Raw genomic sequence first — 144179 nt, forward strand, 5'->3', positions numbered from 1 at the left:
AATAACTTAAATTGAGTATTACGTAATACGTAAAATCTGTTCTGCCTGTTAGAATACAGGAGCATTAATACAATCATACTTTATACCCATAAATAACATTACTTTTCTGCAAGTAAAAAAATAAATAAAGTTATAAAGAATTATTCAATGTATAAAATATCTAACGAGACACAGAATAAAGACGCGACGTTTCGATACACAGAGAATTTGTGAAGTTCCACGGAGTCGGTTGAAGTCGGCATCGGCTGGTTAATGTGCTAAGGGTAGAAAAGTTTCAGGTAAGCGTCTTCTCGGAGACGTGAGCTGCCTTCCTAACACACGCTGCGCTTCCCTCGCGCACTCTATTCACATTTACACAACATTTCCTCGCGTATGATCTGCAAAACAAGATCATTTAATTAAAGATTCTTTGTAATTCTTACGACAATTATTTATAACGTTATAGTATTCTAACACTATAGCAAATTGTAACACATTTTATTGAATGTCATTAAGTATCCACTAAAATTCGCAAAATAAAATGCAAATCTTTAGCCGTGATTAGGCATTTTTATAGGACCGAAGAGAGATATCGTTATCGAACACGTATTTCTATTGTGGAAATAAAAAAAATTAAGCAGTAACAACGAAACAACGATAGCACCAAGGCATCAAAAACGAATATTGAACGTGAGAGGCGAAAAATCAAACCTTAGTTACTACGTATATTTCTAACGCGCAACAACTCCCAGTCGTGGGACCTGCTGAAGATGAAAATATAATAATAGAGGCGCATCAAACGTGATGTTATTAAGGGGTTCCGTGACCGGCGTTGCGAAGTCGCGCAGGGGTGGGCGGGGGGCATGCGGGGGCTTGGGGCGGGCGGCGCGCACGCACTACGCGTGCACCGCATACCAACCCATTCGCATGCAAAACTGCTCACGACATTCTTTGCGACATTCCCTGATATAAGTATCAGTAAATATGGCAGAACGCAGCGAGATTTCTTTTACGAGTTATATTACGAGTTCTGACAATCGTATAGCATGATGCTCTTTCCTTAAAGAATATAAAAAAAAAAGTCCTTAAAGTTTTATAATTATATTATAATGTGCAAATCGTGACTCAACTTTTCATAGTTGAAATAAATTGTTTATAAAGAAACGTATTTATATTATCTACAGCACTTCTTAAATGTGCTTGAATTTTTCCACGTTACTACTCAATTCAAGACATACAATATGAGAAAGTGGCACCTCTTTAGAACTTGATAGCTAACATTGACTACAGCTAATAAATAAAAGCAATATTTCACTTAATCAAAACACTAACGCCACGGCTGGTTTCTCGGTTGCAATAAAACTTGCAGTGTAATCCAATTTGTAAAGCGTAAAATCGTGCTACATTTTGTGCTCTCGTTCTTGAGGCGATTTCTTTAGTTGGCCGTAAAGAGTGAAATACTTTTATTTGTTAGTGAAGAGAAGCAACGCCCGACGGCGCCTAATCAAGGAGTTGGCCGACACCCGCGCCGCTAACGAACAGGTGCAGCTATAAATACTTTCCGAGGCGATTGCTTCAGGCTTTAATCAGCAGCGCGGCACCACTTTACCGCTTCCCATTGACTCCCGACTGACCCGCCGCCGCCACTCCGCCACTCCGCCGCACGCCTCGCCGATTGGAAACCTATACTCCGGGGAACAAGCTCACAATAAATTCAATGTTCAATTTTGAAATCCTCGCCTTGTATTTTACCTAAAAAGTGTAACTTAAATATCATGCACCATTCTTAATTTTTAGAATTTATTATATAAAATAAATGAACACAATAAATTCTCGCGCCTCTAGTTATCTGTGGTTGATGAAAATAGCGATGGCTTATATCGACCGTGATTTTTTTGTTTAACATCTCGTATTTCAAGCGAACACAAAACAACCCTGTGTGTGAAAATACTGAAAGATGTGACTCATTTCGTTGGATGTGACGGAATTTGATCATAAATTAACCGACATTTTTGTATCAAAAGAAGTCTATTGTATATCAATGCGTTCATAAAACACTTACACCGGTCGTTTTATGTAAGAAAGTAATTCAAAACGTGCTCGACTAACTTTTACACTATTGAATACTGAATAATATATGCAAGTAGAATTATGAGCGAACATAACTATTCTCGTCGCGACGTAGGCGCACACGCTTTGTATCAAACTTTGGCTGGATCAAATTAAAAATGAATGCAATGAGTGTTGGGCATAGGGCTGCCCACTCTTTCATTTGAAACAGGATTTTTTTTTATATTCTGTATTGTATAAAACTAAACATAAATATAGTGTCTCTAAAGCAGATACATAGAATTTACGTTTAAAGACTACTTTTTATGATATATCTTTGAAATACATCTCGAGAACTTAAAAGCGCTTAATTTGAACATTATACGGCGGTTGTAGTTGTATACATCGATTGTAGTATGCAACATTAGTATAGTGTAGTATATACCATTTCTTAAAAGAAACGATAATATTTTATGGCAATATAATAAAGGTAAAAACAACTAGAATTTTATTTTTTTATCTGTCACTAAAGTCGAATAAAAAATAAATACCAATTAATACTTTTTGGTATATATAAAATGAAATTTATTTATTTTAATGATTGTGCCAACCTTAAGATATGTGTTACATATGAAATGTATGCCCCCTAATGCAGGTGCGTCGAGACTTTTCAATGCGGTGTAGAATCTGTGCTTTAATTGGGCTCCCATAGCTACTCACGATTTGTCCTCGCGATCCAACCTCGAAAATGTACAACCCAACGAAACCATTTCCGCTAATTAAATTTTCCAATTCCTGCTTTAATTAGCGTCGTCTAATTTACACGCTCCTATCTGCATCACAAGTGCAAACAAACTCAACCACTTCACATACGCACAAATTCATACACATTGAACGAGGAAAATTATAACTCTATCTAGGAGGAATATAAAAGCATCATCAAAGTATGTAATACTTTTCGGAATCAATATATTTAGTGCAACTGTGTATACTCGTAAATTAAAATGTTTATCTTCGATGCATTTGTAAGGTCAGTAATTTTATTTTGTAGGATGTTCTAAAGACGCCTGAAAGGTTTGTTTCTAGAAAATATAAAAATGAAATTAAACTGTTATCATCTTTGGACATTATTTTGACTTAGAAATGTAGAGTATTCGATTTACGTAATAGTTACTCTATTACCTAAATCAAACACACCACATAATTCGAGTCAAAACACGTCGGATTATGTTAGAAATGCCAATTTATTATTCATTATTAATTTATAATAACCTATCATTAAACTTAAACAAATATTCAATCAATGATGTGTATTTACATTAAGCAAATAATAATTATCCAGTATTTTAACAGTTTTCACGTATACTATTTTCGTTCATTGAAATTATATGATAGCTAATTGTTTTGTTAGCACATAAATATTTGAAATAAGTGTATTGCAAATTGCGTTATCAATAACGTATGACAAAAACTTATGTAACTTTATTAATTTTAATTTAATAATTGTATAATATCATCAGTTATGAATGATCATAAATCAGTAAGAGCAATCGTAAAGTTCTCAAGTAAATTAATATAAAGTTGTGCAATCGTACGTGCATTGGTATTCAGACGCCACGGCCATATAACAGGGAAACGAAAGATTTTAATGAAAGCCCGCCGCCATCTTGGGATTTACATAGAGCTGTTACAAAGATTCTCCCAAGACATTTTTTTTATTTACAAAGTTGTACAAAAATGTACAATGTGTTTATTCGGTTATACGAGTACGTTAACTAAATCTATTGCGTCTACTACTACTAAACAACGCTATTTTGTAAAATGTATGGTCCAAAAAGATGTCATATAATTGTCTTAGTCGGATCTTACTTGAGAAATTAAAAAGGTTCGTTCTGTTTCAGAATAAAAATAAAAGAAGATTAATGATGGTAAAGTAATAAATTAATATAATTAAAGATGAACTCTATAAATATGTTGGGCGCGTCAGTTGGTCGCAGCTCGCAAGCGTCGTAACAGCTGGCCCCTAAGCACTTCTTCTTGTGCGGCCGACCGCCCTCGCGCCCTCGCGCTCCTTAATTATTTGCTCTGCCCCTATTTCATTACAAATTGGCAGTCATCTTCCGCAAATGCAACGATCATTTTATATAAAAGTTACAACTTATTATTTAATTAATGCTTAATTACTTAGACAAACGTGTATAGGTCTTACATTTACGATGAATAAAACTTATAATATAATGTGGTTGCACTATAAGGTAAATCTGATTATAACATATCGACATTATCACGATTGTAATCCACTAATAATATAGGAATAGTTCCTAATACCAAAATATTTTCGCAGTATTGCAACCCTAAAATACCCTGTCCTCGTTAAATTTCGTTATTTATTTAGGACCGCACTTCAAAAATTTCAGGTATAAAACATAATGAATTTTCGGTTTATAATATTAGTGATGTTATTTTTCCGCACGGCTTTTGTAACAACAGTACACCCTTATAGTCCTTTCACATTATCTGAGATGATTGTATAACTATTAGTTATGGTAAAATGTTACATTTAATTAAATATTAAACCAAAAATCGTACACGCAAATTATTATACTAAGATACTATATAAAATTATGACACTATTATATCACTGAAGGTGAGTAAAATTATATCCAGTGCGTAGTATCTTTGCACGTCCTGTGCATATAATATGTAAATAAACTGAATAAACGTTTAGAATACAAACATGGAAAATGAATCCAGTGGATTTGAGTTGGTTCATGCGATACGTCAGATCACAATTGCAATGCACGTTGACTCGGGGAAAATTTTCATTGCAAATTCTGTCATCGTGCGGCGCACACGGCAGACCTGATCCACAAACAGCCGCGTTATAGATGTCAAACTTAAACGAACCGAAATCGACCCCCGGCTGCGAACTGAACGCACACACTACGAATTTAGGGATGTCTCTAAAAATATCAACTATACTTGGCAACTTTTCCACTTACCTTATTCCACTGAAGTGTCACTTTTAATTAATTTTGTATGTCATTTATTTTTTCAGTATTAAATTTAGTATCATGTTATGTATTACGATTTTGATTGTAGACAGCCCTGTATTATAGAATGCTATGATTCCATCTCGAGTGCGGTGTAACAAGGCTCACGGAGCACGTGCGTCCCCGCCAAGGAGCTGATATATGCACGGTTTACACAAATCACCAATGTCTGCTTCTATTTTATTTAAGAAATCATGATTTACGTTCCGTCATTCCATATTTTTTTGTCTTGTCTGTTTTATCATGTGTTTTATATTAAACATGCATTACAAAATATTCTTAGTAAGAAATAAAAATTTTTTTCGTTGTTAATACGTAAGACTTTATCGTAGATCTTATCTCAAAGAAAAGATATTATTTTTATAAGGTATGTTTAAAGGATTAATTAACGATATTAAAATGTGTAGACGTAAACTGGACCAGCAATACAAATCTTTATCCGTATTATGTACAGTGCTTAATAAACTTAAGAAAGAATAGTCATGAATACAATTATTCTTATCTCCAAATGCTATCAATAAACATTGTCGTTACAACGTATAGAAACGCCAGAGCGATATCGAACATTTTAAAATAAAATAGAAGCGAAGCAAAAATCGCATACATTATTAGTTAGAAATAAAATATCAAGTTCGTAGCTATGTTACAAATATGCCAACCTGAGTTTTAAAACTCAATCTACAAAGCGCATGCTAAAGAGATTGGCCGACGTATACGTTAATATAAATTGCAAGGCACATAACTCCTTGCCGTAGTTTTGTACATTTGGCTGCGACATATCTGATCTCGCTTACAGATTATGTTTAAGTATTCCGTGTGTGTATTTCAGTTATTTTTATTTGTAAGAGACATCAGTTTTCGAAAAGCGGCTTATTTATAAAAAATTTAGATATTGCTAAGAGTAAAATTTATTAATAATTATTTTTTAAGATATTACTCTTATCTTTTAATTCATCTTTATGGACTATGGATGGTGACTCGGACACTTTGTTTGAAGCATTTTAAAAACTGTTAAAATATTCTTAAGTATACTTTCAGAGTGATTATGGTCATTATGTTATGGTATGTAAACAACGATATAAACAAATATCAAGTTAATAATCCTATATGACCAGCAGAGGGCGTGGGCAAGGGGGTTCGCGCTAAGCGGATACCGACCCAAAGCAATACAGTATGGATGTAGCATATCGATCGAGTCATCGATGCGACATCAATTTGCCGATGTGCCCGCTTCCAGTGTCGCTATGCAAATGCTCAACTCAACTTCATTTTCCGGCCGACGAGTAGGGCTTCGCGGGGACCCAACCGAACGGGAGGTGGGGGGTTGCATGCCGGATGTTCCGCTGTCGTCGCAGGAAATTGAGAGCGCTGCATAAATCCTCATCCTACAAACCAAATTTGATTCTACCTAATCCGGATATTGATACGAAACAAACACCGCCAACGGATATTTTAATAATTTCGATGTCGACCTCTTTCAGGACAATTTTGTAATGGGAATCTCTTAGTAATCAAATCTATAGCAGTGCGTTCGAGCATAAAAGTCGACTATACAAAACTACGCACAAGAACCGACGGAGATGTACTATCCGTGGAACGGAATACGTGCAAATATTGCACGGACTATGTCCACCTACATGAGTTTGTATTATAAAATATCTACAAAATTGACTGTTAAGTAAAGGTATTGAATCTTTCGCACATATCTTTTACACTTTACGCTAGGATATGTCGTCTTATTATTTGGTAGTCCAATTAGTAAGTCCGATTTTTAAGGACAATTGAAATGCAATTCTTTTAAATTTTCTTATACAGTTTTAAAATTACATTGGGACCATTCTATACCATAATGTCTACCGTTTTTTGGAAAAAAAGTTGTATAAATCTTTTTTTTATCTAAAAAAAAATGAGAAAACTAAAAACTCAAAGAGTAGAAATTATTCCCAGTGTGGGTATTTTATAATGATTGAAATCGGTGAAAATCCGAAAGTGAATCCAATTTATCAAATTTGTTTTACAGTATTGTCGCAATTATTAGTGAGGCCATATCTTATTTTCCGATTGTGTGGATTTTTTGCCTTTTGGAAAAAGAAAAGCATAAATGCGTAAATGTAATTAATCAGTGTTAGGAACGAACGAATGTTAACCAACCATTTTCTAAATATGGCTGAAATTATACTCTTTTAGAATATGTTTCAACAGTGGTAGACGCCAGCAACAACAACATCAGTTGCACGAATGGGCAGGCTCGCCCGTTGAAATACCACGACCACAGAAGACAGGCGTGAAGTGGAAGACATTCCGCGTTTCGTCTGATGAGTGTGGTGCCGGAGGCCTATTTTTAGTCCTCTTTTCTTTCCCACCCCTTTTCTTATATGGAAAGGATGGGAGGGGGAGGTGGATATGATGGAAGAGGAGATGCATCAGAAGGTTAAATATTCTATTTTTGTGCGTCTCCTCCTTCGTCGATTGGGGGTTGACAACGCATCTGCAATTGCGAATGTCTGGGCAGCGGTCGCTTTGCCATTTCGGCGAATTCATGTGGCCGCTTGCTCGTTTACCACTTTGTAAAAATTTAAAAATGTAAATGTAAAAATGTAACGTGTTTACAATAATTAATAATTATAATAATATAAAGCTGAAAAAGAAAAATTACTGAAATACTTAGACTTGGCTCACGAGATTACCGCCATGTGGCGTATGAAATGAAATGAAAATTTTGAATATGTTAATGTTTATTTTCATCAAAAATCCGTTTTCGTTATTTGACGGACGGCCATCAAATGATCAAATTCTGATTTATGTCTTCCGGTAAATCGTGATTTTTATAAGAAATACCAATACGAAAAATTGTTCATCTGCTCTTCCCACCTGTTCTCTGTGATTAAAGTGCGTTCTCACAAACAGGCCGAGTGGCGCGAAGTCACTCCGCCGGCGAATGTAAATGTTAACCGAAGAAAACCTTTTGCGGCGAAACCAAAGAAAATTTACTCGTGAGCTCCTTTTAGTTCATATTTTATTTACGTTACACCAACGTTTGATGTATTGGAATATCAAACGTGATTACTGAGACCAACACTTCGACAACTTTATACGCATCTTAAAAAGTTATACTTTCTGAAAAAATAAATTAAATGTGAGATGTTTTTAGATTTGTAAAATAATTTCACGGTGACGTTTGAAATTTGCTTCAGTATATCAAGTTATAAAACGATTTACGAAACTGATCAATAATTGAAAAAAATAATTTTCAATAACTAGTGTAAAGTCAAATACTCTTAACTCTTAAACCCCAAAAGACAGTGCCAAAGTGATTCTGCTTGGGTAATACAAAGCAAAATAATTCACAAATAAATCGATTGAGCTTTACGTTATTCAAATTACCATAGTGTACGCGGTTGTTTATATCACATTAAGGGAGACAGCAAAGTCCAAGTGATTTTATCTAAACGAAGTAGTAGCGAGCGAGTCTGGGGTACATTAAATTCAATAACACGAGTTAGGGAGTTCGACGCGCTCCGACCGTCCTCAAATAAGTAAAGAAAACTTTTAAAAACTTCCTCGCAACTTGTACTTGCATGTACAAAATTTTTGCTTAGCAAACTAAAATAAGCATATACGCATTGTATTCTAAAATCTTTGTCGAAGCTTTCTTGTCATATTTTAGTGTTCTGAAATTATTAACAATTTCAAACAGAACTCGAGAAGAACAGAATAGGCCTTTCTTTTACCTTTATGTGTCCAAGCTATTAGCAAGCCACGTTTAGCTATAATGTTACTAAGCGTTTTATAGATTTAGAGTAATCTCTCAATGGCCTCAAATGTTTATGACTACCAATATTATACGATCATACATTCATGAATGTTTAGATTATTTACTATTTGTCAAAACATAGGAACTAAAACTCACGGTTACTGTTAGATGTTTTAACTTTCTCACATTATGTCATGTAAATTAAATAATTATTAGCATATTGCATACCTAAAGAAAGAAAGAAAGAAAGAAAGAAAGAAAGAAACTCTTTTATTACCACACAAATACAAGAAAAAAAATCACAACACATAATTATGAAAATAATTTAAAGAGAAATGTGGTAAAAGGGGCCAAGTCAGCGTATGCAGAGACAAAGATACTGTCCGTATGTTAATTACTATTATTTGCGAAAAATAAGTGCTTGCCACGTCGGTTGTAGCGTGAAACGCAAAGAAGAAGTTTGTTGTTGAATTTCGGGCAATACTTATTTAAAGATATCGTCTGAAGTTCTGTGTGTCGTTACTGTTTGTCGCGCTGTCGAAGCATTTTGTGCATTATTATTCGCTACGAGTCGAGATAGTTTACTTGTTAGGACGTCCTCGAGCCCAGCCGCCGAGTCTTGCCTACGACCAAACTACTAACTGTACATTAGTTTACTCTCTAATTTACACGCAAATTCTTGGCGCAGCAACGATGGTCACCTAAGTGCTCCAATGTTATGTTCAAAGTTTAAATTGTCAATTAATAGTAGGAACACTAATAGGTGCAAAATGTTTTTTTTTCTGTTCGTGTATTACCTGAAAGTATAAACAACTAAAGTTAAGTAATGAACATAAAGTCAAAGCTTACATTTATATAAAGCTATATTATTTTCTTTAAGCGAAGTGAAACCACGCGCCTATCGTAGTCTTTCTTCTTGGTATTCCAAAGGTAGCGCTATTATATTAAACTTGAGACTGTTAGGTGTTATTACTTTTATATGAAGGTGTTCAAGAAAGTTTTAGTGAACTAAACATTGAAATGGAACAAAAGGGTGCCCAAGTGGTAATTAATTTAGTTAAACAATGGCGGCTTGCGGCGCTCAGTTACTACGCGAGACTTTCACTAGCACTGTGTTAAATGTGCTTTTTTAGCCGACTTCAAAAAGAAGGAGGTTTTCAATTCGACTGAATTTTTTTTTTTTTTTTATGTGTGTTACCGCGAATCTCCGTCCCTGGTGGTCCGATTTTGATAAAAATTATTTTAATCGAAAGGAAGTGCTTGCAGGTCGGTCCCATTTTTTTGTTTTTTTTTTGTTAAATAACTAGAAGACTAGTAGATTTTGAATATAGCTTCAAAATTTGTTGCGAAAATTAGGGACATTTTTGCTTTCAGCGCTTACGTAGGCTAAACTATAAGACCTACATCAAAATGATGTATGGCGAATTGTAGCTCTTTAAATGTGCTAAATAAAAGTCCGCGATAGCATATATCTATCTTTTATAGTTTTCTCACAATAACCATTTTTTTCTTTACGAAACATTAATTAAATTCATGCCCTATTTCCGACGCTATTATTCAAGTTCAGTATTAACCCTTATGTAAATAAACATGTTCATTATCAAGAGAATTTAATGTAGATTATATTTGCAATTAAAACTATATCATTCTGTCTAATAGTTTAGGAGATATCGTAAGAATAAAATTACGCGGAAACGAAAAATGCTACATCGCGTTACAATGAATAGCACAAATTTGCTTTCTGGGCTTACGTAGGTCAAACTATATGACCTACATTAAAATGATGTATGGAGTAATTATAGATCCTTAAATTTGCTAAATAAAAGTCTTAGGTGGCATATATCTATCATCTATGGATGTCTCACAAAAACCATGATGAACAAACTTCGATTAAAATGCACACGAAAAACAGCGTCGTAAGCTTACGGCGCTATTATATTATATTCGATATGAATCCTTATCCAAATAAATATGTTTGATGGCTAGAGTATTAAATGCAGATTACATTAGCCTTTAAACTATGTAATTCTGATCAATAGTTTGGAAGATATTAAATTATTAAAAACTACGCGCATTCGAAAAATTCTACGGCGGCGCGCGGCTGGACTAAATTAAAGGCACGCTACGATGTATTAGTTCGTTAATTTTCAATTTGTATACCGATTTTGATAATTATTTCACTGTTTAAAGGATAAGTGGTTATCTGCTGCATTCTAAATTAGTTTTTGAATTGAAGTACACACATATTAAATAGGAAAGTCCTTTTCTTTATTTCTTTCCTCATACGTATTAAGGAAATTTGTAATTGAACTTCAAATTCACTAAAAATTGTGAAATAAAACAAAAATTTTAAGAAAAAAAATAGCCGACTTCAAAAAAAACAATCTCAAACAAAATGCACTCAAAAGTAACATAAAAAAACAATTTCAAACAAAATGCATTCAAAAGTACCATAAAAAACAATGTCAAACAAAATGCACTCAAAAGTAACATAAAAAAACAATTTCAAACAAAATGCATTCAAAAGTACCATAAAAAACCATCTCAAACAAAATGCACTAAAAAGAAACAAAATAATGACATGAAAACTTCTTTCTTTCTTTCTTCTCTCTTTCAAAAACCCTCTAAACTCTAAAGAAAGTTCTCTTCTTTCTTGTAACATGTCTATATTGTATAATTAAACAGTACTGTACCGTCATTCGAAGCCTAATAAACATGAGAGTAGCGTTCGTTTTCGTATTGTGCTCATAGTGTACTTCCGGTCCATCCCTTCTCCTATCCCCTTCCCTTGTTTCTAGTCAACTTCATATCCGTACGACTGCAGCGCCACCAAAGGCAGCTGAGTTATTAGACTCAATATTTCTTCATTGGCGTTTCGTTTCTCGCCAGAGGCGGTCGTGTCTAGCCACGTACGTGCTGTGAGCCGTCTCGACTGTGTTTGTAGTGTACTTCAATACGTAAGGTTTTATTTGCGGTAATTATTTTTCAAGAAAATAGTAAGTACAATAAACTTTTTAATTCATGTTAAAGCAGCTTAACGGCCTTGCCGTTCGATAATTTAAAATTGTTATATTCAATATTTTTTTTTTGTAGTTATCATGGAGGAGTGTCCATCCAAAGGGGAAGATCGGAGCCAGGGAGGAGAAGGCGATAATAATGAGGATCGGAGGGAGCGAAGAAGGGACTCTAAACAACTGGCCAAGTCGGTTGATGAAAAAAAGAAGAAAAGAAAGCGAAAGCGATCGAGAAGCTCATCTAGCTCATCCAGTTCGTCGAGCGCTTCAACTTCGTCGAATACTTCCAGTTATTCGTCAGACTATAAATGCAAACCTAAAAGGAAGAGCAAGAAAAAACGGAGGAAGTCAGGATCAAAGCAAGACCGTAAGTTAATTATGGATTTAATTAAAACTGTCACTTCTCTCCAAAAGCAAATTATTCCGAAAGAAACTTCCGTATCCGGAAATGATGTTGCTACAAGGCCACGATCACAATCAATATGTGATTGTGACGATCAAATTGATCTGGATGCAAGTGGCGAGCTTTTCGAAGATGTTTCCGGTGGCAATGAAGCGAATACGCATGAGTCTAATCAAGATATTCCCGTCATGGAACCGGAATTAAATTTAACTGTAGGAACTAAAATTAAGGAACCCGCTATTCCTCATACACCAGATGAAATGCTTAAGCAGCTGTTCGAGTTACAACTTTTTGATCAGGAGGACTGGAATAATGTTCGTTATGCGGACGTTCAAAAATCATGTTTACATAATCCTGGTTTTACTTCTCTGGAGCCCAATGAGGAGGTAAAGCGTTACGATAATTCAAAATTTTCTGCCAATATGGAAAAAGCTTTTGCCGGTATCACATACGCACTTCTCAAACAACGTGACGTGTTACAATCTGAAATGCGAAATTTTTTAATTTGGGCTCAACTGTCAGATTCGTTAAATTATACAGAAATTTACACAAAGATTAACGAAATTTTTACTGAAGGCATTTTTTGTAAGGCTTCCTGTGATGTACTCCAATTAGTATGTGGCCATCGGGCTGAACTCATCCAACATCGCCGCGAGGGCATTTTAGCAAACGTCAAGGATCCCTTTTATAAAAATGCCTTTCGTAAAATCCCCCCTTCTTGCTCGACCTTGTTTAATGCAGAAAAATTTAGCTCTGTTATAGAAAAAGCTGGTGGAGTGAACAAAGCTTTTTGGCCAAAAATCAAGGATCGCAAACCTGCCCTGCAGAACGATCCGCATTCTTCGCGGGGCCCACAAAAACCATCAACATCTAAAGGGTATCCGAAGAATAATTTTCCTGCACCACAAAAGAAACCTGGTACTTTCAACAACTCTTCAAGGGGACGAAATGGTAAGCGACTGGGAGATCACTCCACTCGTAAAGGAAATGATGCAACCTCTCCCTCATCCCGACGGGATAGGAGAGATCAGCCAAGGAAAAGGACCTGACTCGCCGAGTCATCTTTTCCGTGCAGGGCAGCTTCATGTTTACGTCGATCAATGGGAGTATCTTGGGGCGCCGCCTCATATACTCAAAATGGTTACGGGGTACCGCATCCCATTCAAACAGAAGCCTCCTTTGCACACTCCCAATTTTCAACACCAAACAAACGTGTCCCCGGAAATGTCAAAAATTATAAAGAAGCTGGTTCTAGAAGGTGTGCTAGAAGAAGCACGGGTAACACCCAGCTTCATATCCACAATTTTCTTACGTCCAAAAAGCGACGGCACCTCAAGGCCAATCTTCAATCTGAAAAGGTTAAACAACTTTGTTCACGCCGGCAAGTTTCGGCTTGTAAATGTCCAGCGCGTGCCAGATTTTATACAAGAAAACGACTGGATGGCCAAAATAGACTTGCGCCAGGCTTATTTTCACCTACCGGTTGCACAAGCCCACAGACGTTTCCTTCGGCTGATTTATGCCAACAAATTATGGCAAATAACCTGCCTGCCATTCGGCCTGAGTTCCGCGCCGAAGGCGTTTGCGTGCCTGACCAACTGGATAGCTCAGTGCCTACGAAATCGCGGTGTGCGCATTCTTGTATATCTCGACGACTTCTTCTTGGTAAATCAGGACGCAGCCACTCTGCAGAAACACATTGTCGTCACTATAAGTCTGCTGCGGTCCCTAGGTTGGGAAATAAACACAGAGAAGTCGGTGCTCACACCGCGGAAGGCTCTGGAGTTTCTAGGTTTGATTTGGGACCCTTGGCAGAACTTGAAATATCTTCCAGACAGATTAACGACAAAAATAGAGAGTCTCTCTGCAAATTTACTAGCCAAGAAAAAGACAACTTTGTTAGATTTACAAAAGATTATTGGAATGATGAATTTCGCATGTTTCGTTGTCAAGAGGGGACGTCTCCATTATCGCGCGCTGCAAGCGCTGTCCAACAAAATGTTAGCTTGTCCCCGTATAAAAACTCTACCCTTACCAGCTCAAGTCATATTAGAGCTAATATGGTGGCAGCGCAATTGTCGAACTCACTCGCAATTACATATTCCCGCTCCCCGTCATTACCTTACTACAGACGCGAGCGATCTGGGTTGGGGAGCCATATTGGACAACCAAAAGCTGCAGGGATGTTGGACTCATTCTCAACAACGGTTGCACTGCAACCAGAAGGAAATGTTAGCGATCCTGAACGTTCTCAATCTTCGTGGAAAGTCCCTAGCTTCCAAGGGTCTTTTAATACAGTCCGACAACAGTTCAGTAATAGCTTATCTTCGCAACGAAGGCGGGACGAAATCTGTAGCTTTGACAAACCTCACCAAAAAGGTGTATCAAATTTTGGACCTTTACAACATTCGAATATCCGTGTATCATATCCCGGGGAGCTACAACTGTTATGCGGATCGGCTGTCCCGTCGGCAGATAACACCAGAGTGGCACTTACTACCACCTTTAACTCAGATCGTGTTCAAAAAATGGGGCACGCCAACAGTCGACCTCTTCGCGTCACGAGACGCACACGTAGTGCAGACATACTGCACACTAGACAGGACCGACAAACAAGCGACCTATTACGATGCTCTGGGTATGGAATGGAATTTTCACCTGGCATGGCTGTTTCCACCCCCGCATCTCATTCCCAGAGTCCTAGCTCATCTGAACAAAGCAATAGGGTCCTATTTGATAATTGTGCCTCGCTGGGAGGGCGCTTATTGGAGGCCAGACTTGAAAAGTCGTGCTCAGGACGCTCCGTTCACGATCAAGAATCTGTCACAAGTCCTGATAGATACAACAACGGGGCTCCCTCCACCGAAAGTGTCGGAGATGAACCTCGAGATATGGAAATGTGGGGGTGGAGCAAACAGTTGACAGGTTGGACTAAGGATCAGAAGGATTTATTATCGGCTAGCTGGCGTAGATCTACCTTAAAAACATACAAGCCAGCCTGGGCCAGATGGTTATCTTGGGCTCGAGCTCAAAAAATCAGCATAAACAATCCTACAGCATCTGATTTAGCTAGGTTTCTCGCTGATCTTCACCAGAAAGACGGTTTTTCCTTAAGTACAATTCGGGTACATAAATCTGTTGTTGTCACTTTCTCTAATCCCGATAATCAAGAAAAATTAAATTCCCACACCTTAGTGCGACATGTTCTGAAAGCTATCGCCTTGGCAAAACAAAGACCTCAGAAGCCACCTATCTGGGATACTAGCATAATGGAACAGTTTTTGAATACCAAGGATGCTAATACTTCTAGCTTGTATGAAGCCTCAAAGTGCACAGCAGCAATACTTCTGCTTTGTTCGGGGAGACGGGTGCACGACTTAACGCTTTTAAAGATCTCACCACAACATTATATAACTGAGGAGGATGGTATTATTTTTAAACCTGCTTTTGGTTCAAAGACCGACTCTAGTACTCAACAGCAATCGTCTTGGAAATTAATTTCGAACAAAGACAATGTACGTCTTTGTCCTGTTCACTGGGTTAAACACCTTATCCATCTCTCTCAGGAGAAAAGAGGAGTAGCTAACTCTGATAGTCTATTCATTGCCCTTACTGGAAGACCTCGACCTGCATCTAGAACAATTATAGCAGGATGGGTGAAGAAACTTCTGCAAGAAGCTGGCATTAAAGCTACCGCTGGAAGTTTTAGGTCGGCTGTGGCCTCGAAAAACTGGGTTGAGAATTTCCCACTTGACGATATTTTGGTGCGCGGAAATTGGAAATCGGCTAATACGTTCAAGAAATTCTATCGCAAAGATATCACAAACAGCATGATTAATTCCAATACAGTCTCAAAATTATTTGTACCAACTGATGATTGATTATTATCTATTTACTTTAAACGAGCTAGTCTTGTATGTTTAACTTACATTTATAATATGTTTGCATCTTCCGATGTTCTCGTCAATCGCTCGATCGACGTATGTATCTTAGGGATCAATAGCTTGTTCTCAATAAATCAAATGTAAAATTCAAGTTTTTATTTATTTTCTTATACACAAATAAGTACGTAACACAATAAAACAACAGAATTACTTCTAGCAATCACATTGGCGTATTATTTCGCGCCACCACCAGGCGATAGTAAACACGTCTCTCATGTTTATTAGGCTTCGAATGACGGTACAGTACTGTTTAATAGCTACGTTTTACCTGAAAATAAAACGTTTATTAAACATACTTACCTAATTCGAAGCCTAATATTTTTAAATCCTACCTGGTGGCAAAGAGACGCAATGAAGAAATATTGAGTCTAATAACTCAGCTGCCTTTGGTGGCGCTGCAGTCGTACGGATATGAAGTTGACTAGAAACAAGGGAAGGGGATAGGAGAAGGGATGGACCGGAAGTACACTATGAGCACAATACGAAAACGAACGCTACTCTCATGTTTATTAGGCTTCGAATTAGGTAAGTATGTTTAATAAACGTTTTATTTTCAGGTAAAACGTAGCTATTATTGTTATTTTGGAGTCGGTTTCGGCCTAATTAGGGACATAAACGTAAGTATGTCTCATACATCTCAAACATAAAATGTATAATATTATATTTACTTTAATGTAGATTTAATAGAAATTGTAATGTTAATATTGAAGCCGTTCATTAAAAATATTCAAATGAAATTATGACGTAACTAAAGTTGAAATGCTAAAATTAATAAAAATATCTTATTAAACGTGCGTAGTATTTGAAAACTTTTCATTTTTTTTACATAAAGGTTTCCAATTTATTTAACTTTCAAGCCGAAATTGTAATTGGAATGTTGTAAGAGAGCGCGGCATGTAGCACTTGTCGGCGATCTGACCAAACAGTCGTTACGCGCGCACCACGTTTTTCAAACGGCTACCAAAATTCCACAGATCCCCTCAAACTTAAACGAAGCCCCGCTACAATATTGTTTGGTAAAATTAAGATAATGTGTTCCGCGGAGGATACAGCTTGTTGCTAAAAACAAAACTCGTACGTCGCCGCTCGCTGCAACATTAATTATTCTCCCCCTACCTCTACGTCAGTCCGTGACTTCCGCCGTGATTTTGCATATAATTTTCTACTCAATAAAAGCTACGTGCCGTGTTGATACGAAAAAAGGGTCGTTCTCTTTTTATGACTGACAAATTGTGGTTAATTTCCATTGAAAATATCGCGAGAATAAATGATACGCATAAAATGATTTCACAACGTTTTGAATTTTATTTAAACATACTTATTTTTGCAGTCTCCTACTTTAAAGTAATTTCACATGGTTGTTAAATGTTTAAGTTAATATTTTTTGAGATTTAGGCATAAAGTCACGTTACCCTGATACTTCTAATCCTTTAAATCTTTCAAATCGCATAATTATGAATTAAGTATATTCTGTTAAATAAAATATACATTTATATCCCTGTACTATTTTAGTATTAAGTTTGTAAATTATTAAAGATATCATGCACACATGAAACTTCATATTAGTAGCCATGTTTTAGTGAGAAATTCTAGAATTCTACAATGAAATAGTATGTAACGAATGTAGCGGAGACAAATCGTCTGGAGCGGCATCGGATAGCGCCCCCTACCGACAGGCGGCAATAAACCGCGCATTGTACTTGCAAGTCACGGACTAGATTACCGCGGCGGCTGCCACAGCCTTTCGATCGAGACACCGGACATATGTTTGATTACCCGTCCCTACCCAATGCCCGATATTAATTGTGTTTTTGCTACTGAAATTGCACATTTTTTATACTTCTATATCGGTTTCATTAATATTAATTACAACATGTAAATGAAGTTGAGATTTAGTGATAAGATAGAAGGACTTATACAAGAGAGTTGCAATAGTTAACACGTTAACTGCGGATTGAGGCAGGATAGGCCCAAAGCGTGACTTCTCGCTGGTGCGGCAGTCAAAATCGGGTTGTTTCGCTCTGTGCGGGAGGCTCCTAGATCAGTATTTCTATGAGTACGACAGAAACAAATATATAGAAATGTTTCTCTTGCGATATCTAGCCCAATGGCGTAATTAGATAAAAATGAGGTCCCACAGGCCCCAAACGCACTGAAAAGAAATTAATTACGCCTAGTGCGGATTGAGGTCAAATCTATCTCAAAATTTATAGGCCTCATGGCCGCACTGCACGAAGCGCGGGCGGCGTGGGCGCCGCGCATCCTAGCTTAGTGTTGTGGAAAGTTTCGATAACGTTTCGAGTTTCGAGGACGTTTTGGCAGGATTTATTAAAGATTAAGCGTAGAACTTTATTTTAAAATCCTTAACGTTTTAAACCAATAATGGTACTTCATCTGACTTATTTGAAAATGTTTATTGGAGTTATGAGAAACTATGTTGACCTCGGTAAAAATTTTACTTATACCATACAAAACCTAAATTACTGCAACTTTGAATTTTAAGGGGGTGGCCTGTGTCTATGATGAACCAAAAGTGCATAAATCGGACACAGAATGTATTTACGAGCCAGAAACACAACACTAAAAGCCAAGCTACTATTAACTAATTCTACTTAAATAGCACGATTAGTACGTCTTATACTTAATATAATATTCGCACGCACGCACATTCACCACTAACAATACTCAATTATCATCATTATTTTGTTTGGCACATGGGTGTTGCCTTAAAATGTGTGCTCAGTTGTGGATTATTCTTCACTGTTATTTTAAGCAAGTCACAGTTCCATTCGAAGTTTAGTCCATAGTGGCAATTTTTACCATTGTGTGCTGATCATCGTTTATGTACAGAGAACGTTGAAAGTTTTTGCTGATGATCTAAAATATATATATTATTCCAAGATTTCCTATCGGCAGATGTGCTGATCATTTGTTCCAAAGAGGTGGTCAAAGAAAGCGCTGCGTAGGTTGCTACGAAAAATTAAGATTGACATTGAATGCCACGCAAGCTGCTAAGAAAACTAAAAAAATTGCCTCGCAGTTAACGTGTTAAAAAAAGTAAAAAAAAAGTAGAAACTTAACAATTGAAAGTTATAAAAATATCTTTAAGACCTCGAAGACAGAGAACATTCTACAATAGGTAATGTATAAAGCTAGCTTCATAAATAAGTTAGTACAAAAGCATACTTCTTTATTCAACAGATTTCCAAATTGAATAGGCTCTAACAACTGAACCTTCATAACGATTCATTTTTATTTCATTGCTATGTTAATGTTTGCAACCCTCCTGCCCACAGGAATATCAATTAAACAAACACACAGCCTGAAATAACTATTAATACATACATATGTAACTCTGACTTTATATTGAAAAGTGGAAGTAAAACAATCCAGATGATAATTTAAGTAATGTGAATACTGACGTAAAAGGTTTTTTATTATATGAATATCACGAATTCCAATTTTCCTAGCTCGGATCTCTAATTTGTTGATATTGGTGACCTATAAATTAATTGAATGTTCCAAACCGGTTTAAACTATATGCCCGTATTTTTAGTACAATGCATTTACTTTATTTGGGTTACTCTTAAAACCAGACTAGCAACATTAAAAGAATGCTGCAATACAGATGTTAAAATTGTCCCGGTTTATATTAAGGCTATTTGTGGTAATGAACTAAAAGTGTTGTAAGAGTAGCATGTCCTATCAATAAGCAGCAATGAAGTTGGTAAATTGAATTGAATAAAACACACAAGTCCGCTAACGAGCCGGTGTTTACCCAAGTGGACACTAATTGGCTTAGCCAGCGGTCGCCGTCGCCGGAACTTCGCGCACAAAAAGTGAAACTAACAAATGGAGTTGGCAATTCTAATTTTTAATATAATTATCTACTAGATAAATTCATTTAACTTATAATAAATAAATCGATAATGCCATTCAATTAAATGGATGGATGGATAGATGGACATAGATGGACACAAAAATTGGATATTTAATTACTAAAATTCAATGATAATTCTCGATTTCAGTGTAACGTTAACTTAACTGTTACTTTGGTTTGAATTAAATATAATTTTTGTCACTTTGTATATAATATAATATTATTTATAATACGCAAAGAAAATATTTTATACCGCATCCATTGAGAATCCTAATCAAATGAACTACGTCGAAAAGCATTTGGTCAAAGCGACTTCAGAATGAAAATGCAATCACTGTAACTAGACGCGTGTCTTGTGTAACAGTTCTTTCGTTTCATCATTGTTAATAAACCAAATTAGCCATAATATTTCTTATTCTCTACTGCATTGCATAAAAAGATCATATAACATAAACCACCAACGTTTCAAAACAAATGATAGCATTAAATATATTATTACATGAAAAAACCTTCTCAGAAAACATTTAATTTACAAAAAACGTAATACATACTTCAATTCGTGGCAAGTAATTTTGAAAACGCCGCAAGGTAAAAGCTAACACAGTCATACTTCTATTATTTACCCTCCGCAGCGAAGAACGTAAAGGAAAAATTTAAATAAACAGCAGGTGGTTTACAGTTTTGCAATTTCCTTTAAAATAAAGACGTTAGCTATTTTACAAAGCAAACACACTCTGTTTTGTTATTAATATTTACTACATATATGTGTGTGTGTGTGTGTTTTTAAAATATTCAATTTTTATATATTCTGAGCATCATCTAAGTCAAATCCTGAAATTATAGAATTATTCAAAATAGATACTCTACAACAAAGAACATTGTGTATTTGAAAAGAACAAAAGGATCTAATATCTTGTTACGCCAATTTATTTCACGTCAACTAGATCAAGAGATATTCCACATTTAGCACGGCGTCGTCACGTTGAAGTCAAAGAAACGACGACAAACAATGTACGGTATTCAGTGTGCGAAAGTAATTTCAGAAGTGTTAATACAAACGGGGTGCGTCGCTCTCCGGCGGCGACGGCGGCGGTATCATTGGCTTGTATCTTGTGTTCAATTTGCATATAAATTGTGTCTTCCGGACAAGCCGTCAAGACACGCGTCGCCGATGTGTCCACCGACTCTCCATTATTGCATACTTTGACTTGGGTTGCTTCAAAGGTACTTTATCATTTTGTTTATCATATTGTGCCCTGTTTATCATATGTTCATTTCTGTTAGAGAAATAAAATATGGAACAGGATTTTCAAATAGAGACCTTTAAGATTAGAAGCGTTATTAAATGATTTTCAAAGGCCCACCACATTCAGACCAATGGTGACTGAAACTTGATCTTTATATTGTTGCATATACGGCAATTATCATGTAATTAACCAGTCGTACCAAAATGACGCTCCAATATTATGTTATAATTGATCACAAAATTTAATAGCAGAAATAAATCTATCCTTTTATCGTCACAAAGTATAATTAACATAAATATTAGTCTTCATCAGGAGCGCCTCCACTGCGAACGTCACGGAGCAATAAAATGATGAAAAGAAGCTAATTTTTTAGCGAATCATCTCCGGTCCCCATAAAGTCATCAATATTCATTTTGCGGCGCGCCTCCGAAACAAACACCTTTCCGAAGTAGCAGCTCGGGGCCTTTGAAGGGAACTATGAAGCGGCTGACTGTGGCCACCGCCACTCGCTAACTCAATTTATTTGGATAATTGCTTTGTTTCACAACCGTGCTCCACGCCAATAAATTGTTTCGCTTTAACGAATAAATAACCAAAATATCATAACTAGTTTTATACGCACAAAACAGTAGAAAGAATAAGTTTTACTTCGTTTTATCATATAAATAAAGATATACCGATGATCGTAATATTATTATTTAAAAGTTAACGATGGCCATTATGTGTTATTTGGTAACTTTTCTTTTTACTACAAGAAAATAAATCATAACTTTCTAATGTCGTTATTATCATCTTATTAACATTTTCACCTTGCTAATTTTCTAGGTGCATTCAAATTCAATGAAACATTTTAGTTAAACTTGGAAACTGAAGGCAAATTACATTTAGAAGTTATCGTCAATAAGGTTGCCGGTGCCGTATAATTTGCGGAAGGTCCGGTCGTCGCGCGGTCCGCACTCCGCCTCTCTACAAGCTACGAGTACTTTCCGTAGCACTTCGTAGTGCCGTCGTAGCAACTCTTGTATTAACATATAAATTGTGTACCACATATTGAAAGATACTTGATATTCATATATATTTTGAAAGATACATAGAATAACTTTTCGTTGTAAATTTTTTACATCTTAATAAACGTGTATGTACCTAATATACCTGTCGACATTAGAAACTCTTTTGAAAGTTAATCATTCAAAAAGTGATTATTTCTGATGTTTAAGGTGTTAACTCGTAGTCTTGTAACGATACAATTGGACTTTAGATTTTGGAGTTATTGCTAGATACTCTACAGTATTGGAAGCAGGACTGTTTCTTTATCTTAAGTATGAATTTGAATCTATAAACTTTTTATTTTTTACCGACAAGTTTCATGTAAAGCAAAAGTAAAGAAATGCCACAGTGTTGTTGAACACATTTTTAATAATAAAAAAAATCGACAGATAAGGGTCGTCGCCAATGCACGTACGCGCTGTCCAGCCACCGCCGCCGCGACCCACCGTCGACGTCATTACTGCGGCTTGGCGCCAAATTGCAACATCCGCAGCCAGTTTTCTGACTACTTCCTACCTTGTTAAATTAAACCAATTCCATTTATCTTTTACTTGTTGTACTTAAAAACATTGCCGAGTAATTTGTCTCCGCTATGTTGGTAGCCACGTTAAATCACATACTGTTTAAACTTTTATGTTTAATTATTTCTGTCTTATTTGGAATTAAATGTGAATGAGAATTAATCAATGATTTTAATCACTTAATAATTATGCAGATTTGCTGGTTGGGTATTCATTTCCCACAAATACGCAGGTTCAGCTGCGTCTCGTTGGTCGCTGTCCACAGTAACAAGCTACTCCTGTTTACTTTACCGCAATGAATTCCTTGCAATATTTTCTTCGTTTATTTTTCTTAAAAAAATTTGAATACATCGAGTACAATTCTCGGTGGCGGTTGCGCGCCCCTGGCAATCTCCAAATTGCCTCTTTATGTGCAGATGTTCCGACCCTCGGATTTTCCGTCTTTTGAATGTCATTTTGTTGTTAAATAACGTGCTCTCCTATTGTAATTTGAATCTTTAAGTTCATATCCTGCCAACATCAGATTTGAGAATACTTGTTAATAAGTAAAATATTTAGACTTTGACCTCTCAAAATTACGTTATCCTGCTAACGCTTTATCAAAAATGTGATATTTTCAATAAAAGAAAAGATGAATTAAGACAATATTAAAATTCTTATAAAATTAGGAAAACCCTAGAGAAAACCATAATAACTTGGAAATGTAAGTGAAATAATGTATATTAATTTCATACTTCAATATTGTAGCTCTCTTGAGTACCCACTCAAGTTACAAAAGCAAACAAAAACTGGATTTTTAAAATTACTTCTCGGAGAATGATTTTCTTTGAATTTCATTTCACTAAAAGATCACAATTACACGTTTTATAACATTCGAACTCATTTATTTTTCTCCGAGAAATTATTTTCGTCAAGAAAATTAATTCCTTAGTATTTTGCTTCTTTCCAAATCTGTACAAAGTCGAAAAAGATTTTATAAAAAAATTAGACGAGCCGAAGGCCCGCGGCTAACGCTAAATTGCGTTTTTATTTACAAGTACTTAATGTTTTTTAAAGTAACCAACGCAAAGTGATTTCTTGGATTATTAATATTAAAACACTTAAGTAAAATCTAACTTAAACTTAAATAAGCATTTTTGTTTTACCGTTATTTATAGTAACTGTCGAAAATAAGAAAATTCGAAAGAATCTTTTTCTTCATCTCCCTGGCCTTATCCCACTCACGCGAGGTCGGCGCGAAAGGTTTTATAAACCTTAATTTTTTTACGACCGGCCGCCTGCCTGTCACCTACCTTAATTAGGAGATGTATTTATAAAATAATATGGAATTATAAACTAATTATTAATTCAAATAATTTATTTCAGTCGTCGTATGAACGTCAGGTGAACTTAGGCCTCACCATGAAACATTGCAACCTAACCGTCGTTTTTCATTGAACTTCTGCGATATAAACTATGTACATCATTAAATAAAAATAAACTCACAATAAAGTAACACACAAAAACTTTATTAAAAATATTACTTATCTCCCCTCGTCAGAAAAGTTCCAGTCTCAAAATAAGAAATAAAACTGAAACAATATTATACAAAATATAAAAAGTACTTTTGGCGCAATTAATTGTAATAAGTAATTTAAACATGAAAACTTGTTTAAATTATAATTTTCTACCGTTGTCGGATAACTCGTAGTATTAACAAAAAAATAATGTTCTTATAAACCAAAGGTTATTTATGCGCTGATTGAATATTTTAACAACTAACATCACACACATTTTACATTTTTCTCGTTGTGTTTAATTCAGTCATAAATAAAAAAGGATACTTACATTGGGATCCTTTTCATATGAACATTTATGAACGTCAAAAACCCTTTGATACTTGTCCTTGTCGGGAGTATCTGGACAATTAAATTTTTTAATAGTAACTAATAACTAAAAAGTATATATTAAATGAAATATTTTTAATATTAATATAATATATTAAATTTAACAATAAATAATTAGTATATTTACCCAAATGTTTGCAGGAAAATATCATTTTATGAACTCGATCGAAGTACTGGTCAGGTATGAGACTGACCATCATGTCATAATCAACATTGCCGTCGTCATCAATCTAACGAAACATTAAAGTTAATACAAATAACAATAATATAATTAAATTATATGAAATGATAAAGACACTCACAAGGCTAGCTTCCTCCAACAAACAGTACATATATCTCTTCAATTTCGTGTCCTCCTTAAATATGCCGTTTTCGCAATTCGTTATATCCTCTGGGGGCAAGTAGAATAAAGACTCTTTAATGTACGCAAATATGAGACATGTTTTCACAAGTAAAGGTTACCTTAAACATGTAGAGGTGACATAATTCTTATTTTATCAAACGTTACATGAAAGGAATGAAGAAAAAACGTGATATATTTTATTAAAAATATATGTATATAAATAAACTGTGGGATACATATATGTAGATCAATTTTCATTCTCAATCAGTCATTATTTATTATTAATTTTAGTTCTAAAAAGTTATAAAAAATATGTGTAGCGATAATAGTTACAGATCTCTTAGTATTGTATTAGTTATATTTTATAAAAATAACAAAAATTATATAAAAAAGTGCTTTCTAAGACAATCGAAGCACTACAGCGCGCAGCTTAGCCACGGCGAATGTTTCACGTCATTCGCATGCGAGCGCAAAACAAAGGTAAACGGAAATAAAATTTTCTTTAGTGAACTCACCCTCGGCGACCCCGGTCTTAGCGACGCACTCGTTGTGAACATGCTGGATTATTTCTTTGATTTCATCACTTAGCTCCTGTTTGAATAATACATCTGTATATCCATCACAAAAATATTACTCAAAATATCCCTACATATTGTCCTCTATGATACAAACGAACGAAAATCTATTAAACTATTTTAGTCATATAACGATATGTGTTATAAGAGATATGTTTTATTATATAAGTTAATTTATTTTACATTATAAAAGTTTTAATTTTAGTTAACTAAGTTAATTTTCAATAGATACATACCAAACATTAAACCAAAGGTCAATACATTTCACAATTATATTATGTTAGTATTTCGAAGCTTGTTTCTAAACTAGGCTTTAGCAATATATTTTGGACTTATTAATTCACTCAATAATTCACATTAATATTTCAATAATACAATTCACATATGGCTGATAGAGATGTATGGAAGAATAGTACATAGCCGTAGCTTCGTAGGGAAAAGGGCAGGTTTATGATGATTTTAACTATGCAATAAAGTGAAAAATTTAGATATCAAAGAAGGGGTGAAATAATTTAAAAATTCACAAGCTTACATTTATACGTGTTTTATTTAACACATATTAATAACCTGTATTCTGTTGTTAAAAATGTAAAAAGAACGAAGCACTGAGATAATCCCGCTTAGAACCCCTAAAAATGATTCATACACGTATTCAATGTAGTTTTATTATTCAGTGCTATAGTGAGCCTAACCGTGATCTACATACTCGTACGTTACCTTTGTGAGGAACGCGAGGGAAAGCAGTCGCTTCAATATTAAAAATGAGATAACATTCTCAAAGAAAAATTATTAAGTCGAGATTCCATGGAGACCAACCCAATGCGCATCAACTTGTATCATAACGTTAAATATTAATTTAAACGTCGCGAGCATGTTTCCATTGTCGTCTCGGAATATTTCCTCTACATTTGTAGACATATTAAAGTTGCTAGAGTATTAAGAAAAATAATACGAATATTAAAAAATATGTGTTAAGCGATAAATAATAAATATAATATACACATATGCAAAAAATCATGGCAATAGATACGAGATCTTACGACATAAGTTAGACGGCTATGTGTTTAATGGATGACAACTTTTTAATACTCGACTTCATCATATTCGTGAGTTTATATAAAGATCTGCAGATGAAGTTAGCCAGCCGTTTTTAAGGTCCTATTGTGTCATTGGGATCGCGCATCAATGTCAACGGGACCGCCGCCGGAAGCCGCGGCCTCTGCATTTAGTATTCGGAGACGACGTTGAGCAATAATGTCTCGCTTGTATTCCCATACTGTCACTCATCTATCACACCACATCCATCCCACGCGACACACTAAAACGTTTCATAGACTTTGCGGCACGTTTGCTTCACGTGAAAAATTGACTTTGTTACAATCGCGCCTCTAAACGCCTTTGGGGGTTACATTTGTGCTGTCAAAATGAATTTCTACTCTCTCTTTAAGATTAACATATAGCGTGTGATTAGACTAAATAAAAAGGACAAAATGATTAAGGAATGGGAGATAAAATGTTATAGGAAGAGAACGGGACCCGTGGGAATTCACCAGCAGAGAAAAAGCTGCTAAGTATCGCTATCTATTGAAACAGTATAAGTTTGCTATTTTTCTGGCATCCAAAACTCAGAATATTTAAATTAGAATACAAGCTCGTGTTAGAAATTTCTATTAGCATATTTGAGTTGTTATTTGGAATTAAATTAAAAAGAATATCTTACAGGTTTTTCTTTCCCGGTACGGCCAAATACAATCAAAGTGAAGAAGACCGGCAGCGTTGTCGTCCACATGGCGACAAGCTGCCAAAACAATGACATGCAACGTATTGCTAAGCTTATATTATCTGATGTTACTCGATACGGGCTATTAATTAGTGTAGTTGGCGGTAGGTGACAATTATCACATTAACAAGACGCAGCGGTTTTGTAGCAACATAAGCTGTAATCACGGCACGGCGAGGCGGCAAGTTTCCGGCGCATGAATTACCAAGAAGCTGAACACAAGACTGCAATTAGTCGTTACAGACAATAACTTACTCAAATTGCCTCCTGGTATTCTCGACATTATTATTGTTAATTATATTGCTATGCACATTAGCAATAGGTGCCATCTGTGAATTAAATATAAACGGCTAAGACTCACGCAATTTATCCGGGATCGAGCCCATCGGGGTCTCTTCTTCAGGGCGAGAGCGACTGGTATTATTTCGCGGTCGCGGCCCGTCTCACCTTGACTGAGTGTTACCCGTTTATATTTAGATTATTACAATAATGCCTTATAAAAGTTTAAATAATTTGATATAACATTTGTGTTGTAAGAACATTGTGTTATTCATATTAAAATACTTCTATAAACGTCAAATAAACTACGCAGCTAGCTTTTACTATTACGTCATCGTTTGTATAAAGAAGTAAGGTGTTGAAATATCAGTGCTAATGAGTTCAAATCTGATATCAAACTCCAAAAGGTCATTTAAGTTGATTATTATTATTGAAAGGTATGTATAAAACGCTAGATCATTTCATCATATTGTTTTTGTATTTTACCATGACAATTCAATTTTGTAACAATACTATTGTTACCTAAAATATCATAAGTTATTTCATTTATGTCAAAATTTTACGTACGCGCCCTAATGGTTTACAATACGTCAGGAACCCACATCAGTTTTAACGATAATTAATAGGTAGTTAACTGACAGCAAACAAAATAATTCACCCTTTTAGCAATTTCAAACCATCAGATATTCAAAATATGTAGATGCGTTAAAATATAAGTATTCAGTTTATTGGACCAAAAAAATAATCTATTTCCTGGAAAAAAAAGTATTGAACGGTTTGTACAAACTGGCTGTGATAACGGCCGGTTTGGGATTTATATTGATGAAATATGTATTAAACGTTTTAGTAATCTCGTACGCATACCTATGCCGTGTTCAATCGACATGAAAAATCCATTAGGATGTTTTGCGTTGCGATCGGTTCGCTACGGCGGTGCACTGACCGTGCTAAGCGGATTGCCCGCTCACTCTGATGCAGCGCTGTTCCGGCTCCCGGCCGACAGTCATGTCTGCATGTTATTTTATACGCTAAAGATACGATACAAAAACATTGTTAATTTATCCAGTTATTTTGAGGGTGGCCTGTCCAGGAATACGGCAACGCCGAATCGATAGCTATTTTTGATTTTACTGTTTTGATATCGTTTTAAGAAATAACACGTCGGGATTTGTGTCATAGTCATAGTATTACAAAATCGCGTAAATATTCCGTTTGGTACAATACTAAGTACCTATACTAGTATAAGTAGGTACCTAATTAGATTGAAATAATAATTAGAGTAAACTGGCACAACTTGTGTGTTGAAAATGTTAAATGGAACAAAGTGAAAAGATTCTACCTCCACGTCGGCTTTGAATTAGAAATTTCCTTGCTTTAACCAGTTTCACGTGACGAGTGTTTTATAAAAAGCAGGACATGAAGTTGAGTAATTAAAAAGATACGCATTTATTTGTAAATAAATAATTATTCGAAGATACCGAGTAGGAAAGAGTGGAGAGACGTCATTACCGCAATCAAAGCACCCGAAGCCGCAGCGGTCGCACCCCGCCCTCCTCGCTCCGCGTTCCGCGCCCCGCACCCCGCAGCGCCCGCTAACGACGAGTGCTCTCGATAAAAATTAAAAACACGTGCAAGCCCAGCCTGAGGAAAGTTTTAATGAGAGTACACGGCCTGTGGTACACCGATAGATAGTCTACCTACTTGTATATACAACCGAACCTGAATAAGCGCGAGTCTAAGGGAACGCGATATTTTTCTTGCTTATAGAGGCTTCTCTCTCACCCTGGTTTCTCGCTTATGGAGGTCGTCCGTCGGGATCGGACATTGAATCTCAGGTTCGACTTTAGTCCAAATTATATATCAAAGCGATTGCCCTTCTATGCTCCTACAATGATAATTATCTTTGTGTTTGCTTGTTATTAATTTCATAGGTGACATCATAAAGTTGATAAAAGAATATTTCTAGCATAGAAACGGAAGATGCTTAAACTTACTTAGACTAAAACGTTTGTTACAAATACTTCAAATATCATATTTAAAAAAACCAGTCAGTTATAAAGTTTTGTGAATTGTTAAAAGAAAAAAAAATTTGTCACTTATTTTAAGTGAACTTTAAATAGCTATGCGATCGCTACTATATCTCATACTGTGGCGCAAGCTTAATGCTCTCAGAGAGTAAAGGACGAAACAAGTGTGATACTGTAGGTGAGGACTCTCCTCCATAGAAAAAACTTGCTTAACGACCATCGGCCACATTTGATTTTATGTAATCCTCGTAACACGTTTTATATACAGTTTTAACATTAAAATATACTTACTGAAGAAACTGTCTACATCTTACTATTATAAATGCGAATGTTAAATGGATGGATGGATGTTTGTTTGAAGGTATCTCAGGAACGGCTCAACGGATCTTGATGAAATTCGCCATATGTGTAGAACATAGTCTGGAAGAACACGTAGGCTACCATTTATGTATTTTTAATTCCGCGCGGACGAAGTCGCGGATGACAACTAGTAAATATATAAGTACATTTATATTTACGTAGTTAGTACGAGAATTCGGGTTAAAAAAATATGCTAATAAAATAATTATATAAATACCAAATATATTCCTGAGCTTTTATGAGTTGTAAATTGCATTACGTTCGCCTATACTATAGCACACAGTTGATGCATAACAGTATTTATTTTATTTTTTCCACAGATAAAATATTAGAATTGTTATTTGATGATTATCATAACTTATTATGTTTTGACAAGCTGTTACCTGCCACTTGCAAAATGTTAATTACTAAAATTATACAAGTCCATTAAAAGTCCTTATTAACTACTAACTACTAACATAAATTTAATAACTTAATTTATTTTTGCTTAATGTGTGTTGTGTGAAAACTAATATCTGATTTATTATTTTCTAACTGACGCAGGTTTCTGGTACTAAAATCCCCGTTTAAAACATACTGTTACCTTTATCAAAGATAATGACAGGAATGACGATATTTTCTATAGACATTTTGGTCTACGGTTACTCATTATGTGGTCATTGTTGTTACATTGTTATGTTTGAAACATTATATTTCGTATATTTTACAACCTTCATCGCTTTTAGATGTAGAGTACAGTTTATTTTTCTCATTTTACTGTCGCATAAGCGATCAGAAAATATAATACAGTCAGTGTGCACAAAATTGTCTATTGTGAATTAATAAAATCTTTATAGTGTTTTAATAAATGGTTCTCTGTAAGTATGATAATGACGCTCAGGATCTATTTAAATGTCTGAAGTAATAACTGTTACGCAAGCCAAATTATGGTGAAATTTTGTAATAACAGTGAACAAACACCCCAATTCTTCTGCCTCAGAATTCTAAAGAACACAAAAGCCTTTCATTTCATCGTAACCAAAAAAGCAGATGTTTTATTATTCTCAATAACCTTCCCGGCGCGATGCAGTCGAGTAAAAATAGGAATAAATTGTGAGGATCTTTGCAAAACAATAGTTGGAAATGGTATGCGCGAGAAAAAGCCGGATGCAAATGCCATTCATATTAATTAGCAAAGCGAGACGGGGCTTTTACGAAATTAGACCGTGATTTCAGTGAAGATTTATTGTTGTGTTTGAAACGGTTTTTAGAGCAAAGGTAGCCATTTAGGCGGGAGTAAATTGGTGTTGTCAAACTGGGCTCCAAATTGAATTGACTGAAGTCTCTTGTTTACTTTGTCCCATTGCGCTGAAAAGAGACAGGTGCTAATTTCGGTTGTTATTTACGACGCGAAGATTGGGGGGCGATGGTCGTGGTGATTAATGTGCCACTTAGCGAGCGCAATCGCCTAATAATAATACGTTACGAGAATATTGTAAGTAATGATGTTAAATGTTTGTATTAAATTACTTTTTTTTTTACTTTGTATAATTAACTATATATTCTAGAACTGATCACATCAATACATCACGATTTACCATAACAATATTAATTACTATCAAAGTGAAGATAAATAAATGAACGTTAGATTGATAATCCTTGTAAAAAAAACTAGAAACTAAGGGGAATCGCTACCGACGCCGCCCGGAGGGAAGTATGCCAAAACTAAAATTAATGCAAATGGATTTTTTTACGTTTTATTTAATACGTTTTTTTTTACTAGAATCCACAAAAAGCCTCAGTCTTGGTACAACCTACTTACCACAATAAATCGTTGACAAACTTTCAATGTAATTCTTAACACTAAATTAAAAATTAAAAAAAAAATCTCGTATGGCCAAGCGCCGTCACACTGAAACACCGTCAGTTTATAATATGACGAATTTTAATTAACAATTTGTCAATTGATTCTAACAAACGTTATGAATTTAAGGTTTAAGTTGAAAAAATGGGTTTGATGCTTTTGATACAATTTATAAAATATTCAGTTCACAATTTGTCGGCTTTTTAGAATAAGGTTAGTGTAAAATAAAACGGTGATGCTTAAATTCGAAAGGAAACTACATAAAATAAATAATGTTATTCATAAATACATTTATTATTACTAATAAAAATTACATGTCATTAATGTTTAACTTTCTGAAGTAAATAACACCATCTAGACGTTAAAATTGTGTGGCAAGATATGCAAAATGCATGACTTTTGTCTAAAGTACGTATCATACATGTATCATACATATATCATACAACCGTGAATTCACTGTTGAAATTCTAATATAATAACTACGAACTCACGTAAAGTTAAAAAATTACCATCACTTGAAAAAAAATCACTTCTTTTAATTTAAATGTAATTTATATTTGTCTGTATTAGTCTAACTTCTGTCAACAGGAAACTGTTTTTTTTAATATACAACAGAATAACTTTAAAAAAAATTGTTCAATTGAATTAAATTAAAAGACTTCGCAATCCTTACAACTTTAGCAAATATTTTCTGTTTTACATTGTCATTTATAATTTTACTTCTTATTTATAGTATCACACAAGTTTATGTCTACAAATAATTATTTAATGATAAATGCATCGCAAAAAAGGTTAAAAATGTATTAAAACAATTGCTTATAAAATAATCACAACAAAGCACAACATTAGTGAAATAAGTAGACCATAAACTATGAAGTTAGTTTAAAGCAATCTCTTTAAAAATCTCAAAAACTCTTTAAAAAGTAATAAAAATAATAACTAAAAATTATGGAAAAAAACACAACATTAAAAAGCATATACGGCTATTTCCTCTATTTTTCTTTTACATTTTATTAAAGTGTAAGTACTGATAAAAAGGCCAGCGCTCACTTGCGTTATGTCGCTGCAGGAGCACAAATAAGCAACCACCTTAATTAACATATCCAAAATTGAAAATGTTAGTCCATCAAAAAATCAGTCTCTACTTAATAGGAAGAATTCTTGACTTCAACACTACATGAATGCAAATTTATTCTATGGAAATACCAGTTTTTGTCAAAACATCGTTAAGAAAAACCTTAATAAAAAACAAATGTGAAAAATACTTTTAAGGATATGTATTTCATCTTATGTACAACGGCACCATAGAATGTTTTTTATTAGTATTATCAAAAATATGTATAACATGCACATAACATTGTGACAAGAGTACTCTGCATTTTTAAATAACAAATCCATAAGTATAAATTAATTTTGTGACTAATTTCAGAATTTCCCGTTGATAAATATAAAAAAATAATTTTACTAAGTCAAAAATAGCCCCATGAATTACAAGCAGTCCATATTAATAAAACATATTTTTTAAGTTACATAAATTATAACACATTTTATTTACAGTTCGAAATATACTCATCACTCATGATAACTATATCAACCTTCATGATAACATGATAAGATAACAAAATTCATGCAGAAGACAATTTAGGCATGTATTTGAGCATTTCTTAAAATGAATAGATGCCATAATACATAATTATTAAGAACTTATTTAGTATACAAATTATTTACTAAATACAAAAATCACCGTCCCTTTCATGGACCGTTATTATGCTAAATTTAAGTATAAACATTTGTGATGCACACAAGTTTAATTTCACTGTTATAGACAGGGTGGAGGCAAAGGCATATCAATTAATTTACAAACTTCTAAAAGGAAGTTCTTTAAAATCGCACCTTGATTACCTCTGGAACCATTTAATGTAATAGTAGGTATAAAAGTTGGTTTAATTATGTCTGTGTCATCACCATGTTTCTTAAGTAAAGCTGCACCGTGTTCACTTGAGGCACATTTATTTATTGGTTCAGGATCAACATTCATTTGCTGAGAACACTGGAACAAAGATTAAATATTTAAAAACAAAATCCTTAGATTTAAATTCCATAACAAGGATTGTTCTTGAAAGAAAGTATCAAACTATAAAAAAATGAATAATGTTATGTCAAAATTTCAGTTGATTATGCATGAATAACATGATGGTAGCCTTTTATAAACATGTCATATAGAAAAACCATTATAAAGTGCAAATAACATTCCATTTAAAAGAACATCCACACCAACAAATACTTGATACAGTAATTTCACTTACCCTTTCAAGAGCCTTATCTGCATCCATATTATCTGTGATCATGCATTCAGTAAACCTCACAGACAGGGTCATGTTGGCCAAGGTATCAATTGAACAGGAATGGATTGTATTTGCATAGCATTCTTCTTCACCATGTTGACACATAAAGTAATATTTACCATTTTCTTCTTTAGTCTGTAACATCAGAAGAACACTAAGAAAATATTATCAACTAGCTGTGCCCGCGACTTCGTCCGCGTGAAATACTATTTTGGGTAGCATTTTTTTGGAGCTAATTATTTTATTTAACCAACGTGCTATGCTTTGATGTATGTAGAAGAACATAGAAAGAGGTGTGCCCGGACCGCGCCAAATGTAGGTCCTGGGTCACTGCCTACCCCTCTGGGTTACGGGTCGAGAATTATGTTGTTGCTGTGGTTTTTACTTAAACTTATAAAAAATGCCAAAAAATATTAAACTTACAAAATATTCACATAAACATCTTCCCATACAAACTTTCATCCCCTATTCCGTTTTGTTACATTGCAACCTTGAGGGTAAAATTTTTACAAATTTCAAATGTCATATTTATTTATATCAAATCAGCAGCCTAAAAAATAAGTTTAAAGCTTCTTACTGTAAAAATGACGATACTTCCATACAAATTTCCACCCTCACTTTCAGCCTCTTATAACCCTTTTTTCGCGTTAAAAAGTAGGCTTTGTCCTTCCTCAGGCTCTAGACTAAATATTGGTTAGGGTAACATCAAAACATATTAAACAAAACATTCACCAAAACCTTTTTTTTTTTTTTTATTTCGTAATTTAAGAGGCTTTGTCGCAATGCGACCATATCGCCCCATAAGCCTTCCAATTAATACACATTACATCTAATTATCTACATTGTTTCTTAAACACATGTCAGTCAACTTAAACATCATCCTGGCCTCGTCAGAAGACGGGTAAGCCAGGATAGTGTTTATCTGACCGACATTATACCCGAAAACCTTAAAATAATTACGTCTAAGCTGTTCGTTCCGAGCACACTCCAAAACAACATGATGGATATCTTCTACTACCCCACCACCAAAACCTTACATATTGCCTAACAAAATTTCATCCCCTATTGTTATTTAGCACTCTTGGGGGCAAAATTTTTCCAAAAATTTAATTTCCTATTTATTTATATAGAATTAGCAACCTCAAAAATAAGTTTCAAGCTTCCAACTCTAAAAATGACGATACTTCCATACAAACTTTCACACCCACGTTCAACCCCTTACAACCCCTTTTTCGCGTTAAAATGTAGCCTATGTCCATCCTCAGGCTCTAGACTATCTGTGTACAAAATTTCATATAAATCGGTTCAGTAGTTTTTGCGTGAAAGCGAGACAGACAGACAGAGTTACTTTCGCATTTATAATATTAGTAAGGATTATAACTAGAATACTAGCCTTTGCCTGCAACTCTGTATGAGTGGGATTAAAAAAACTTAATTAATAGCATATGTGTTCTTTCAGAGCAAGTTCTTCATGTATGCCAAATTTCATCAAGATCCATTTAGACATTCCAGAGATACCTTCTAACAAACATCCATCCCACCTATACTTCTTTTACACCATCAATGTCTTTTAAACCATTCATAATATTGATAGGAAGTAAGATAATATATACTGATAAAGGTTGTCCCAAGAAAGATGGTAAAATTTCATTAAAGGCATCATTATATCTAGTGACAGAAACTCAATATTGAAGCAGGAATAGGAAGAAAATTACTTAATTTTTAAAATCAAAGTTAATTTACATCAATACATTTTAGTGTTAGTCATTACAAAAAATACACTAAAACTCACGCTAGCTTTTCCATAAGGAACTAATGCCACATCCAAAAACTCTGATAATTTATCTGTTACTGGCCATAAATGCTTGATAAAGAAATGTTTAGAATCTGGACATAATGCTTCGTAATACACACGCACTTTGACTTTGTCTTGCTTGTGCTTATTAAAGCTACCATCTTCCAATGCGACTATATCAGCCTGTAAAAAACATTTTAAATATTTATCACAAAAATATCAGCAATGATTATCAAATGAAATATTTAAAAAAATAAAGTAAAATCTTGTACTATACCCCAGTCAGTTGTGGTGTTGGTTTTTCATTGGGTATTAACCTCATAATTTGCCACATAATTAAAATAAGCATTAACAATACAACTAATCTGTACCTAGTACAAGGATAAAAAACCATTTTTTTAATAAAACCAAAAGTTATACAAAACGTTAAAAGCCTACGAGATCGACTAGATCATAATGATCCAAAACTTATATTTAAATAGTTCTAATTTAAAAACAAGTAAAATGAAATCCAGACACTGAATATGACATTATTTGATGTTTAAAAATGTCATTATTCTTCTTATTCTTATCATCACTATCTGTCATTATTTATTCCATGTGACAGATTGTAATGTGTTACCAGTTCATTGAATGTGAATTAAATACCTTTTGAAATGGGCGAGCCACAATTGATTTTACATAGCGATTTGTAAACGCCATTTTTTTTAAATGAATGTTGATGTTTATCACAATGTTGCTTGTGGTGCAGCTTTGTACCACAAGAATTACAATTTATTTTTTGGTTTTCAGAAACTTCATGGACTAACATGGGGTAAAACATATGTTGCAACTAAAAGGTCTAACTGAAGTATAAAATTAAAGACCAAAGTTGTTTTATAACTTATATTTAATTATATTACACCTTAGTTACTCAGTAAGTAGTAAAGCATTGAACTTCTCCATGTCATAGAATCCTGCTTTGACTTGTCTTCCACCAAAGAATCTTCCATTTAAGTCTACTACAGCTTTTATAGCGCTCTCGATTCTTTTAAATTCAACGAATATTCTCACTGCCTCATCATTAGGCGCATTGGGCAGTTCAAAAATAACCACTTTTATGACATCACCATACTTTGTGTTGCATTCATCTTTTACTTCAGGTTCAAGTTCTTCATCAACATCACCAGGTCCAACCATATTCTGAAAAAATAAAAGTATTAACACCACATTCTGCAAAACACTTAAGAAAGTAAACTAAACAACTTACTCTTAATAGCACAACTTTGCTTGGTGACTTCATTATTTCTGTAATTGATGGCTCTGATTTTAACATTTGAGGTGAATTTGATGATGCATTAGGTGAGTCTGTGAACATTGTTTTTTTTAAATTATTTATAGTAACGAAGATATTTTTTCCAATTGAATAAATTTTAAGTTTTATAGTATTCAAACCTGGTCCTGGTGGTGGTGGCATAGTAAAGCCAGGTGGAGGCATAGTATTACCATCTTTCTCATGGATAATACGCCCACCTCTTTTTGATGTCTTCTCAACTTGCAAAGCAACAGACATTCCCTGTTCCTTTTTTCCTAACCCTTGACCCTCCTGTAATTTATATGGATGAAATATAACTCAAATGAAGTGGAAATCCAACAGTGGAAACTTATAGGCAATAAATAAATATTTTTTCAACAACTTAAACTAAGTATAGCAATGTACTCCTAAAAAGCTAACACACCCACAGTTTGTTGTTGATCGGTATTGCTAATTACTTAGGTTGCCATCGATTATTTACTCCTTATCCTTAAAAATCTTTACCTTAAACCCATATTTAGCCATTATTTTAGCAGCAACAGAGCTGGCTCCATAGCCACCAATGGAGAAGCCCGCTGTAGGAACAGTGGCAGGTGTAGAGGGAGCGGGTGGTGAGGGTGCTGCTGTTTCTACTGTCAGGGATGGTGGGGGTGCTATTGCAGCACCTACTGCCCTTTTAGTTATCTCCACAGCTTCCTCTTCTTCTGGTTGCTATAATTATGGATATATACTTCTTTTAAGCATCCAAAAATAAATATGATTACCATATGTAAATATGTTTACTGTATACATACCATGGGAATTAGAGTCTTTTCTGGAATTGTGTCTTCATCATCACCAAATCTTGATTTACGTTTTCTATCTGTTCTATCAGTTCTGTCACCTCCATCAAGTTGTAGTCTTTTATTCTGCATCTCTGATACAAAATCATTTGGAAAATATATATCAATATTACAACTATTTAATGTATTTTCTACTAGAATTTATTAAGTAATGTATAATAATTTCTAGTGATGGTACTAGAACACAAGAATAGGTGAAATTTGTTCAATATTCAAATACTGTAGGAAAAAAATCTTACCCTTTGCCACTTTTTCATAATCATTTGGCCACATGGGATCATACTCATTTGCAACATTCCAATCAAAATCAGTGACATTTAAAGAAGGTGTGTATGTCTTTGGTTGCAAATTTGGATTGTTTGAAACAGACTCATCTTGACTTGGATCATCCTTTTTACTTTTTAAGTCAATTACTGGTGTTAGGACCTAATCACATTAAGTAACAATGTTTAATAGAGATAATTAGATGATTATGCAAATACAAAAATGTAATTTGAAAATACTTGAGTAGAACGCCGTAAAGCTTCTCTTTTTGGCTGAGTAATGGCAGCTTTTTTCAATTGTAATTGTGATTGCAACAATTTAATACCAGATGACCATCCTGCTACTTTTTCTGTAGTTCGGGTTTTTATAGTATCTAAGTCATCGTATAAAGACATTTTGACTGAAACAAGAAAATTATTAAGTTATTAGAAATGTCGATGCTGTTCGACTAAGACTGATAACTAAATTTATGTACTATTTACTTAATTTATTTTATAGTGATTCGGAAAACATATCTTCTTTGAAACTTGTAATTAATTATTTTGGAATATTCACAAAATAAACGAAATTAGAAAATCACAAGTGCAAAATCAATTGATTGACAATGAATGACATTGACACTGATATCTTAACTTGATGACAGACTTGTGGGCAAAGAGCAAATAAAGCTAACTTAATACTTAAACTAGACCGATTACATTTTTTGGAAAATGAAAAGAAAATAATCAACATGACCGATGATTCAGCCTAAAATTTTTAGAAAACAACATTTTTCTGTTTTGTTAACTGTAAACTAAAAAAATAGACCTAAACTTGGTCGTTTAGTAATATCATTTCTAATACTGATGAGGAAAAAATTAAGTTAAATCGTTGACACTGACAAATAATTGAATAACTTTAAATTATAAATGTTTTCGTAAATTTTGATATTTTTTCCCCTTTTATAAAATAATGGGTATTTTGATAACTAAAGACACAAGAAGAATAAGTTTTGTCAATACCATTGAAATAAATCCAGCATTATTAGTTGAAAAATCAATTGAAGACCAAGATTCTTTTGTGCAGAATAATTTAGAAGTTGTAAGTTTAGGACTCTCCAGTAATTTCATCGTTCTTTAGGAACCCTTAATAACAGACAATATTATAACTACTCAAAGTAGTCAGTTTAACGGAGAAAAACAAGATAATTAAAATTTCATAAACTGCTTCTTCATAATTTACTGAGCAAATAATTATTCGATGATATTAAATGTACTTTTACTTCATTGTTTTATAGGACTGCACTGATGAACTAGCATTTGATGAAATAATTCCGTGTAAAGAAATTCAAGATGAAGAACAAAAATATTGGTCGGGAAGAATTGAAAGTTTAAAGAATGAACACCAAATGATTACCAAAATTATAGAGGCTGAATATGAAAAGACAATTGAAAATACTAACAAGTTATACGAAGAACCTATTATAACAGAAGAGAAAATAGAAAAAATTAAACCGTGCTATAATTGGCGCACAAAGGTATTAAGGTTTATCATAGTTACTTAATTGATAATATAACTTGAAGACGATTATTATTTAATTGTAATTGCTATGATAGAGGTTATTATTTAATTTTTATTGCTATGATAAAGGTGTACTAAGCGTATTTTAATTGTTTAGATGTTGCAATGCTACGAAAGCAACCCTCATCAACCCTTGGTATGTTCTCCGGTTGTGAAAGCTTTTAACGATTACATAGAGACATGCAGACTAACAGAATGAACTGTTATTTTTAAAGTCAATAAATTGTGGTATTATTTACCACTTATTTTCGTCTCAAGGTTATATGTAAATTAAATTATCAATATTTTATTTTGATAGTAATAAAGCATTTTCTTCCTTCGTTTGTTAAATAACCAGCCTCTTTTTTCTCATGCACAGTACGATATCAAAATATGTAGCAGTTTGTTTTTTACTTATCTAATAAAAAAAAGAAAACAATTACAGTAAAATGTCAGTGTGAAATTGTTGACAGCAAAAGTCAAAGACAACCAACCCGTCAGTTAAATTGTCAAATAGATTTGTATTGTAACTGCCAGGTGTTTTTTAAATTTTTCACCGTATCTAAAATATATACTTTAAAGAAGTTTAAATGATCCTCTTAAAATTTTAAGTTAAAGTTTCGATCATGACTTCAAACGATTCCAAAGATAATGACAATTCTCTTCGACACACAATTTTAGAAAAGATCAATGAAAATATTGAAGATGTAAATACAAACAAGGTAATTTCTGTCTCAATGAAAATCATATTATTATAACTTGGAAGTATTGAAATATATTCCTCTTAATAGATTACATCGCTCTTTTCTGACAACGACAAGTTACAACACTACATGCAAAAAGCAGTTGAATTATAAATATACCTGCTCAAAAATACAAATAAAATAACTTTTGTCTGCGTGTCCGTCCGCGCGGTTTTAAAAAAAAGGAAACGGGATAAAAAGTATCCTAAGTCCATCCCTTGGCTCTTAACTAACTACCCACCGATTTTCAGCCAAATTGATTCAACCATTTGAGTTATAAATAGTGTAATTAACACGACTCCCATTTACATGTATATTATACTAAAATTCCAAACAATACAATCTGTTCAAGTGGCATTCAATCCATAGTTAACTTTTTAATGTTTTGGTTGAGTAATTTGGAATATATCGCTTTTTTATTTATGTAGGCACCTGATATAAATGACTTCACTATAATTAAACCTATTAGTCGTGGTGCATTTGGAAAAGTTTTTCTTGCACACAAGAAGAACAATGCTGAACAAATGTTTGCAATAAAAGTAATGAAGAAATCTGACATGATAAATAAAAATATGGTCACACAAGTTGTTACTGAGAGAAATGCTTTAGCTTTATCAAGGAGTCCATTTTGTGTCCATTTATTTTATTCATTACAATCAGCATCGTCTGTTTACTTGGTAAGAATTTTAGTATTTCTACAACTTTGAATGGTAAAAATGTAAAATTATCTTACAATTGCAATGCTTTAATAAATATGACCATGCTTGTGTTAAGATATTCTTTCAGTTAAACCTTAATTATTTGTTTATTTCAAACTTAATCATAAATTCCTATTTTATTTAAGGTGATGGAATATATGATTGGAGGTGATTTGAAATCACTCTTAGGTGTTTATGGCTTTCTAGAGGAATCAATGGCAGTATTTTATATAGCTGAAGTAACATTAGCACTGGACTATTTACATAAACATAATATAGTCCATAGAGACTTAAAACCAGATAATATGTTGATATCCAAGTCGGGTCATGTGAAGTTGACAGACTTTGGTTTGTCCAAGATTGAAATACACCGAGGTATTAAAATGCACTACATATTTATGATTAATGTTTAATTTTTTTAGAGTTATTGCTGTGAATTTTATCTGCTGAAATACAAATACAAAAATTTGTTTTCAAAAAAATTGTAGAAAATGTTGAACCATGTTTGGGCAATGAAAACTTTCAGGTTATATTAAAATCCCATAACAACTTATAATGTGGTTTTAGATTTGGAGATATCAGATTTTGTTAATCATACACCAAGTTTGAATATGAGAACTCCCGGACAACTGCTATCACTAACATCTCACCTCTCATTTGGTTCGGGAGGTGGCGACAGCACCCACAACTCTGTAGCAGATGCGTGTGAGAACCTTCTTGATGCACTTAAAGAGAGCAGTATGAATTGATTTTGTTTGATTTTATAACAAAACTATGTGAAAATTATATTCTTGATTTATCTCTTCTTTCATAGGTAAATTAAAAGATATATGTGAAGTTAATGGATTGGATAATTCACCATTAGTGGATAATTCACAGTTGTCAGGAATCCATCCATTTATGAGCGCTGAGAGTATTCACTTGGAGGAAATAGTTGTAAGTATTTTATTACAGTAAAAGTTTGGATGGACGGATAACTCTACAAAGGCTAAATGGATGAAATTTGAAACATAGATATAGTCCTGAATAACTACTAAATCTATACTAGAGCTAAATCTACACAGAAGATCTCTAATTGCGGACGACATCTACTTCTTAGTTTAGTTTAGATATTTGTACTAATATTAATAATATTGTTCTTCAGTTTCCAGATTCAGGTTCAGAGTCTGTAAGTTCCTACCACACTTGTGAAAGTTCTAGAAACAGCACTAACTCTAGAAGTAACAAGTCAACAGACATAAGTAGTAACAATGCCTCCTCAGTGACTGACTCACAACATGATGAATCTACGTCCCCACTATGCAGAGGGCAATCATTAAAAAGGATACCGAGGTATATTCATTCTAATTTTATAGTTTTGTCATTAGTTAAATGTCTTGTCTTCATTTGAGATGAAAATGTTTGTTTTATCTTGTGTATAAGTGATATGTTGTTACGCCTACTAACTAAGGGAACTGAAATTTTTGAAAATCTGTAACTTGAAATTTCAAAGTAGTACAAGCAGCCTGGAAAAAGATATTAAAAAATACTGTTTCTTTTTTATCTGATATATACATTGGAATGTGCAATTTTTTTTTGTTTATTTCTAAGTTTCCGGGCGAAAAAAAGAAAAAGAATACTAGACTGTGATGGAGATACACCAACTGGTGTGACAAGTCTTTTGGAATGCAAAGAGAACTGCAGTGGGCTTACTCAAGAGATTATGGCTTTAGAACTCAGTCAAAATACGCCGAAACGAATGGCAATACATCCTACACCTGAAAGACGGAAAAATCCTATAAAAGGTGTTTTAAAGAAAAGGTCAGTGTCTGAAAAAAAAGTTTTAGTATTTATTTTTATTTCTAGAATAAAAAGAAAATACCGACATTATTACAGATGGGTGTCACAGGATGATTGTCATCATTATAATGTAGGTGTAATATTTTCAACGCCCGTATCAAACAGTAAGATGCCCGACCGTAAGAAGATGCAAAAGGCGACTCGGTTTAATTTGCCCACAGATGAACCTATGTCCGGTACAAAGGACAAATCATTTACATTTAGTAAACATGTTTCAACAAGTTTGGAGATTTTTCCTTTGAGAAGGTTGAGTAAGGTAAATTATATTTTAATAATAAATATGAGCTAAATCTTTCAGATAAAAGTTTATTTTTTAATTATACTTAAGTGAAACCATAAAAAAGATGTTAGATAACTTATTAGTGACATTGTTGCAGGAGGATGGGGACAGATCGCCAACAGATCTATGCAAGACCCCCATAGCGACAGCGCACACGCCGTACCGAACCCCAAAGAGTGTGCGACGCGGCAACCAGTCCGACCAAGTCATATTGGGTACACCAGATTACTTGGCACCTGAACTACTCTTAAGGTAAATCGACGTCCAGTCTTCTTTAGAATTTCTTTCATTCTCCATATATCTGCACATTTTTTTATAATACTAGCGGTCGCCCGTGACTTCGACAGTGTAGATAAAAAATTATGCTATAACATGCCCTCGTACATTAGCTTCCTCTCTGTCAAAATCTCGTTAAAATTGGTCCAGTAGTTCCGGAGATTACCCGGCACAAATGCTGGCTTCCCGTCAGACAGACAAAAATGAAAAAAAGAAGATTGTCTTTATTATCACCTTTACATCATGCGTACGAAATTATTTTTTTTCGATATTAAAGACACTTCCCTTTTATTATTATGTATGGATTTGGTCTCTTTAGGAAATTACCACTAAATAAATGTAAATGGATTTATTATAAACTTCCTATCTCCCGCGACTCCGTCCGCGCGAAATTAAAAAAATATAATTCGTAGCCTATGTGTTCTTCCAGATTATCATCTATGCCAAATTTCATCAATATCCGTTGAGCCGTCCTGGAGATACCAAACATTCGCATTTATAATATTAGTACAATTTATGTCTACTTAGTTTTTTTTTGGTTAGTAAGATTTTTCATCTATTTTATTGCTATTAAGGTAAAATGAGATGTTTGTGTTTCAGACAGGGTCACGGATGTCCAGTAGATTGGTGGGCTCTCGGAGTGTGTCTCTATGAATTCATGACGGGTGTGCCGCCATTTAACGATGAAACCCCTCAAGCAGTATTCAATAACATATTATGTAGAAGTGAGTTTCAATATACACTTACACGCAATACTGATTTACCGTTTCATTAACACCTTCAGTTCTATCAACTGGCACGAACACGATACGAAAATGTCGTAATGGCATTGAACGTATTAACGAGTTCTTTAAATAAGCCAATTGTTAAATCTTTTGGTGAAATCTGATTAATTTAATGATATATGTCTCCCGTTTTCATTTCAATACATACATACATACTCTTACATTTTGACCTTGTCCCACTTACGTAGGGTCGGTGCACCAGGTTTTCGTCCTCCAAATCAATCTGTCTGCCGTAATCTCCATTATCACCCCCTTCTTGATCATGTCACCTTTCACGCAATCCATCCATCTCTTCCTAGGCCTACCTCTACCGGTGTACCTCCACACTCATACTTAACGCTCTCTTTGCCACATGTTTTCAACTCTATATAGTATCAAATAGCTTTTAATTTTTTGATATTTAGTATATTGAACATACAGTCAAAATCTGTTATAACGACATCGAAGGGACTACTCATATTGAGTCGTAAAAACCGATAGTTGTAACAACCGGTGACAGGTATTAATAGGAAAGATATGTATATTCATGTAGGAAATTAAACCGCATTTTGTTTACTTCAATACAAACGTATCTTCGTATGCCGCGTTGTTCTGGCTCGTTTCATTTTCAAAAAATTCTTGTCGTAAAGGATTTGAATTTTCTCCCTTTCTTTCCAAATGGTTGAAATTGTCAAGTGTGATACACCATATTCTTTTGCCAGGTCTTTGTTTGGAATTCCTTTCTCTAGCTTTGAAATAATACGCGATTTTTCTTCGATATTGATTTGTTTTCTTTTTTGCGACATGTTACAATTTTCACAGTTAACTCAACAATATGTTTTGGTGCGTCTGGTATATACAAGATAAGTAACAAACTGACTTAAGAGATATGACGAAGCGGGCCTTGAGGCTACGGCATGCATGTGCTTTGTTTCTAAGAATTACAAAAGACCCTAAACTTTGTTTACTTTTACGATAATAGCCATTGACTATTATACTGTGCCAGATGTGGATACTGTTACCTATTGAAATTGTTTACAATATACAGCTGAGCCGGTCGTTCTACAGATATAATTCTCCGAAAACATTAACCAAATGTGGTCGCTTAATGCGGTATGTCGTAGTAAACAATGTCGTAAAAACCAATGTTTTCGATAAAGCGGTCATATAACATTCAGCCAGGACCTTTGATTTTGGTCAATTTAACCGGTATGTTGTTCTAAACGATGTCGGCATAAACGGTTTTGACTGTATATATAATTTTGAATTACTAAAATTTTAGTTTAAAGTGTTTAGTTTTAATGACTACAGACATAGAATGGCCGGAAGCAGACGAGGCGTTGTCGAGTGAGGCTGTGGGTGCGATAGAGGCGCTCCTTACAATGGAGCCGTCAGAGCGGCCGGCGGCTAAAGAAGTTAGAGCCATGCCACTCTTCAGGCACGTGGACTGGGACCATCAGCTCGAAATGCAGCCGCCCTTCGTACCCAACCCTGATGATATACAGGATACAGGATATTTTCAAGGTATATGTGAAAACATGATACTAGTTTTGTTAAATCATAGACATCTTTGACAATTATTCTTCATCAAGATATTTATGATACATCTCAAATGTGAACTAAGCAAAGTCACATATCAATGTACGCATGTATAAAAATATATGTATTTTTTTATTTTCAGCGCGCAACATATTGCAACAGCTGCAAGTATCCAATTTCGATATGTGAGAAAACTGTGGCGTATCTCAAAAACATTCTTATATTAAATGTGATAATTATTACTAGATAAGTTTTGTTTTCAACTGTTATATCACAGTTTATATCCTTATAATTTATAACAACTAGAAATAATAACCTTTATGTAATGTGCCTTAATAATCGTTGCCATATAAATTGAGGCTCCTTTATTTTAAATTGTAAATAAAATAAAGTATTTGTGTTAATTGTTTATTTATTTATATAAATCTTATGTACTATTTGGCACATGTTCAGGAATTTTGATTGGCATGCCTAGGTACAGATCGAGACCAATTTATTGAGAAAGACAAGATACCAGTATTGTCTTTCTCAAAGTAATTGATGGTTGAAAAGTATACATATAATGGAATATAGATAAAATTATGCTTTTTATTCTTATGATTCTGTTTTAATTTTTCGAATTCTTTTGTATCCACGGTAGGAAGGCAGTGACGCGAGTGTATACTCCGGGATACTGTCCCTTCCCGCAGCCGATACCCCACGATACCACCCCCACTTGAGTCCAGCGACCGCCTTCGTTCACCATCAGGGGGCCGCCACTGTCACCCTGAAACACAACATGCTTGTAATACAATCATGAAATGTAGACTTGAATATCTTAGCCCCTTTTGTTATTTTAAGGCACACCAGAACATATGGCTAACTAAGAGATGGGCGCAAATCCTAAACCCTATTTTCCTGAACAACCTTTTACTGACTCCTTAAAAAAATCGATATTATTTTATCTAAAATTCTCTAAGAGTTCAAAAGTAAAAACAGTAATACTAACGCTACAAGAGTCCATGCTAGCTTTGCCGGCGCAGATCATGTGGTCGACGATACCGCCAGGCGCCGCAGAGCCGTATTTAAGTCGACACTCCGCGTTCTGCCATATCGGAATAGAAACTTCTTGTAGCACCGATGGTTGTGGTCCACCTGGAGTACAATATTTTGTTATTTTTATTAAGGGTCATACTTGCTAAACGTCTGGCTCTCTTGTCAGACTATTTCATGAAGACAATCTAAGTAAATTCTACAGTAGGTTATAACTGCGAATATAATACTTGCGTGTGTACTTACTTTCTCGCAAGCTGCCCCAGCCAATAACAGTGGCAACCTGACCTGCGTACGCCCTGTTGCCGCTCGGCAGACATATCGGCCGAATCGTCTTTGAGAACTTTACTGGTTTGTCCAAAGTCAGTATTGCAACGTCATTGTACTGGAAACGATATTTTTTTTACACACAACACTATTCCTATGTCTAATATACTAAACGTCACGTCTTCATAAGAAAAGATTACCAGTGTCTGCATGTTGAAGCCGCGATGTCTCACCACTCTCTTGATCTTCCTCTCTTCGTGCTGCGTTTCGGTGTTGGTGCGGATGTTGTGGTCGCCGAGACGCGCAGTTAGTCTAGCCACATCCCATGACGTCATACTGGAAATATGTCATAAAAATCAGAAAAGTAGATAAATCATTTAGATACAAATATACTAGTTGAAAAGAATAATGAAATTAAGATTTGTTAGTGCTGACGCTAACAATTAGAATTAGTTAGAACTGTCAAACTTTACACATGTTTACAGTTAAAACATTCGAATATTAACATGGTTCAAGCTAATACGAGACAGGATTTAAAAGATTTATAAATGAAATAGTAATAGCGTTACTTTACTATGTCAACTTACTGTGCAACACAATGTGCCGCTGAAAGAATATGTATGTCATCGATTAAAGAGCCGCCGCAGAACTGACGGCCGCCGTTGAAAAGCGCCACGATCCAGGGCCACTCATTAAGGTCCGCGTTGTGACCGCCCACGATCCTTTCTTCATCTTGTATCTCGTATGCAGTTCCGTAAGTCTAAATTAAATCGTAATCGAAAAGGTTAAATAGTTGTAGTTAAATAGTTGAGTAATCAAGATAATGAATTAGATTTTAGAGTGAATAAATTAAAGAAAAGCTTACCTGTGGTCCATTCTTGATGCCACAAGAACTATCCACCGCAGGCTGGCCTGTGGGCTTAGTCGGCTTAGTTGGGTATGCAGGTGACCATGTCTAAAATAAATAAATAATGTCTTAGAAAAAGTCTTGCAAGCAAAAAACTTAGTAATTAGTTTACTTATTTTAGTGAAATTTTTCACAACGTCATTGTCCAGAATATTACCTGTTTTGTAGTACTCGGAGGCTTCGTTCCCCAGGTTGTGGAGGCAGTGCTGGAAGGTTTACTGGTCGTAGGTCGAGTTGGTTCCACGTTACCTGCGACTGTAAACAGAAAAATTACCTACACGTAGGGGGAACGTTGCTTTACAACGGTTTTTTAATAGTAGCTCTAGCAATTCGATTATAATACAAGGGATCCACAAATTACGTGTAAAGCGAAGAATTATTTATTTTACGGCCACGAAACTTCAGGTCCTACTTTGCATTACTCATTCTTCAGTAAATGTTACCTATGGAGGGCGGATGCGTAGGCGCGGCGTGGTCCGGCGGGTGCGTAGGCAGCGGCGGGATAGTGGGAGGCCAGTTGGCGGGAATCTGCCGCTCCCGATTCGCTTCTCCAAATGTCCACTGCTGTGTCAGTGAAGATGCGATTCGCCCCGGAAAGCTACAAGCAACATTTTTGATAAATACTTTTATTTAACAATTCAGTTGTCCTTGCAAAAGTTTGTTGATGATGTAGGAAAGTGTAAAGGTATGGAAGTTCAAGAGCAGTAGATCAAGATAACTTTAATTTACAATGAGTTTGTTGTATTTAAATAACATTGCATATTATCATTACCCGAGAAGTTGCGTCGGGGGCGCCTGTGCGGGCAGGACGGGCGGCAGTGCGCCTAGCCGCTGCACATCGGCCTCCAGCTGAGGCGGCGTGCCCACCGGCGCCGTGCAGCACACACCGAACACCTAGATCATTACATAATTTACATATTTATAATGTTAATACTGTAATATAAGTAATCACACCTACGTACAACGATTGGACGTAAAGTGTTTTCTTTGAAATTTAACTTTTTATAATTAACTAGCTGTCGCCCGCGATTCCATCCGCGCTGGATTAAAAAAAAACTTTATTAGTAGCCTATGTGTTCTTCCAGACTTTGTTCACCTTCAAAGAACCGTCCATCTATCCAAACATTTGCATTTATAATATTAGTAAGTTTACATTTATTATATTTTATAGTGGAATACATTTTATAACGGAGATATTGTAAAATATTGATATGTCCTACTCAGAGTAAGTGATTTTTGTTTGTTTACAAAATATAGGTTTTTTTAATCAGTGTAAACCGTATTGTTGATATTAAGCGTCGCGTACGTCGGACAGATTGTTGTTTTAATTTCAAGATGTCCACACAAGGCTAGCTGCTTGTCATGTAAGCTCGTAGGCTCATTATTTAGAGGTTTATTTATAAATACAGATTAATTTTGCAAAATATTAAAGACAAAGAAGTGAATCGTGAATTGTCATTGTAAACAAAAAAGTATTAAAATACTTTCAGTATTGTGTGGTCACTTAGTGTTCGTAGTTTATAATTTCTCAATCGGGTCAAGTCATAATATTATTTTACAAAGGTAAAAAAACTTCATTATTACGGTAAAAAATAAATCCTATGTATAGGTAGAGGAAAACAACAGATAAGATAACTGAGAAAGTTTCTGATGGATGGATGCATGTTTGTTAAAAGGTATCTTCAGAACGGTTACATGGATTTAGATAAAATTTCCTAAAGGTAGAACATTGGAAGAACACATAGCCACTCAACAAGTTTTTTTTTAATTTCGCGCGGACCAAGTCGCGTGCGAAAGCTAGTGTAGAAATAAAAATAATAAATTTTTAATCAGGATTCAAATAAGTAATAGCAAATAATTCCGTAATTAAATATATAACTGATTATCATTATTATGTATTTAATAAATATATAATGAAATTTATGCTCGATTAAGTTACAAGTATAAAAGTAATTGTTTTTTTTATGTCGTGTATCGACCACTTACCTCCATGTTGTTAGAGTTGATAAAACTGCAGGTATCATAGTGTCCCATCACCCACCCGTCCCAACCAGACAAATCCACAACCTTGAAAAGTGGGTAACAATCGCGAAAACTTTTACATGTTCCCTTTTTTCCCAAAGTTGTTTCACAATCCGTCCCGAAAGCTCCATCGTCCGTTGTTTGCGCCTGACGTTTTCATTAGGTTAATTAAAAATTGCAAGAAAAGAATATCGAAAGTATATGTGACAAGGACAATGATAATCTTGGTAATAAGACCTTCAAAGATTACAAAACAAAAAATTAAGTCTGTCTTCCTGCATCAATAAATCTCGGTATTACCTTGTCATTAAATAAATCGTACAACGTTACAACTACCTAAGTAGTACTTATAAAAAGAGGCCCGCTTTTCTTTAATCTTAAATCTCAATTTTAAATCTTTAAAGTTGATAATAGTTTTTAAATTCTGATTAATAGACTCTAATCTTATAGATTATGCGGTACCAAGGAGTAAACTTATAAAAAACACAGAATTGAGGGCTTTATTTTAAGTCCGATAAAAAGATCATAATAATCGCAATAAAATAACGATGAAGCAAGATCAAAGTTAACGATCATTTATTTTGTATTGTGTAATGTAAACAGTAAACACACAAAGACGACGCCTATGCCCTGTTAAAGCATGTTAAGTTTATTTTATTTTGAAAGTTAGTATTGTAGAATATGCATTCCATTGCGAGGGTAATTTAACATTGCGAAGTAAAAAATAAATTATTACATCAAATATTTACCTAAATAGGTGACAGGAATTTAAATTAGATCTCCAGTTATTAATTATAATATTTATATTAAGTATATTATCTCAACTCAATCTTAGTACAAATTAATTAAATAACGTAAGCGTAGATTTTCTTTATTAACAGCACGACAACCTCCACCCAGTCAAAAGGAGCGTCTTATGTCAGGAATACATGCTTTTTGGTGAACAAATTAACATATACATATATGGGATATACTTTTAAAGATTAAAAAAGTCTCGTGTTGGAACTTACCATTCGAGGGCCCATCAGAAAAAGTTGTCTCACACTTCTCGTATTGTTAACGACCTCACGACGTACGCGTGGTACTGGTGCTGAAATTGTAATTGTTAGATACGTCTTTAATCCTTACAAGGATGGAAATCGTCTCAAAACTAATAATAATAATAAAGTAGTAAGAAGTATTGTGGTAGCTGTAATAACAATATTTTTTATTTTTTACATTATATTTTTAATAGCATTTGAATAACATTGACTAACACTTCCACAATACGTACCAAAACCATGAATCACCACATACAATAAAAATTTAAGTCTAAATCGATTTAAAAGGATGTACTTTGTTTTTAATTTAGGATGTCAATGACCCATCGAGCTTGTGTGATTATTATTCACGATACGATTGTCTGTTTATCTTTTATCATTAAAATCGAAGACACATAATAATAGCTTAGTTAGAAAACATTTAGACGAATACAGTATTTCGAGAGCTCACTGCTATACGTTTAAAGCAGACTGACGTATTTGCATTTTCGAGGAATTCCTGCATGCATTTACTTGGCTGTTGCTTTTTCTAAACGGGCGTATCTGATACAAGGGACAGTGTGAAGTATGTACACGTATAGGCATAATCTTATTGTATATTCAAAAGGCGTCCAAAAAGCAATGGTCTCAACGTGTTTAAGTTATTTTGATCGCTGGGTAACGGTTACCGTTTTGTATAACACCAACGCATCGGCATGATGCCGATTTAAATTATTATTGCGGTCTATGTGAATGTCACATACAATTGACATGAGTTACTCAACTATAAACACCGAACTTGTGAGGCGCAGGGGGCGTTAACATCGCGAGTGGGTGACTGTTTAAGCACTATTTATATTTAGTTTAATTGGCTTAATACAATTTTATATTGAATAACTTATATTTAAATGATTGATTCAGTTACATTGAGTGCGTTTTGATTTCACGTGCCACAGATTTTAGGTAGATTAGCTTCCTGAAAAACTTCAAAACTTTATTTAACTAACATTAATATGAATTCCATAGCTATGTTAAGTTATAACTCAAGTTCAATCATCCTACCGGCCCAAATTATATCAAACAAAATCATTGTTATCGAAAGTTTAATCGGCATTAAAATTTAACTTTTTGTTAGAACTATCCGTTATTTTCTTAAACAGGATGATTAGGTAGGGGACTATCTTTATTGCATTTGTCTTGCGTATAAATATTTTCTTACGATGTTTACCTCAACCGCCGAACAAAAAACAAACTACTGTATGAGGTATCCAAGTCAGCTCCAATGAGAATGTAGCGCTCGGACACTCACCTACTGCTGATTACTTACAATGCAGTATTGCTTTTGTTTACAATAAATTACTTCTTCCATTTGTACGTTTATTTGCATTTTTTTTTCTACTGCCACTATTTGTCTACCTTCGAATGAACGAATCTATATATATCCTAATTTAGTAACACAATATACGTCGGATTATGATGTTAAAATAATTAAGTTATCCATGTGCCTTGTCACAAAAAGAGCATAATAAAACATGTATTAATTCAAAAAGGCATTTATTTCATCAGAAAATTGCTCTACAAAAATAACTCGGAAAACAAAAAAGTTATTAAGTGTAAATAACCGGCCTTGAAGATGAAGCTCATTGTAAACTAGATGCGTCCGAAACTTCTCACATATTGGATTCTATTTCCGATGTAAATACAGAAAATGCACACCTTATAAACATTAATATAGAAACAATGTTTATAAAAATGAAAATATAAATTCATTGGACACAGTTTAAAAACTCAGAGGAATATGATCTTAATCTCTAGACTCCAAAGTGCGTTGTTTTATAATATAGAAATATTCGAAATGTGTCGAAGAAAATGTCATCTAGGCATAAGCAGGCATGACTAGTTTTTGCAGATATAAAGCTCGGTACTATCTTGGAGTAGAAAATAATGATTCATGTATTCTGTCACATTGTAATGCGCTGCTTTGTAAATAAGAGATGTCAATTAAAGTGCTGTATAGTTTGTTGCTTGTGAATACAAAAAAAAGATCGTGAACCCAATTTTCTCAACATGGTTACCAAATCCCTTTTAACATGAGTTAAGTCAAGGATTTTGATCTCTTATTATAAGAAATACCATTCGCAAAATTCTTGATTAAATTGTAATACCAGTTGGGATCATGTCGAAGCGCTAGTTTATCTACAAAATTAAGGATGTTTTTATGTACGGAATTAACAGGGACATGTCATCTTCATAAGTAATCTGTATAAAAGGAATATTTGTTATAATAGAAAACGCAATTAAACATATGAAATTTGACATAGATGTAGAATATAGTGTGAAAGAACACATAGGCTACTTATTAAGATTTGTTTTTACTTAAAAGATTCCCGGGCAAAAACTAGTTATATTTATAATAATTTGCAGAAAATGCGATTTAATTTATTTTACATAAGGGACCGGAGAAACACTATTGTTAAGTTATTTACTTATTTCCTTTACAATGGTAATATAATTTACAATAAATGTAGAGAAATTTAAATGTAATTATAATTTTAAAAATGTAGAGAAATTTAAATATGTATTTAATTGGCCTAGTTTCATAGCCCATAACCGAGATAAGACGAATAGCATTTATTCTGTCGATCGTAAACAAGTCAGATATGTTATACACACAATTATATATGTTCTGGATTCCGGGTTCAGACTTCAATGTAAGGAAATGTCATCGCAGTGGAATGCTCCTTCAGTTCGATCTAATTAAAGCCTTCACTGCGGGCGACAAAAAATGTAACAAGCGTGTACTGTTAGAGTCATGTCGGTGCCTAAAGGACAATGCTTGATTGATTCGGCTTGCGGTGGCGCGTAGGCGTTTGGACATTAGCATTGAATCGATCTTGTCGACATCATCCGAAAAGCATGGCCCGGGTTGACGACCACCTCCGAAAAATATTTTTATCGATCGATCGAATTCCTTTGAGTGGAAAATGTTTAAATATTCATAAAAAGTGAATCTGTTTACAACGCAGACTTAATAGATAACAATAAATGTATTTCGGATATTTGTCATTCCTTTTTCGGACATCTCGATGCAAAATTGTTACTTTCTCTAGCCTCAAAACCTCATATTCACATGTCGCGCATTGTTTTGAGACAGCGAGGTGGGAATACTTGATGTTTGTATTCTATGTTTTATAAGAGTTAATATTTTGACACATGATAAAAAATTTATATTTGAAAAATGGAATTTTTAAATGATTGTGAAAAGTGCTCTATTACATTTCTAACTTAATATGCGTAAAAATTATACAATTGTTGTTAGTTACGTAAAATTTTGGTTACAATATTTAAGAGAATATGCACCAAAAAACGAATAAGCACCAAAAATTTTTTCAAAATGAGTTCCTAAATATAATAACTATATAAAAAACCACTTACTGTGACCAAAAATAATTGTTAAAAGCTTGTTGTTGCCTTAATATTTAATTGAAAGTACGTATGTAACTTAAAAAAAGTTAATTTTTAATCTCTTACCGTCGACAATGACCGCATCTTCAGTATAACGCGCACTATTTCCTTCGGAAAATGTATTTTTAAAATCACTACCGCAAACCGTAGTCGTAAACGCCAACCAGATTATAATTAATTTATCCTTTGTTAACATCGTCGCTTAAAAAAAGAGAATCATTCACAGTTAAAAAACGAGTATAAAATAAAAATAAAGAAACGAGAAGCGACAGCTCGCGGCGCAAGGATGTACGTCCTGCAAGGAGTCTCTTCGCAAAATGCTTCGGAAACTTGATTTCGCGCCTTTATAATATTTTTACAAACACGCTCTACTTAAGGTTTAAAAGATAACAGAGCTTTTTCTTCTTTTGTATGAACCTGACATTTGCCGTCCATTAAAATTGAGACTGTAAAATATTAGAATGGCTTAGAGCCTGACTCCAAAAAAGTTGATCACGGATTGATAGCATTTAGTCACTCACACAATCAACATTCACACGAGAACGATTGTCGAAATGCATAATGAAATTACTCATTTTAGAGATCAACGATCGAAAAATACAAAGTGGCTCCCGACGCAATAAATAATCTGAATATAGCCTTAAATAATATCCTTTGCGAACCTTTATCAAATGAAGCGCAACATAACCAGTCTCTTGAACCCTTAGGCTATTATTGAAAACATCAAAACATAAAGATTTATATCAATTAATTTTAATATGAAAGGTACAAAAAAGTCGTTCATAAAAATCGACAATTTTTATTTAGGATTTTCACCGAAAATGAATAACTGCTTATTATATAATTTGGTGCTAGTATTCTGCATCTTGTAAATATTGTCCTTTCGCCTTAGCGTTAAAATTATTAGGTATAACTGAAACATTTAATACATATGTTTTAAATTAAATCAGACATTTGATTGGCACAGGTCCTAATCTGATTTGCAAATTGACATTTATTTGCAAACTAGCGGTCGCACTAGACATCGTTTGCGCGTAAAAGAAAAAAAAATAGGCTATAATATATAATATTATAAGTTACTATATATAAGTTACCTTTTCTTGTCAAAGGCCCGTCAAAATCGGTCCAGCCGTTTCGGAGATTCTTGACACAAACGCGGCCCTGCGAAAAGCAATGCATATACCAATAACCAAATACGTGTATTAAAACATAATGTCTGTATTTTTTATCATCAAAAATAATGACAGGAATACCAAATTTTTATGTTTTGACACTGGAAACCCATAGTTTTTTGTTCTTCTTTTCAGTTAGTCCGCCAAAGAGCGCTACAATGATTGGCCTTGTACTAATCGCATCGAGGATACTCCCGCAACCTCGAGCATTGGTCCATCTTGCAGGCCTGCCCACGCTGCATCAACCTATCCTTTTAGGTAAAAAAAAAACAAAAACAAATACATATTTTAATTGTGATTGCACATTTCGCCTATTTTCTCCATAAAGTTGAAACTTAGATAAGGTTTCTTTAGTTTTATAATACCTTTTAGTTTAGTTTAGTTTTTATAAAAATTTGTCGTCAAATACCTTAGTTTACTTTGTGAGATTGCTAAGGATTAAATTAACTAATATATTTATATTTTTAAGCAGATGTGTATTTTGTATAAGACCTTTAATTCGACCCATCATTATAATTTTATTACCTAAATTCGGTAAATATACATATGCACATTTTAGGCACGACAACTTCCACAGTCATAAAAGAGGGACGAAGAGATTAAACTTGGGAAATGTAAAGATTAAAATTTTACGTATATTTATAGATTTTGGTTTTTAAATTCTAGTACTATATCGAAGAATTTCTTTGTGTTATGTGGTTAATATTCACAAATATCAACAATATCAATAAATATTGAGCAATGCATTTTTGAATTGTGCAATAATTTTGGCATTTAGGCTAGGTGTTCATTTACTCCTTATGAAGAATGGGGAGTAAATAATACAAATATCTAGTCTATTACGATACGTATGTACCTATGTATAAGAGTCGTTTACTGTGTATTTCTCAAAGGTGTATAAAAGCTTAAACGCATAAATTATGATCAATTACTTTTATTTTGCAACCCCACAAAATAAATGAATACGTCATATTTTTAGGATTTTTAGGATGATCATATTCAGAAAAATTATAAATCTTACAAATTAATTCTATACACATCTTACTAGCTATTACGACGGATTTCATAAAAAAATCTTGGTTCAATACTTTAATCGTGTTTCAAGGAACCCTAAATTAATTGTTTGGAGAGACGAATAAATATAATTTGGGTTTTTCGCAGTGTGAAATTAAAATTAATTAAGGCGTCGACATAAAGTGGTACAAAAATTAGCAATCGATTAGGAAGCGCTTCAATACAATTAAAGGAAATAAAAAAAAAACAACGCAGCGAAAATACATAAAATGAAATAAACATTGGACGTACCAAACATACATAAGAATATTGATGGATTACTGCCGCACTCAGAATCTGTTATCTGTTAATATTAATATTAACTGGTTACCGTCCCTCGTAGTGAACAGTGTAGATTTGTCATAGTGAATCCCTACCAAATATTTAATTATTCCACTCTAAATTTTCTCATAGACACTGATAATAAGCTTAAGGTAGTATTGAAAGTTTTGCTTGCATAAGTGAATGGATATAAACATATTAAAAAAGAACGTAATCATACTAATATTATAAATGCGAATGGATGGATGGATGGATGTTTGTTTGAAGGTATCTCTCCAGAACGGCTCAACGGATCGCGATGAAATTTGCCATAGACGTAGATCATAGTTTGGAAGACCAGTGAGTATACTTAGACCCTGTTGGTTTTTGTACTGCTGACCAATCGAAATTGTATTTGTGTTCTAAATTTTTTGTACAATAAATTAAAAAAAATGAATGTCACTAATGCAATTAAAAAGCTAAAGCCAAATATTTGAACGGAGTTGAATTACTCGCCAAACTTGTGATATTTGTTAATGTGACTAGAACTATAACTTGTACTAATTCGGATATCAAACCCGTGCTAATACTAAATCATTATTTTATAGGGCATTCGACATTTGACTGTTTTATAAACCATAGTGTATGTCCATTGTACATCCTAACTTTATAAAATGATTGAACGACATTCCCGTTAGCTCTTGTGATAGAATGACAAGTTAATGATAAATTAAGAGTATAATATACAAGTAAGTATTTTTTTAAAAATAAGGAAAAAGTTTAAGTTAATTCTTTCAAAGTTACGTGCTCCCGAACTGATCTGATCACCTAGTTAATATTAAAGGTTTGGTTTAAAGATTTTAAATAACCTAAGTAGTGAGGGTGTGCGTCGAATGAAACCTGCTGTTGTCGTCAGACTTAATAATCCAATATAACAAGTTAAGTATAAAAACTTTCAAGCATGCTACGCCTTAATGCCAGCGAGGCAAATAAAAAATGTCACGCACTCGATGTCTTTTTTTTTAATAAACCTTAATGGCTTCTAAGAATGATTTAGTCCCGACCTATCGATGAACACGATTATAAAACAGATCTGTGATTGTGCCAAACCTTTGCATTAAGTTCAGCAGGAAGTTATGTTGCAACATGCATAACAACCTATACATCTCATATACTATTACTAAGATATTATTGTGGTACACAAATCTAAAATGTTATAATTACTAGCGATATAATATTAGAAATTTAAAATCTTATTTTTACATACTTAACTTTCACGAATTTCAATTCATCGAAAGCTTTTTTATCTCTTAAGATAACGGATATTTATCGAATATTTATAGGATAAGTCCTATCCACGTAATTAGCGATTTGACAAACGTCGCGTTATTTATTCGTCATTTCTTACTTCCTAAAACAAAGCTCAAAGGGCTTGAACACAATACTGCGAATCAGCGCAATACGAACTCCCAACGCAAACAACTGGGAAATGCTTAGATGCGATCCCGAAATACTGTGAGCCATAGCACCCTAACCTAATATAGGAGATTATTTAATTGGCGAACATTAACCGTACTGAATATACGAGTAGGTAATATGTGTTTTGTAAAATTGGTAAACTTTGTATTAAGAATCGTGTGCTACCATGTTTTTACAAGTAGATCGAAGTGATCCGCTAACAATGAGATGACTCAATTATGTCCCAGGCACTACCTCATTTTAAGTATAAAAAAAAAAGAAAATAAAAGGTTATTATTTCCTTCGAGCAAATTATTGTAACTTATCACTTGTTTTTTCCTCAAACTCAAGAATTCCAGTCATCCCTTCAGTTTACATTTATGTTTTAGTTTTATTGGGTAGTTGCGGTCTCAGGAGATACGAATGCGTTTGATAGAGTACCGTAATCACAGTCATACTGAATACGAAACCACAGAGCAGCCTGTGCTTAGATCATTGACCTTACGAAGTAAATACACTCATTAATCTTAATAGTTAGAGCAGCTTTTAAAACTACGCTATGATTAATGAAACTCGAAGAAAAACATTACAAATCAAAGTCGAAGTATTATGTGAAAAATTATACAAAGCCTCTTAGTTCTATAATACCAATTAATAGATAAATGTTGAATAGAAAACAATGAATTTTATACATACAACTTTTAGGTTTAACATCTTACGTTCCTTATCTTATTTCTCAAATGGATATTCTTTTATTATATGGATTATTAATTAAATATGATCTCCCGAGATCATATTTAGTTACCCGTAACAATAATTATATTGACATGTTGATGACTTGTTAGTAATTAAATTAATTATTCTAATTCATAAATGAAATTGATTCACGACAGGTAGTAGAGGGCAATGTCATTACTCTAATTATAGATTGGTATGTTAATAGCGAACAATCTAAAGCATTTTAATTATAAACTTTGTAATGAGATGCCAAATGTTTTTGCCAAATTATTATTATTGAAAGACAAGTTTCATCGATTTAATTATACAGATGACGACACGACACCATATACAGATTATCCACCATATCAAACTATAAGTTTAGATTGACTAGGTTGTATAAAAGTCTAGAAAAAAATATAGATAAAATGATACGACGAAAGAATACAAGCTTCGCGATCCAACAAATTACAAAGCCCTACTTCTCTATTTATATTAAAATAATGTTCATAAAAACTCGAGTCACGACTTGCCTCCCCCGCGAGTACCCATACATTAGACTTAAACGCGTGTTATCATTATTAATCTTCATATTCAGTCGTCCCGTTATGTCGTACTAATGATCATTTGAACCGCTTCAATAGTTAATACAAGTTCTACTTGTACTTTAGAGAGTAATAACCGAATTGCTTTAATAAGAACACACATTTATCTAATAACAACATTCATACTCGTATATCTATCTATATTATAAATGCGAATGTTCAGATGGATCGATGTTTGTTTGAAGGTATCTTCGGAACGGCTCAACGGATCTTAATGAAATTTGGCACAGATATAGAATATAGTCTGGAAGAATATATAGGCTACTTATTAAGTTTTTTTTTTAATTCCGCGCGGACGGAGTCGCGGGCGAAAGCAAGTAGTAAAATCAATGCTTGTTTGTCTACGCCTTCTCAACCACTAAACAGTTTTATGAAATAACATTATGGCAGGATGTTCTGTTTTAGTACTTTTTTATAGAAAATTTATGTAGCTTAGCTATTTAAATCACCTCTGTCACATAGATTAAATATTTTTACCAAAGTTACTTCAACAACATATCAGATATCTTACTACTAAGGACGGAGGGATGTTTGTTTGAAGTTATCTCCAAAATGGTTCTGCGGAACTCGATAAAATTTGGCATAGTTGTAGAGTATAGTCTGGAAGAACACATAGGCTACTAGTTTTTTTTTAATCCGCGCGAACGTAGTCGCGGGCGACAGCTAATGACTTATTTTTTAAAACAAATATATATTTTTTTTACTCAAAAACGCTGGCCAAGTAGAAAAACATGTTTTTGTTTTCTTTAATTTTGCTGAAAATTATTTGATAGTTATCGGTCCGTGATAAGTGATTTCAAATCAAACTGATATCTTGAAGTGGGTTAAGTTGATGTTCCAATATTCCATTACATACATAGACAAATATGATATATCAGCACACGTTTAAATGTTTCAAGTTCAATTTTATGAGCCTATCTTAACTTGTAACATATTGTCAAACATTTCCATTTGAGTACGCTCACCGCGACTTATACGGCGAAGTGTAATTGTTTTAACTAATCCCGAAGAGCGCTGCTAACGGTAAAATAATAGTCATACATAGTTAGTTTCAATCGACATAATTAGCAAACATTTGAATTGCTGTTTGAGAATTTCTATTGTGTTTTATATTTTTCTGTTCTTAAAGTAGGACATTCACCTAATAATAAACAGTAAAACGTAATACCTCATGCCTCCATCAAATAATTTAAAAATGCGAGAATAAAGCTGAATAGTGTAAAAGTAAGTATTAGTAAATAAAGACGAACTTGATTAACTTATCGTGAGTTTCTGAGATAAAAAATATCTGTATAAAATATATCGTTATCCCTGTCATTATCCATGACGAATCAGAGATAACAACATGTTTTAAACGGAGATTTTGGTCTTAGAAACCCACGCTACTAGATTTTTTAGTATTGGTTGGTTAAATTTAATTAGTATTAAGACTATGCAATGCAACGCCATCTATTAGTGAATTAAAGTAAATAATTTATGTAAAAAGATTTCTATATTAAAAGTTTAATTTATATCGATTGTTGTGTCGGGATTATCTATTTGAATAATTATAGTATATAGTATAATAGATTATAGAATAGAGTATTAATTTCATATATGTATTTTATACTTCGACGCCTACCATTTCTTTTACTTTTCTCTGTTGTTTTTAAATAACGTATTTTTTCACAGGCGTTTTTATTTAATTGTATTATAATAAGTATTAGTATTAAAAATATTAGTATTTAAAAAGTATAATTAGATTCTTCAATAGTATTCTGTGTAAGGAATCAAAAAGATTTTATTTTTGGAATAATACATACGCAATTTATTAGAATATTAAAAATGAAAAACATGTATTGAAAAGTAAAAAAATAAATAAATCAGGTTTCCTACGACACATTTAATAAGTATATTCATTGTGCAACGTGCTCTATCACTGAGTATTCATATCAATAATAATTTCGAATAAATTAAGAAGGTACGTGAACCTGCTTGTTATTAAAAAAATTATTGACGTCCATACCACGAAACATATTAAAACTAACCACAAATTAGCAGATATTTAAATACGGCTGGTACAGCAGCACATAGGTTTGAAGGATGTAAAGCTCGTTTATTTGCATAAGTAAAGCGACGACAAAAGTCAGATCTTTAATTCTTTTTAATAAAACTTTAAATAAGTAATAACATAGTAAACAGGTTTGAATTTTACATTCCTAACATATTAGGTAATAAGTTTATAAATCTTATTACTAAAAATGTGATTTAATTCCTTTGGTATTTGAACTAATGTCTAATTGAAATATATTATCAGTAAAGCGCTGTAGAGGCAGTTGCAGTAATAAAGAAACTCAACCGGAGAAATCATACTTCTTTGAAAAAAAGGGGTAAATGTAAAGTGGACATATGCTTCGACATAAAAAACACTGCCTCTTCAAACCAGACTTAAAAATAAGTATAATATATGAAAAAAACTTCACCTTTGAGTTATATCATAGGTAAATGATTTTTACTGTTTTTTTGTTAAAATACAATAAAAACCAAGGCTTCTACATTAAGATGGACGTAACAAAAACGTTACATTAGTTAACGCTTATAAAGAAAATCTGTTTTTAATGGGTCTGTAGAAAATTTAAGACAATACTAAATGAGAGGTCGAAATAAAGATTGTTTACGTATTTAAAATAACAAAGATAATGGACGTGAGTATTCCATATAACCAGTGGATGACATTGAGAGCGAGGTGTTTGTGCAATATCAGCTACGCCGCTCCTATACCTCCGCAGATCGAGCGCCTCTTGCAATATATCCAAAGACATTGCGACGCACTGGTCGCCCCAACGTATACTATTTTAAATTGTATTAGTCTCGTTATATACAAAACATAAAATGTTTAACGTATTTGTAGTTTGTTTATTCGTAGTTTTAGGAAATAGTTATGCAGCTATTGATATCGGTGAGTAATATTTTTACAGTTTTATTTTAATTTATTATTATTCTGTTTTTAATTCCTGTTTTGATTGAATTAATTGAATTCACAAACTAATTACGAAAGTTTCTTCCAAGAATAGCTATTTTTATTAATTTGGGTTATTCTATATTTTTTGTGTATAAAAAAATAACTTGCCCCAGGCAACTATAAACAATGGTAAGGATAATGTGTATTTAATATTATTTTTGAAGCAAAGGTCTTGAAAAATATAAAAATCATGTTAACCTTAACCCACTTCTCCTTACTTCCGTTTAATTGGTCTTGATACTAGGTTAAACTTGACCTGTTGGGATTAGCTACAACATGCTTAGATATGCTACTATAATTCAATGATTTTGTTTTAATGTTTGTCGCGTTTGCCATTTCCAATCAATGTAATCAATCGTTTATGTCAAAAATTCTTCTCGACATCGATGTTAATCGACTCGTACTATTGTTGTATCCTAAAAAGTTTGGCAGAGTGCTTGGCAACTCAACTTTTGCTTGGTTTAAAAATAAATTGTCCATATTAATATTTTGCTACAGGTCATCAATTTAATATCATTTAAGTATTGTTGCATTTAAGAGCCATGGTATTGATGAAAAAATACGACTGTATTGTATTATCTTGAAATGAACAAATAGATTAGCAGGTAATTTTACTGCTGAATCAAATAAGTTCACGGGCGAGTAAAATCTGTTTGTATATAAAGATAAATGGACCAGTAACAATTTAAAAGTTGCCATTGAAAAAACTAATCAGTTTCTTATTCATTTTGATTTAAACAAATCATTTTATTCCTCAAATAATCAATGCATTTTTTACGAAGCAATAACTATTCGATTTTAATAAATAGACATAAAATAACTTCAGATGCATAATTTATTTCTATGATGACTGGAAACTTTTATTGAAACTATAAATTTTATTACCATGTCTATTTACTTAAATTATACGTTTTATGATCCAAGTTATAAAACAATTGAGTATCGTAACTTACAGTTTGTAAGTTAAAGAAAAATTTTCTGTTATTTTCCGTACTCAATGTGATTATGATGTATTCGTCAACCTATCTGCACCGGGCTGTCGTGGTTGGCTGAGTACTAGTCATCCTTAACTTGGGGTAGGCTGAAGCCCCTCTTTGGAGACCTATATGATTTGACAACAATATAGTTACAGTCCAGTTTTCCTTCTTTTCAGCGCAATATGTGCCAGTTTGCGACAGAAATGCACCCGACGTCAACGATTGTCTAATAGATGCTGTAAAAAAGGGTCTTCTTGCTATGAAGAATGGAATCAAGGACTTAGGTGTGCCAGCTATTGATCCATTCCATCAAAAAGAACTGAAGATGGAATACACTAACAATCAGGCAAGCGTATTTCTCTAATATATAAAATTCTCGTGTCACAGTTTTCGTTCCCGTACTCCTCCGAAACGGCTTGACCGATTCTCATGAAATTTTGTGAGCATATTCAGTAGGTCTGAGAACCGGCCAACATCTATTTTTCATTTTTTTTAACTGCGCGCGGACGGAGTCGTGGGCGACAGCTAGTATAAATATAAACAAGTGTGCAATGCAAGTGAATTTCTATTGTCTTTTCTAGCAAGTTATTAGAAACATTTGTTATTTTATTTACAGAAATCATTTTTGCGTATTAAGTATAAACTATTTTTTTTATTTCTACAGAACAATAATAGCCATTGATCATTATGACATTATTCGTACTTGAATGTAACGTAAATAATTATTTATTTGAAATATTCTAGAATTTCTGGAATATCGTATCGGCACAGTTTTACATTTAAAAAAAATTAAGAGCAATTTCATAGGTAGACTTCCCAGAAGTATCAGTTATAATCAGTCGTGTCCATATTTTTTGGTTTTCAAATTAACCTGTACAAACAAATACTTTAAAGTTGATAATTGCTGAAGCAATTTTCTAAGCTATTATTTGTCAAGGCTGATGTTTTGATGAAATGATGGCAAGTTATAATTAAATTATTACATGAACATACACGTCCGCATGCGCAGTTAGGGTTATTACTTTTGTCATAATCTGTAATCTTAAGACCAGGTAATGCATCGTCATCCTTAGTACAAGACATTGGAACGTGAAAAGACAATGCATATTTTTTTCGCACAATAAAATAAATATGAAAATATAATTGTACATTGTTAATTTGAAATTTAAATAAGAACACTTTTTTGCACTGATTGCGTATAAAAACTTAGACTATAAAACATTAATGTAAGAGAACAAAGAAGACCTTTACATAGATAAAGCTATTAAAATATTTATGAGTAACATAAAAATACTCTTATTTTGTTATTATTATACGTACTACACAGTGAATATAAGTAAGGCAGCGCCTCTCCTAAACTGAAGAAATAAAATCTTATTATGATGAGATGTATCAAGTATCGCGTATCATTGCATCGTGTTACGTCTTTTATGTAGGAAAAGGCCTTATGATTACGAAAAGTCAAGGCTTCACAACATGTATCACGCTTCTGAAATTATACAACAATCAAACAATTAAACTACCAACAAGTTTAGATTACACTGATTATTTTAATTTAGGAAGGTTTTTTTAACACTTTACTTTATATTTTATTCAAGATTGATAACTTTTGATAATTTACTTGTCGAAATTAGTCTTAATTCAAACAGTTTTATTCGTATTATAAATATGTGTATTTGTTGTAGCTCACAGAGTTAATTAATCAATTTATTTTACTATTTGCGATTAAAAAATCAAAATACTTTTTATCAACAGATCTCTGGTAAGGTTTTAGTGACCGACACATATGTCGAAGGCGTCACAGAATCCACGGTCAAAGATGTAAGGTTTGTATAAATTGATTATAATAACTTTCTAACAATTATGCGAATATACTGCCACATTAGCTTCGAATAATCATCATCTATTGGAGTGAATACAGTTTCGAAAGACCAGGTAGATTGACGGTATCACTGAATCGAATGTATATAATGGTCTTTTAAGCGACAAGAGTTATTATTATTGTTATTTATAATTGGTTTCTTTTAAGAAGTATTCTGCAATAATTACTTAATTTACAATTTTGTTTTATTTATTATTTCAAAATAACTATTTAATTTTAATTAATTCCTCCCAAGTAGAGTTGACGACAGGCAGGAGTTGACTAACCTAACCTAATCCAGTTTGTTTTTTGTTAATATTTATCACTTTTATCGGTATTAGGGTTATTAATAATCACCGGTAAATGTGATTATTTTTTACTTTTACCTCGACTTTGGTAATTATTAATAAGGATAGAAAACTGTTAATAACCTTCAATTAATTACATTTACCGTGTCATCTATATATATAAAAGAAAGTCGTGTTAGTTACACCATTTATAACTCAAGAACGGCTGAATCGATTTGACTGAAAATTGGTGGGCAGGTAGCTTACAACCAGGAAAAGGACATAGGATATTACCCCGTTTTCTATTTTTTATTCCGCGCGGACGGAGTCGCGGGTTAAAGCTAGTATATATTTTGATTATTTACAGCTAAGTAAAGATGTCATTGTTTCTTTGCATACAGGCTGCGCGCCGAGGATGACAGTTTTCATATGGAAATCGATATGTTCAGCCCTCAAATATTTTGCAAGGGACGTTTTAGTGGTGGCGGAAGTTACAACGTTTTACGTGTCAACGCTTCTGGCGACTTTAACACAACGATGAGTTAGTAACCTTTATTTTTAATCACTCATATATCAATCATAGACTCAAAAAGCTTATATTACCCAGGTATCAATAGTTCTAGTCCTTAATATGATCGTCCTAATTAAGTGAAAGGATTCCCCAAACCTTAATTTAATTAAAGATATGTAGTTATTTTCTTATGAATGAAGATTGTAATTTCTGGCTTTTTTTAATTACACATAATTTATGTTAAGCATTATTTTGATTTATTTTATCAGGTGACTTGACATACACGTGGAAATTGGACGGCACCCCTGAACAAATTGACGGTGAAACTTATGTTAGAATAACATCATTCTACATGCGACCCGATGTTGGCAACATGGTCACGCATATGACGAACGAAAATCCCGATAGCAAGGAATTGAGTAAGTTACATTAGAGTTATTGTAATAAAGTTCGAAATAATTGCTAAAGAATTATTATTATGAATTTTAATATTCCTATGTTCGTAATTGATGAATTTCGTATTAACTTTCATCTCTTCTATCATCCACTAGAAGGTTTATTATAAATCTTTCTTTATTTAATGCATAATAGTTGCTGCAGTGTTTTTAAGACTGCAACTCAAACTATTAATAAACGTTTCTCATTATTTCCTTGATTTCAGCTGATCTTGCCATACGCATTACAAATGAAAATTGGAGACTACTCTACCGCGAACTTCTACCTTTCGCACAGAGCAACTGGAACAAAATCGGCATACGTATAGCCAACAAGATCTTCCTAAAAGTACCATACAACCAGTTATTTCCCATTAAATCTTAAATTGTGAAATTACAACTTAATAATAATTATTTATATTTATGAAAGGTGACTCATTGTGATAATATTTTAAAGGTTTTAGGGTATGGTTTATCTTTTCATAGAATATGTTTTAATTTTTATTCTTATTGTAACAACAAGAGAAAATATGATTATTCTGCAGTCTGAGAATTATGCGTAAAACAGATGTATTAAAAGTGAAGATAAATATAAACCAAAACCTTAAAGACAAAGAAGAATTGTAAGTTAGATATCAGACACCATGACGTATATTTTTGTAATTAAGTCTAGCGGATAACTGTTAATTTGTTAAAAATGTATAGTATAAAACATAATTGTAGACGATGGTTTGTTTTATTTTAATTTATTGCTTCCTTGCTTCTTGCCGACAGGGGTAGGTAGGCAGTTAGATTCCTCCAGTTTACTTGTTCTTATTTTGGCTTGGTTTGGTTAAATCACCACTATGTTCCACTCCTCCGAGTATTGTCGCATGCTCAGTCTGTGCAAAACTCAACAATCTTATATTATATCATTAGCGATTCCATTGTAATACGCTTTTCAAGGTAATCTTTACAAATTCACAAAAGAACATGAAAACAAAGTAAGCAATCACATAAAGCACTTTAAAAGATCAACATTTGAAAAGAAATCGATTAGAATTATTTTTATATTTTTCAATTATAGTTTGCGGTGGTGAATTTTACTTTGCATTCACAGAATGTTTGTCAACTAAATTAAACTATTAAGTAACCATTTTATTTAATGATTTGCTCCCTATTAAAAAAAAAATGAAATTTTTAAAGGAATCGATTTTAGATTTATCAAAAAATCGAATAAGTTGTGAATAGAATCTGTGTTGTAGAAGTTAGTGGATTTGACAGTTGGTTGGTGTTGATTGTGATTGGAAAGGATAATTTTGAATTTTAATATGTTTAAGTGATAGTGGTTTATGTGAAACCTTTTAAAAAGCATTTATTAGTAAAAATGGGCTTAATGCTAAAATATGTGATTGCCGGCTTGGCAAGATACTGGCTTATTCACATGGATTATTGGCAGATAATAGCTAATAGGGTTGAAATTGCTACACCTTTAAACTCCTGGAAGAGGTTAATTGAGGGTGTTTATCTTTATGATAATAATATAAATCCATATGAAGGCGATTCGTTCCACGAATCTCCATTGATGCTGATTTTCTTTCATTTTTTCATGAAGAAGTTTCCCTACATTTTGCCTCTTCTGTTTACAATTTTTGACTTGATCACAGCTCACCTTTTATACAAGACTTCAAAATCATTTGCAACATTGTTCAAAAATGCACAGGACAAAATAAAAGATGAAGTTAATGAAGATTCAAAAACAATGCTTTTGAGTAATTCACATTTAGATGAAGCTCCTGATTATGTTTTGTCAGTTTATCTTTTTAACCCTTACTCTGTTCTAAACTGTGCTGGAATGACGACAACGGTTATTCAGAATTTGTTAATAGCGGCATCACTATGGGGTGCTACAAGTGGGCATAGAATCTTGGCTTGTGCTTTCATAGCCCTTGCCACTCATCAAGCATTGTACCCCGTTCTGCTGATAGTTCCTATAGCCATACTATTAGCAGATATCAACAAAGGATGTAATAAATGCTCATACATACGAACCTTATTAGTCTTTGTACTATGTTGGGGCTTTTTAATCTACATTTCTGCATTCATAATGGATGGATCCTATAAATATGTCTATAATACCTATGGATTCATGTAAGATTTATTTTATTTTTAGTACACTGAATTTAGAAAGAATAAAAACACAATATAAAGTAAACAAAAAGCCTACAATGTGGTACTTTTAACACCTAATATTTTATATCATTAACAAATTATGTTCCTTTTCAGATTGTCAGTGCCAGATTTAAAGCCTAACATTGGCTTGTTTTGGTATTTCTTCACTGAGATGTTTGAACACTTCAGACTCTTGTTTGTTTGTGCATTCCAAATAAATGCACTGGCTCTGTACATTGTACCACTAACTCTCAGGTTTAAGAGAGAACCGGTACTACTGGCAACTGTGTTGATAGCATTGTCTGCTATATTCAGGTCATACCCTTGTGTAGGTGATGTTGGATTTTACTTGGCTTTGTTGCCAATGTGGAAACATCTGTTTACATGTATGTATATCTTGTTTCATTATTTTAGTAAAATAATCAATAGTTTAAAATATAACAGATATTGAAAAAAAAAAAAATGGAACCCATCTGCAAGCACTTCCTTTCGATGAGAATATTTTTCATCAAAATCGGACCACCAGGGGCGGAGTTTCGCGGTAACACACATAAAAAAAAAACAGTCGAATTGATAACCTCCTTCTTTTTGAAGTCGGCTAAAAAGGAGGGAAAGCCTATGTCATGCAATAGACATTCTTCTCAAATTTGGATTTGCAAATTACATCCAATAACACTCTCGGAAATAAAAAGGTTTGCTGTTGACAGACACATCATGGAGGACAACATTTTGTTATGAAAGTTTAATAATTATTTTATCTACGTATATTTCGATTTCATTTGTTTCTAAGCAGAGAATTATGCTGAAAGTCCATTGTATACATTTAATTAAGCTTTTGATCGAACACATTATATAATGTTTTGATTTATTTTTATCCATTTTATCCATTTCAGTTATGCAACAGAAGTTTATAGTCGCCTGTGCTTTCATTATAACGTCAGCGCTGGGACCCACCGTCTGGCATCTGTGGATTTACTCCGGTTCGGCAAATGCAAACTTTTTCTTTGGAGTTACACTGTCATTTGCAACTGCACAAATTTTTCTTATAACTGATCTATTATTTGCTTATATTAAACGAGAATTTACATTAAAGAATGGGACATCTAGACAGATTGATGGGAAACCTGCAAAATTAGTCCTACGATAAAGAATCGTTTATTTTCATTTATTACAGAACAAAGAAGTTTTTATTTTGATAATTATTAACTAAATAAAGCATTTATATGGATATAATAATATAGGACAAGTACCTAGAAATGGGGTCATTGTTAAGCCTGCTACTTACCTTATGTTTTAACTGTAATGTTTGACTGTGAGTAGGCAAAACTTTAAACTGTGTTTAGTTGGAAGTTTAACTGAAAGTTCAAATTTTTCCCTCACAACTGAAGGTGTAGCGGGCTTTATGTGAGTTAGAATGTGCTCGGATAAATTCATTGTGTTCTGTCATATTGTGTATTTTTTCACTGTGTATTTTATTAAAAATTATAGAACTAATAGCTTAGTGTGAATAAAATTAATATTCGAATGACATGATGATGGGTCCTATGTGTAAGGGCCAAAGTAACAAATTGGTGATTTTTAATTTTTTTCCTAAAAGCTACCTCTTGGTTTAGTTAACAACATGCACTAAACAAAATACACATTTACAGGTGTAAATCTTATTTTTTGCTGAAGTAAAAAGACCTATGTGAACTATTTTCCTATAATTTGCACATTGGCCCTTATACATAGGAGCCATAGATTTATAAAAAGTATAACAAGCATATTTAGGCACAAAATAAAATAACTTAAGTAAATGATGATTATGGAAGAATAAAGTCAGAATTTCCAAAGAGTTATGACACAATCACAATTGAGTCATGTATGGTGATTGGCAATTAAAGTCGAACCAGGATAAGCAAAAACTGGAGAAACATCTGAAAGCGAGGGACATTGTCCGGCCCCGACGGACCATCTTCATAAATCAGAACTCGGGTTAAACAGAAACCTTTATAAGCGATAAAAATATCGCGGTCCCTTGGACTTTCACTTATCCAGGTACGACTGTATTTTATTGATACAACAAAAGAGTATTTTTATTTCATGGAGACTGCATATATATTTTTTTCAATAAAAATGTCTTTATAAAGTTGTTCAGAAAAAATTGTCTGTAAATAAAGTAAGTAAAGATAATTACTAGTAACATTCTGTAAAGAATAATATAAATAAAATTAATTTAGAATGCTAGATTACCAATATCACAAATATAAATTTGCTAAATGTACCTCTTTATTTCGTTTTCCTATTAAAAATATGTATGAATTTTTTTTTTGTCTTTTAGTTAAAATGAAGAATTATTGCTTTGTGTTTAATGTAAATAATTATACGATTTATTTTTGGTAAATCTTTTCATAAACTTTAATGAAACTCGGATTAGACTTTCATTAAAATAATTAGGATAGAGTTCCAAATTGTTACATGTTTTAGAAGATAATTTAATTTATAGTTCTAAATAATGATTCACACAATGACTATAGGAATTCTAATTTAACTTGTATGTTCACAATACTTTCATTATTTACATAATATGTGTATATTCTCAATCTTAATCGCTATCACAAGACTTATTCAAAAGAATTAAAACTGTATCTAATAACAATAACTAACCAGTGTTAAACTTATTAAGTCGTGTCTAGTGTTGTGAATTTAAATTTAATTTAACAATAAATATGATTAATTTTCTAAATGACTTGTTGTCTTTATTTCCTATGTTTTAAGCGATTTCCATACAAAGTACTTCAGTAAAAGATACAAGGTGTGTGATTCCATTTTTGTAATTTAATCAAACGAATTCAACATTTTTTACTTATCTGTCATTGTTATCTATCCATCTTTATGAGATTATAAATTTCTATACGTAAGTTTACATTTCTACACCACTGTTTTTAACTATTTTTTGATAATTTTTCCCCGTCCTAAACTTACCTAATCCTAACTTCATGTTTAAATATTCAGCTCAAAGATTCTAATATTTTCATCTGTCAGCAGTTGTCCTGTTACTTTTAGTACCTATATCAACTTATAGTATTTACAATATATTCAAAATGAGTCAGTTGTTAATCTTTATCTTATCTAACTATCATTATGTAGGCTATCAGGCACTCCCACACTCACAACACAAGCCGCGTTGTTTTACACCAGTTGTCTAACTTAGATTAATTACAAAAATGAAGACACTAATATTTATTGTTTTAATAGTGTATTGTGAGTATTTAACACTAAATAGATCATTTTTATTTAAGTTCTAATGTGCAGGCATTTTTTTTGATTTACTATTTTCAACTGTCGTCGTTTTTTCAAAGACAACGAAAAGGACGGCAATTAGTTTGAACAACTTTTTACTGGCACTATGCCATTATTATGATTATTTATTTTCACTTTAGAATAGCAACGCCCGGAAGAATCAGCTAGTATTCAATAAAAAAATAAACGCCTACCCGCATATTACAGCAATTTTATCTATAAGTGTTTTGAGCCAACAAGTATTCAAAGGATTTTAATTGACCATACAGTAGAGCGTGTTAATAAGATTTTTTTTCCCTGATAGCACTTATTTAGGCTATTGGAAAATACTAAGACATTGATAATGAAATATAACATTGTAAACTTTGTTGTATGAAGCGTCCGAAGCCGAAGTGTTATCGAGTATACCAGGACACTTGGTGCAATGCTACCGCAGTGGCGGCCCCCTGTTGAACTCTCCGCGCCGTCTCGATGTGTTCCTGTCGCTTGTGAGGAAATTAGAACATTCCGCAAAACTTGATATGAGATTGTTCAGCACTTCGTTGCTAAGAAGGTGGGTGGATTTAAATATTCATTTGTCAAGTTAGTGCTTCCCTTATCAACTATAACTAGGTTTATAAGAATAAGCATTTTGAAGGATTCTCTATCAAGTGATGCGGTGTTATAGTCATTGTGCCTGATGTCACAACACAAGTTGAAACTGTAAATTAGCATTAAAAGGTTTCTACTGGTACTGATGTATAATTCAGAACGACTAAGTGAGAATTAATTCTAACTTGATAAATGATTTAAGATTTATAACATAACAATATCTTCAAAATTATAGGTTTCGATTAGATGGCATAGAGCAAGCTAGTAATCCGATTGAAACGGAGTTTTTACTGCCATACCGAGCGTCTGCCTTCCAATTCCACAAATACAAGCTGCTAATGGATCTATTCCTGCCGAGTCAGAACCTTCTAGAGACTGACGAGAGTCTTACATTAGTGGAAAAATGTTTGCTACACAAGTTGTTGAGTTCTACGGTGCAGCCTTGGCAGAGAGGAGACGAGAACCTCATGTGCCCACTGTCTGCGGAACAGATGGAAAATATGTCGACGAACAGCTCTGGCAGGTCAGTATCATTAATATCTTAACGGTAGACATAGAAGCGTTTTTTACTTATTAAATAACACGACATAATAAAGATCACACTCTTTGTATTTTAGAATTCACAGCCGTTGCCCGATAGAGGACGGAGTAATTCAAACGGACTGGGGGCCAGTGGCTGTGGGTACAATCATAGCCGCTATCGCTGCGTCTTTGGAGTCACAACGAGTATCACTGACTGATATATTTAGCGCTAACATTTATAAATCGGAAGTATCACAGCCGATGATCGATCGAGCTTTGGCGGACTGGGAAAAGCAAATTGAAAAACCCTATGAAAATAATAATAATGCAAATTTCGAAATGATAACACCAGCAACAGATCAACTTAATATCAGCAACATATTGGTAGCAACTATTGTCGGTATGGATTTTGTTTTATTTGTTTTTGTAACACGTTAACCCGTATTATACTTAACTATAAAATTACTGCAAATTTGTATTGCAATGGAACTACCAATAGATATGCATGACGATAGAAACGGCCGTTTCTTACATGTTGTGTTGCGATAATTACGAATAAATAGAATTGGTTTATTATTTGTAGGAGATTTAGCTGAAGTGGTGGTGAACCAGGGTCCTCGTGTGGGTGCGTCCGCACAGCTCATGACAGTGGGCAGCAACAACCGGTGGAACGACACGCTCCTACCGCGCGACTTCTACCTCCTACCGCAGAATCGCAACGACTGGCAGTTTACTGACGCTGAAATTTTAGCAGGAGTCGACGGTACTTCGAAAATATATTTTTAATTATTCCTTCTTCAGTACAGCACTTGTACTACGATCATACTAACATACAATATGGGACAAAAGAAGTAAAAATCAAGTACACTTCTATAGGATGATTTCACACATTTACCTAAAGAAGAAATCCGCTGCCCGAAGGGCTTTATGGCTCGATTAACATCGTTTATCATGTAGTGTATCTTAACATCTAATATATCTTTTTTATGGTTCAGGGTTAATTCTAGCTAGTTACATGCCTTCATGGATAGAACTGCGACGTTCATTGAGGTTATCCCAAGTATTGGATAGTTACTACTCGAACGAGGGTGTGTCTTTTGAGCCGGCAGTGCGCGCTTGCAATCGACTCGCATTGTACAATAGCGTGTTGAATAGCACGCTCCTGATATCAGAGACCCTGAGGTTCGCGCAGGTCTTGTCTCTCACGCAGAATACTGTGTACATACCATTGGAAGAAATGCAAAGGATGAGCGAAGCTGCCGTGACTGCATTTATAGAATATGTTCGTAAGTGTATTGTATACTTTAATATCCAGGCAAAAGATGACTCTTTTTCCTAGTCTTTCAAGATCTTGTAAAATTGTACTAAGCTTATTGTTCTCAGCGTCAGTTTTAAGAAAATATCAACGCAACTGCGTGTCGATTGACAGCGTGCCCGTGGTGGACCTTATAGTGGCCACAGACAGCTCCTGGCGAAGATATGATGTCGAACAATTCCTATCGTGAGTGTTTCTTGCTGGTTATTAATTTGTGAAGCAATTCCTTATATTTTTTACTTGTGAAAACTGATATAGAAGACAATTTGAATAATGGTAGTCGATGGGTCTGCAGTAGTATTCCTGAGAATGTTTTAAGCAAAGTTTATTTGTGCAGTTGGGTGGGTGGTGCGCTGGAGTTGGACGCGGAGCGGAGCACGCTGGGCGTGGTGCACGGCAACACGGGCCGCTGGGTGGCGCCGCCTGCCCACAACATCACCGATCTCTTCACACACATTGCCAACTATACTGACCCCTGTGAGTCAGTCCTTTTTAACAACCCTTTCAATATGGGCATCAAATGACAAGGTTTAACTAATAAAAAAATCAAGATATATTATACAATGATCAAACCAACGGTGGCTGTTGCTACAAAAAGGTGATGGTATTATTTCAAAACTAACATTGAATAGGAAACTTAGTAAGAGAACGAAATCAATTTCAACGTGCGTTTTCATGTTTGTACTTCAACAGTTTATGTTTTTTTTTCTCAGGGCCCAGTCGTCTAAATCTACCAAACGTGTTAACAACTGTGAATCAACATTTGCGCAATAAAACTCTGCAAGATATAAACGCCAGAGCAAGCGCTGGCCGTAGTACTGTGATTCTGATAATGAGTCCCACCGATCAGCCCTCCGGTAATGAAATAGAAACTTCTAGAACTATAATGCATTCCATCAGATCTTCCTTTTTCGATGCGTATTTCGCCTACGCCGCCCAAGACTTGACCAATTTTCAGAACATCAACAATGAATATTTGGATTATTCGGAAATATTTATTACGGTATGTTTGTATTACAATAATAATCTAGTCATTGCCCGCGACTCCGTCCGCGCATAATGTAACAAAACGTACTAAGTGTATTACGGGGATAAAAATTTTCCTATGTGTTATTCAACACTATGTTCTATGTTTGTGTCAAATTTCAATAAGATGTATTAAAAAGTTGCGGAGTTATAGCGTAAATATGTAAAAAGAAAAAAAACGTACCCACGGGAACCCTAACCATTTACTGGATTTAATGTAGCCTAGGTTTTCTTCCAGATCATATTCTACATGTATGCCAAATATCATTGAGATCCGTTAAGCCGTTCCGGAGATAATTTCAAACAAACATCTATCCATCTATCCGTCCATCCATCTACACATTAGAATTTACATATAAGTAAAATAAATTTTGTGAAAGCTGTGTCAAATGAATATTTGTAGCTTTTTGGACAAAAAAGTATGAGTTAAAATTGTAAAATATTGTTTTGTTTAGTTACCCTCGACGTGCGTACAAGAGGTTGCTACGGCCATTGATACATTTATGATTAAAAACGATATCCCGAAGAGAATAGTTGGTGCTGCATGTCCGAGTAATGGCACCACTTTTTATCAAATTGAGTATGAAGACTCGGTGTTGTCGAAAAAGAAGCGAGGATATCGGATTCATCCGTTTTACTTGAGACAACAACCACTTATTCGAGTGCAGGTAACAGCGCCATCTATGATCGTCAAAAAATTATAATGCACCGAAATTAAAAAAAATATTCTGCTTCGGCAAATAAATATTTTGTACTTCGATAAGAAAATGTTAAATCCTCTTATTCAGTGTAAATTATAAATTTAATAATTTTGTTTTACTTTTGACAAAACTTTTCAAAACTGAATTGCACTTACTCTAATAATAATATAACTCATAGCTTACATTTACAGCAAATACATGTGAGTTGCTGAACAAAGGAGGAAGTTTTTGCAGCGAATTATTGTTTTATCCATAACATTTAAGTTTTATTTTTTAAATTATCTATGTTTTTTAGTTTCGCAACTCAAACTATGGCACGATACTGGTGTGCATGTTCCGAGGCGCGGAGGCGACACAAAGCTGTCAGTTGATTGGTGAACGTAATGTGCACATGTTTAACCTCACCGCGCCCTGCCCTTCACCGGACTTCTGCCCGCCTGCACATTTCGTTGTAACTGCTACAGCCACGTTAAATGCCTGTGCGCGTAAGTTAATTGAAAATGTGTTTGATAATTATAATCAAGCGATGAGATTCTTTTGCATGGACGAAATTGTACTATTTTCAAGTCAAATGTCAAGTTTAAATGAACAATAAAAATAATAATCTTTTATATGTTTCAGATGCGGACTGCCGTACCCCAAACCAAGTAGATTACTACATCCAACACTCAGGTCTCCGCTGCCTACCTCTACTGGGGTCCGGCGCGGCGCCGGCGAATCATTGGAAGGTTCATTTAGGACTTTCTCTTGTGATTTCAATATTGTATTTGAATTAATAAACGCAACTAAAACCTTTTTTGTTTCAAGTAGAATATACTTTGCGAAATAAAATATAACAGTATTTATAAAGGCCTAATATTAAACAGACATGCTAACGGGATATAAATTAAAAAATGTATTACATAAGAACTCCTGCTATAATCTCAAAATTAAATTCTAATAAAAAAAAATTGCAACATTGAATATGCTTTGTCGTAACTAAATTACTATAGTATCAGTAAAACGAGCAGTCATGATTATAAATTATAAACGAGCGCAGTGTAGTTTGCTTCGTTGAATTATAAAGAACCCTGCAAATTATTGGACACGTTAAATTCTTATGCAAGAATTGTTTAAAAATAAATTATTTGTGCAAACTGACAAAAAAAATGCAAAAAAGTTTATCGATGAATCGACCTAGGCCCCGGGGGGATTCGAACCCCCGATCTCCTGTTTACTAGACAGGCGCTTTAACCAACTAAGCCACGGCGCCGTTGACGACAATGGTGAAATTAAGAATTAAAATAATATAGCACATTAAAACTATATTAAAGCATGTACTATTTTCCAACCGCAAGGTAAGTACGAAGAGACGCCTTTTGTAGAGTCGCGTGTTCTATTTACATTCCATTATGACTTTCTCGAATACTATACATTATTAATACAAGCTTAATTCATAACATCTATTATTTTTTTCCGTTAACTGTATTTATAACTTAGAATTAAGGAAAACAAAACATCAACCTAATAATATTAATATCGGAAAGTTATTTTTAGAGAATGAGAAACCCCTTGTAACTGTTTTGAAAAGCTAAGTAAGGATCGATATTTTGTAAGTGAATACCGACACCTTTGTTATCAATTTTTGATCAGTTTCTTTTGTACGTTAACACACTTTAAAGATTTTGAATATATAAGATAGAAAATTACTTTATTGCTCGATTTTTTAATTATTTTTCAGATGGCCGTATCCCAAACCAAGTGGATTACTATGTCGAACATTCAGGTCTCTGCTGTCTGCCTTAACTTAAATCGGGCTCCGCGCCGGCGCCACATTCTGAAGTCCCATTAACTTTCTCTTGCGATCCCAATCAGTATTAAATTTTAATGAATGTAAAATAAATTAAAATGTACATTGCGAAGAGATTAAAATAACAGTATTAACAGGTCCGTAAAATTTAAGTTACTTTTTTGGTATTGGGGAACCTTAATAAAGACATCCTTGGGTGGAACAGGGTTATGTGGGGTTGTATCCACTAAAAGCCCAGATAACCAGCTTGCTTATAAAGAATGACATACCAATTTAATATTGATAGAAGAAAAAATTAAAAAGGCATTTAAAAAAGTAAACCAGTATTCATGAGTAGGTCAAAGATTTTACGATTTTATTTTCTTATATTTATACTTTATACATATGACAATGTTATCGAAATGCTGTATCGATTGTCGGTCCAAAACAAAGTTGCGATAAACAAATTTTTTAAGACTATCTCGATCATTAAATGAAATAAATTCCAGCTTAATACTTTCACGCGTTCCTGATAAAAGGGGTGTCGACAGACAGACGGACAGACAACAAAGTGATCCTATACGAGTTCCATTTTGACCTTGCGAGATACGTAACCCTAAAAATAATAAAACACTCAACCGGTTGCACGTGAGAAAAGTATTAATATGGAATGTTCATGTATGTATATATAATGTATTTTGTTATAAATTTCTGATGATAAATTAATATCTACGTAAAATGTTTTATGACTATCTTGATTCTTGTCACAAGTATTGTTTGTTTTAAATAATTATTCAATTGTAGGATTTCATTATTCATTTGCTTTAGTTAGTTTACGAAGGTTTTATTCCTTTTATTCTCTGAAATTTTTTGCATTTCAGTTTAAAAGGATTTGAATAAAAGCGAAATGAACCATTCACGTCAAAAAAAGATACAATGGTGTACCCCTGGTGGGACTCGAACCCACAATCCCCGGCTTAGGAGGCCGATGCCTTATCCATTAGGCCACAGGGGCTGTGACATCTTTTTTGTTTTTACTGTTGTTGTTTTTGATAACATAATTCTAAAATAAAATTAAAATTTGTACATATCGACCATTCAATACGAATATAAATATAAAGTGAATATTTGTAGATATCTTTCGACGTTCCTAACAAATTCATTGATAACATACATTGTAATATTTTTATTAATTTACAAAATTCATTTTCATTTGGTACTGTTCACAAAAGTTATCTCAACAATTTGTATTTTTTTTGAGGTAAAGGTAAAAATAATTATTCAATATGCCATCTATCTTAAAAATTGTTGGACTTACTACAACTTAGTTTTTCTTTTTACCCATAGAGGGCGCTGAAATGTTTTTAAAAAAGTGCAGCAACAGTGAACTTCTCTTTAAATATTCATTTAAAAAAAAAAAACAAATTTATAGCTTAGTTTTCTTTTACATTTTTTAAAACCTGTTTTACAATTTTGTGATTTAAATTCATAACTAAAATTTTAACTACACTTTCAACGACTCCGTGGCGCAACGGTAGCGCGTCTGACTCCAGATCAGAAGGTTGCGTGTTCAAATCACGTCGGGGTCAAAGCAATTTTCTTTTTTTCTCCTTTCTGCTCATTCCCTATTAGGGAATAACCCTTTGATATTTTGATCATACCTAATAAATGCTTCTCGTTACTCTTCACTTTTTTGAGTCATGTAACATATTAATTAATTTTCTTGTCATTTTGAAAAGTTATATATCGCATATAAAATCCACAATTTCATTCTTAGCAATTTCTATTGCAATCCAAGCTGGATTGCAATAGAAATTGACATTAGAAATGTATATGATAGGTATTGATTTTTCTCGCCCCTCTACATATTGATTGAAACCCAGGGAGGGTTCCCCATCCCGTGCCATCACGTCATATTAGTTAGCTACATTCTGTAAACTATAAAGTGAGAATTAGAAGAGGTGTAGCATTTAAAAATTTGATCTTTGAATCCACGTAACTATAACTTTGCATACCTACCATACCTACTCTTCACTCACTTTTCAATTTAATGCTATGTCAACAAACCCAATTTTTCATTGCTGACCGAGAACTAAATTAGCTAAAGTAAAAATATTATTTTTTAATTTAGTCTTACTGCCTTAGCAATAAGGTTCATTTAATGACAGCTGAAAGTAATAACGTTTTGGTTTTAAGTATCAAGACGAGACGGTCAGGTGACCGGGTACGTGTGCACCGCTGGCGCCTTTTCATATGAATCGCATTCTTGCACGCACACATGTGTAAATTATGCATGTGTTTCTTTTACTGTAGATACAACCAGTTCTGTGCACGTACAAGAACACGCCTTCGTTCTTTGTATGTGTGGGTATACGCTTGTAGTGTGCAACTTGGAGGTCATATTATGGCGACTGGAGTTCGTAGTAAAAAACATTTTTTTTCATTAGTATCGTCCAAATGTGTAAACTTGGTTAACACCTATTAGGGTTTTCAGAACCTAACGTCATCGTCAGAATTTATTTTAAAAGATTTTGTCATCGATATTTTCTTATGAAAAATTCCTCTTTGTTAAATTATTTTTTTAACAAAGTTTAAAACTAAAGTACATTTGGTGAAATAGGAATGGAGTTAAATCCATATGATATGTTTATGTTGTAATAATCCTTTAGAAATATAATAAATAATTTAAATAAATTTTATTATTGCTGAGAACTTTACTTTGTGTTGTTTTATAATATGTTTAATAGAATATGTACAAAACAAATTACCTACATTTGAAATGTTAGGACTGCAAGGATACAATATTAATGGAGTTCTTATGGAAAATATAGGAAAATACCTAACACGCGTTGAAATAAAATACAAATACATTGCTAAATTATTGCAAACAAATACGACAAATTAATTATTAATACTCCGTGGAATACTCGATAATATAGTAATGTATTTTGTAATATTATATACTAATTTAATATAAGGTTCTTTGAAAGATTTTTTCTTACCTTTACTTATTATCTTCTAGAACGTTCTGAAATATGGACTTACTGCTCGATTGATTTTATAAACAGCAAATTTCGCTGAATTTCTTCGTTAAATGAAAATTTTACATTTCTCATGTACTAATGTTTTATTTAGAAATTGGTTGTCGGGTTCATAAAAAATATCTTTGGAATAAGGATTGGCTGAACGCAAGCATTCGAAGTTTCCTAAAAGTTGCTGTCGTGTACGTCATTGGATATTTAGTATTTACTGTCTGCCTTATTTGAGAGGTTATTTCCCTCGTTTAGCGGAAATTTCAAGGTTTACCGGGCATTCCATTCAGTGTCTTGACCACACCTGACATGTATGATATATTTACATTTTTTCAAAACAGTTTTTACAGCAAGGCAATAAATACCACCCGGATGAGTTTCTATAGAATTCATTTTTATTGCGCAAAATAAAATAAAAACAAAAAGAGCTAATTGTTGGAAAATAACATAATGAGATATAATTACATTATTACGTTGCCTTTAAGGAAATAAATGCAAAAAATAGACACTACAATAAAAATATTTATTGCATTCTGAATTCTACAACTTTCATTTATATTTTGACGAGGTGATTTTTATACTTGACATCGTTGTGGTAATTTTAAATTGTAATTGATGTGTTTTAGTGCTAATACTTGTAACAAAGGCATAATTAGTGCACGAAAAATGGGCGCGGTTTTATGTTACAAAAGTGAATGGGAATACTTCATCAATCACTTCCAAATAACTGACATTGAGTGCGAAAATATTATCAGTCTTCAACTTGAGGCCAAGTTGCCCGCAAATATCGAAATGCGGAACATTTACTGAGTCTATCTCGTCTTAGTTATACAGCTAATTATGCTATGTACTCGTACCTACGTAGTTGATTTATTTTTTGACCTTCATAAGCTTGTACAATTAGGTAGCAACTAACGAGACCAATGACGTTAATACAAATGTTGACGCAAATCGTCAAACATCCACCCAATACATCTTGATTATTGTCAATTAAGTTTTTTGTGAACTTTTCGGACCAATTGACCCCCATTCTAGTGGCGTGCGTGCGTCGCGGCACACAACAATACGATAACGTCCCTGCACAATACATATAAAACGTTAAATAAATATTGACACACGATCTTTCGTGAATTTTGCATTAGAACGTTTCGGCGGTATGCCTCTCGTACAAAAACCAGTGCCGACTGATTCCTCGAAACTTATTTGTTTTACGATCATGTTAAATATTAATATTTTTTATTAACGTCTCGCCGGATCAGACCGGCTAATTCTGACAGCGACAAATAAAAATGTAATATGAACGATCACTTGAAGCTGTACTCCGTCAACCATATACCCAGTAATAACTATTAATGTATAAGAGCAGCGTCTGTAAGAAAATAGCTCTCAGTAAAAGGGCTTGAGCTGTGTGGGGTGTTTTATTGCTATTGTTTTTGTTGTTCTATGTATTAGGCAGATGTTATAATCATTTCTACATAACCCCATTTTCATTAAATTTCAAGTTAAATCATGACCAAAAACCCGTGATCAAAACCGTATCAGCCACCGAGATTGGGTTAATACTGAATTTCAATTAAATTTGTTTTTCAAAGATTATTAATTATTATTATTAATATATATAGTATATAGTTAATATTTTGCTACACTCTATACCTTACGTATATAGGTATTTACTAAATAACATCTTGTATTAATTGAAACAAATATTTACTATTGTCGTTGTACTGCGCAGATACACAGGAGCTAGGTTTACTTAATAATGTGGTGTTGTTTTGTATTTATAATGGGATATGTTTTTCCATTTTAACAACCACTTATGTAATCATAATTTTCTTATTAATTTTTATGACATTGAAAATATTTCCAATCAAGGGAATTACAAATAATTACTGTATTTCATTATATTACTTATATTTTATTGATATAATTACATTTTTTCTGAATAATAACACATAAAAATAATGATACTGTCTGATGATTCAAATACACAAGAACGACTTCAGATCAAACTGATAGCAAAAATTAAATGACCTCTAAATCAACTGTGTCTCCGGCAATGTATTTTGATTGTTACCAAATTACACAGCCAAAACAAAAATTCAACAGCCACCATTCCCGTCGAAAACGTGCGGGCTCGTTATCTTTACTCAAATGCATTTTTAAAGGACATTGAATGGACAGTTATTCGAATTACAGAAGAAGACAAATATAGACGATAGCTGATATTCAAAAGAATATAGGTTATACTTGATTTTTAAGGTCATCGCTCATTATGCCGTTTCTAAAGGATAACGATATGGAAAAAGAAGATGCAGGCATTGCTTTGGTGGAAGTGACTGGACTACAAGGACAAGCGATCTTAATTGATTTACTAGCAAATAATTAACGTTGGTAATAAATCAATGAACACGCCTCCAATTACGTTGAATTATGAGCATAACAGAATGGCGATGGCATCACGTGTAAGCTACAATCTAACGAGCTGCCAATCGTCGCAATTGAACGCACGCGCGATTGATGCAGTCCCCATGTTTGTTTACTAATTACATACGTCCTTCGACAAAAAATAAGATCCAGATGAACTGTATTAATCTTTAAGTAAGCGAATCCACATAATATTCTTTTTATGATCAATTAATAATTTGATCGTTTATCATAACACGCATTACGCAAAAGAAATTACGAAATGATTTAAAATGATTATCGAAACTACTAGTTATAGGTACAACCTATTTATTAACATATCAAAAATTATCATTGACCATCAATCATAATTTCACAAAGTACAATTTAAAGTTGAAGATTATGTATATGACAGTGCAAATAAAATAGTAAAAGATCCGTAACAGGATAAAATAAATTACAATGTCATAATCAATACGAAACAATTTCGTAATATACCTAACTTATTGCTAACGTGTGTTGCTACGGCAAAATTGCTGATTTGAAGGAAAAAACAAGTCAAAAAACCTGATTCATCGCTTCGTTTCATTGGGTGGGTGTGTCTGTAACAAGAATTATTATTTTGATCAAATACTTAGCAACAAATCTAAACACACGCGCGTTAAATCTGCATTTATTTAAAAGTAACGTAAACCTGTGACCTTAAAAAAACATTTTGTAAACCGGATAGTCGACCAGATTCTTCAGACATTGAGTGTTCGACGAGCCAAATGCTAGAGCCTTGACAAATTGTCATTCCTTTCCTAGCAAGCATCCCACCTGGTGATGAGGTCCGTGCTTATTAGTCATTAGATCTGTCCTAAACATTTTGGTTTTAGATTTGGTAGTCGACCAGGACTTTCAGCGCTACATCTTTCAACCTGATGATAGATCTGTGGCAAATTGAAGGACGTTAGTAGTCCTACTCTGATCGCTACTCTGCCGCGCTTGCAGGCGCGTAAATTATGAGCAATAATTTACTTTTCTAAATAACGTTCGTCGTCAAAAATCAAGATAATATTAGCCTGTTATGTGAGGTAATGAGCTGGTACGTGCTATACATTTGGTTTCACCTTTATGATAAAAACGCGTAGAAACATCAAAGACACAATTGGAGAGAATATACAAACGGAGGCGAAATTCTCCAAATAATTTATATTACGTGGAATTCAAACCTACAGTAAAAGGAGCTGAAATGATTGTAATTATGATTACGAGTATATTTACAGAAGGCCTGGATAAAACTCCACATCAGCTTCAGTCACAAGATTTTGTTTCAAATGTTTTATTACAAACATACCCTATTTTTGAGGTGTTACGGCTTTACCGATGACAATAAGGAAAAACGAGTCTTAAAATTGATTCATCATTGTCATTTAGGTAGGTGTGTCCGTAATAATAGCAATTATTTTGTAAGACGAATGTGACCGCAGTCACGAGCGCGGGCGCGCGCTATCGCGTGACGCGCGGGGGCTCGCTGCCTCCGGCCAATGGGAGCCTGCCAGCTGCCTGCCTGTTGCGTCACAAATGTAAAAATATTGCAATTGTATAATGCCACATGTGCCAAAATTACTATTAACTAAACGGGAATACCTTGTTCGTCACATGCTAATATCCACGAGGAAAAAAGCACGCAAATGTTATTTTGCTATTATTTTTACGGGCTTGGAGTGGTGAGCTGCGATCGTTTAGCCAAAACAACTGAACTGATTTTGACGACTGAAGTGTCACAATATTTTCTTAACTTCAAATTAAATTTCCGTTTGAGTAAATATGAAACTGACGTTTATTTTTGGATGAACATTCCCGATGCTGATTCATAATTAGTGGAAAGATAAGGAATTTATAGCACAAACATTCTGATGCAACGTTGCCTAAAGGTTGCCAACTGGCATGACGAAGTTAGACGTCGTTGTGTTAGTGGTGTGCGTGCGATTGTACCGGTCGGGCCACACCCCCGCCGACGGTACTGCGACGTGACTTTCTAATCGTCTGACGTCACTGACCTCCAGACTTCTACATGTATACATACAACCCTTTATGATATACATATCTGTTTTGTATAGTCTGTGACTAAACCCAGCTGGAAAACGTTTTGTCAGAAAATGTTTGCTTTTCTTGTGCAAATGTGATGCAATTTGAAAATTTTCTGTATTAAATAAAAAAAAATAGATGACTAAATTATAGAATAGTTAGACTAGAAACACTTGGTACGAGGCAATAATTGATTGGAAGTAGAAACAGTAGAAAAAATCAAGGAAATCTAAGTATTTTTTTCGTAGTGCTTATTACTATTAGGTAGGTACTACCTATATTAGAAGAGGATAAAGTTTTCACAATATACTTAATAGGACTACACTTCGTTAGATTAGTAAGTTATAATTGCCATAGTTGCAGTTAAAAGGATATTATTTCCTCATATTGTGAAATTCTACATCTATACCAAATTTCAGCGAGTTTCAAGCAGCCGTTCTGAAGATACCTTATAAGAAATATTCTTCCATCCATCTAAACATTTGCATTCATAATTTTAGTTAGATAATATCGTCAGCCGCAAGCCGTCAAGATAAATGAGTAAAAAAAAATATCGACGCCTTTTGTCGAAACAAATACATATCTACTTATAAATTTATATTTAGTTAGCACGAAACGCTCAAGTTAACATTTCTTATCGTTCGAATTAAAACTCATGAACAAACACGTGCCCGTTACGACGACGCGACATGAAAGTGTGTAAACGCTCACGATATACCACTGATAAATATTTCACTGTAACGCACACATTTAGTTCGTACCATATTTCTTGTATAAACGTATTCAATCAACATGATAATAACGTTTCTATTGTAAAATATACTAGACCCTATTTATTGTTCAGAATTTTAATAGTTGGCATATGAATGTAGTAAATAAGATTATGAAAAATAATCGTAATTTTTCATACATAATCGTATTATCTAAGTATCAAAAAAAAGGAAACCAAGGCCATTCTATTACCTAAAAGTAGGTCATTGAATTATATTGCAGAGATGGCGTCCATCAAATTGATCATAAGTAAGTATTTACATCCCGTAAGTATGTAGATCCCGCAACAACATTTGTTGGCCCTGGTCAACCGGTGATATACCACGACCACACAGAATACAAGCATGATGTGGAAGCAATTCCGCGTTTTGTCAGATGGGTGTGCTTGCTGGAGGCCCAATTTTAGTCCACGTTCCTTTCCCTTACCTATAAGAAAATGATGGGAAGTGGAAGTGGCCTTGGCAGAGGAGGGGATAGGAAGAGGAAATAACTTCTTTCTGTGCGTCCTCTCCTCCGTTGATTAAAGGTAAGCAACATGTCTGCAATTGAAGATTTCTGTTGGTAGCGGTCGCCTCCCTATTTCTGCGAATTGTTCGCCAACTTACAAAATATGAAAAAATATCTGTTGTTATCAACTCTAGAATGCAACTGGTTTATTAGGCCTCTCCATCTTTGACGTTTACCTGTTTTTTATTATCAGTAGCGATGAATTGTAGTTCTGTTCTTAACATATTTAGTGCTTGTATAAGAATATTTGAAGATGCAATAGATAAAATGAAATAAATACTTGGGCTATATTTTTGTGATATTAAATCTAAACATATAAGGCCTGCAGGAAATACCAGCCATGCTGCAAAGATATCTCGATAACATTTTCGCAACATGCTCTCAAAAATCTAGAATAATATGAAATTACATCAACATTACCATCGACATTAATAGCAAGTAATGGTTTTTACATGTTTACACGAATCCATAAACAGCATGTTTGAATGTAATCAAATACCATAGAGTAATTTTATTTCCTTTTCATATCACTCTTTTATATATTCCACGTAGAAAAATCTATATTAGACTAACTTTAAGTTATGGAGTATTTTGCACCACATCGACAAAAAAAAAAACAGTTATTATTTTTACTTCAAACTTTGTATTTTGTTTGTTATTATTTTTAATTACTTATTATCCCTTAATTTTTTCTCCGCGTAAAATTCTCAGTCAATAATCGTTATCTATAATCAACTAGCTTTTACCCACGACTTCGTCCGCGCGGAATAAAAAAAATGTACACAAGATAAAAAAGTTCCTATGTCCGTCTCCTAGTTCTAAGCTAACTCAACATCAATTTTCAGCTAAATCAGTTCGACCGATCTTGAGTTATAAATAGTGTAACTAACACGACTTTCTTTTATATATATAGAGATGGTACTTATTAATTTCAATAACATTTTTTTCTTAACAATAAAAGTAGAAGCAAACCTTTATAGCTGTTTTTGTAAAAGGTGTCATAACAACCCACTTTTCTTGGACAGAAGAAGGGATAAACTGAAAAAAGGATATTTCCTTTTCCTGTTCATACTCTACTCTGTCGATTCCACCCCTGCCCATTCCTTACAAACATTAGTAGAAAAACAGCGCATACTCGTATCTTCACATAAAAACATTGTTTGACACCAAAAAAATTCTAAATCTCATTGTGGTGGTGTTGTGACGCAAATACGTATGGTCCTGTATTTACCGCTAGGTATATTTTGTGCGGGTTATATAATGTCCTAATGCGTTAGTTTTGATTCTAGTGCGTCACGAACCGTAAACCGGCAGAGGATGTTTACTTTGGCATCAAGTCATAAAGACAACTTTTAAATACATTTTATATACTGTACCGCATAAGAATAAATTAATCTGACGTAGGAACGAAGGTTATTTAGTAATTTTATGGCGTCTGAATTTGATAATTTCAAGTGGTTCTAAAAGGTTCAAGCGTTGATGGCCTTACTCTCTCCTGTGTATTTTGAAATTCAAAATTAGATTTATTAAAAACGTATTAACTGCATATGCTCCTTTTATTACTTTTTGTGTAATCTTAAGCTATATTTGAAGTGTAGGCTTAATTTGCACATGATCAATATCAGCGGTGATAAGGTTTGTTGTGTCTATCGGCGGTCGAAAATTGATTTGATGTGATAAAAATATACGCGAAATACATTTTAAGGTGTGATAGTATTAAGATAAGCGATACTCGTAAAGTGAAGTTACGATGCTTACCTTATTTTTAACATAGACGAAACATTGATGTTAAAGGAATTATCTACAATATGTATCTTTTAGATTGAAGAAATAAAGATAACTCCGCCGCATTGCTAATCTACGAATCTCTTTTACGCACAAATTATAAATAATGTTCTAGAGAATTTAAGGCGTTCCATTGCATCATCGCTACAATGGCTGTCGGTATAATGTTACATGTTGATGTAACATTACCTTACCTTAAAGCATGTTGATGCTTTTGTTGTAGGTAGAGCAACGATCACTTCGCAGAATGATCCACATGTTGTTTGAGTATGGAAACTTTTATGGCTCTAGAAGGGATACGTGCATAGTACGTGCTATGTAGTTAGCACAGCGAATAATAAATGCAGTAACAACACGCCTCTTATCTATATTAGAATAAATATATATTTCAATAGCATCCATTTACCGTATCCGTCTAGTTTCTAGTTTTCATGCGTTGGGAAGAAAGTAAATCATAAAATAAAACTTTACGATTTTTCCATGATACATTTGTTTTTCGGTTCGATAGTTAAACTTACGATTTTTAATCGTACTAATCAATCACAAATCATTTTATCACGAAAAGAATTAATCAATACCAAAAAAATAAATAACACAGGTATACCTACTAGCATCAGTGGCATACCTAGAACAATGTGTTTACTTCATATTTCTGTTTAACGTATAAAATAAATCTTAAGTAAGCGAAATTAAAGTCGATCAATCATCTGGAACCTTCTAATTGCGATTCAATTACGGTAATAAAACTGTTGACAACACTGCATACAATGCTGAATATCATTGTTTATCCATCATTTATTACGCATTAGTTTGTGTTGCATAGAAATGACCTTTAATAATATGTAATAAGCAAGTACATCAAATTATAAAATCATTTTATGGCGCCATATTTTTAGCATAATACCTAACTAACTTTGATTAAATAGTAGTTAGGCTCAGGCAAATATCTACAGTAAAAGGCAACCGAAAGAACTTTAGATACACATTGCATTGGTAAAATTCTACATAATTTCGACAAAAAAATGTGTGGTATCTCGCTGGCAACGTCATTTTCGGACAACCAGGTTTAAAAATTGTGAAATTTTGGTACGTTACAAGAATTATCTAGCGTGGAATGATTTTGTTTTTTACAAAATGTATGATATCATACGTAAAATTAGTGTTTGATGATTAGCAAAAATCATTGTTGGCTGACGCAATGATTGTTTCATCCAAGGCTGTACAAAGGCCAATGCATTGAAAGTACTGATTACAGGCGGCGGCTTGCGATTGGCCGACGGCGGAGGCCTGGCCGGGTGTGTCGGAACGTGTCTCGTTTCATTCCGTTGAAATGCCACTCGTCTTTCAAGGTATCGAACAAAAAATAGTACACCAGGAAACTAATCGACACAAATTAAAACACCTAAATTGTGTTACCGAAGTCGAGATGTAACTGGAATCATGTTAGTACACGTTCCGTAAATTTGATTGTTGTTATTTCTGAGAATTGTTGGGTACCGTTTATAACAAGCGTAATGTTAACAGTAATTTTATGGTTGTAGGTATATAAGGGCTCTTGTCAGCTTACAATATAATGTTATAACTTGTATTTATGATCAACAGATTATTTAAAAACATCAATGCAAAAACTCACCAACGGTTCTGAGTTTTGGGGTCCTCAAAATTTATATCTCATATCCAGTTCTCAGCCTGGAAATGATTATTTTCTGGAATCTAAAGTCACGAAGTATAAATACGTGGATTTAATTCTAGAACTTACTTCTGTCATACTTGGATCACATTAATTTTACAACACACAATATATATTAGCTTATCGTACGTGGTATATACAATGAAGACAAGTATTATTGGGAAATAATTAATTGAAAATCAATAGAACTATTCATGTCATAATTTTCAACATTCGTATTTTCCTTTGGCCTCTATTAATAGCTGGCTAACCTTTAATTCAAACTAATGAGACTGTCGACGCGATCTGCAGATATGGCCTAGATCCTTAACATTCATTGTCTATTTATGTAGACCTACATCTTGTCCATATTTGTTGCACTAGTTTTGTGCTATGGAGACTAACCAAGAATAACGTTTGAGGGAAAATTTGTTGTGTCCGTTTTGTGCTATGGAAAATGGGAATGAAACCAAAAACAAAGTTAGATGTAAAATAATATCATGTTCGTTGCTAGACCTATCTCATAATCGATATAGATAAGCGGTTGATATACCAAAAAATCGTTTTACATTGCGCAATAAAATATGATACCTCACAAGAGTTACATTATCGTTGAAAATTGCATTATAATCAAAACTATCAATGCGTGCCTTTACTTAAAGAATTAAAGACGTTTAAAGTAGACGCCATTTCATTTGTTACATCTATAAGTGATTGTATAGTAAATTACATATTACAAACTGCTGGCATCAAATATTCGGGTGAACTGCGTACAAAATTGACTTTGCGTTTATTATAAATTTTATAACCAATAAACTGATTTTAGCTCAACTTCCCATTACGATTTTATGTTTTTATTTTGTGTATCACAGAGAAAGTTAGTTTTTAAGCTCCTAGCAATAAACCGAAAAATTAAAATATAATTAATTAAATAATAATAGTTTACTTGCTGACCCGGCAAACGCTGTTTTGACGATAAAAATATTTCTAGGGAATTTCTAGAAAAAATTTTGTCCAATAAATAATAAAAAAAATTTAGGGGTGGACAACCCTAACCATTTAGGGGTATGAAAAATAGATAGAAGCCGATTCTCAGACATACTGAATATGCATATAAAATTTCATAAAAATCGGTCAAGCAGTTTCAGAGGAGTATGGTAACTAACATTGTGACACAAGAAATTTATATACCTATATAAGAAGATACCTAGCTCTAAGACAACATTTAGCTTCGGTTTGTATGTTTCATATTGAGTTCATAAAACATTTCGAAGTGAAACCAAAATGATACGATGAAAATTTACTGTTACGATTGTATAACATTAGTCAGCGTGGTGCTCACTAATGAGGCGTGGTGCTCACTAAATAGTACGAAGTGTTGATGATTAGTTATAACTTTAGCTCTAAGATATTTCATGAAATATTTTGGATAAAAGCCGGCAGTTGATATTTGCAATAATTAGTCGTTTGACCTGTTTCGATGGATTCAAATGTCATTGAACAAGATTCATTTTTTTATGGCCTATTTTATGTATAGAATTCAATGTAAAGCAACAATCTAAGTATTTATAATAACTATTCATTTTTAAATGTTAATTTGACACCAAACGTGTTACACGTGTGAATAGATTTGAATTTTGCGAAAAATATCTGGTAGTCATGATAGTTAATCCTTAATATATGTACTCGTATAGGTGTCGCCCGCGACTCCGTCCGCGCGGAATTAAAAAAAAAAAACAGTAGACTATGTGTTCTTCCAGACGATGTTCTACAACTATGTAAAATTTTAGCCAATTTCACCCATTCATCCATCTAAACATTCACATTTATAATATTAGTAAGATATACTACACTTACTATATTTATTTTGAATAATGCAAGTGTAACTATTTATTTATTTAACTAAGTTTAAATCTATTGTAAGTAACTTAATTTCAAAATATGTATGTTCAAAAAATATAACAATTAGTAAATTTACAACAAAGTATTCGAATAAAAGCTGCAATTGTGTTAAAGTCCCATTTGGAAAAACCATATACATATTTGCCTGTAAACTCTGATATGTAGTTGTATTCTAATACATAAGCGTATTTGTTTACTTCCAGTTTACATAATACCTGTTTTACTGCTCTTAAATATAGATTTGCATAGCTTTGAATATGTAGAGAAGTACCACATTGCATCGCCTATATTTGCACATAGTTTATTTTGCGCAGTATTGTATTGCGCAGTTCGAATCTTCTTTATTAAAGTTGAATTGAATGAATTTATCAGTCTGTGCATCTCTTGTTAGTGTATACTGTAAATTTAAGTTTCAGGACTGAAGAATGAAAGTAATTTACAGTTGTATTGTTTACTAACACTAGTCTAAGTAAAAGAACTTTTTACTTTTAGAAAAGGGGTTTGTATAATTTAAATAGTTGCTCAATAACCAAAAGATTATGTCTATGGAGAATGTCAGGTGCATTAGCTAGTTTACGCCAATAATATAGGGAGCAAAGCTTTGAATTTTTTAATGTTCTTTTTTAACAAATAAACCCAAAAACTACTAGATCAATTTAAAAAATTGTACATAATTAGAACGATGCATACTCGAGTAACGTAGACTATGTTTAATGTTGTTTTAGAATATTAAAAAAATAAATGTCAAACCGTGCGAAGCCCGGAGAGGTCGCTAGTGGTAAATAAAATTGATCACTATAAATATTTAATATGCAAATAGCAGGTAGTAAACATAAGAATACATGTGAAGTGACACCATGCATGCATGCTTTGTACATGTTCCTTGCATTGTCGTTCCGTGTGAATAATTCATAACTAAATATACGCATTACGATATTAATTGCATTTTATGTTTGTAGAGTATATTAAAATATGTATATTATTTCATAGATTTATCATAAATATGTATACACCTAACGAATTATGTCTTTATGTTGTAATTTTCCACTTAGGATATACACATTGTAAAGAAGTTTAATTTTCAATGTTATACATCTATTCATTACCAGCTGTTGCCCGTAAATTCGTCAGCACACAATAAAAAATAAAAACAAATAGCCTAAGTTATACACACACATAAGCTACTTTCCAGGAAAAGTCCCGTCAAAATTGGGCTAGCTGTTTTAGAGATTACCAGGAACAAACGCTAATTTGCCGTCACACTATATTGTGTTAGCGGAAGATCTACATACACTCCAATGTTATTAATATATAGGTTTATACAATATTAAGAGTTGGCAAGAGTTGAAGAATTTTACAGAAATCTTATTTCTAGTTCCAATATTGTTCTTTATATCTATCTATTAATGTAGATAGAATAATACAGAACAATATTGAAGTTATGGTAAATATATAGAAAATGTTATGACGTAAGTCTGATAAAAGTCAGCGCATTTCATTATCACAATTTGTTTACTCTTTACTTCAACATTATCTGATTTTCTTTGTTTGATGTAAATGTATTGCCATATTTATTGTAAATGAAATGAGATATAACAAAGGGACTAACTACTTCGATTCCTTACAAGGGATTTACGAAATAAAAAAAAAACTACTGGAGGAGAAAGGGCCACAAACAGAGAAATGAATTTAGTAATAAACCGGTGTATGGCTTCCAACGGCATTAAATTATGTGCGTAAAATTTGGGTGGTGCTCTTTTTAACTTCTCGCAATCAACATAAATTTATATTTTTTATATGTTTTTTTTTAAGAGAATTCAAAGGAGTTTCAATTTCGCATACTCCACACTTGAAAACGTCTAGGTAGCAACAAATGGTTGTGTAAAATAAAAAAGAGATAGCTTTATATAAAAAAGTAATCAATTTCATAGTAGTAAAAAACAAATTATTCAATATTACCACGTGTAAAATACGTAGCGCGTCTTAACATTAAAATACATAACAGAATAGTTTTTGATTATAATTTGTATAATTTTATCATTAAAAGTAAATAACTAAAATTGTTATATAACTGTTGTATAAACAAAAAGCAGTGGTCTCATATAAAATCTTAATCAAATTCTCTAATTAAAAGATTTTCTTGATTGGAATGGTATTTTCAAGAAGCCTTATAATTCATGTGTACTATCATACACAAATGTATATAAATATGAATCATAATAATATGTATCTCCTCTATCGGTTTCGAAGCCATATTTGCTTTTTTATTACCAGAAGTAGTTTTAGCGTAGTGTAATAAGTATTTAACGTCATATTATGACCTTAAATACTTATGCAGTAGATCTCATATCATCCAATAACGCACTTCATTGAGAACATTCACGTACACTATGCATATACATATATATTATGTTGTATATATATGTATATAATACAATCTATGCTTCGAGGCATTAGCAGACAACGGACTTTAGTTTTCAAACATACAACATTGTTACCTACCAGTAATCTATACATCCGTATACACACAATCGGTTATATAGCTCTTTTTAAATCATTCATCAGATAATTGATAAATTAGTAATCAAGAGGAAAGCGTCTTTGCGAAGCGCAAATATTTAGTACTAATTTTCTAAATTGAGAATAACTGGCTGATTACGTGGTAGTATAGAAAATACTGAGAAGTTAAATTTTTCAGTAAAATTGGAGGTCTCATATTTTCAATTTTTTTTTCTTCTTACGGCTTTACAAACAACAGTTGAAGACGCATCACAAGCATCACAACATCTGTTGCACGAATTGGTAGGTTCGGACCTCACAGAAGACAGGTGTGGAGTGGAAGCAATTCCGCGGTTCGTGTGTAGATCGTGTAAATCAATTTTAGTATTCTCCCCCTTACTTATCTTTTTCTTAAAAGGAATGAATGAGAAGGGTAAGTGGATTTGACAGAGGAGGGGACGCGTAGGAAGGGAAAACAATCTCTTTCTGAAAGTGCCCTCCACCGTCGATTAAAGATAGGCAACGCATCTGCAATTGCAGATGTTTATAGGCAGCGGTTGCTTCGCTATTACGGCGAATCCAGTTGGCCGCTTTATATTTGCCGCCTAATAATATAAAACCAAATAAATAACAACCAGACAGACTTTCATAATTAATCTTCTAATTATTTTTGAGTTTACGGTAAAACAATTTGCTGGTTTCAAAACATTACTATTATCCATAGTTTTCATTTAAAAAATAAAACAAAAATAGTAGATCTAATAAGCGTTGCAGTCTGTAGTTAATTTTATCCGTATGTGAACCGTACAGTTGAGATGTATTGCGCCGTGTCGGGAGACAGGTCTATACTTAGCAATCAGGTCGGGACAGAAAAAGCGCAGTGTTGTGCTTGCGAGAGACCGGTCCATAGTCTACAGCGCCTTTCGGAACCGGTTCAAAGGAGCTCATAATAGACCCTACGAAGAACACAGTTTATAACAGCAAACAGATAGGGGATAAAGAATATTATGAAAGGACAAAGATCGATGGCTGCATCACTCGTTTAATATTCACAATTGATATGACATTCGCGTCATCGATTAGTCTATGATAAATTGACCGTAGTTAATGAACATAATAACTGCTATTATATTCATAAATGTCCGTTCGTCCGTTTTATGCATTATTATATAATGTATACTTTTAATTACTTATAACTTTCAACTCTTCTGTAAAACATATTACTGAGTCTCAATAAAAAATTATAGGTGTAGTCAAGAGATTTTCATTAGTCTTACTTTTTTTAATCTATAAATAACAAAATTAAATAATTCACAATCTATCGTTTAGAATAGTTGCAATGCAAATAATAGGAACGTTAAATTTTTTGTTAATCATCATTCGTCATCACAAAATGTATAGGCACCATTCTCAAAGCTACAATATCATGGTGACGATCAATTGATAGAAATGAATTATGACATTCAAATAACCTCGAGATTTTATTTCACTTATGTATTACCTAATACACCTAATACCTGCGTTCACTACTATGATAATGAACTAGCTGTCACCCGCGATTCCGTCCGCGCGGAAAAAAAAAGTAGCCTTTGTGTTCTTCCACGCTACGTTCCGTTGAGCCGTTCCGGAGATACCTTCTAACAACCATCTATCCATCCATTCATCATCATCAAGAATTAGTAAGATAAAACATCAGTAAAGCGATTTAAAATGCCGCCTACAAAAACTCATTTGGAAATGAAAATGAATTGAAACTATCCCCTAATTTCAGATTTACTTTAAAATTGAGATAAAAGTATAAGTGTCATTAGACATTTACTTACTTACGAGTACGAGTACCTTAGCACAGTTTTAAAAAATGATCTTTGAATATAAAACGTTAGTCTGATTTTAATTTGAAAAATTAACTTTAGCTTTTAAGAATAACATGTATCTTGCCTTTACCTAGTTTTTTTAAACATAAATGTAAAAAATAAAGATAAATGGCATTACTTTATACATCTTAAACTTAGTAGCAAAAAAATTGCACGAGTTCTGCTTTAACCATGTCACTGGGCGGAAATCATATGAAATTACTTTTTTTGGGAAATAAATTTTTGTTCACTTACAATGTCCAAAACTGCCAGGGTATAAACTTTTTTTAAACCAACGTATAAGTAATTTAGATTGTAATTGTTAAACTATTATATTTTTCGTATATGGAATTGAGAAGCGAAGCATGTCAACTCATAGCACCTTTATTTAATGCAATATTACTGTTGCTTTTTCGCAGATTTCTTTATGCCACTACGCCGCTTTTGGGACAATCCTTAAAAATTATCTAAAACAAGTATTTAACTATGATAAGCTTACGCAAACAATTATCTATGGTATCTTTAACGTTATAAACAAAGATAGACAATAAATAGTATGCAGATGATTAATATAGTAAACAATTATAATAGCTTTCAATTACATGAAAACAAACAGGAGACGACAAGAGCGCTGCGCACTGATTATGATGAACGACTGTTTGTAGTTCCGTGATTTATCGATTCATGATCCATGAGGTGATCATTTGGTAATCAGCCATGCGATATCTACCATCCGTTTGACCGTAATATGCAAAGCTGACGGTGAAGCCGTATACATGAGCAGGTCAAAGGCCTCCGTGAACCGGGCCATTGGAGACTGCATGAATAATTTTATCGTTGGTATAAAAACGAAAACAAAACTAAAGTATAGATAGTATACCTACTGTATGCTGATGACGTCTTCTCACGTATCGAAGTATGAGAAGGTAGTTGATAAACAATGTTACTTTTTGTTTGAAGATTTCATCTTATTTTAAGGTTTATTGACGGATGAGTTTGCTCAAGGTAAATACTGGTTGGCGTCATAAGTTTTTGGGTACAGCTGACACATGAATACAAAGGTAGCATCAACGTTAAACAGTCCATTGACTGTTGATAACAAAGAATTACTAAATATTCACCAGAGGAACTCTCATGTCTCTGTATCGGAACGTACCGATACGTACAGATATTTCATACTTCTCTTGGTACGAGTATCTTATTGATTACGAAATGTTTTATGCTTTTGGGGATCCCGAGTAGAGATCTATTCACATCAGTGTTCATGTACCAACATTTTAACGCTGTGTATCTCTGGCACTAATAAAAGTAATTTCAATTGAAGAAAGTATTTTTACATGCAGAATAATCAATACGTAAGCACCTTGGTGGTATATGGTAAAAAGCTATTATTAGTCGAATATGCAAACTCAATGCTACGTGATGGCATCCACGCATCCGTGAAATACATATTTAGTCACTCGGTCAGCATAGGTAATTTTATTTTCATACTTTCGCAAACTAAGATCAACTAAGTAAATTCAAAATTATTTATTAGTTGCAAATTGCAACATTTATGGTTCAGGCTACCAAAATATATTATATAGTATAATACACGTTATTTACAGCAAATGACCTCGACGGGAATGAGGAAGGAAATACAAATAATCGAATAGAGCAGTTTATTACGTCAAGAATGAAATAAAATTTAAATGAATGCGCTGTTATAGAGATCATCGTTCGCCGTCTGGTACGGGTCTACTTGCCCATTCGTTGGATAGACCACTCCTGTTGGCAGAGCGGGCACCGGTTGTTCTGTTTCACCCACAGCGACATGCAGCAGAAGTGGAAACTATGGTTGCATTCGCCCCATACGACGACGCAGTCTTGTTTCCCGTAAGAATCCTTCTTGCTTTCACCTTGGCATCTTAGACAGGCATCTGTAAAGAAAGACATAAAATTATTTTGAACGAGTCTTTAGTAATTTCGTTTGTTATTTTCAACATTGGTTTGCACAGTATGACGGTAGACAAAGTCTAACACCTCTTCTATAGGTAAACACTATGTTGGCATATGTGAATAAACAGTTACGTACATATATATTTGTCTAATTCTGATTTTTTAGCACGGTTACCGTCTTTACTTTGGTTTATTTTTACAGGAATTCATTTTGAATTTAGTTCAACAAGTTCTGAGCATATCCGGAATTTTGGATCTAGACACAGGCTTCTGACAAAAAAAGAACGTAGCGAAAAAAAAGAAGATATTTTATAAAGTGTTTTAGAATCGTCAGTATACTTTGTCCTTTGTGGGTCTTTATAAAATTGATAATGTTTTGTTGAGGAAAAAGTTATGCAAATTAACATCCTAAGGGAAACTTGTAAACAGTGTGTAATATAGAATGGAAATATTTAAATAACATTTAGACAGTGCAAGCGATTGCATTAGACTTGATAAGGTAATCAGCAGCCATCATGAAAGTCACGTAGAACTAGACGATTATATTCTCTCCAGTAAAATTTCCACTTCCATACGAAAAATGACGTGAGTTGAATCGAATTGCGCTTAGTATTGGTACATCGAACGTATCTAGAATAATCATTATGTGGAATATTTCCATAAGTTTTTCTATCGCAGATTTATTAGAAAATGTTTCAGATTCTTTTCAATAATTTTATCATAACTTTGTTATGTAATGATACATGGTCTACGGTTAATTAATATACCATTTGTAAGGCAATGTATCTTGACTTTATAATTAAACTAGCTTTTACCTGCGACTTTGTCCCCGCGGGATGCAAAAATTGTAGTAATAAGTATACTCTCTGTATTTAATTTTTTTTTATTACTCAGTGTATTTCAATATTTGAAATCAATTCAATAATTTTTGAGTCTAGTTTAGTTTTTTCAGGATATCAAAATCTATTTTAATTCATACAATCAGCTTCTTCGTAACATAATTATGCTCAACATCCTTTTGAGCGAATTAACAAATTACAAAAATTATACACACAGCAATATTATAGGCTCCAATTAGGTGATTTGTTTCGATACTACTTTAACAGGTTATACGTTGTATGTAACGAGCTCACGAGCTCATAGTTTACTTAGATCATTTGATCTTAAGAAATAGATGGATAAAGCAAACTTTGTAACCGCTAAAAGCTAGCGCTATCGGGAATGTTAGAAACAATTTTTTCTACAAAATAATTTGCTATCAGTGACATCAACGGTTGATCTGAGGATATAATACTTATCACTCTTAGTTGGATATAATTAAGATGCAATTATAACCTTGTCTGGCACACTTGACCTAAAAATAAAAGAGTTTTTACCTCATTCTGAACTATAAATAATTTCATATTTATTTTAGCATGCTGTCACTGACTGGCATAGTCGTTGACATCTATTGAAAATGATAAGTGTGCGAAGAAAAAATTGGTACATTAAAATGTGGAACATTCGCTTTCTTCGCTTTCTAAATAAAAGCCTCTTTGAAATATTATGAGTGATTTGATAGCGAATATTTAGTGTCATGAATATTCGTGTGACACTGTCGGATGTTTGTCAAGTACTCGCGGAATATAAAGAGACCACGTAATGCTCTGTCGTCTCGTCAAAAGTAATAGCGAAATAATTACTGTAAATCTATCTCTATGTAATTTTGAAATTGCCTATTCTAAATCACTTTCACTAATGTGACGTGATCGGCACAAAGTTGGCACTTAATGCGCACTTCCCACTTTACATACTTGCTATATGATTGAAGTTTGTAAATACATATGACATCGTAACGGTAGTATAATATCTAATATATAAAATTCTCGTATCACAGTTTTCGTCACCGTACTCCTCCGAAACGGCTTGACCGATTCTCATGAAATTTTGTGAGCATATTCAGTAGGTTTGAGAATCGGCCAACATCTATTTTTCATTTTTTTTTTAATTGCGCGCGGACGGAGTCGCGGGCGACTGCTAGTTTTACATAAATACAAACATAGCTGGACCGATTTATGCAATGGGAAATTCATAGATGCATCTTAAGTTTTACAGTTCATTTTATTTACGACTAGCTTATTCCCGCAATTTTTACGCGGTATTATAAAAAATCTAGCCTATGTTTCTCAGTGATAATGTAGCTTTCTAGTAGCAAAATAGTTTTTGAGTTTCTTCTTTAGAATATTAGTATAGATATAAATAGAAAATACAGTTGTCATTATTTGCGTAAGCAGCAAAAACATGTTTAACATATTTATAGATCGATCCATGATAATAAACATGAGTCTAGTCTAGGTCCAATGTAAAATCATCTAGAGGAAAAATTAGTAGTAAAAATAAAATATATCGAAGTTGACGTGTGCCTAAAACTGAACTAACAGAAGGAAAAAGTGTAAATACTGACATTCGTCGTAGATAAAATTTGGAAAACAAATATCTTGAAATATAGCACGTTGCTTTTTATATAATTAAAAAGAAAGTTTGGAAAGATCCCACGGCATGGCTATAATGAATAAATTTTTCACATAGATATTAATGATGTCTTTAAATAATATGAATATCGTTAAGTCAGTGCATTTAAACAATTATGAAATACATACTGTATCTCTCTTAATCCACACAAAAAATACAGTGGTAGTGTACAAAGGTTCAACAGTGGTAGAGTCGATAGTCGGTGCACAAATGACCTTGAATAAATGAATGACGACAAAGAACACAGGACTGAAGTGGAATTAATTCCGCGCTTCGTCTGATGAGATTCTTTCCTTGAGAAAGAGGAAGTGGGTTTAACGGGGAGGGGAAGTATGGAAGGAGAAATATCCTCTTTCTGTACGTCTCTTCCTGCGTCTTTTTAAGGTAGACAACGCATCTTCTACTTTTTAACTTCTTGCGGATGTGACTTCGCTTAAAATTAAGTGTCCACTTGCTTCTTGTTTGCCAGTTTCTAATATAAAAAAAGTCTCGTGATTTTATTTGATTTCTAATAATGTTAATAATACATAGTTTTATGTAGGAGTAGGAACTGAAACCATTGTATCTTTCAAATTGTAAGCGTCAATATTCGTACAAATAAATTGCTAAAATGACAACCAAAAGTATCATTCACGTGACATAATAGTAGAGTATTCAAACAAGCAATTTAGTTTTCAAGGTCTATTTGCGGTGGTATATCTAATGACTTAAATTTAAAGCAAACAAAATGGTTGTAACGCACTGCCTACAAGGAAAACCAACGACACAAATTCAGTTATTTTGATCTCTCTTGATCACAAAACAAAGACACAAACAATGGTCCTCAGCAACTAAACAATTTACCTGAACTGATCATTAAAATAGACGAAACATGAATTTAGTATTTCATGTTTCGTCTATAGTATTGTAATTTATTTAATTAACTATGGTCATTACAGAAACATTTACTGATCTTAAGGTGGGTATAGACTAGAGCATTTACTTGTAACAAAACAATGTGCCGCTCTATGATATTGTTGTGTATATCAACCCTTTCATGAACCAGACGTGCTTTGGTAACTATGCTTTTACCTGTATCATATCATTCGTTAAAACGTTACATTACATAGAAATGCTTGAGAAAATACTCTAGTGTATATTCACCTTAATAATGCGTATGTAATGAAAACTTTAATTTAATTTATAAATCAAAATGGAACCCGTACTCGTACTTCCAGTCTTTTATTTTATAGTATCAGGGCTTGGTTAATTTCCAATTATAAATAATTGGTGTATTTTTAAAACAACATTGTTTCGTGGCCTTATGTAATTCAATAATATTTTTGTTACCGTTCCTTATATGTCATACATTTATACCGATACTTATATTAACTTTGCCACATTTAAGATTAATAAACAACGACTAACAAGAAGCTAATATACTGTGATTAACTTGAAACCACAAAATATACTTCTTTATTTATATGATGATTTCACCATCTAGTAAATTTTATCAGACGTGACGCGAGAGACAAGTCATAAAATATATTCAGATGAATATGTACGGTAATAACCTTTTATGCGACAAAATATATAATACGGAAATGTTTTCAATGACTGTAAGTGGAATGAATATAAAAAATTGAGACTGACAGATTTTTTGCACCGGAAAATAGTATCTACTTGTAATTATATTTTTTTACTAACTTATAAGACTAAGATAAACATAAGTAGTATTCACTGTCTACAGATATAAGGGTGAGTTTGCACTGCCGACACAATCGTATGAAAATACATTGTCATCTCTTACATTCTCTTTGAAAAAGTAGAGACAAACAATATGTTTTAAATGTTTATTATACTAGTGGAACGGTGGTCTAATATCACGGTTAGACTGTATTACTCCGAATAAATACAGTTAGACACTGTTTAGTTAAACACGTGTTCTAACCCTATGACCGCCAGTGATTGATATCACGGACATGGTCATAAAAGACTCTGTTTTACCCTTAAATGTATGTCACCAAAACTGCTTCCGGTGTAAGCACTTTGTTATTTCATTCAATAGTCATGATTTCTGTTAATCTCATATTGTTTAGATGGATGTTTGTTAGAAGGTATCTCCAGAACGGCTTCATGGATCTCGGCAAAATTTGTCTGGAAGAACACATAGGCTACTAATTAACTTTTTGAATTCCGAGAGGACGGAGTTGAGGGCGCCAGCTAGTGTCTATATCAGCGTGCGTAGAAGGGTTGACATATTTTTTTTTAAGCTAAAATGTAATTGAAACAATGCCTAAGTTTTTTTATGGTTAGGCACATGTTTTTACGTCTCATAACGACATCAGGCGGTTTAATATTTTAAAAATATAAATTTCAAGGAAAGAAGTTTTTTAAACCTAGATCTACGAGTGATTACGTATAACAATTCTGCATGAATTGATGACTTTAGGAAGTAATATATCACTAGAGGTGTGCACTTCTTATATCGCAATCGTGCATCGCACATAAAACCAAATGAGAATGTCTGATTTTATTTGGAGAAGAAGGAACCAAGTAATATACTAATTCAGATAATGTTTAATAAATATAAGTCTTCAAGCGAAGGGTCGTGGTTATTTAAATTACACGAATATGATCATCCGATTTAATATAATGCGAGCATTATCTAACCCATGAGTACGAAAGTTAGTGAAATGATGAAGTCAGTTGAAATATACACAGAGGATGGAACTGTGTAGATAGGCAAAAAGTCTTTCTATCAAACAAATAACTTTAAGAAAAACAATCTCAAACAAAATACACTAAAAAGAAACAAAATAATGTCATGAAAACTTCTTTCTTTCTTTCTTCTCTCTTTCAAAAACCCTCTAAACTCTAAAGAAAGTTCTCTTCTTTCTTGTAACATGTCTATATTGTATAATTATTGTTATTTCGCAGTCGGTGTCGGCCGAAGTAAATAGGTGACATTTTATATTTGAGATGTTTTAGACATACTTACGTTTATGTCCCTACTTAGGCCGAAACCGACTCCAAAATAACAATAATTATACAATATAGACATGTTACAAGAAAGAAGAGAACTTTCTTTAGAGTTTAGAGGGTTTTTGAAAGAGAGAAGAAAGAAAGAAAGAAGTTTTCATGACATTATTTTGTTTCTTTTTAGTGTATTTTGTTTGAGATTGTTTTTTATGGTACTTTTGAATGCATTTTGTTTGAAATTGTTTTTTTATGTTACTTTTGAGTGAATTTTGTTTGAAATTGTTTTTTTACGTTACTTTTGAGTGCATTTTGTTTGAAATTGTTTTTTTTTAAGTTACTTTTAAGCGCATTTTGTTTGAGATAGTTTTTTTTTGTTTTGAAGTCGGCTATTTTTTTTTTCTTAAAATGTTTGTTTTATTTCTCAATTTTTAGTGAATTTGAAGTTTAATTACAAATTTCCTTAATACGTATAAGGACATAAATAAGACAAATAAAGAAAAGGACTTTCCTATTTAATATGTGTGTACTTCAATTCAAAAACTAATTTAGAATACACCAGATAACCACTTATCCTTTAAACAATGAAATAATTATCAAAATCGGTATACAAATTGAAAATTAACGAACTAATACATCGTAGCGTGCCTTTAATTTTGTCCAGCCGCGCGCCGCAGTAGCATTTTTCGAATGCGCGTAGTTTTTAATCATTTAATATCTTCCAAACTATTGATCAGAATTACATAGTGTAAAGGCTAATGTAATCTGCATTTAATACTCTAGCCATCAAACATATTTATTTGGATAAGGATTCATATCGAATATAATATAATAGCGCCGTAAGCTTACAACGCTGTTTTTCGTGTGCAATTTAATCGAAGTTTGTTCATAATAACATGGTTTTTGTGAGACATCCATAGATGATAGATATATGCCACCTGAGACTTTTATTTAGCAAATTTAAGGATCTATAATTACTCGATACATCATTTTAATGTAGGTCATATAGTTTGACCTACGTAAGTGCAGAAAGCAAATTTGTGCTATTCATTGTAACGCGATGTAGCATTTTTCGTTTCCGCGTAATTTTATTCTTACGATATCTCCTAAACTATTAGACAGAATGATATAGTTTCAATTGCAAATATAATCTACATTTAATTCTCTTGATAATGAACATATTTATTTACATAAGGGTTAATAACTGAACTTGAATAATAGCGTCGGAAATAGGGCATGAATTTAATTAATGTTTCTAAAGAAAAAAATGGTTATTGTGAGAAAACTATAAAAGATAGATATATGCTATCGCGGACTTTTATTTAGCACATTTAAAGAGCTACAATTCGCCATACATCATTTTTATGTAGGTCCTATAGTTTAGCCTACGTAAGCGCTGAAAGCAAAAATGTCCCTAATTTCCGCAACAAATTTTGAAGCTATATTCAAAATCTACTAGTCTTCTAGTTATTTAAAAAAAAAACAAAAAAATGGGACCCACCTGCAAGCACTTCCTTTCGATTAAAATAATTTTTATCAAAATCGAACCACCAGGGGCCGAGTTTCGCGGTAACACACATAAAAAAAAAAAAAAAATACAGTCGAATTGATAACCTCCTTCTTTTTGAAGTCGGCTAAAAAATAGTCCAAAGTTCGTTATGGCATCTGTGCTCTAACGATGTTTAATATTGATAAAAATTAATGTCTTGGTTAAACACTCTTAAGGAATGTAAACAATGATTTACAAAAAAAACAAACACACATAATTGATACTAAGTTTATTAGAATTAAAGACAGTAAGATAATTCATTTTGAATTATTCGACAACCCTAATATTAACGATATCTTAAATCAAATATTCTGATGCTGGTGATGGCGTCATTGCCTCGTTCATATTTACAAGTTACTGTTTGGTGTTTTCACGTTAGTATGTAATGGTTAATGAGTTTGTTTTCGTGACCATTCCTGTATGTAATAGCTGAAAAATATAACAAAGAACAATGTTCATGCATAGTAACCAATTTGGCACGTTTGTTCCTTAGAGCTTGTAGTAATCCTAGAATTATAAAAGCGAACCTCTATATGCGTGTGCCTTTGTCCATTTCCGACCCCCATAAGCGAGAAACTCGGGTAAGAAACTTCTATAAGGGGGGAAAATATTGCGGTCCTTTGGACTTTCATTTCTCCCGGTTCAACTTTACATTATTGTGAATGGTTCTGACGTATAGACTTATCAGAGTTTTAAAATTTTAAACATTAAATCTTAGGTCATATATAGTAGCTTTTAACAAAATAGAGCTAAACATTAACTGTTAATCCTAAGAAGAAAATTTACGTCATAAATACGTCAAAAATGTATCTATTTGTATAATAAGTAATCAATAACACATCCTATAAATAGTTAGAATATCTGAACAAGAAATCGTTGAAACTGCTCGAAAAAACGAACTTTATGACAATTTTAATAGCATCCTTTATCAATGACTTGTTAAGTCGATAATTTCGGAGGAAATTGTACAAACCTAGACTCATTGTTAAACAATTAAATCCTCGCCTCATAACTTCCTTACATGTATGGGTATAGAATAAATTAAAGAAATTAGAATTATTTATTGGTCAATCATACTGACGAATATTATAATGTTTAATGACTAAGCTATAAAGTGCATTCTGGAGATTTCATTGGCATCGGCTGGTGCACTGCACGAAGCTACAGCGAACTGTTGACTGAATCCCGTGATACATATTTTAGAACTAGCTATTTTTGTACGAATGAAGTGTATTAATTATAACTGTTAAAATGTTTAGTCAAGTACAGCTATAATAGTATAGAGAAAATCTACAACTCTAATTCATAGTGCGACTTAATAAATCATGAATGAAGTCGAGATTTGCAAATTTTGCGTCAAATCGTAGCAATATTTTTTAACTTTTTTCGTATTTTTCGTGTTAGGTTTAAATTTAGTTGGATAAATATTAAATTTATCCATAACTTATAATGAAATCGTTAAACGATTGTGTTCGCTTTAGAAACCGCATAATAATACGGTATTATTCAGAATTTTGAGACTAAGGGCTGTGCAAAACCGGCGCCCGTTTGATATGGTTAACTTTAGGCCAACAATAATTGGTGTAGCTTAATGAATCTTTCGCTATTAAAAATACGAAAATGTTTAAAAACGTTAAAATATAATATCAAACCATTGATGTATTGAATAGAAATAAAGAGTCGTATTAAGTAAGAGTTCAAATAAAATGGTCAGAATAAGTATGTATGTGCCAGTAAAGCAGGCGCTGTAGGCGCCTCGATTTACACTTTCACACATCGACAAGTTAATGTAATTGCAGTGCGCAGACACCGACAGTGTTGTGTTAATATTATAAAACATTGAGAGAGTGTGAACGTTTTACGCTTGTAGTTTGTTGCTTATTCAGGTTCGTCAGTGGCACGCAATCTTTCTGAAAATAACTTCGATGTTACTCGCTTACAGCAATATCGTGTTTTAAAGGCATGACGAATGATACCATAAGTTATTAGTGACTGTTCATGGAAAAATACATTTGAATGAAATTAGCACAAAGAAATGAAATCATGATGATTTAATAGCTCTTAGTTTGATTTCTAATGAACGCTAAAAATGTATAATAAACCTTTTATGAAAATGTTTGCAACACCTCTTCCACCAATGGACCGTTCGTTGGTTCGTGCACTTTTCTTCCAGTACTTTTCCATCAAAACCTTGGCGCATTTGTAAGTCAAAACATTTGAACGTATGTTTGTCTCTTTCTGACGTACGTACACGCACCACACTACTGACTCTGTCCGCAGGGTAGATTTAGACGTTGAGTAATTGATCAGTTTTATCGAGAATACCGGCGCCGTACCAAATATTGGAGAAAACACTTGTTATTTAACCTTTATGACAGTCATGCACTTCAGAAAGACGATGACCGTTATTATAAAGGTAGCGACTAACTGCAGCCAATTAAATACAAATTTAATAACTTATATAAGCAATATTCATAAAACAGAATTGAATTTAAAATGTTCATATTGCAATTAATTAAGAAACTGTTTAAACAACTTTGCATTTTGGCAGTACCAATAATAATATGTAGCTTTTATCTAGAAAAGACAGTAAGCATTCAATTTACAGAAAAATGGATTTCATCGAACTTCATCCTACCTGCCGTTCTAAATACAAGATGTTTTCCAGGTATTCCTAGAACAATAAAAAAAAAGGAAAGAGGAAATTATCCAGATGTCTCGATCAAGGACTATTAACGCAATTGGCTCGACCGATAATTGTCGCCCGTTTAATAGAACTGTTATAGATTTGACTTTATGAATGTCAATGGTATAGATGAATAAAATAATAGCAATAAATATGCACTTAGTTTTCACAACTTCGCAATTTATCAATAGCGTTAAAGTATAAAGAAAGCAAAAACATTTACAATTACCGTTAAGATTAATTGAAACTGTCATCAGAGATTCGATTCTGTTTATTAGCGTGACATAAGTTATTACTGTCTGAAAATCGGAGAAGCCGAGATGAAGTAAAGATGTCTTTTGATAGTGTTTTAGATGATGTTAAATATATGTAAATTCTATAGATTTTTCTATATCTTCTTACTTAATCTGCAATAGATTTTATTTTCTTCTATGATTTCTGTATATCACAATATTTCTATTCCAACAATGTTGTATATTATAGCTAATTTTAAAAGACCACTGAATAGTTAAGTGTCGTTAACTTTTTATGAGTAAACGGTAGTTATTGATAATTTTTGAATAACAAGTTTTAAGACTCTGCAGTGATAAAATGATGCAACAAATGTAACAAAGAGACAACTCTTCCTATTGTTATGGAAATAAAACAACTAAGTATCACATTTTGATCATTTTTTTAAGATGTGTCTTTTCGTAAGTGAAAAGGACAAAACTGTACCGTACCTGTCACTCAAAGAAGTCATCAGATAATTTAATATTTAACAAGTCCGCTGACTGATTGGCCAAATTTGGAGAGCGCTGTCTTTCTTAGCCAAAGTGATCTTGCATACCATAAATCAGATTATGTTAGAAAACTGATCCAGAATGTCTGTCTCTCTTATAAAATTACATATCAAAATAACATTGAGATTTAATATTGTCAGAAATAGTATATCTCTCACTAGTTTTATCAAAACAAAGCTGATGAATCACTCGTTCGGGATGCGTATAAAAAGCTTGCTATAAAAAGGCTTTACTCGAGAATATTCTAGCAGCTAATTTGTTGATTTGTTGTTTCGATTTGATATTTATAAAGATCTTACGCTTTTGTGTTTAATTTGCGAAGCAGACTATATTTATAAGCACATATTGTATGTAGGTACGCAACTATCACGTATATAATTACTATTTTTGACGTAAGTACTTTTTAGTTATTTGCTTTTTAAATCATGATCTGAAGTACAATAAGTTTTACAAAAATTTTATTTTAAGATAACTATTGATAATTAACAAAATAAGCAAGCCATACAATTAAAGTAAAAAAAATAATAATAATACACAAGTTTAAATATAAAAACAGAAAATTGAAAATTAAAAATATAAACTTAGAAGTAACGTATTATAAAAGGGATGAGGCAGCGTGTGATCTTAAAATAACCCAGAGAATGTACCACAAATAGATTCCGTCGTCCGATGCACTCTCGTTGGATAATCTTTTTTTTTAGCCACGCAACATCAAGGCTCTCGATTTTACAACACATTGAGGTTCTTTTTGTTTTCAGTTTTATCTTTTTGTCATGATTCAAAGAATATTAATAACAAAGGGATTCAAACTAAAGTATTAACTGTGGGTTTCTGAGACCAAAATATTGTTATCTCTGTTTGTTAAAGATAATGAGAGGGATAGCGATATGTTTTATACAGAGATTTTGGCCTGAGAAGCCAACGGTAAGTGGTTGGAGTCGCTAATTCATTAAATATATTAACAGGATTTTCATGCATTCTTAGCCTCTGAGAATTTTTTTTTGTGAAATTATTCGGATACGTTGTATTTATAGTTTAATAATTAAAAAAAACAAATATGTAAGAACGTTAATTCTATTCAGTTATATGGACGTAATTAAGTTTATAAGACAAGGTTTATATGTGATGTCGTCTAATTGCATTCATGCATTTGTTATGAGATAGAAAAACAAAGATAAACGAGCTATAAGGTATTTAGCTCATTGTTACTGGACTATTAAAATAAAATTAAAATCGAATTCATGAACATGTTTTTATTTACGTTTTTATAATATTAAACCACATTAAAACTGCGCAGCTAACTCGCTTGGCGGTTTACATTAAATTACGTTATCTAATCTCTCCATTTTCCAACTACATATTATTAAGATACAGCTATGAGTAATTTTTCGTAGGCGTCGATGTCTGAAACTTGCATTCCACGAAGGCAGCTTGGCAAAATACTGTCATCAGCGGCGGCATAGAGTATTGCGTGCCACAACGATATTTGATACGTAATTAATGGTAAAAGCTACACCCCCCAAGGCATGATAAAAAAGGGGGTGCCGAAGACATCTTGACCAGTGCGCTTGTAACGCTAAAACCGATACTGTAGTCAGCGAAGCATTATTTTGACAAGTTTTTTTTTTAATACCGTTGCAACAGATTATAGAAAAATGAAATTGATGGTTCATGAGAATAACAAAGATAAAAATAGTAGGAAAGAGAAAGTAAAGTAAGACATTCGAAGCAGCTCAACTTGTGTATTATTATTCAAGTGGAACAAGAAACGGAGACGTTCGATGACGGGGGCTCGGTTGCGCTGACCTTCGGCTTTACGTAACACCACAGACAAGGACGGCCGTTGCCACTTGCTGACAATATATTTATGTAGTACTTGTATATGCAGCTCTCCAACTTTTTTTTATGCCATCCTATTATCCGTTATGCGAGAATAAGAAAAATATAATTTTTTTTAAATTTTCTACCATATTAAAAAAAATCTATTTTGAAAACGTACAATTACAATGTTATGTCTGTATTGTTTAAGGAAATGATATGTACAAGAATATGTTTTTGTTGGATTTTATAGTAGTGGATACTTACAGTAAGAAAAAATATAAAAGTAAGGACAACACAGACAAAACTTTTCTAATAACTATACATACAGATCTACATAATGCAATCAATAAAATTGGAGTGTCTGTATGGAATATCGAAAAAAATAATATTTCACGAACATGATGTATGTTATTTTGTAAAGAAAATCCAATTTTTATCTGTCTGTCTGTCCACAAGTCCGCGTTTGTTCCGGGTAACCTCTGGAAAGGCTGGAAGGATTTTTTGACTGAAAATTAACTGATGTGTACAGGCATATTATAAGCTATATGTTTTTTGCGCTGACAAAGTTTTAGACTACCGCTATATTTAATACTAGCAGTTACCAGCGACTTTGTGCGCACGGCATTAAAAAATAGTGTAGCTTCCCAACTGTAAAAGAATTTTTGAATTAAATTAAATAATTTTAGACCCTATTCAGTGCATACAAACAATCAAATATTTCCTCTTTACAATAATAATATACATTAATTTACTATGTCAACGAACTTTGAATGAATTCCAGCCTACTTTTAACTAGCAATTGTGCTAAACGGGCACTTATAAAATGTATTTAGTTCACATAGCACGCCACTTGCGATGCGATTTAAACTCCGTCGTCCATTGTTTATTTCATGGATAATACGTTAATAATGCTCGTCTTTATAAATGATCAGATTTAGCTTCATACAAAAAAAAAATGAAAATAGAGATACAAATACCATAGTCGCAGACTGCTTACATGGCAATATAATTTAAATACATCTACAAAAATTAACATTACTTTGATGTCGTAGACAACAAACTCTGTTAATGAAATGTTTTAAACATGTAAGTACGAATACTCCACATTAGTGTTCAAACATAAATTCATATATACATACTCTACATTTATACACTCAAACTCTATACATACTTATAAAGACAATAATTTTAACATATAGTAACAGGTATGTATCAAATGTTGTCTAAACATATGTATTTAGATTGACTCTCTCATGAAGAAGTCCATTTAAAAGGATTTAGAAATGATAACTTCCAAAATCACTCATCGTATGAAAGGTTATTGCCATTAACGTCTAAGAATGTAAGACTAATAACATCATTTAGTTTGTTTTGAGACGAAAATCCCTGTATAGAATATATCGTCATCCCTGTCATTATCTTTGTTGTTTAAAAATAAAATAAAAAAATTGAACACAGAACGATCTAGCTAACCTTAACGCACTGAATGTTACGCTATGTTACACTACGCAAAAAATGTTAAAGGATAATCATGGTTTACTTGTAGAATATTTGAGTCGGTAAATAATTGTCCAACTTTTATTACAGGCTCTTAACACTGGACACTGGGTTATTGAGTGGAGTGCCAGCTAACGCAGCTTGCGTCTAATACGAACGTCACGATTATCTACATACTATATTCAGACAATAAAAAAACATCGTGCCACCTTGTTACTGCACAAGCACATGGCATCGAATGTTATAACTTCCGATAACATTCATTATTTTAATGGATGACTGACTAATAAATAAAGAATTTATTTTTACTGTATTAAAAATTGATAGTTTTTGTCTTTTGGATGTTGTTTCCATTCTTTGCATTTTAATATCAAAGTTATCAAAAAATATAGCCGGAATATAGTGAAAAAGTCGTAACGGTCAAATATTATGTGGCTTGCTAAGAATAAATTAAATAGTGTAACAGTTTGAAATTTATTACTTAGTTAATTTCTACATTTACAGTAGTGAAATTAACATTTAAATTTAACTAGTAGATTATGTAAAACACCTATCGAACCAACAGATAAAACATTGAATCATATTCAATATCAAAACAATACAAAGAAGCGATAAGAAAATTCGAACAAGATAGAAAGTGCTGGAAGTCTGAGGAACACCAGTGGATATAAGGCGGTAGCCAAATGTAAACATAAGCTTTGAATGCCACCGCACTGAGAACACATCACGATTTGTATGTAGTATTGGAACGATGAGTTTTAACACTTAAAAACTCTGAACACATCTCTACTCCGAATTCATTTAGATGTACTGTCGGCGTTTAGTTTCAACCAATCAAACAACTAATTATATTGTTAGAATTCATCTTTGGAGCATAGACTTGTTTATTTTCTAATTTTTCTGAGGCATTGTCTAGACTGGGATCCTCAAACTATTTTGGACAAGTGACCCCCTTTTCCAAAATGAACCGTTACCACAGATCCCCAAAGCCAATTTACCTACTTTTAAGATCAATTATGTCCCTAACCAATAAAATATCCATTGTTTTTATAATGTGATGTAACAAAAACACACACACACACACATTAATGTGATATAACGTATACGTTTATACATATTTACGTTTTTTTCCTTTCGTGGCTTTTTATATGTATTTAGTAATTTATATTTACTTTGCAGTGAACTCACGTTGCTGGCGTCGCAAGTCTTCGTATCAAATAACTTTGCGGTAATCTATAATTGGATATCCTTGATCAATGCGTTGTTTGTGGATTCTTACCAAACGGAAAATATTTAGAATGATAAGTTATATTTACTAAAGCTACATTGACGACTACCTACTGTAATATTTCATTTAATTTAGTAACGGTAATTTCAGTAATCTTTTAATTTATAAATTTGTAACGGTATTAATATAGACAAAATAGCCTCGCTTTTCGAAAACACAAATAAATATTAAGCAATAGTAAAAAAAGTTATGGCGGGTGTGATTTGAACTTGTTTTTCCCTAATTTAGAATTTTATATCTTACGTCCACTATATGTGTTTTGTGCTGATGTAATATACCATATGACTCCGGGGAAGAAGACGAATCGAATGCCACTTCACTCGTCAAAATTGTTCCAGTCGTTTAGGATTTACATACATACAAACCCACAGACAAAACAATAAAAATTGTACATATATATAGACAAGAAACACAAGAATTTGATTTAATTCAGGATTATACTTCAAATGTATGGAGAAAAAGTCCAAATAATTATACTTACCAGATACCTAAGTAATAAGCTTTCTGTAAGTACACTTTGTTCTTTAAGAAGGTATTTCGACGAGTAATAATTTGTATAATATATATGCCACGAAACACACATTTATTATCCTTGATTTTTTATTCTAATTCAATGGACATTTTAAAGTTAATGCGACGTAAAATAAAAAAGTATTTTAATAAAATTTTAAAATACTTTGCAGTAACTGAATACAGTTAAAATAGTTAACGATAGTGTTTTATCCAACTGACCGGGCAAAATGTATGTTGAAATTCCTCCTCGAAGTTTAGCGGAAAATTTTAATCACCATTTTATCTATATTTATTGATAAGATAAGGCACTCCCGGCGAAGCGAGACGCGTGACATGCATCTCTATTATGATCATGTATCATCTCCTTTATCTATTCGTCTCGGAAATACACCATAGAGATCAATTATACGATAACAATTTTCACACAACAAGGTCATTGATTCATACATAATAGGAAAATCTTTCTTTTTTTAATTTAATCATTCTAGACTGTACTGAAACGTTTTCACATTTCAGTAAAAAGTAAGCTTTTACATGAAATGGACATGTCTGGTTAGTTCATGTGAATAAAATTGTTTCTATCATTAAATCTAAAACTACTAGAGCTTAAAATTCAGTTTCCATCAAATACACGTCGTTAGACGATTAAGTTTTGGTGATGTGCTGTAAGTACAAACATCTTTTAAATAATTGATTATAGTTTACAGTTCACCTTTACACGCATGAATTGGTAATCAAGAATTGAAACGAAAAAAATGTTTATAAATTAAATTGAGTGTAGCGCGCTTTCTTCAGTGTAAGCACGGGTGACGGGTAGCGTCTTGTTGATGTACATTCCGTTTAAGAATGTTCGAGAGTCGCGGTAACAGCCAGAGCCGCTAGTAATATTCCATTGGCTTTTTGAATCCGTGACACATGTGAATGTTTATACATCAATGTGCGAGTGCGTGTACATGGGATATGTGTGTGTGTGTGTGCCCATGCACATCGACCGAAGTCGGTTCCCGCGCTTTTTAGTGTATTTTGATACGTTTGTATGGTTATTACGCATCAGGAAAAAGGAACGTCTAAATAAGTTTTGAAATACTCATATAGTAGGAGGTAGATAAATAGCAATAAAAAATACTCCTGAGAAACAAACAGCAAATATTTAATACATCACATACCTCCACCGAAAGATTTCGATAAAAAGAAATTACCTTCAAGCAAAACTAACTGACACGCTAATACGAACAAATCTTAAACTGTAAAGAATATTGGCGCGTGCTGCGCGAGTCACGTCGTCGAGTCGGGCAACCTTCTAGTTCGTTCATCTATGACGCGGTCTGATGCAAAAGCTCAAAATGTTCGTTTACGTGTGTAAGTCCGGGGGCGGGGCACACGCGCCACAATGCAGCCAGCCGCGCGCCGACCACACGCACTAACGCCAAGCATAGGCACTGTTTTCTTGCGCACGTGATTTGGAGCACGCATGCTGCGACAACCTTACGAAATCGTCTTTAGTATTTGAATGACTGAATATAACAACATACAATAAAGAATTACTTATTAAAATCATATAATAAGCCTACTTAATACTAAAATATAGAAAAAATAATTCTAAAAGATAGCAGGAGATTAGTATTATCCATTTCATTCATTAAAAGATTTAGAAGATTCTCAGATCCTTACCATATTACGAGGTGCTTAATAATAAGTTTTTTTTTAATAATCCTAAAGTTGTATCATTTTATGTGGATTATCAATTTAAATAGTAAGAAATTATTGTGGGCATTCAGGATATAAGTTGTAAATAATTTGCTTACAGTTTGGTTTTGGCGAATTTTGGAAGTAGCTTGGAAATTTTGAGGACAACCTTAAAAACTTGTAGACGATACTCTGTCAATATCAAAAAACTGCTATAAGATCATTGTCGTATAATTTAAACTTATGGCTCTTTTTGACATTGAAAAGGATGCCGCCTTGTGAGCTAGCATAATTTAATTTGACTTATTGCACTGAGTCAGATAACTTTGCCGGTCTACTACTAAGTTTTTAGTAGGTATATTCGAAACAATTAAATTAAACGGACAGCGTGCCGAGTACAAATGATAAAATTACAGCTTCGTGAATTGTGGGTGACACTTGCCCAGTCATTTGGCTGGTGTAAACGAAATGCATGACACAATAAATTTGCCGTGGCGCGGATCGGCGTTGCCTTTGCCGAGCGCGTAATCGGCTGCCGTGACGTATGCGCTCCGCCTACATTCCGATACAAACATGCATAATACTAACCATATGCATCGAGCCAATATGACGTGAAACTTTTATTTTTACTGAATCAATGTATCTAAAAACATCATAATTCGATTTTCTACAAAGTTGAAAGATTAAAAACAGTAGAAAGGTAAATAAATTTTGGCTAGCTAGCTAATTAGCCCCTAATTAGCTGCTAATTGTGAAAATTATTTTTGGTTCTATTTTTTATTAAAAAAAACATTGGTAACAGCAGCATGAGTTTCGGTCTTCTTTCTTCCTTCTTTCCAGTGTTTTCATTCGTGCTACGTCGCTATCAAAAATCTAACATACATATTCATACATATATAGAATACCTATCTATAAAAATTATTTCATGCAATAGACTAAAATATAAATACATACAGTTAAAATTGGATATTCAAACAGAGATCCCACGAGACGGGATTCCCTTAGAAGGGGAGACTAGACGGGCGAGGGTTGGGAAAAAAGGGGGAGATCTCGGCAGACGTCTCGAATCTCTCATAAAAAGCGACGTCTCGTTGAATATTTTTCTCTCATGAAAAGTTCTTAAGAATATATCGTAGTTACATTCTTTAATCAGTTTTATAAATTCGATATTGTCGTCCAAGTTGATGTCCTTGTTTTGATTTTATGATGGAGCACATGAATTCGTGAATCATAATATGAGACCGTAAATTTCCTATACAATGTATTTTTTTTTTTTGATGTTGACAATGGAATAATTGTTTTTTACAATGTTCAAGATGCACACAGATAAAGACTTACTGCGATTTATTAGGAAATAAATATATATTTCAAGTTCTACGCTAATCTAAAAAAGTTTAACTAAAAAGAACGTTTACGTTACTCTTCACTAATATTTGACGTGGTTTAATCATGTAACATTGTAATACCGTCACACTAGACATTAATCTTGTCATGTCTATTAATACACGCTAATAAAATATGAAAGTAATTAAGAACGCAGTAAAAGTTTAGCGTGCGATAACGTTGAGGATTTCCATGAGTCTAATTTAAAAAATAATTCAAAACTATATTTTAATACACACGGATTTGAGTGTTTTAAATGGTACTTTATACGTTTCGTTTAGATGTTATAGGGTCGCAATTGCGCATGACTAGAGGCAGTTACCAATTCTAGCTATTATGCAAATTTTCAGTTCAGGTGAACATTCAGTCGGGGTGTGTTTGTGTGCGTGTACTCACACACGCTGGTATCGACACGAACACAGACGCAACGCCATTACATGTACAGAAGGGGCGAACGAGCGGCGCAAGGGGGGCACGTCGACGCCGACCGCTGCCAACCTTCCTATAAAACACTGCGCTGCCATCTACAAATTTCAATACATAACTTGAGCTCCGAGAAAGCAGTTACGCGCTGCCAACATTTTCGCATGTTGATCGGGCCTGAAATATAGTTGAATGTTGTGCACCCTTGCAGGATAACGGCGCGAAATAATATAAATTGTTGTATGAAAACAAAAAGTTTTCACTTTATTTACGAACCGACGTCTTACGAAACTGTGTCAAGTCGCGACAATAGTGTTCGCCCGCTTTCCGGCCGCGCTACCCTGAAGCTACACATACTCAAATAAATACGTGCGAGTGATGTGTATTTAATCGGTGGCTTATCGCGAATCTGGATTATATACAACTTTTACATTTGAGAATAAAAACTGTTGTTCGTGGTGATATATTCTATAGACATTATCATTTCGACGTTCCTTGACGTTAAGACTTTTAAGCAAATTTGCTGAATAGTGGTCAAGATGAGCTTCAATAAGAATAACCCCAACGCTGTTGGGAAAATTATGGGATACCTGAAGCAGCTCTCCACAGAAATGGTAAGTTTGCTATGCGCTCTATTTGCACTATTTATCATAAAATTGTAATACTACATAGGAAACAATTTATAAACAAAAAAATATCTAGACACACTTTTTGTACGCATGTCTTAAATAAAACCGTAACACCCGAATGTAACATTCGGCTTGGAAAACTCTGGAAGTGGAGCGGAGGCGCGGTGCGCAGACCGACTGGCGCGTTGACCGCTCGATGGAATTCGTTGCTCGGCAACCAAGATTATAAATATTGCCATTCCTTTGCATTATTCACATCACAACTAGAACATCTTCCGTTTTTGTACTTTTACAAACAATTTAGAAACTATGTTAGAAACGATTTTATTCATGAAGTCAAGGCTTTCTAGGCTCGAACATCGGCCTTGCAAGGTCAGCCAGTCTGCGACTACTGACTGCTAGTTATTGCTTTCCGTATGCGAAATCTTTACTTTCGTTTTTGTGTACATTGCTCACTTCCTGTGTGTCGACCCGTTACATTATTATCATAAATAACTTGTTTGTTTGTGACCGAAACAGAATTGCATGACAAATATTTAAAATAATTCTTTTAATTATTATATAATAGTAAAATTTCTAGTTAAAGAGTAAATGACAGTCAAGATTTATTTAATGAAATAATGCAAATTAATTCAAGTTGCAACTTTCAGTAAAGCAGTGCCATCTAGTGACAAATATGAATAAACTATGATACGACTTTAGGTAACCTATTAGGTTGCAGCAGTTCAGAGTTACTTGCGATAGATGGCAGCAAGTAGAATACATTTTATCGCTTACTGAAATTTTTTATTTCAATTCGTGTAACCTTGAACCAAGAAACCTTTCGTCTACAGTATCTACGTACATAATTTCACGAAATTAAATGTTTTTAACACTAGATTTACCAGACCAGTCATTTAGACTGGTTGTGCAATTTCAATTCAAACTTCCTACTATATTACACATTTTTTTTCAGAAATGATGTTATGACTTTTGTAGCTATAATAAGAGAGTACGTTTTATAAACTTAATGTTATTTTATATACATTAGTAACAAATATAATTTTTGTTGTTGACATTTATACCAGTACCAGTCAAAATGACAGGTTGTGTTTGTATGAAAAAATATATTTTGGGAATCATGAGACCGATACAGTACATATAGCACTGAAGCGTTTTTTGTTATCGTCTTTGGAGTCAACTTTTGCAGACAGGCAAGTTCGCTTTAGTCTCAGCAGTTTGGGATAAATTTATTGAAAACAGTAAAAATTGCTTCAAACCGGGAGCTTATATTACCGTGGATGAGCAACTTTTTCCAACAAAGGCCAGATGCAGATTTACTCAATATATGCCAAACAAACCCTCAAAAATTTGGCATAAAAATTTGGTTGGCGTCCGATGTAGAGACGAAATATGTGGTAAATGGCTTTCCGCATTTAGGAAAAGACGAAACACGAAATGCATCAACCCCCTAAGCGAATTGACCGTGATGAAACTTCTTGAACCATATACCATGAAGGGTAGAACTGTAACAACTGATAATTTTTTTTACAAGTATTCCTTTGGCGTTGAAATTACGATCTAAAAACACTTCATTACTTGGAACAATACGCGCAAACAAGAGGGAAGTGCCGAAAATTTGCAAACTGAATAAAGACAGTATGGCACGTTTCTCAATGTTGTTGTACCAATCTAATGGATGCACACTTACTGTTTATAAGAGCAAACCTAATAAAAAAGTACTAAGTACAAAACATAAACACATCAAAATTGATAAAGCTGCAAAGAAATTACCTGAATCCGTATCTTTTTATAATTATACCAAATTTTTATTTTTTATGTAAATTTTTTATGCACCAGTCATTTTGACTGGTCTGGTAGAAATAGGTATATTCAAATCGCTGGTATATCTAGTGTTAACAAAATTATGGAATTCTTATTGATAAAGAATGTTTATTTAGCTTATGAAGAATAATGACTAACTAAAAGTTGCCGCAAAGATAAGAAGCAATATTCAGAAAGGGTTAAGGTCCAGATTAGTAAAAAAATATAACATGTAGGTACAAGTCTACAATTATTTCAATCTAAATAAAAAATATCGCAAGTAAACGAGGCAGTTTGTGTTGTGTTTGTGTCTTTTTAGAGTCCTCAAAAAATGGAATATGTATTTGGAAATATAAGTTAGGATTTAGGACACAGATATGACACATTGTTTACTTTTACCATCACGAGTCAATAAAATGCTGTGTTTACGTAACATTAAAAAAGCACTTATAGGTACTACTTAATATATAAATATTAGTAACAAATAAAGGAATATGAACGATGGGAAAGAAGACGCTTGCTAAAAGATTAGTTTTGCCATGCGACGGTTATTTGATACTGGTATAAACGAAGCCAATGACTAATTTGTTCACTTTAAAAAAGAAATAAAAAGTGAGAGAGAATTTTAATTTTATTCAAATTACTTCACACACTCCCGTATGTATCAACTCAAAGTTGACAGTGATTGTGAACTAATTGTTTTGCGTATCTACGAGTCATTTTTTTCTCATAATGAGTAATAGTATAATATTTATGCATATACTATTGCTGTTGTCAGCAATTGGTATTAATTTCTCATAGCTAATTAAATTGTTGTTTATGCATAAGTATTATATTTACCAAAAATAACAATGAACAAAGCACTTTTCATTTTTATTTATTGAAAGTAAATAAATATGTAATGTAAACAATACGTTAAACTATATAGTGGTATAAAATGTCTATGACTGTACTGCTACAAGCTGTAGATTTGTTTACCAGTGGAGTAGTGTGTGACATTTTACACACAATTTTTTTTCTGTACTTGCGAAAGGATTTAATATTTTTTTCTAATCCTGATTAAATATAATTTTATACTTCCTAGGAAGCAGTGCTTGATTATTATATTGTTAGTCACTACCCCTGTAGATGTACCCATGTAGATACTGTCACTACCCCCAAGCATGTCTACGGCAATTAAATATGTTTCATTGCCTGATTATATAAAATAGTTAATTTGCAAACACAAAGAGCGAAATGAGTATTCCCTATCAGACACGTGTCGGTTGACCCATTTATATAAAAGGTCAAGAAAGATAAACAAAATAACAAGAAAATAGTTAGAATCGTTATCAGTAAATAAAATTAATATTACCATATAAACTTTGAAAGAGGAATTTTGTTGCCTACAACTGAATTTGATGTCATTTTGATATGACAGAAAGAATTTGTCATAATTTCGTATATTTTATATGTACAATATTAATTTACATGAAAATTTGTTGTGAAATAATGAATGATAGTAAAGAATTACATAAAACAAATACCAATTATAATACTTTTAATAATGATTTAAAGGTAATTCGAACATTTATAATAGATACAAAAAGCAAAGGATAAAATTTAAATAAAGGATGATATAACTGTTATTGTATTTCGGTAATCGATCGTTGAAATAACGCAATATCTATTTCTGGTCGCTTCAATTACCTACGATTCAAAGAAATATTTTCAACAGGTACGACAACAGAAGAAAGAGTTTATATTTTATGTTTCATAAACATCATTATAGTCGACAAGCGTCTGATGATATCAATAATCGATATAAACAATGGGCCGCCGGTAGGTGGTATTCGTGGACAGTTCGCTTTGGAAAGTGCACTCGCTATCGTATTCTCAGAACAGTATCAGTGCGAGCAATTTTAATATAATAGTTAATCCCGTGTGATGTCTGTACCAGGAATTGACGTGGTGAAAAGGTCAGGGTGGACGCCTTATGTATATCGTTAGGTTATCATGTCCATGCTACGATCATATGGACCGTAGTCAATAAAGCGATGTTTTCTTAAGTCTGACCTCAGACTCAGTTCATAAGTCTTATCTATCTATATTACTGACTTACGCACATAAGATAGTGAATACAATAAATGGGGTATGTTTGCGGATGGTAAATCAGTATTGCCCGTTTAGTGGACAAGACCAACCGAGTAGGCCCTGCATTTGAGGGTAAATATTGTATACAATAGAATAACGAGTACAACTAACCGAAATAAATAAGAATATTAAAATGTATTTGTTTATTTACAGGGAGGGAGCGAACAGACACGGCGAGGACAAGGAGACGAGGAGCGCCTCTATCGTGCAAGAGGTCCGAAATACGCCAGAGTGCCATCGCGGCCTACGTTGTCAGCGTCTACCACCTGCACCTCGCTAGCTACGTCCTGCGGTTCCCAGGGGACCCTTGCGCCTAACTACGCCGCCATCCCGGAGAACGTGTCCACTGAAAGCAGTAGCGAAGACGAACAAGACTCGTTCGAGAAAACTCGGCGCCACTTCCAACAGTTGCGTCAGATCAGCTTGGGGAACGAGTTTAAATACAAAATGGAAATGGAAATCAAGAGCGCCAAGGACGAGAACTTACGCAATTCTGTGCCTTTCGTGAAACAATTGAGTACTGACAGCAATAAAATTAAAAATAAATATGCGATCAACGGCGACAGCCAGCCCTACAATGCACCAACAACGCAGAGCCTGTTTCTTTGGACACAGGTAAGATTTCTTTTTAAATTCCTTCACCACTTAGAATTCAACAAATAAGTTATACAACTAATTAGCTTGAAGAATCATATTTTTCCGAGTCGTTCTCGTAAAGTTATAATTGAAGTAATTTGAAACGTAAAATCCACAACAAACGATCGATAAGGGAAACAGTAAACCAAAATTAATTGCTTTGGTGGAAAACATTCTTTTTTACATTGTTAACCTCAACTTACTGAAAATGGGATTTGTGAAAAAAATATTTGTGATTTCTACGGCTGATAATTTCTATATTTATACACAGGTAACAAAGGTCCTTATATAACTATAAGAAAATTAATAGAAGAACATGTATTATTCATGTAATATTTGCCTTCAAAAACATAGCTAGGTAAAACAAACAAATAAAGCTCAAAATAGCAAAGCATTATGTTTGTACAAGTTCTAGTATGTGTACTAAGGGGTTAAGGAAAAAATCCATATTTATGGATAGATCAACAGCCGTGAGGTACATATAAGACCTACTCACTCCATGAAGTTCAGACCTTTTTAAGAACGCTTCCCGTAACTATGTCTTTTCAAAATGTAATGTAATAAGACTATGCTTTTTTAATCACACGTTGACTATTTTCGTTAAACTTATCAGTAATATGTCATCTGAACAGGTTAATCTTATAACATGTAACATTGTTTGTAATCGCATAACAACTGTTTAATATATTTAAACGTTAATTTTTGCAGGTGTTCGCCGCTCTGGCCGTGTCTATGGGTTCCATGATAGTTGGCTTTTCCTCGGGCTACACATCGCCAGCTCAATCCAGCATGAACGCGACGTTAATCCTTGGAAAAGAAGAGGTAATTTACTATTATAATACATTTCTGACCATTTCCATAAAACTAGATTCCGACCACTATATCCACATTTATAATAGTCATACAGTTGTTTTTGATAAATATAATTTAATAATATTTCTAGAAAAAACGCGAAAATAATTCTTATTATTTGTATTTACAGATCAGTTGGATCGGTGGTATAATGCCTTTGGCGGCGTTGGCTGGTGGTATTCTGGGAGGTCCACTAATCGAAGGCTTCGGAAGAAAGCTCACTATAATTGGCACTGCGATACCATTCTTTCTTGGTTGGATGTTAATAGCGAATGCTAATGGAATCGCCATGGTGTTGGCCGGACGGGCTTTCTGCGGCCTGAGCGTCGGCGTCGGCAGTCTTGCGTTCCCTGTTTATCTCGGAGAAACGATTCAGCCGGAAGTTCGAGGATCTCTGGGATTACTACCGACCGCTTTGGGTAACACCGGTATACTGCTAGCATTCTTTGCCGGCACCAAGCTAGACTGGAGTCATTTGGCATTTTTGGGAGGTGCACTGGCTATTCCCTTTTTTCTGTTGATGCTCATTACGCCAGAAACGCCACGTTGGTATTTTACCAAAAATCGCGCAGAAGATGCACGCAAAGCGCTGCAATGGCTGAGAGGCAAAAATATTAACATCGAGAAGGAAATGCGCGAACTGACACGATCGCAAGCCGAGGCCGATCTCGTACGTGGCAACCAATTCAAACAACTATTCGCGGTGAAATATATGCCAGCAGTGCTCATCTCTTTGGGTCTTATGTTCTTCCAACAACTGAGCGGCATCAACGCAGTCATATTTTACGCTTCGACCATCTTCGAATCTGCGGGCAGTAGCATCGATCCGAAATTATCATCGGTCATAATAGGCGTCGTTAACTTTATATCTACTTTCATAGCCACAGTACTTATAGACAGACTTGGAAGGAAAATACTGTTGTACATATCTTCAGTCTCAATGATTTTGACTTTAGTGACTTTAGGGTCTTATTACTATCTTCAAAACGTCGGAGTTGATGTCAAGCCATACGGATGGCTGCCACTCGCCTGCCTCATAATATATGTACTCGGATTCTCTATCGGATTCGGACCCATTCCTTGGTTGATGCTTGGAGAAATTTTGCCCTCGAAGATCCGTGGAAACGCGGCGTCATTGGCGACAGGCTTCAACTGGACCTGTACTTTCATTGTGACCAAGACATTCCCAAATATAATCCAAGCTATATACATGCATGGCACTGTGTGGTTGTTCTCAGTTATCTGTCTCATTGGGCTGTTCTTCGTGATTTTCTTCGTACCGGAAACTCGTGGCAAGAGTTTGGAAGAGATCGAGAAAAAACTGACGGGAGGCTCGGTTAGAATTCGAAACATTAACGGCAACAAACATATGCAAAATGGTTGTTAAGCATCAGAATACAAATATTGTAAGCCGAGTGTGGTATATAATAAGGGTTGGCTAGAAAGCTTCGTAACCCATTATTTTGATTGTGATTTAGGTACAAAAGAGGGGAGTGATGCTACACGCAATGTGTACGCAGAAGACTGACTTGGATTGTAATCATTTATTTTGTACAGTATACAGTAGCTTAGTAACGCACTTATATTTAAGTAAATTATAGTTCCTTTAGATATAATTTTTATGGTAAAATAACTTCACTAATATCAATAAGGTAAATTAATCATGTTTTACTAAAGAAAAGAATCTCGTTTGTGGTTCCAATGTAAGCCCAGTATGTTTCTAATGTTGTACTAAACTTTGAAATTATTTACGTTTAAGATGTGTCTAAACCATATTATATACTTATTCTTAGACTATAAATTATCACGTACCATAAAAGAACATGACATAACTAAGGTTAAAATTATTGTACTTTACAAACTTGTAACTAAATGTACGTTAATAGTTGATTCAACTAAAAATTAAAGGCGCTATAGTCGCATAATTATCATAAGGATAGAATATTACGAAATGTTTTCGTATATTACGGAAGCATTATTTATTTATATTTGTTACTATTTCCAATAAAAAAGAATGAAACTTATGTTTGATTTTTATTTCAACATCCCTAATTATTAAAATTATTGCCTATGTAAGATTTCGTTACTGTCAAACGTTTTTTTTAATATGGGAGCGAAGTTCCATTTCATCATAAATGAAAACCCTAACTCAGAATTACTACAACAATATTGTATTTTATTTTTGTTAGTTTGTATATGTATGTAATTTCCTTTGGCAAATATTAAAAACGGACCAGAGTGTAATCGACTGCACCAATATTGACGAGTAAGGTGTTCCTTGATTCGTCTTTTTCCCCGAAGTGTTATTGAATTGTGTTATAGAAGTGGGTTATATTATATCGACCCAAAATACAAACAGTAGACGTAAGAAATAGAATTCTGAATTAGTGACAGACAAGTTCGAATTTCACTCGCCATAAGTTTTTTTAGATTGCTAAATCATTTTATAGATGTTTCCGCGTATATTCTAAAATAAGAAAGTGTTACATATAGCATTCGAGTTTATTTAGTTCAAATAAAATAATTTTAAATCATATTTTGCAGCCAATAGATGGCGCTGTTTCAGTTTGTCAGTCGGACCATTCTAAGACTGGCCCTATCTAGATTCGGGTTACTGTATAAGGCGTAGTTAACAACGTAAGGAATTTTGATAGCCATTAAATGGTTAGTGACAGCACGAGAGGGGTGAACATTAGTTTCATGTTTCATTGCTTGTATTTAAACGATAAAAAGTGTATCAACGGTAGTAAATAGGATCTATTGTATACGATTTATTCAATAACCTGATTTATTTCAAAGATTTTTGACAAGTTATGCGTGAAGTCAACCAAGCCGCACTGAACCTGGGTGACCCCATTTTGGTACTTTCCGAGTACCTCGGTGGGGTTATATGACCTGAAGAATTTTTTTTTTATTGGACTTATTATAATAATTAAAATGGGATGGATGAAATTCTAGTTTGTAACTTATCGTCACATGATTTCGATACATCTCAGTATGATTGGAGATGTTCAATCTAAGAAGACTTTGACTAACAATAAATAAAAATATACAGTTTTGATAAAAATAATGTAATGAAGATTTGCGTGACATAAAAAGTTGTATATTTCCTGCGCATGGGCACGCACATTAATCAATTTTACAGGTGTCAGCTGCACATTACCGGTGATTTCCAACACAACGTGTTCTCTACATACGGTACGTATGTGACATCTTGCTTCACATTAAATGTTCATAACATTCTTGATTACGTTCATAAATCCTGTTTACTGAATGGTCGTCAAAGCGCGCAGTTACATGAAGCACGTGTTTAAACTAACTTATGGTGTCTGTAATAACAGTTGTACAACAATTTTGGCGTCCCTGTCAATGTCTTGGAGAAAAACAGAGAGAGATTCTTATATTCATGAGTTACAACAGTTGAAATGGGAATAGCTACAAAACTACTAATGTTCTTTATGAAATAACTGTCTGTAAAAAGGAACATGAAAATTAAAAAGGAAACTAGAATAGAATTCGATCCATCTTGTTAAGCTCTAATAGTAGATTCAGACAATTAGGATTGTCTTATCTTCTAATATTACAATGTGAATGTTTGTATGGATGTGTGTTTGAAGGTATCTCCAGAACGGCTCGACTGATCTCGATGAAGTTTGGAAGAAAAATGGGCTAGTTATTTTGTTTTCTTTAATTCCTTGCGGATGGAATTCAATAGTAATAAAGCCCGCCGTGCCTATAAAATGTTAACATTAAAACTGCAAAAAATAGAGCATTTCATAACTTTAGCTGATTACACTTACCCATTATAGGTTTTACGAACCGTGCAATATCCGTAATCAAATCCGGAATTAATATTTGTTTCGCGCTGTAACTTACTGAGTACAATTAAAAGAGATGAATTTGAATTTGAAACATAATATAGACAATAACGAAATCGTAGCTTTCCGACGTCAACTCACATCAGACACATTGTTTTGAATCGCATAGCCTCGAAAGCCAATCAATTTGAGTTCGTATAAATCGCGGCGACAGCGCGGAGACGCTATTTCTTCAGCCGTCTGTACCGGACGAATGCAGTGCGTTTACAGACTTCGTTTAGTGAACAACTTTCCTATGAAAAGTGAATACAAGTAATAAAAAATGAAGATTTTAATGAGAGCTGACACTCATTACAGCATTGTGGTTAGGGATACTGAATATGAAAAACCGAAATATACTTGTTCCCAGGTTTGTATGATTTTTACATTAAAATCTTTTTTATGAACGAAGGAAATTAAAGATAGAATAAAGTCTACGTTAATGTTTTATTATGTTTTGTTATTATTTATCTATGTAAACTGAAACTTAACCTAATCAAATCTAATAGGAATTAATAGTTCTAGGAAATATAGGGAAACTGAGACGATCTATTGAATTACTGAATTATTTTAATTGTTTCGTGAAAGCATTTGACCCGGCTTGTGATCGTTTGACAAAACGGAAATATTTCTACGAACAATTAATTATCCTCACTTATACATAAAACAATTGAAATGGTTCATGCTAATTTTAAACAGTAATTTATGCCGCTTGGTGGTTTATTAAAGAATGAGTATAGTCGGTCACAACTTAATTTATATTTTGCTCAAGAATGTATCACATACGTGCGTACACATAAGTATCTAACATACGTACACTGCATGCATTTAATTTTCACGCATGATATTTTTATCGAAATAAGTTAAAAGTAAATTATTTTTGACGTCAGTCAGTGAAAACTAACGGTTACTTTTTCTAGCCCCTGGAAATTTACTACTTTAAATGAAGAATTACTTTTTTTGTTTGTATATACATGAGATTAGTACTTGTAAACAATTAGTTGTATTTAATTTGACGAAAATAAAATCGCGGAAAACTTGAGCTTGGAGCAAATAATGTATCAAAAAAAGCTCAACGAATATCTTATAACATTGGCACAGAGAATTTCTGAGTTCGTTACGATACTATCTACTATACGAATGTGTATGTGGAAACAATCAGAGACTATGATTGCTTAAATTGGCCGTAGGCGGAGCGCGCACACCTCCATCTTTAACGTCACACAGTTAGATAACATTGATACAAATGAGTACAGTAAATATGTCCGTACGTTAATTGGAGATCAATTTATGAAAAATATTTTAAATAGACACAATTTGCCCACATGTATGCATAACGCTGCACATGACGTTTTAAGCATCCTCTCCAGTTTGGTAAACCACGTTAGAAGTTTTCAAAACAAGGACTTCCAGAATACATTGTTTCTACGCCATGAATAACTTTGCTTGCTTTACGATAGGAAATATTGATAGGGATCCGACACCGGCAACTATAACGATAAACACACTACTGGCAAGAATTATTGAGCCAAATGCGAAAGTATATTGCATGCATTTTTTTAATTGCAGGTTCTGGCCGCGGTAGCCGTTTCTATGGGATCTATGATTGTAGGGTTTTCCTCGGCATACACATCGCCAGCTCTTGTTACCATGGAAAACAGCACTTCTATATCCGTATCAGAAGAACAGGTGATAATTAAATTCTTAATCGCTACATTAAATTTTTATTATCTGATACATACTGCAACACCAACAAATAATTAACAATCGCTTCAGGCACGCGGTACAGGCACATAAAATTATGGAACTACTTCATAATTTCAAAGAAGTTATAAATCAGTTACAATTAACTTCTTACCGTCACACTTAATTAATTGACCGTGACCTCAGAATCGTCGTCATCGTCGTTATCAAGCTCAAAATGCTGTTTATATATTTTTTAATATTAATGTTTTAAGCTATAAATGCTATGCTCTTCCAATATTTTGGAAAAAATACAATATGTATGTGTATGCGGCTTACACGTCACACAGTTAAAGTTACCAATGTGTTTGAAATTAATCTGTTTAATGTTCCTATAACTGGAGTTTTTAAATAATTGCACTTTTATAATTAAATATGATATAACGAAATGACATATTTTCAGGCGAGCTGGGTCGGCGGGTTAATGCCTCTAGCAGCGCTTGTGGGAGGAGTAATCGGAGGCCCTCTCGTGGACTACATCGGACGTCGCAGAACTATTTTGTCAACCGCTATTCCTTTTTTCATCGGATGGATCCTAATAGCCACTGCGAAGATTGTACACTTAGTTTTAGCAGGTCGCGCAATATGCGGCCTTTGTGTCGGTATCGGTTCCTTAGCCTTCCCCGTATACCTCGGAGAAACTATACAACCTGAGGTTCGCGGTACCCTTGGTCTATTCCCAACGGCCATAGGAAATATTGGCATTCTGATTTGTTATGTCGCAGGAAAATATCTTGACTGGTCACAACTCGCTTACTTAGGGTCATCTTTACCGATTCCATTTCTAATACTTATGTTTATGATCCCGGAAACACCTCGATGGTACATCTCGCGTGGACGGACCGAAGAAGCTCGTAAAGCGTTGCAATGGCTTCGCGGACCAAACACTAAAATCGATAACGAAATTCGGGACATCGCTTTATCTGACGCAGAAATAGGCAAAGATTCTTCAATGGCTGAACTATTCAGCTTAAAATATATGAAATCAATATTCATTTGTTTGGGTTTAATGGCTTTTCAACAATTGTCCGGTATAAATGCTGTAATATTTTATACGGTTAAAATATTTAAAATGTCAGGAAGTTCCATTGACGAGAACCTATCCACGATTATAGTAGGATTGGTAAACTTTATATCGACGTTTATTGCTACAGCCCTAATCGATCGCGCGGGTCGCAAAATCCTTCTATACATATCTTCCGTCACCATGACAGTCACATTGATAGTATTGGGCACGTTTTTCTACGTACGTGATACTCTAAATATGGAGGTTTCAACATTAGGATGGATTCCACTTACAAGTGTCATGGTTTATCTTCTAGGATTTTCATTAGCCTTTGGACCAATCCCATGGCTGATGATGGGCGAAATATTGCCGGCGAAGATTAGAGGTGGCGCAGCGTCGATATGTACTGCATTTAATTGGCTGTGTACATTTACAGTGACAAAAACGTTCCATAATATTATTGTGGGTATTGGACCATCTGGAACCTTCTGGTTATTTGGTTCTATATGTTTTATTGGTTTGTTTTTCGTAGTCGTTTGTGTACCAGAAACTCGGGGTAAGAGTCTTGAACAAATAGAAAATAAAATGACTGGCAGAAAAACCACTAGAACGAGAAGAATGAGTTCTATTGCTAATATCAAACCTTTACCCTGTGGTTGTTAATGTACTCTATATGTATGTGGATGTCAAGGCTCACTATATTGAGTTATTTGTATACTTAATTACTTAAATTATGTGAACTGCATACTTACTCAATTGACACGGTATGCATGATGGGGGTTGACATATTATTATTATGTAATTAGACATAGTAAATAGTTATAGATGGCCTTGTACTAGTAAGTAATACATGATCTTGAAATGAAACATGAAAAAAGTATGTTCATTAAATTCATAAATTATTATACAAAAGATTGCTCATATCAATGCCCAAAAAAGCATAAGAGTGAGAAAGCAAGATTTTACCTTAATATTTGATAGTTGTAATTTATATAATTTGTTATTGCCAATTTTCTGGCAGATGTCTAGAGGCAATCAAATTTAATGATTAAATGTAATAATTTTAATTGTACAATTATCAGTACAGTGAAGGAAATGTTTTTTATGAAGCATCTAAATTCATCCAAACAGATTCCAAGAACATGTTTCTTTAGCAATGAATTCATTAATTTTTGATCCAGTATTAAATATTTTTATACAAAACAAACTTTGTTTAGATTACACATGTAGATGTAGTGTTGTCAAAATGGAAGTGAAAACCAAAATTATGCATTTATCTAAATTTAACATATTTATTTAGGAATTATAAGTTATTTATATTAATAAGTGACAAAAAATTCAATTAATTTGATAACTTAAATAAAATATTTATGAACAGTTTACTATCAAAAATTTTCCTTATATTCAGCACTTACACCTGTCAAAGAACATATGTTTATTGTATTTACTACTAGCTTTTACCCGCGACTCCGTCCGCGCGGAATAAAAAATAGAAAATGGGGTAAAAATTATCCTATGTCCGTTTCCTGGTTCTAAGCTACCTGCCCACCAATTTTCAGTCAAATCGATTCAGCCGTTCTTGAGTTATAAATAGTGTAACTAACAAGACTTTCTTTTATATATATAGCTAATTATATGTTAAAAATGTATGGTATCAATAAAAACTTTAATGTATATGTTTCACAATGTACTGACGGTGTAGTTCTACATTACTTTTCTATACTTATGCAAAATAAAGACTTGATTGGAAAGGAAGAACAGTCCTTAATGATTGGAGAACAGTTTGAAAATCATATCAATCTTTCTTTCATCACTCCCACTGAAGAAGGACCCTCTAATAACCTGAAACTACTTCACGCAGGCACCAGATTAACTATATGTAGGTTGAGATCATTTAAAATAATTTAATGTTTAATTCATAGCAACATATAATTGCTATGCAGAACTGTGTCCATAGCACCTTATGAGTAGGTACTGCAATGTTAATGCTTTCTGCGCTCCTTATGTTTTAGTTATCCTCGAGTCATTATTAATAGCATGACTTTAAAATACCCAAACCATTTTCCTAATTTTTGGATTATCTAATAAATTGTTTGTGAACATTTTAATGTTTTTGAATATTTAACTGGAAGAAAGTATAGTTAGTACCTCTACACCCACAAGTAATACTATGAAGGCGAAGGACAGAATACTGTAGAAGGCACTAGGGAAGGCCTATGTCCAGCAATGGGAAGACAAAAGCTGATGATGATGAGTAGTATTATTAATTCTTGCATAAGGAATATAAATTTGATAAAGGTAATCGACAGATTTTGGTGAATATCATGATCACGATCACTGAGCACTGAATTAGTTGTTACACTAAAGGGTAAGTAAAAAAAATAAAATCAGGAATCAGGTCAGTCATGAATCTAACAGCACATCAATTTTGTGATACGTATAACCAGAGGAAAACATTATTTTTTTCATTTTATTTCAAAATATGGTGACACAAATTTTTTCCTTACAAAACAGTACGCCAAATTTATTACGAATATTACATTAAGTTGTTACTTTGGTAATATGACTATAAAAATGTGTGTTATTCTTTTACTTACCCATCACCTGAACGCGGCAAATAGCACAGGTATCACATTCTACATCCCAACTCCACATAGCAACAGCATTCCACTTTTTGAGAGTAAACATTTTATCAGATTTTTGTCCTTCACCGTCCCCGCGATCTAATACTTCGCAATCTTCTCCCGACATTTTAGGAAAAAGCGGAAATTTAAAAAATACCTCAAATTATTTGTTTGTTGTAGAGTTTCTGTCAAAGTCAATCTGTCAAAACTTGTTTATATCATTTGGGTATGTTCCGATTTGAACTGCAAGCACTGCACAGTGCTATCACTGTAGAAAAATTCGTTCCGTTATGGTCTGCCAGTAAACTGCCGCAGTACCCTAGGGAAATATATGTCGTCATAAATCGCCGCCATATTCTACTGTGAGCACTGGCGTTTTCGAGGTAAGGTACTCGCAGTACTTTGATGACGTGATCAGTCAAAACCACTCGAGTACCTAACGTCTTATAAACAAAGCTACAGTTTAATCAGAAAATTTTAAAGTTCTGTAATTAGTTTGGATTAATAAACAAAACAATAAAACAATGGAAGAATTGCAAAAATTAACCTTATTAGACTGTGTTGAAAATGAAAAACATATTCTTTTTTATGAAAAAGTACTTACTTTTATTATATTATAAATTCAATTTACAGTTAATATTAAATAAAATATTTTTAATTTGACAGTACTCCAAAACAGTTTTTTTAATGTATACTAGAAAACTTGAATACACTCATTTGAATGCTGCGTCAAAAAATGCGGCTGACAGTATACGGGATTGCGTTCCGTTTTAAATCGTAACCAGTATAACTGGCTATAAAGGAACGGTTTCACAGTATACTGAATTGACGTCACACTGTACAGTGGTCGCAGTGCAAATCGGAACACACCCATCATTTAATTATTGAACCGTTTACGAAGAATGATACATAAGAATTAAATATTTTTACAATTATAATTGAAACTTCTTCGTTACTGAAAAAATACCTGTATTATACAATTTAATTTAAATAGGGAGAAAAACTGAAAGTAGGTGGCGTCAAAGTCAAAGTTTTAATACGTCGCGTCGTCCTCGCGAGTTTTTGGTAAAAATTACATTGTATTCTTTTTTGACTGTGCTAAAATTAATAAAGCGAAGCCGGATTGCATCCCCAGTTATAAAAGAACCACATTTTGCTGTAAATAATTAATTTGTTCTTAAAAAAACTATCTAGCACTATCTTTAAAATAATACTTTTTTTTTAATTTTTTGCCTGAAATTAAAGAAAGTCGTTAATATGAGTATAGTCCACAGAGTACTTTGCATATTTAGTATGTATTCTTTTTTGTTTTTTAAATATCTGCGGTATATTTAGTTTTACAATTTTACAGTCTATGTTTTACAGTTTTACTCTTGGTCATGCTGACGTATATAGTAAGCAAAAGGCAGTTTTTCTAATCGGCGTGAAAAAAAAGTTTCCCGTGGTAAATTTAAAATGACGGTACCATGGTTTATTCTGTAAAATCTAAAACAGATTTCAAACCCTGTACCTCGTAGCTAAGGTTCTTTAAAAAGTAAACTCAAACAATAGTTTCGTAACAAGTCGGAAAGTGTAAAATTGAAGATTTTTTATGAAATAAAACTAAAATATTTTATACACTTTTAATTCTTCGATCACAACGAAAACACTAAACATAGGTACCTATAATTGAAATTACTTATTTTTTTAAATTTGCTCACCCTGTTACTTAGTATGCTTAAATTACGAATGCAAATATATTATGTTTTTTTATTTTAACTCTTCCTAAAATCCAGTGCCAAATTAAGCTGCTGGCTTTGTATCAAAAAATTTATAGTACATAATATATTATTTAAACAGAAGTAGGGAGAAGAGATAGAGTAAAGGGTGACATGTCTTTTTTAATATGTAGTTTGCTTGTCGGTTCTCTTTGTTGTACCGAATGTTGCTCTATGACCAAAGATTTTGTTTGATACATTCGTTTCCAATCTTCATATTGGATATGTTTTTTCATACAAACTTATAAAAAATTTAGACTGGAACCATAGCAATCAGTGAACACAAAGTTTACAAATAAGTTTACTAATGCCAATAGTTTGATTTATATTGCTCATAGACATGCCTAAAGGTATAAATCTATGAACAGTTTTAGCAACATACTATTTACATTTAGGTATAAATCTACGATACTGTTCTTATCCTTCTAAATTACATGTCAGAAATAATTTTAGGTGGTATAGAATTTATCACATAACTAAATGTATGTATAAAAAATGAAAAGTAAATGCATACCTATTGTCACATTAAACTATGACTAAGTTTTATTCGTGTTACATAATGTAACAAAAATTCTTACTGAATACATTTATTAATAAACTAGTGGGAACTAAATAAGTTGTACAATATTACTGACAGCAATAACCCTACGCTAACTCCTAGGGAGGCTGCACTGCTGAAGCAGCCGAACTCCTCAATTTGAACCTGGTATCTCACGTTGTAAGGAAATCTGCAGGCGTTTTCTGAAAAAGAAGATTTTTATGATCACGCAACATAATAAATCAACAATTTTCATCATTTTAGCTTAAATATGTGATTTTTTAGCAGTGAATATTTTGTTTTTGTAAGTACTAGAACATTTTTACGATGAGTTCTATTAAGACTGAACTGAATAAAATCTTCTTACCCGTACAGACAGCGCTTAGCGATGTTGAAGCCGTGACTGATGATTGAACGGAAATATAATAGAATGGACAAGAATTAATGGTCCAATATCCTTCGCAGGGGTTCTGAAGACCTATTTCTACATTTCCTGTTGTAGCTAAAGTTTGACAGGTGACTGCACCTTCATCGAGACCGGACAGGGTAGCATTTTGTCTGAAAATGTATAGAGTATAATAATATATATTAATACATTTTTTTCTTAAAAGTTAAAGTTTTGACACTTTCTTTTTTTAAGAAAACTTAACAAAATTGGATAGAAAGATTACCTGGGTTGTGCTGTGGCCCGAGAATAGCAAACAATCAAGCTTCCACTTCCGACGCCGCTGCGTGAAATGCGAACTCTTCTGTTGCCATTGTTCTGATAGAAATAATTCGGGCTTATGGCATAGTAATTGATGAATCCGGGTTCTACGAAATCTTCGAACTGTCTAGTACCTGAAGTCGAGTCTGAGGGATATGTTGAGCCGCAAGTTGGATTTATAATCCTTCTGCCAACTAAAATTATTTTATTGCTGTTAATGGACAATGACTAATTATAGACGTTGCTATCCGCTATTTTTAGTAACAATAAATTAGAGCATATCGTCATGTTTACCTTGAGCAATCCTGTCGAGTACTGGGTTCATGGTGATTTCAACATTCGTTCCTTCAGTATTCAAAGATACAGTTTTAATGTCATTATGCACGTCCCGTACCATACTCCATAAATTATCAAACTGATTCGTTGCAGTTGCAAAAAGAATCCTTAGGTCTGTAATGAGAATTTATGTGATGAATTTCGCTTAGCTTGTTTGTTGTTATTGATTTGTTCTTTAATAAAAAATAATCTTTACCGGGAACCGTTTCATTTAGAATTCTAGCTTGATCTAAGGCATTTTGTGTGATTTGTATGTTTCCACTGCTCAATAGGAACAGTAGAACTGACGAGTTTCCTCCTACGTAGTTTGCTGTTCTCTCATTTTCTAATTCATTGTGCATCATTATTCGTATATTTGTCAAAGATGTTTCCATATTCACTCCTGAGAGTACTGTGGAATGAACAAATATGTCAATAATTTTATTAGCACAAAAATAATAAAACTATGGAATAGCAAGTACTTACAAGACTGATGCCGTACTAAAGTATAGTTGGTATGGAAATCAGATATTGAGAAGGTTTTGTTGACAATGACGCTGCCGTCGAAAGCGCTCAATAGTGTTACACTGGAGCCGTATTTGCTGACTTCGATGTTGTCGAGGAGATAGGATATCGCAGGGTAGACGGCTTGGAATTGCCACACGGCGTCGAGTACTATGTACAAGTTGGTCTTGAGGCGATAGTCTACTGAGGTGGCTTCCGTCGTGACGCAGTTCAGGTCGTTTAAGTTGTTTGCTAAAATAAACATTTACAAATTGTAAGTATAATACATATTGTATATAGATATCGGGTTCCTGAGATTTGTCTTGTCAAAAAATTAAAAAGTAACCATTAGCTTAACTAGTTAAACCAATTTTTATGTAAGAGAAGAGCCGATACAGAATAAAAACGAAAACTATTTTAAGCTTACAAGCGTATGTCTGGAAGTTAGTGACAGCGCTGTTAACGAGGTCTTCCATCCCGCCGGTGATTGTTCCCCTAAGAGGTATATTGGTGTCTAGCGCCGCGGCAAACGTGTAGGTCTCCGATGCCAAATTGGTCGCCGTAATGTACTGCTGACTCAGTGCCTGACGGTTGCATGCACGGAGGTTGGAGTTGTAAACTCCATTCTGAAGTAAAAAGATGGTTAATTATTTTAAATAACGTAGCAAGTAAAAAGTTAAAAATTCAACTAAATTTATGTGAAATAAGAAATCTTTGAAACATAAACCGGATCTAAGGTTTTTTGGAATCCACAGTAATTTTCAGTTGTTTATCTCTGGTTAATAGATAAAGAGATTTTTCTCCACAGGTCGACTTACCCTTGGGGTATAATACATATCCAGTAGCTGTGACAACTTCAGTGTATTTGAAGCGCTTAGTACTGAGGACAGAACTGTGCCGAGGACGAATCCATCGATATCTCCCCGTATCTCCGGGTCTGTCATCTCGACATTGATACGGCTGTGTAGCATGTAGTACCTGGTCGCTTGCGAACTGTTCCAATTTCCTGCAGTACCGATAGATATTGATGGATTGCCTCTTTCTGTCCCTTGGATCAGCACTGCTTCCGCTAAATCACCTGAAATATAATTTTAAATAAATGATAATATACCTATATCAAATTGCATTATAGAATACGAAAAGCCGGTTACGTTAGTATCATACCTGATAGCGTAGCTGGGTAGATAGAGGTGACACTCTGTTGCACATTGTTATAGTTGAGGAAACTGCTTTTAGCTAGTTCGAGAACTGGCACTTGTTGCAGTTCAGCTCCGGCCGCTATGCCAGCTATAAGGTGTCCTGCGGAAACTGCTCCCCAGCGGGTGTTCACCACTCCGCCGAGTAACGGACAGGTACTCTGCCCCAACACTTGACGTTCGGACTTCACATCACCAAAGCCTGCGTACTCAACGTCGTCCTTCGGATTGTGATGTCTCATGTGACCATTTTTGTTTGCAGCTTTTCTGAAAGTTAAATGGTTTTAACTGACTACAAATATCCGGGCAAATATATCTTTATGGCATGGGCAAATGAATCTAAAAAAAGCGAGAACTATATCTTTATGGTATTCGAAATTGTGTAATAAGTGATAAAAATGTGTTCAAATACTTACAACGTTGCTAAATCAATAATTTCAACGTCATCTTCGACGAGGGTGACGTCCCTCGCAGTCCGCAGAGCGCGATACTGAGACAACTGGTTGCAGCTGTTCTCATTACCTCGCAAGCGAGCGTCCACTGTTGTAGAGAGCATGTGGTGAAGAGCGCACTAAACAAAAATAATATTAGAAAATGAAATTACTCAATAACTCCTATTAGGAAGTATTTATATTATTAGGAACTAGCTTTTTCCCGCGACTCTGTCCGCGCGGAATAAAAAAATAATAGAAAACGGGGTAAAAATTATCCTATGTCCGTTTCCTGGTTCTAAGCTACCTGCCCACCAATTTTCAGTTAAATCGATTCAGCCGTTCTTGAGTTATAAATGGTGTAACTAACACAACTTTCTTTTATATATTAACGATCAAAATGAGTATTGCTAATATTCTTTTGAGATATATCTTTACCGAATAATTTGCTATAATATTAAATATAATGGGTATACTACCTTTAATTCGGAGTTAACTGTAGTGTTGCTAAGCGTTTGCAAGTTCCCAGGAATAATTCTTGTCAGTAATAACCTATGTCTGTAAAATGAATGGAAGGTAGGTGCGAAAGGAAGAATTGTTGAGGCCGCGCCTAAGTTCACCTCGGGCTGATGGAATTCGATACCATCTTGTCTGTACCTGAAATATTATTTATGGTAATATTAGAGCATATTTCTTGTCCCCTGAATTATAAAAAACTCATTTCTATTTACTTCAAAGTGGTTGAAATAAATCAGTTATAGAGCGGAGGCAGACATCAGGAATATTATGCAAGGAATCTATGGTTTTCCGTTGTACAAGTCCCGGCATCCTGTATACGCTAAATTTCTTTACTTACGTATGAAGTAGGAGAACAGCGAGTTGTCTCAAGTCGACGTTTATGTTAGGGTTGTCCTCTATCTTGCGGATGACGTCGATAAGTACGGGCATGGTGGTTGGCGGTAAGTTGTTCCTGTCCACTAGTTGGGGCACTGTGTAGCATTCCCTCAGATCTGGTGCAAGGCTGGACTGAGCTGTCAGCTGTGCTCGGCCGCATGGTATTGCGATTAGAACCACCGCAAACCAGTACATTGTTATATCTGGAATAATTTACGAACATGTGCTTAAAGGTGCATGTAGTTGTTGTAATTCTTTGTTATGATTGAAAGTTCCAACATCGTTTGCTGACGCATCACAATTATGGACTAATCTTTTATTATATCTAATTCCACTTTAAATGACAACATGACGTCATAGGGTTTGTTTATTCACTTATATAAATGGATGCTTAGCATAGCAAAAATACAACAAATAACAAATCGCTGAACAAAAAAGAGAACAATTCTTTTAAAAGTGGATAGTAATGGTTTAGATAGAAGTGAAATGTACTCTATTAGTTATAAATGTGCATTTTTTATTACAATTATCTTGCATTACACGTAATCCAGCAAACAAAACTGATACGATAACTTAAATCAATGACTGTTTCAATGGAATTTGTAATAACAATATGTTATCATTAAGAACAAGGTGTGCCCGAGGAAATATTGGATTGAAGGTTTCAAATTTCTGGTACAATTTCTGTTTACAAATGTTCAAATTAAATAATTGGAAAAAAAATATATATATATAATAGATATTTTCTTTACTTCTTAAAGGTTGTTTCCGTAGTAGGTTTTTAGATATTTATTTGCTTTTTGTTTGGATATGAAATGATCACGAAAAGTCACAATTTAGTTGTAAATATAGAGATGACGAATGATTTTCACCTGTCTCCTGTTATCGGAAAAACTTATCTAAATTTGTTGAAAATTAAGTGAAAGAAATCATATATGAAAACAAATAATTTTTGTGCTCAATTTCTAAATAAAAAAGTTAAATTTTTAGAGTTGTTTAAGGACAGCTCTCACACTTACTATTGTCCGTGTTGGATTTCTTGTTTACATTTAATTTCGTTTGTAGAAGTACTTATACTATTTGCCTAGATAACAGTTGTCTAATCCAATAGAACTGATAGTAAATTTCGAACTAAAAGTGTGTCATCCGTATCAAGGATTTTTTGGTACGCTTCAGAATTTTATTTTGAGATACGTAGTATTTTTTGGTTTGTATGTTTGTAACTATTGAAAATACAATGTTAGTGGTACAAGAATAAGTTACTAAATGTTTAATAAATATAAAACTAAATCATTAACAAGTGTTTACTATAACTATTCTTTTCAGTGGCTTACGTTTTCTTAAGTTAAGCAAACACTTTAAATATCCAAAGTTAAGTTTAAGTATACAAACTTCAGAAGAGACTTGCTCTATCAAAGATTGAATTAATCTAAGTAAATCTTAGTTATTCAAGCTTAAGACTATTATATAGCCATTTTAAAATGTGGCTGTCCAAGTGACAGTATTGTATTAGAAAAAAAAAATGTAAATAATTTAACACGACTTAACTGTGGCTAGTTTTGTGATCAGAGTTTAAGCCCATGTAAAGGATAAGTTTAGCATAAAGAAGAAAAATAATGCATTGTAAAAAAAATCGATAACCTTGTTTTTCGATGATGTTATCAGTTTGTATCCGCTTTCACTTTTGTCACTTGTCACTTTCTTCAACCTACGCACAATAAGGGCATGTCCACTTTAAAAGTTAATTATCAAATACAATAGAATAATTATTGAGCAAAGCACAGTAAATTCGGTCGCGCCCAACGTGTACCTAAGAGAGACTTGTAAAATAAAGGGCAACAGTTTTCACGATAAGATAATAAAAGCAGGTCTAGATAAATTCGTACCGGCGATAGCCGCGCGTTGTTATCTCGCATTATATCTGTTTTTTACTCGCGATTATGGCGATAGTGTTGATTGTGGTGAAATCATTGAACGCATATGGTTTCTGGAAAGCTTAATTAGATTCGGGAACTCAGTTTATATTGCAATCACGACTAAAAAAGGCATAGCATTTTTAGCTGTAATAATATAGATAGAAACCATTTTTATACTCAAAAAGTTCCGGCTGTTTAAATATACAACTTTTTATGTACGTTGTGGTTACATACATAAAAAGTTAATAACCAACCAACCATAACCATCATAAACAATGGCCAAAGCGTAAATGGTTGAAAGGTTAACCTTTATAACTTTTGTTGTACATAATAACATTTCTCCAAATGTTGGATCCTACTTTGATTGATAACCTATTGAGCTAAAAAGGTCTTAAATGAAACTGTTTGCTTTGTAAAAAATATTAAAACGCTATTATTTACAAGAAATAAAGGAATTTATTAAAATGCATACTCTCCAACACCATAATCAAGAGTTCAATTTGCCGCAATAGGGTATTGTTTGATTCCACAAAAATATCGACGAGGATGGGATTCGAACCCACGCGTGCAGAGCACATTGGATTAGCAGTCCAACGCCTTAACCACTCGGCCACCTCGTCATGTACCTATGTCGTAATATTTACCATTTGGTTAATACAAAGGCTACTTAATCATACAAAATGCTTAAATTAATTCAATTTTTAAACAAGTTTGTTTTTCATTTAACAACTTTAATGAATAACTTGAAATGAAACATAAAACAAGAACTATTATTGTGAACTCTAGTTTTGATTTCTTAAAATAATAAATTATGGTATTTTTAAACTAACTTTGAGCAATTACAAGCTTGATAAAAATAAATCAACAGATGATGTTCCATCTATTGTTGAATCAGTATCGTAATGATGTAAAGCGACATCTAGTGAGTGAAAAATTATTATTTTTTAACATTTCACCAATAGATGGCGCTTTTAAAACACACTGTTCCACGAACTTTTTTTTCCTATCGGAGGAAAATCTTCAAAAAGGAACCCTGCCTTTTCGGGGTTTTTATCAGATTACTACTCATTAAAACCCCCTCGATGACCATCCTTAAGTGAGACTACGTGGGTCCCAGGATCTCCATTGGAACGCAAAGGGGCGCAGTTTCACGATCTACACATAAAAATATTTTTATTGTTTTACATCAATTATTATATTTATATTGCGTTTAAAAAAATACTGAACAATTCCAGTGACACTTTAACCGGTTGGTAGGTTTAGTTCCCACCATACACATTAGTGAATATGCTTGTGCGCCGAAGTCATGTGTGTGGGATAAAGCGAGGGAGATGATAATAACTTAAATTTTAAAATAAAACTTAGTAAATTAAATAGCTTTTTTTGAAATTGAAATACAATGAAATCGGAATACTGCGATATCGGATTACAAAGTGGATAGCGATCGAACTTTATTTATTTGTTGTAAAATCACGTGTTATTTATTTAATTAAAAACCATATTCAATGAAGCCACAGGTCATTGGTTCATCTAGTGCTGGCTTATACCTTTCGTTTAAATTAATTAATTAACCCGGGAAAGGGGCCGTGCGTGTATAAGAAAGCAATCTAGATTTGCCTTCATTTTTAAATTCTAGTTGTGTTAGTTATCAATTAACTTATTATTATTGTATTATTTAATTATTGTACAATAGTATTATTATGTTTTTACTTAACCATTCTTAACATGCGAATTTTAATATTTTCGTACTACGTTACCATGACCGTTATTTGATACCAACAATGTTTTTTATATATATAATAGTAATATCTTTTATCAGTTATTATTACAAATAGTTTACAGGAAGATGTCCGTGACTCCCTCGCCTGTAATCTCGTTAGCCGCTAGTTGCAACAGCCACCTCTCCTCTCTGCTCTTCGCCTTGATTACGTTCAAATTAAATTCACAGCGACGTTTTAATTTTCCACCGTTTAGCTTTTAATTTTTAATCGTTTGTTGAAGATAAATCTTACACTGACTGTTACAAAATTTTACAATTTATGAATATTTTTACTGTTAACATTTGAAAATGTTTTAGATAGTACATGAAAGTTTAATATTAGAATAATTGGTATTTCATTGAAAACATATATATGTATTGAGAACATCCTTCTTTTTTGATGTCTTGAAAATTATTTTTTTATCAAATTATTATCTTTTTTTATATAAGAGAAGGGGGCAAACGAGCAGCGGGAACACCAAGATGTTCATCGACGCCTATGGACATCTGCAATACCAGAGGAATCACAGATGCGTTGCCGGCCTTTTAGAGATCATGTTACCTTAATTCCAAACAGTATTTATACAGTCGACACCGAGTACGTATATAACTGAAGTTAATATAAGAAACTATAAATGACTATAATTCCACGCATTCTAGCCCACATTACGTATTGTCTGCGATTGATATTAACCCCGACAATTTAACAATGTTCCGGGCACGGAGGAGCGTGCAGTTCGCTTC

The 144179-nt window shown here is 33.4% G+C and overlaps 12 protein-coding genes and 4 non-coding genes across 23 annotated transcripts; 7 read left to right on the forward strand and 9 right to left on the reverse strand.

Annotated features, from left to right (window-relative positions):
- Positions 1-24364: 24364 nt before the first annotated feature.
- On the reverse strand, positions 24365-27522 carry LOC106709035 (general odorant-binding protein 83a-like). Its single transcript, XM_014500680.2, has 6 exons — positions 27416-27522; positions 25636-25711; positions 25080-25168; positions 24905-25007; positions 24719-24789; positions 24365-24462 (listed from the first exon to the last, which is right to left on the reverse strand). The coding sequence occupies exons 1-6, from the start codon at positions 27509-27511 to the stop codon at positions 24445-24447; spliced, it is 453 nt and encodes a 150-aa protein (XP_014356166.1). The 5' UTR covers positions 27512-27522; the 3' UTR covers positions 24365-24444.
- Positions 27523-33604: 6082 nt separating this feature from the next.
- LOC106709027 (gamma-interferon-inducible lysosomal thiol reductase-like) lies at positions 33605-36631 on the reverse strand. The gene is made up of 4 exons (XM_014500672.2): positions 36402-36631; positions 36122-36307; positions 34291-34464; positions 33605-34034 (listed from the first exon to the last, which is right to left on the reverse strand). Exons 1-4 carry the CDS (start codon positions 36516-36518, stop codon positions 33804-33806), a joined length of 708 nt encoding a protein of 235 aa, XP_014356158.1. The 5' UTR covers positions 36519-36631; the 3' UTR covers positions 33605-33803.
- A 372-nt stretch (positions 36632-37003) lies between these two features.
- LOC106709003 (splicing factor 45) lies at positions 37004-39110 on the reverse strand. Its single transcript, XM_014500644.2, has 8 exons — positions 39007-39110; positions 38764-38924; positions 38500-38686; positions 38213-38334; positions 37923-38129; positions 37559-37709; positions 37374-37471; positions 37004-37306 (listed from the first exon to the last, which is right to left on the reverse strand). The coding sequence occupies exons 2-8, from the start codon at positions 38917-38919 to the stop codon at positions 37034-37036; spliced, it is 1194 nt and encodes a 397-aa protein (XP_014356130.2). The 5' UTR covers positions 38920-38924; positions 39007-39110; the 3' UTR covers positions 37004-37033.
- A 365-nt stretch (positions 39111-39475) lies between these two features.
- Positions 39476-46553, forward strand: LOC106708960 (serine/threonine-protein kinase greatwall). Of its 4 annotated transcripts, none has more exons than XM_045682469.1 (13): positions 39476-39604; positions 39801-40040; positions 41235-41483; positions 41651-41879; positions 42072-42242; positions 42319-42440; positions 42649-42836; positions 43095-43304; positions 43380-43599; positions 43721-43875; positions 44500-44624; positions 45975-46187; positions 46345-46553. In XM_045682469.1, exons 1-13 carry the CDS (start codon positions 39476-39478, stop codon positions 46389-46391), a joined length of 2298 nt encoding a protein of 765 aa, XP_045538425.1. In that variant the 3' UTR covers positions 46392-46553. The 4 variants fall into 4 exon arrangements, with proteins under 4 accessions (XP_045538425.1, XP_045538431.1, XP_045538438.1 ...); XM_045682475.1 differs by having other exon boundaries at positions 42072-42209; XM_045682482.1 differs by lacking the exons at positions 39476-39604; positions 39801-40040 and adding an exon at positions 40649-40785.
- Positions 46554-46604: 51 nt separating this feature from the next.
- LOC106708999 (transmembrane protease serine 9-like) lies at positions 46605-55217 on the reverse strand. 2 transcript variants are annotated; one of them, XM_045682925.1, is made up of 12 exons: positions 54981-55217; positions 51441-51520; positions 50395-50577; positions 49181-49302; positions 48852-49006; positions 48566-48663; positions 48367-48456; positions 48089-48261; positions 47702-47837; positions 47481-47619; positions 47191-47336; positions 46605-46968 (listed from the first exon to the last, which is right to left on the reverse strand). In XM_045682925.1, the coding sequence occupies exons 1-12, from the start codon at positions 55108-55110 to the stop codon at positions 46810-46812; spliced, it is 1611 nt and encodes a 536-aa protein (XP_045538881.1). In that variant the 5' UTR covers positions 55111-55217; the 3' UTR covers positions 46605-46809. The 2 variants fall into 2 exon arrangements, with proteins under 2 accessions (XP_045538881.1, XP_045538890.1); XM_045682934.1 differs by lacking the exon at positions 50395-50577.
- A 7664-nt stretch (positions 55218-62881) lies between these two features.
- Positions 62882-67680, forward strand: LOC106709015 (circadian clock-controlled protein daywake). Its single transcript, XM_014500658.2, has 6 exons — positions 62882-63118; positions 64335-64504; positions 65914-65984; positions 66708-66847; positions 67087-67236; positions 67479-67680. Exons 1-6 carry the CDS (start codon positions 63052-63054, stop codon positions 67634-67636), a joined length of 756 nt encoding a protein of 251 aa, XP_014356144.2. The 5' UTR covers positions 62882-63051; the 3' UTR covers positions 67637-67680.
- An 839-nt stretch (positions 67681-68519) lies between these two features.
- Positions 68520-70912, forward strand: LOC106708990 (phosphatidylinositol glycan anchor biosynthesis class U protein). The gene is made up of 3 exons (XM_014500624.2): positions 68520-69381; positions 69517-69788; positions 70296-70912. The coding sequence occupies exons 1-3, from the start codon at positions 68618-68620 to the stop codon at positions 70547-70549; spliced, it is 1290 nt and encodes a 429-aa protein (XP_014356110.2). The 5' UTR covers positions 68520-68617; the 3' UTR covers positions 70550-70912.
- Positions 70913-72552: 1640 nt separating this feature from the next.
- LOC106708980 lies at positions 72553-77650 on the forward strand. Of its 2 annotated transcripts, XM_045682338.1 has the most exons (12): positions 72553-72645; positions 73063-73237; positions 73511-73798; positions 73893-74197; positions 74381-74560; positions 74793-75083; positions 75181-75298; positions 75450-75589; positions 75826-76115; positions 76594-76806; positions 77135-77324; positions 77461-77650. In XM_045682338.1, the coding sequence occupies exons 1-12, from the start codon at positions 72609-72611 to the stop codon at positions 77613-77615; spliced, it is 2382 nt and encodes a 793-aa protein (XP_045538294.1). In that variant the 5' UTR covers positions 72553-72608; the 3' UTR covers positions 77616-77650. The 2 variants fall into 2 exon arrangements, with proteins under 2 accessions (XP_045538294.1, XP_045538298.1); XM_045682342.1 differs by lacking the exon at positions 74793-75083.
- A 367-nt stretch (positions 77651-78017) lies between these two features.
- On the reverse strand, positions 78018-78091 carry Trnat-agu. The gene has a single exon. It is a non-coding gene; the product is annotated as a tRNA-Thr (tRNA).
- A 1458-nt stretch (positions 78092-79549) lies between these two features.
- On the reverse strand, positions 79550-79622 carry Trnar-ccu. Its single transcript has one exon. It is a non-coding gene; the product is annotated as a tRNA-Arg (tRNA).
- A 502-nt stretch (positions 79623-80124) lies between these two features.
- On the forward strand, positions 80125-80196 carry Trnaw-cca. Its single transcript has one exon. It is a non-coding gene; the product is annotated as a tRNA-Trp (tRNA).
- Positions 80197-98747: 18551 nt separating this feature from the next.
- On the reverse strand, positions 98748-133633 carry LOC106709049 (RING-box protein 2). The gene is made up of 2 exons (XM_014500707.2): positions 133393-133633; positions 98748-99020 (listed from the first exon to the last, which is right to left on the reverse strand). The coding sequence occupies exons 1-2, from the start codon at positions 133544-133546 to the stop codon at positions 98839-98841; spliced, it is 336 nt and encodes a 111-aa protein (XP_014356193.1). The 5' UTR covers positions 133547-133633; the 3' UTR covers positions 98748-98838.
- Positions 118237-126173, forward strand: LOC106709047 (facilitated trehalose transporter Tret1). 2 transcript variants are annotated; one of them, XM_014500705.2, is made up of 4 exons: positions 118237-118750; positions 122855-123316; positions 124046-124159; positions 124320-126173. In XM_014500705.2, the coding sequence occupies exons 1-4, from the start codon at positions 118676-118678 to the stop codon at positions 125574-125576; spliced, it is 1908 nt and encodes a 635-aa protein (XP_014356191.1). In that variant the 5' UTR covers positions 118237-118675; the 3' UTR covers positions 125577-126173. The 2 variants fall into 2 exon arrangements, 1 of the variants encoding a protein (XP_014356191.1); XR_001356927.2 differs by lacking the exons at positions 118237-118750; positions 124046-124159; positions 124320-126173 and adding an exon at positions 122158-122773 and having other exon boundaries at positions 122855-122937.
- Positions 128082-131748, forward strand: LOC106709048 (facilitated trehalose transporter Tret1). Its single transcript, XM_014500706.2, has 3 exons — positions 128082-128416; positions 129616-129735; positions 130193-131748. The coding sequence occupies exons 1-3, from the start codon at positions 128330-128332 to the stop codon at positions 131456-131458; spliced, it is 1473 nt and encodes a 490-aa protein (XP_014356192.2). The 5' UTR covers positions 128082-128329; the 3' UTR covers positions 131459-131748.
- A 1559-nt stretch (positions 133634-135192) lies between the features above and the next one.
- Positions 135193-141598, reverse strand: LOC106709088. Of its 2 annotated transcripts, none has more exons than XM_014500784.2 (13): positions 141402-141598; positions 139723-139963; positions 139346-139523; positions 138852-139006; positions 138404-138702; positions 138058-138317; positions 137667-137865; positions 137222-137491; positions 136953-137147; positions 136715-136870; positions 136386-136614; positions 136082-136272; positions 135193-135917 (listed from the first exon to the last, which is right to left on the reverse strand). In XM_014500784.2, exons 2-13 carry the CDS (start codon positions 139953-139955, stop codon positions 135775-135777), a joined length of 2508 nt encoding a protein of 835 aa, XP_014356270.2. In that variant the 5' UTR covers positions 139956-139963; positions 141402-141598; the 3' UTR covers positions 135193-135774. The 2 variants fall into 2 exon arrangements, with proteins under 2 accessions (XP_014356270.2, XP_014356268.2); XM_014500782.2 differs by lacking the exon at positions 141402-141598 and adding an exon at positions 140780-140872.
- A 616-nt stretch (positions 141599-142214) lies between these two features.
- Positions 142215-142296, reverse strand: Trnas-gcu. Its single transcript has one exon. It is a non-coding gene; the product is annotated as a tRNA-Ser (tRNA).
- Between the last annotated feature and the right edge of the window lie 1883 nt (positions 142297-144179).

This window comes from Papilio machaon, chromosome 2, assembly GCF_912999745.1.
Source record: "Papilio machaon chromosome 2, ilPapMach1.1, whole genome shotgun sequence".
NCBI lineage: Eukaryota > Metazoa > Arthropoda > Insecta > Lepidoptera > Papilionidae > Papilio > Papilio machaon.

What these genes read in the sequence shown, in the direction of transcription:
- LOC106709035 (XM_014500680.2), bottom strand. Translation starts at nt 27,511, where the DNA reads ATGTCATTGTTTTGGCAGCTTGTCGCCATGTGGACGACAACGCTGCCG. An exon ending in GTACCGGGAAAGAAAAACCT is followed by an intron (nt 25,712 to 27,415) that starts GTAAGATATTCT and finishes TTATTCAAACAG; the next exon opens with GAGCTAAGTGATGAAATCAA. An exon ending in TAAGACCGGGGTCGCCGAGG is followed by an intron (nt 25,169 to 25,635) that starts GTGAGTTCACTA and finishes ACTTGCCCCCAG; the next exon opens with AGGATATAACGAATTGCGAA.
- LOC106709027 (XM_014500672.2), bottom strand. Translation starts at nt 36,518, where the DNA reads ATGGTTTTTTATCCTTGTACTAGGTACAGATTAGTTGTATTGTTAATG. An exon ending in CAACACCACAACTGACTGGG is followed by an intron (nt 36,308 to 36,401) that starts GTATAGTACAAG and finishes TGTTTTTTACAG; the next exon opens with GCTGATATAGTCGCATTGGA. An exon ending in CAGATAAGGCTCTTGAAAGG is followed by an intron (nt 34,035 to 34,290) that starts GTAAGTGAAATT and finishes TCTTTGTTCCAG; the next exon opens with TGTTCTCAGCAAATGAATGT.
- LOC106709003 (XM_014500644.2), bottom strand. Translation starts at nt 38,919, where the DNA reads ATGTCTTTATACGATGACTTAGATACTATAAAAACCCGAACTACAGAA. An exon ending in CTTTACGGCGTTCTACTCAA is followed by an intron (nt 38,687 to 38,763) that starts GTATTTTCAAAT and finishes TAATGTGATTAG; the next exon opens with GTCCTAACACCAGTAATTGA. An exon ending in GCAAAGTTGTGCTATTAAGA is followed by an intron (nt 37,307 to 37,373) that starts GTAAGTTGTTTA and finishes TTATTTTTTCAG; the next exon opens with AATATGGTTGGACCTGGTGA.
- LOC106708960 (XM_045682469.1), top strand. Translation starts at nt 39,476, where the DNA reads ATGGGTATTTTGATAACTAAAGACACAAGAAGAATAAGTTTTGTCAAT. An exon ending in CAAGATTGAAATACACCGAG is followed by an intron (nt 41,880 to 42,071) that starts GTATTAAAATGC and finishes ATGTGGTTTTAG; the next exon opens with ATTTGGAGATATCAGATTTT. An exon ending in CAATAACATATTATGTAGAA is followed by an intron (nt 44,625 to 45,974) that starts GTGAGTTTCAAT and finishes TAATGACTACAG; the next exon opens with ACATAGAATGGCCGGAAGCA.
- LOC106708999 (XM_045682925.1), bottom strand. Translation starts at nt 55,110, where the DNA reads ATGTTAACAAAGGATAAATTAATTATAATCTGGTTGGCGTTTACGACT. An exon ending in TCAACTCTAACAACATGGAG is followed by an intron (nt 49,303 to 50,394) that starts GTAAGTGGTCGA and finishes GTAATGATCTAG; the next exon opens with GTGTTCGGTGTGTGCTGCAC. An exon ending in CCCCCGACGCAACTTCTCGG is followed by an intron (nt 49,007 to 49,180) that starts GTAATGATAATA and finishes TGTTGCTTGTAG; the next exon opens with CTTTCCGGGGCGAATCGCAT.
- LOC106709015 (XM_014500658.2), top strand. Translation starts at nt 63,052, where the DNA reads ATGTTTAACGTATTTGTAGTTTGTTTATTCGTAGTTTTAGGAAATAGT. An exon ending in TGGAATACACTAACAATCAG is followed by an intron (nt 64,505 to 65,913) that starts GCAAGCGTATTT and finishes TTTTATCAACAG; the next exon opens with ATCTCTGGTAAGGTTTTAGT. An exon ending in TCCACGGTCAAAGATGTAAG is followed by an intron (nt 65,985 to 66,707) that starts GTTTGTATAAAT and finishes CTTTGCATACAG; the next exon opens with GCTGCGCGCCGAGGATGACA.
- LOC106708990 (XM_014500624.2), top strand. Translation starts at nt 68,618, where the DNA reads ATGGGCTTAATGCTAAAATATGTGATTGCCGGCTTGGCAAGATACTGG. An exon ending in TATAATACCTATGGATTCAT is followed by an intron (nt 69,382 to 69,516) that starts GTAAGATTTATT and finishes GTTCCTTTTCAG; the next exon opens with ATTGTCAGTGCCAGATTTAA. An exon ending in GTGGAAACATCTGTTTACAT is followed by an intron (nt 69,789 to 70,295) that starts GTATGTATATCT and finishes TATCCATTTCAG; the next exon opens with TTATGCAACAGAAGTTTATA.
- LOC106708980 (XM_045682338.1), top strand. Translation starts at nt 72,609, where the DNA reads ATGAAGACACTAATATTTATTGTTTTAATAGTGTATT. An exon ending in TATTGTTTTAATAGTGTATT is followed by an intron (nt 72,646 to 73,062) that starts GTGAGTATTTAA and finishes TGTTGTATGAAG; the next exon opens with CGTCCGAAGCCGAAGTGTTA. An exon ending in ATTCGGAAATATTTATTACG is followed by an intron (nt 76,116 to 76,593) that starts GTATGTTTGTAT and finishes TGTTTTGTTTAG; the next exon opens with TTACCCTCGACGTGCGTACA.
- LOC106709047 (XM_014500705.2), top strand. Translation starts at nt 118,676, where the DNA reads ATGAGCTTCAATAAGAATAACCCCAACGCTGTTGGGAAAATTATGGGA. An exon ending in AGCAGCTCTCCACAGAAATG is followed by an intron (nt 118,751 to 122,854) that starts GTAAGTTTGCTA and finishes GTTTATTTACAG; the next exon opens with GGAGGGAGCGAACAGACACG. An exon ending in TAATCCTTGGAAAAGAAGAG is followed by an intron (nt 124,160 to 124,319) that starts GTAATTTACTAT and finishes TTGTATTTACAG; the next exon opens with ATCAGTTGGATCGGTGGTAT.
- LOC106709048 (XM_014500706.2), top strand. Translation starts at nt 128,330, where the DNA reads ATGAAGATTTTAATGAGAGCTGACACTCATTACAGCATTGTGGTTAGG. An exon ending in CGAAATATACTTGTTCCCAG is followed by an intron (nt 128,417 to 129,615) that starts GTTTGTATGATT and finishes TTTTAATTGCAG; the next exon opens with GTTCTGGCCGCGGTAGCCGT. An exon ending in TATCCGTATCAGAAGAACAG is followed by an intron (nt 129,736 to 130,192) that starts GTGATAATTAAA and finishes ACATATTTTCAG; the next exon opens with GCGAGCTGGGTCGGCGGGTT.
- LOC106709049 (XM_014500707.2), bottom strand. Translation starts at nt 133,546, where the DNA reads ATGTCGGGAGAAGATTGCGAAGTATTAGATCGCGGGGACGGTGAAGGA. An exon ending in TTGCCGCGTTCAGGTGATGG is followed by an intron (nt 99,021 to 133,392) that starts GTAAGTAAAAGA and finishes CTTTCTTTACAG; the next exon opens with ATGCCTGTCTAAGATGCCAA.
- LOC106709088 (XM_014500784.2), bottom strand. Translation starts at nt 139,955, where the DNA reads ATGTACTGGTTTGCGGTGGTTCTAATCGCAATACCATGCGGCCGAGCA. An exon ending in ATTATTGATTTAGCAACGTT is followed by an intron (nt 138,703 to 138,851) that starts GTAAGTATTTGA and finishes TTTAACTTTCAG; the next exon opens with AAAAGCTGCAAACAAAAATG. An exon ending in ATATGTATTATACCCCAAGG is followed by an intron (nt 137,866 to 138,057) that starts GTAAGTCGACCT and finishes TTTTTACTTCAG; the next exon opens with AATGGAGTTTACAACTCCAA.